Consider the following 144179-nt stretch of genomic DNA (forward strand, 5'->3'; position numbering starts at 1 on the left):
AACGGCGGTTCTGAGATACCGAGAATCGCTACAGAACAGATGTTTTATTGTAGTTACGTAATAACCAAGGCGCGTCGTGGGTGTGGCAAGTGAATGCAGTGAAACGAATGTAAACAGACTTACTAGTAGTAGTAGTAGACACGAAAACGGTGCAGTAGGACTACAGTCATAAACTTGAAGATTGTAAGAAATGAAGCAGACTGCGCTAAAAAGTGTCACAAAATAGATGTAAGTAACTGTTTCAGATATAGATGGTGTCCCTGGAATAAGGAAAAGCTTAAATTAGTCTGACATCAGAGAAGCAACCGCTAAATATATCCAAAATATGTCCAAAATGTCCAAAAAGTCTCCGAAATAAGATCCCGCTAGTAAAAATACTGGCTATTTGTCAACCCATTTGTGGCGTGGGCTGGGGTACTCATATTAAAAAAGGTCATTTTTCTGAGGGAGAATAATTATGAACCCACAAACTTCCTACAGTTCAGTTATCTTAAAATTAACGAAGATTCATAACTTCAAAAGTTTAGTGCATTGCTCCAAAGGGGGTGAATGACGTTTACCTACGTTAAATGATACAATTGTTGTGATTCACATCTTATCCTCATCTTATCCTCAAAATGCAAAACTGACTTGGAATTGAATGAATATATTGCTGAAGAAAGAGCTTAATGCATAGAGTAACTCTTGAAAAGAAAGACAAAAATCTTTAAACTTTAAACGTTTTTAAACTGTATAATTTATGTGTAGTTTTTTTTTTCTTTTTAAGGCCCCACCACAAGCAATCTGCTTTTAAGGGTGTCCTTTACTGTATTATGTTTAGTATGTTACTCATTTGTATGTACATGTTTCATTTTATGGTTAAATAAACTTTACTTACGTGAAGTCAATTCAAATGGATTGTAAAATTGAAATGATTTGTTATATTATATTCATTTTTCATGTGATGTTAACTTCAATGAATTGTGAAATTGTGAACATGCATATATAAATAAATAAAATAAATAAATAAATTGTCCTTAATCATTGCGAAATACTGGTTAAGTCCAAAATCTGGCCGATTTAATTTTGATCTCCACCACACCGTACCAACGCAAATATTCATATATTCAAATATTAATATGCAGGGCAGCGTGGCAAGGTTAGGTTTTAAAAAGATGCGCCCCGCCCATATACCCACGTCACCCCTCCCCACCTTTCTCGCGCTCTCATTATTTGTTGTATTGCGCGCACCTTCAGCGCAAATCTCCTCTGCGCGATCACAAAATGAGTTCTTGTTTTATAAGGGGAAAAAACACGGAAGAAGGCCTGTCAGATTGTGCTGCTTTTTTTCAAAGGATTGGTAAATTTGATTTCATGTTTCATATTTCGATTTACTCTATCGTTACATCTGAAGTGGATTTGTAAATATCTTCATTTCAATCTGGCAGTAAATCTATATCTACAGTGATTATCATTGTATGATCGAATCTCTTTGGTCTTATTGCTTACGGTCCCAGGGTCAATGTGCACGCCTGTGGATATCTCCGTTGATCAATTAGATGATCACTTCCAGTTTTTATATAACATTATTAATAACTATTTTACAAAACAGCAGTGTGTGGAGTGAAAAGAAATCATGATCACTAAATGAATAGTATGCATGGTTCCCCTATCTCGGGACAACTTACAAGAAAATGCTGATAGTAGTGGTCCTAACGGCATCCTTTAAGGGGTCCATTCTGCAAGACGGGCGGAAGGGGGGGGGGGGGAGCAGAAAGTAGTGTGGTTGCCGAGAGGTTGCAGGTGCGAATCGGGGGGGGGGGGGTACCCTGGGCATGGAATACCCATTTAAATTAAAATTCCATTTCAATGTGGTTCTCCTTAAAATTTCTCTTTGGTATCAAGGATAACAAATAATAACCAAAGCTACTTTTTAAGTTTAATTTTAAGGTAAGTGGAGGTACTTTATGCGTATAATGACTTTACGTTCTCTTTGATATAGAGACTTAATCATCTTGGATATTGGAGTGAGTGAGATGACGTGAGGCAGACATCAGGTAGTAGGCTGCAGCAGGCTATAGGTCACAGGTGGAGCGGGGGGTACCCTATCTATATCACGTGCATGAACTCCATATTTCAAATGCAATTCCCGATTAATTCACTCTCTCTGGCCTTTTGTTTCTCTCCTTAGATAAACGGGCTATCTTGCACAATGAACCTACCGAATACATCAGTTGTACCCCATAATGTTTCCATGATCGTCGTAGAGGAAGACTTTAAGATCATAGTCGGGCAGACATGGATGCCAGTGATGTCACTTCCGTTTCTAATGCTTGCATCTCTCAGTGTTTTCGTGTGCTTACTTGCGATTGTGAGCGCCGTTCAAGTAGCGAGGTAAAATATTCTTAAATCACACTTTAAAAAAATCAACAGTCATCACGAGCAGGAACTAGGAGTATTGGTGAGATAAATCAGTACCAATATCATATCAGGGTCAGGTCAGGGTGATAATTTTGCATTGATATTATTTTGTCGACTGAAATTGATAAATAATTTATATAATAAAGCAAACTGGGTATAGGGGATAGGGTGAAATAAGTTTAAATAAATTTAATCACATGCCTAGAATCTACACCTTTCTTTAATACTGTGCCTCGACGGTTGCTGATTAATGAATCTAACATTTTATCTGAAATCAAAACAGCACTTTTTTGGTCCATTATTGGAAATAAAGATCCACATTTTCTTGAAATTTAGATTTTCTTTTGTCTGCTGGTCTTTTTTTTTTTTTTTTTTTTTTTACAGAGAAAGGCGAAAAGATCTAACATTAGATTTTCATGAGGGGATGAAGAAGCAATCTACACACCAAAAAGATCTTCATCTTCACAGAGGTATGTTTTACTATATTTTGATGGAATAATTCCGACTGCTCACATTTTAAACTTGTGTTTAGAATATCATGCTAAGATAAATGCGTAATTCTCTCGTAGTTATGTTTTGCTTTGTAATGGATTGTGTTGATATTTGAAAATACATTTCTAGCAATGAAGCTCTGTGAACAAGATTAACATTCAAGTTCTGTGCCATAATTCAGATGATTTGTCCTACCGTTCCGACCAGTGGCGTACGCAGGATTTTTTTCAAGGGGGGGGGGGGGGGGGGTTAAAATCGGGCCCAAAATTTCGCAACGACTCAGTAAAATTTGAAAATCGCGCCGGCCGAAAAGTCGCTCAGTGGGGGGGGGGGGGGGGGGGTAAGACACATGGTTCCGACACATTTAAGTTGTGTTTTTGGTCACAAATTTGATAACTATTCAGTCAAAAGATGAAATTATTCAAATATGATTCTGATGAAAGAGTATACATCCATTCATCACTGTCATTCAAGTGAATATTTGAAGGTAGACCCAAGTAACCCGCACATCGACCCGAAACGAAACCAACCTACTTCAAATTATGGCACGCTGATGCAGCCTGGGCCTGCTCGTGTACCAGACGGTGCTTCTTACCCGAGTAGCCCGCCATCTGCGGTCACCATGCCAAGACAAGGTATGTACCAACATTTTGCTGAATTGTGTTGTTTTTATTGTTGTAGTTGCTGTTGTTTCGAGAGTTAATTTTCATGAGCAAAATATACTTCTTTGAAAATACAACAGCAAAATATTTCTTTGCTGAAAGAGAGTATTTTGGTAAAGGGGAGATTGTTATAAAAAAAAACGGAATAGAATACAAGTCATGTAGCTTATTATGCAGAACAGAATTCATTTTAGGAGCCTGCTGATTATAGGAGCAAGGTATTTAAATTTGGTCAGTGAGTGGGGTAACTATAAAACTGTAAACGAAATATTTGTTAACATAATGGTTTTCCCTAAATCCCGTAGCTCCTCCATCATTCACATATTTGATTCAGAATTTGATTATCTGATGATTCAATCATGATTGGATATATCATTTTTTTGTTTTGTATAATGATTTCGTATAGATAATTCGAAAACTCTGTATTTTGTTTTGTTTGTTTGCTTTTCTCAAATGTCTTCATGCAGGACCCCGTAGAAATACAAATACCAATCGAGCTTCCGCACAACATTCGCCACCATCGCTACCACATCCCCACAACCATCCACAGACGATACAACCTCCCACTGAGCCGGAAGTACCAGGGGGTTCGCCATCAAAACTCCGTCGTGGTCCGGATCCCCATGTCAAGGCGAGAGAGTCTTCGAGCGCACCGATGATCATGAGCGGACTGTGGAAGAGAATCGAGAGGGTCCTGAAGATGGGCTTTGATGCTGATACAAACTCATGTCAGTTGAGGTAGGGACGTGAATGAGTGCCCCCCCCCCTGTCAACCACTAAAGTTTTATTCATAATTATGTGCTGTGGTAAACCGTCATAATTATAAGTCTTGAGCAATGGAAATAGACCTGCAGAAATACGAAGACAGGAGGGGGGAGGTTGGCAAAGGGGCATGCTGGTGCTCAATTTCCTAAATCTACCACTCCCCTCCATTCATTATGGAACAAAATTAGTGCTATCATGTTCAGGGGGTTAATAAACAAAAACAAAGATAAAAAACAAAACATTAATAAAAAGAATTAAAAAAAACAAACATATAACACAAATATAAACATAAGATAAGTAACTATACATATTTGAGATAAAGAAACTGCTTCAACTTTCTTTTGAAGGAATTAACCGACTTGCAATCAGAAACATCTTTGGGGATGGAGTTCCAAGTCACAGGGAAATTATGTCGTACTGATTTCATTACCTTATTTGTTTTTACTGGCCATAAGTGAAAAGGACCCTTAAAACGGGTAATGTGATTATGAATCTGGTAATCAAGAGTGAACAGTTATACATCTTCTGGTTTTAAAGGGATAGTTGAGTTCTGTTGCAGAGGGCGCCACACAAAATAATTTTTTGGTGAGATAATGAAAAACTGAGTGTCAAATTTGAAAGAACATGATATATTTAAATGACAAAATCATCTTTGTTTGATCAAAATCGGTTCAGAGACGGCTGAAATTTAACGATTTCTAATACATGTGCACCACCACAAATATTAGATATTTAGAAAAATTTGAAAAACCGTTGAAAAAAACGAAATAACTCCTTTAACGTCGTTTTTCAGCCAATGCCGATGTTGGCTTTTGTATTTTCGTGTTGCTTATATTACCCACATTTAGCGGGCTCATGTATTGTTATTTTTAATCAAACAATTAATTAACAGTCACCATGTTTTTTTTTTTAAGTGCAGCTGAATTGGTATGATCGTATTAGCTAAATTTCACACTTTTTGGGGTCTAAAATTACCTTCCTAGCAATTTTAGGTTCTAAAAGGGCACTATAAATGTCATAGATAAGAATAAGAGCAATAACCATGCACTTTGAAGGCATTTGCGGTCTGAAAACAGAACTCAACTATCCCTTTAAGTCGTGTGCAAGCAAATAATTACGTACGTGTATAACCATTGAACCAGAAAAAGCAACAGTGAAAAAATGACACTTGCTAAAAACGGGTCTATCAAGAGTCTTATCAAGTGTCTCTTTGAAATATTGTTCAAACTCTGGAATTGTAATGGCTGATTTCCACTTTGATTCTAATTCATGAAAGTTAAAAATTCTCTTTATGTACCAAGTGTTATCTCGGTAATGGCTATTGATATTGTATTTCAGTTTTGTTCATCACAACAACAACTCTGCGCTCCGCCCAAGCTGCTCTGACTCCGCCTCTCTTCCCATGAAACGACCAATGGTATTCCGAGCTGACTGCACTCCTAGTTTGATTGACAGTTCCATCGTCCAATTACAGAGTTCTTCTTCTCAAACCGAAACGAGTTCAGCCACTTTCCCGCGCAAAATTTCATGTAGATGCTGTCGAGACCGGCAAAGTGGAAAAATTCCACTCCAGAAGAGTAGGTAAATAAAATAATGAAGGTTTGTATGAGCTAAGTATTGGAAGTGAGGGTATCATAATAATTATATAGATTATGAGCTCCATTAGTTTCTTAACCGTTCAGTTACTGGATTTACAAAAAGAACGCCCGACAAGAGGGCAAGTAGTATCCGACTAACTTTATGCTATTTTGTGCCCAACTTGGGTATTTTTTGCGATCACTTTCATTAAAAAATGCAAGAAAAGATCAAGAAAAACCAAACTGAGCATTTATGTATCATTTACCCTTATATGCTGGGCAATCACTTTACCCCTCCTTAGATGTAGATACAAAAAACATGAATAACATGAACGTTTATAAAGAGGAGATGAAATGATACTATATCTGAAAGAATTACACAGAAAATAGACGTTTCTGAAAATAAAACTGAGATCACTTGTCTTTATGATCTTACTCATCAAAGGGATCTATTGTTGCTGGCAGAGACATATAAATATCTAAATATTAGCGCCATCATGTTCACTAAAGTTATTACTGGTTTTGATCTATAAGCCTGTAAGCATCGGGAAATTCATTCGTAAGATAAACACAAACCCTAAGATGTTTACATTTGGCTTCTTTTTTTCCTTGAAAATAGTTTTGCTGAAAGGGAAAGTGAGTTCCAAACATTCTGTCGTATCTTTCTTAAAGTTTCACATAGCATAAGCCAAATAAGTTTTCTATAATAACCCAAATGCTGATAAATTAGCATTTTTGAATAATAATAGACCTACAAAGAATAATAAATAACTTGTTTATACTGTCTATTACAATTAGTTCCTCATCACTCCTCAAAAATATTTACCTGAAAAATACTTTGAGAGCTTTGAACTGGAGCAACGAATCCTCCGAATCGACACGTGAAACATCGAGCCCGGGAAGACCGAGGCTTGCGATACATGAGGAGGATCCATCGAATAAACGTTGCCTATCGGTTGACGAAAGAATTAGACGATCCAGATTGTGTTACTCGAGTTCAAGGTAAATTAGTATTATAATAACAATAACGTTTACTTATATAGCGCTTTTCATAAGAGATTTATATCAAAGCGCTTTACAATATTGAACCAAGTAAAACTAAACAGTGACAAGAGCACAAAGGTGATTATTAGGTAACAAGTTAAGGTAACAATTTAAGAGCTATAGGTTGAATATGCCTTTTCCGTTAGATTGGTTTTTAATTTCAACGAAAAATATAATATGTTCACACAGTGGAGTAGCTATACATGCGGGGGGGGGGGTGCAGGAGTATGGTACATGTACTGCACGTGTGCCCCCCGATTGAATGGTGAAACAAATAAAAGGGATGGCAAAATCAGAACACATGAAAAGGAAAGGGGAAAGGGAAAAGGACACCCCCCCCCCCCAAAAAAAAAGAAAAAAAAAAAGACACATAGATAACTTCCCACACCTTCACCCTTATAATTTGTTTCTTCTTCTTCTTCTTCTTCTTCTTCTTCTTCTTCTTCTTCTTCTTCTTCTCTTCTTCTTCTCCTTCTTCTTCTGCTCCTCTTCCTCGTCGTTCTACTTCTCCCTTTTCTTCATCTTCTGTTCTCTTCCTTCCATTTCATTTATTTCCCTCTCAACAACAACCCTCTGCATGTAAAGACTCTGACATACATGTATATAATCGTCGATATTTCTATCGTTATTTGTTGTTCTTAATACCTTTTTCATTATTTTCTCCAGTGATGACGATTCAGACGCGTGAGTGAACAACATGGTGATGACATCCACACACATTTTAATATCAAGTTAGGAACCGACTGTAAACAGACAGGGATTTACACTCCGTTACTATGGTTGCCGTTCACAGAGTACAAGGAAAAAAAAAATCATGCAACTTCGCGGGATGAACCAATCAAGACGGTTTCAATGTGTGACCTATCTATAACTGGGACATTGTCGATTGCAAATCATGCTCTTATCGAAATCTCACTTTTATTTACATGTACCTATCAATGTATTTGATTTTTGAAGCTTTGGTAATTATACAATAGATCAATATACAACACCATAGTAAGAAATCGGATGAAGATTTTATTACATCATCCCTGACAGATTTTCTTGATGATTTCCATCCTGGATTCATGGAAGCATTATGTATTTAAATCAGTGTAAAATCAATTCATTTACTACGTGGTGCCGCCTTATTTATGATAATTAACATCATGAAAATAACTATATAATTCTCTCTAAAAGCCGAGAATTAAGAAATGGCAAAGTTCTCTATTTCAAAGGAGGTTTAACCCTCGTTTTGTAATCTGTTATCACAATTAATTCTTATAAAGAATATTCACAGGAAAATAATAATTTAAGATTATTTAACGCTGTATGGTCTGTATTCTCGAAAGCCAAATACCTCGACCAAGTACGTATATTTATAGATCACCGATTTATGAAGCGCGAAATGTCAACCTCGTTGAGAATAATTCTGGAAATAAATGAAAATACAAATAAATGTTTGACAAAAATGAGAGATAGATACATACATAGATAGATACTTAGACACATAGATAAATAGATAGATAAATAAAAATTTTAAAAAAGGAATTTTCACTGTGGAAATTCTTTTCAATTGTCATTTCACAAAATTGCCTTGTGAATTCGCAATTTTGTTCATGTTTTTATGATGTTACATAACTATACAAACTTATACATTCTATAAGTCAGTTGACAAGGCTAGGTCTAAAGGGGATAAATGTCAAGAATTATAAGCCCTTGGCTCTTTTCCAACTGATTGTTTGTCGGGTTATGAATAGACGAGTGCCCCCCCCCCCAAAAAAAAAAAAAATAAATAAATAAATAAATAAATTAAAAAAAAAAAAAAAATGAATAAATAAAAAAATTTAAAAAAATTCAAAGACCGATTAAACTTTTTTAGACCTCTCCCCAGGACGTCGATCGATTACATGTATGTGCCCCCCCCAAACATTAAACACTGGCTACGGCCCTGCATAGCTGGGCATTCGGGAAAGCCACCCCAACCACACCCCATTGCTTAGGGTAAGCAACAAAAGGAAAAACTTCAAATTCAATCTTATTGACAAAAAATCCAAACATGGAAGGAGCATTATCAATATTCTGTTAAAAAAGGACAAACAAAATCAAAGTTATAGTGTCAAAGTTATAAGTTAAAAAAAAAAAAAAAAAAAAAATTGAACAGAAATAGCAAGTTAAAAGAAGAACTACCACATGCCTCTTTTGGAATATAAGAACCCCCTCCACAGAAAACAGAGAAGAAAATAAGAGGGAGGAACGTGAAAAGAATGAAGGGACACTCCTGCACGCTCCTATACATTTTGATGCCTTGTCATTCGCCTTTTATCCATCCAGTGAGATTTATTTAGGTGCCCCCCCCCCTTCACCATGCCAATGGCCCCTCAATACCTTGGCACCCGCTTTGTCATTTGGTTAGCCCAGATGATCATTATATGAAACGCAATGAATTCGATTTCTTCGTATTTTTCCCCCAATTGCATCCCATGATCACTTGGAACAACAACAAAAGTAGTCCAACTTTGTTTGCTTAAAGATAGCATTTTGAAGTAGTTTCCATACGACTAACTAGCCAAAACACTTTAAAAGATAACAGATAAGTAGTTCGTTGGCCATAAAGGGCGTCCGTCATGAAATAATCATGCATTCTAACACCAATGTCAAACCGGTACCATCGAGGTGCATGCAAATAAATGATGAACTGATAAATGCATTGATAAGCCTGATAAAGTACATTTTATAGCATAATTATGCATACTTTCCCACAGTCAATGCTGTGGTTCATATAATTCAAAGTTATGATGTAATTATGGATAGATAATCTTGATATCATGTTAAAAGTAAAATTTCTTTGTCAATATAAAATTATGCTATTATAATATACCAAACTCTGCCTTCATCGTTGTACTTTTTGTTTTTTCCTGCCATCGTTTCAAGATTTTCATTGATCAATTTTCCCATAGAGTACATTATGTTGGTACATTCAGTATCTCATAGGTCTTTGTTGGTGGTGGTGGCGGTATGTGAGATGAACTTTAGTTGTCTTAGTGAAGAATTAGGAAGAAAGAAAAAAGAAAAAGAAGGAGAAAACAGAGAAGAATAAAAGGAAGAAGAAGAAGCAAAAGAAGAAGAAAAAGAAGAAGCAGATTGAAGCAAAAGAAGAAGAAGAAGAAGACAAAGAAGGAGAAGAAGAGGAAAAAGAAGTATGTTTCTTATATGGCGAATTTACTTTGTCACTATTATAGTAAAGTGTTAAAACCCTTGCTCGTTCGAAAATCTGAAATTTGGAACGCCGCATTTTCAGGCAAAAAACGTCTGCCTCACTAGCGAAACTATGGTCTACTCTTTTCATGCAGAGTAGTAGAATCCTGCATATTTAGGAGTAAGAATTATTAGGGAACACTTCTAGTGGAGTTGAATTCAGTCCAATGTGTAGTGAAACGCACTCCAAAGTAGTAGTTGAATTACATTTTTTAAAGTTAGATTTCCACTCCAAACGAAGTGAGCGATACTGATTATGATTCCACAAACTGGATTTTCACTCCTGTATAATGAGAGAGGATGCCGCTGGCGATGAACTCGACATGGCTGACGAGCAGGATAACGAATGCCGAAACGATACCAAGAAAATGCTCAATGACAATGCATACAAGGTCAAAGTAAATACGATAGTGTCTTCTACGTGATCTATTTTCTGTTATTTTATACGCTTATACTATGGCGTAGCGTGCATGATTGCACCCATTTGGGGGAACTGAATGCTTGGGGGAGGGGGAGGGGAGGGAGACGGGGGCGGTCCTACTCGGAAAATAAAATGCAAAATTATAAGGCTACTGATTATTGAGGGATGCAGGTGGTGGTCCAGTCGTAATAATTTCCATTTTTGCCCTTTCCTGACCCTTCCTCTTTTTTCTCACCTTTTCGTTCATTTTATTTTCCCTACCACTCGATTTGGGGTACGTGCCTGCCATGCCCCCTGTTCCCACACCGCTTCTCCTATTACGTAGGCAGATATCACTATCTAAAGTCAATTGGCTATTAGTATTATTGAAACACGAGGGTAGGCACAATGTGGCACCGTTCGTTTGCCTATCACCATAACAGTGTTGTTCCAATAATCTATACAAAAACCACAAAATCACTGACTCTAAATGATTATCAAATAGGAATAGGGATAGCCTTCGCTTTTACATGGTGATAACTGTCATTCAACGAACTACTTGTGAGGTTTATTTCATCGTGTCTTTTCAAATGTTTGAATTAAAAAATTCTTATTTTCACGACTTAAATTTTAAAGATCTTAGACACTGTTTTGTTTAAGTGTGTTAGTTTAATCAAGGATTAGGCAAAATCTATCTTTTGGAGGAATTTTAAAAATAAAATACAAGTTTAATCAAATAAAAGCATTGGTTTCATAAAGGTCTTAAAGTTTTAGGTCCTTATCTTCAATAGCCCTGGGGGATGTTTCATTGAAAAAAGGGCCCTAAAATTAATTTCGATTTTAGGAGCTGTTTGGTTTTACCTAATGAATAAAATCGATTTTAGCCTTAAAATCGATTTGATGAAACAGTTCACGAGTATCGGATTTAAGCTAAAACTGATTCTGCCCTAAAACTGATTCTACCCTTCAATTTATTTTTAAAATCGAAATCAATTTTAGTTGATGAAACATCCCCTGGTTACTTACTTACAAGCACAGGCATGATTTCCTGGCATCCAGTCAGGTAAAACAAGCAAACCAACCAACTTCTCTCAACTATGTCCATGATAATAAAAAAAGATGTAGAAGTAAAGTTCAGTTTAGGTATAAACTCTAAACGATGACCAATCAACTACACTGTCGCTCATATAGTTGGAATATTTTTGTTTTACCCCAATTTATGGAATTATTTTAAAAATGATTTTAAAATAATAGATCTAGATAATAGTATACATTCTCAGATTGTATTAAATAATAATTTGCCAATGTGTGTTTTGCATGACTGCTAAAGCATGTGTATGCTATAGTATGCTTATCAACTAGAGGACCTACGCCCTTAAGTCATAAATGACAGTAATGAGGATTAATGCCCCCAAAAAGGGCACTAATATAGCACATCGACACGGTTTTGATCCTGGGGCCTCACAGTTACGAGGCCATTACTTTGTCACTGAACCATGACTGTACGCAGCGAGGGCTAGGGTAGAGGGCAGTTTCCATAAATAATAAAAAACACAGAAAATGCAATAAATTTTCAATAATTTATTGCATTTTACCCCGGTCCCCAACATAAAAAAATCCTCTGTGTGCCCATGCCTTGAGCCATAATACATGGCCGTCCAGAGGACTTTTTTAATGTTGGGGACCGGTGTAAAATGCAATAAATTTTTTTTTTTTTTTTTGCATTTTGCATTTTCTGTTTTCTTTTTATATTTATGGAAAATGCCCCCTTCCCTAGCCCCCGCGGCGTACAGTCATGGTAAATATGAGGAACGACGACTCAGTGGTAGAACAGTGGTCTCGTAACCGAGGGGTCCTGGGTTCGAAACCAAGTCAATGCGCTCGTGCCCTTTGGAATGCGTTAATCTTCATTACCAAGCCCCTCAGAGAGGACTTAAAACTGTCATTCCTCTGCTTGCTTACTTACCAGCATATACATGCTTTCTTAGCAGTCAGGTAAACAATTATCATACATCATACATACATGACAGACAAAAGAGTACTCCCAATTAATTTTGATTGTTGGCGAGCAGTATAAAAATCGGGTGTTTTCCCAACCACATTTCTATTTCAAAGTCACCAAACTACCTGCTTATTATCCGTCCGACATGGACCGTTATCAAATAGATTGGGTTTTAAGTTGATGATTCACGCACATTTTACAGGTTATCTTAATCTTTAATGTTAATCCGAGATCGAACGATCAACAGCAGTCCCTCATGAAAGATAATATGCTATGTCAAAACAAGCCCGTTCATAACTATTCTCTCTGACTATTTCCCTCAGGAAGTGCTTATATTCAAACAAATGTGATTTGATTTTATCGACTGCGTCAGTGGCAAAAATGTTAACAAGCGAAGTGACATGAAGAGAACATGTCTACATGTGTGGTAAATATTGTCCCTATTTAGTTACCGACATGTACATCTTAAACAATAAAAAGCTGGAACACATCCATGCTTATTTTGTTCCAACCAATAAAATCTTCCACGCAGAGCGTATTCATGAGTTGAATGCCCACTTGGCCTTATTCGAAATAGTTCATATTATGGCAATGTTACATTAAGATAAATCGGGTCGAAGGTATTAATGATGAATGAGCACAAAAGTTCCATATTACTGATTACTTTTGCATTAACATGGATCGTCAGTGGAGGGATAAAAAAAATGTTAATTTTTCAGCGAAGCAAAAAAACTTTCATGTTTAGCATATCAAGGGCAAAGCCAACTTTCCTTTGAGACGGTGCTTGTAGTACATTCTTGTACATCCTTCAAATTATTTGAAATTATAAAAGAGGAGAAGAAGAAGGAAAAAAAAAAAATCGCCGGAATTTCGGCAGGAGGCTTATCAACCCACCGACGATATAAGTTGGTAGATTACACCATGAATGCGTCGCAATTGATAAGAGTGTGGTCAAGACAAGTGGGGACACACATATAGACATGCCTTTTGACCTATGATCTGCCCAAAAGAAATTGGACAAATAAAAGATAGTAGCACCAAGAAGTTAGGCATGAACAAAGTACAGCTTTTTTAGGGGGGGGGGGGGGAGAGCTTCTCTTTGGTTTTCATTTTTAAGAGCCCCCGTCATCCTTTCTTTCAAAAGTGTTTTGTTTTCATCTCTATTTTTCTGTCACTGCTCCTCTATATGTTTGCCTGTCTGCCTCTGTGTCTGTCTGTCTCTCTGTCTCTGTCTCTTTCTTTCTCTCTCTCTTTCTGTCTCTGCCTGTACGTCTGTCTCTGTGTGTGTGTGTGTTGTGTGTATGTCGCTCTCTCTCTCTGTCCGTTTGGCCATCTTTATTTCCCTCCATCCCCGCTCCATATCCCTCTCTCTCTCTCTCTCTCTCTATATATATATATATATGATACATACACACGCACACACACACACGCATACACTTTTTTTTTAAAAACAATTTTGTTTTATTTCTCCAGATGTGTAATACAAACCATGACATACAATTGAATAAAATAAACGTGTTCAATATTGATGCTTTTACATAAACATAATTAAACACAAACTTATTTGCAGTATAATATAACTTAGCAACAAAGTAAACGTATAAGTACCTAAACATAATATGTCAATTGTAAATGTTATTTACTTATATATTACCAAAAAAAACTTAAACAAATCTGGAGGTAATTTTACTGAAACAATCCTGCCCCCTCCCTGCCCCCTCCACCACACAAGCATACTCACCCTCTATCACACAAACATACTCACCCACCCACACACATACTCACCCACCCACCCACCCACCCCCCCCCCCCACACACACACAGTACTCACTCAGTGGATGTCTGCCAACATTCTCAACTCAATGCCTTCTTGGAGCCTTTCTTAGCAACTTGAGCTGTTGGAGCCATGATGAATTGCACACACGCAGACACACACACACTTGCACAAACGCAGCTCGAAACATAATCATAATGGACATTTATAGGTATTTTGTACTAGAAATTGAATATATAGTTTGGTGGAATATTTCCATAAAATGTATTTGTTTCCTGCTTAAAATCTAGAGATTAAAATATGTGATGGTACTCCATTGCTTTATGCCTAGTAGCTGGAAAAAGACAACAGCTTACATATATCAACACAGTATGGATTTCAGATAGTATCATACCTTTAAACATTGTAAAGGGCATATTGCCCCTTTCCCATTCGAATTCCAAATACACCATTGTGAAAAAGGCACGCCCCATATAGCAGAGAACAATACAGGTAACCTGACATCCTGATTATTTTATCGAAACAAAATGAGCATCATCATGTATCTCATGCGTCACGCCCTATCTGATCTAAAGGTTAAACAGTTTTATTTCAGGCGGAGGTGCAGGGCTAAACTTGCCAAACAATTAAAATACAAGTATTGAATAAAAAGATATTACCACGTATTTGTATTGAACATCCTGTTAAAAGTACTATAGTCCCTTTTGCAGCCAACCTCAAATTCTGTAGAACTTTGCAGGAATTATGAATATGTCATGTATGTCCTATGTGTGAAATTTAAACGTTAGCAGTGTCCTAATATTCAAATTATGCAAGGAAACCCGTTTACTTGTTGGACTTCACTGTCAGACACTATTGAGTGACTGACTGGCTTTTTCTTCTTTGATAATAACATACATAAAATGAGCTGTAAAGGGTACATGAGCATTTGTCTACATCAATAACCCACTTCTTGTGATGGCCAAATTAAATTGATTGAATCTTTGCGCAGCATAAAACGTATGACCATTCGGTACAATGGCCTGAAAATCAAGACTATTACTTATTGGCTCTATAGTTCCTAAGTCGATTTGACAACTAATAATAATAATTACAATAATTACAGTGCTTATATAGCGCCTAACACTTACTTAGTCAGAAGTCTCTAAGCGCTCTACAATAATGCAGCATAATTACCCTGACTTTAGCAGTGCAGCTGTTACGCGCGCTGCGTTTCAAGGAATAAATTCCTACCAGGTACCCATTTACTTCACCTGGGTGGAGTGTGGCAAATGTAGATCAATGTCTTGCCAAAGGACATTAGTGCAGCGGTAGCAGTTATTTTCCCACTTGAAGACATTTTCAAGCCCCACCTTTTTTAGGGAAATTCTAAATTAGTATTATCTTTAAAATGCCGTTGGAATTTAACCTTTTCATTTTTTTGGCCTGCAAATAGGACATATATGTACCTTTAACATTAATAAAGCTGACTACTGTACAATTCTGTATATGACTTTATAATTGATGATTGCTGTAGGGTTAAACAAGAATAATTTAATGATGTTTTTTGCAGGTATGGATCAAAACCCCTTGACACGGTGGACATCCCATGCGACTTGGACGGTGGGTTTGGAGGCATATCATACGTCCTCAACGACTGTCAATCTTTTATCATGTCTAAAATACAACACTTAAAACCGTTACTTGTCAGACCATTATTAGTAAAATATGCATCTAAAAATATATTATGACATAAAAAATTATGTTTTTTCAGAAAATGTTGGAGAAAAATCTGTCCATTCCACGCTTAAAGAGCAATTCCCAACATGTTTATCTCAAATTATTGTTCTCTTATAGAGTATTATGATGAGACTTAAAAAAAGTAAGATTGTATATTTATTTGACTTATTTTTTATCACAATGCATGACATACATGTCAAAAGTTATACTACTTGGTTCAGTTTTTGATTGATTGTTCTGTTTTAAATAGAGTCCTCCCCCTATCCCTCTTTATCTTTGGTCAATATCTGATTGCACCACTGTAGCTCACCTTAATACAGCGTACAAACTGCATTAATGTAGTAGCTAATAAATCAATTAGAAGATTGCAAAACTTCTAACCTCAGATCGCCTTTAGGGCGTAAAAGTGTTTACTCAGAGCTCCGATTATCACAAGAATTATCTCCTTTACCTCCAAGATTTATACAATAATCTAACCAGCTAAACGGTTACAAATATTGGGTTTAGACAGCGTTGTGATACTTCCGTCTGTTATACTGTTTTGTCTTCATTTGATGTTTTTTTTTCTTCCAAGAGAGGAGGGGGGTGGGGGGGGGGGGCTCCTTCTACTCATTTGCACATCATTATCTTAAACATTCATATAATAACTTTCTCAGTTTGATAACCGTCATCTAGAAATAAGGAAACAGTTTGGTAGAATACTTTTTAAACAACTTTCTATCATGAACGTTTATATTTTCGCCTTCCCTAAGATATCAAAAGATCTTAGAAAACCACTTCAATTTCCAGAAATTGGGAATTTTCCTTAAATGAAAACGAAATTAAAAAAATAAGTTAGCTTTCAAACATAACCATATTTTATTGTTAGTCCAATGCGTCAGCGTATTTGATTTAGCTACAAATTATGCTCAGTTTCTGACTCAATGTTTTCACTTATTAGGTGTCTACAATTTTATGTAGCCTATACTTGATTAACAGCATTAACCTTGTGCATTTATTGAAATATATAGAGACATTCTGAATCGAAATATAATCTGATCTTTTCGCTGAATTTCCGTGGCTAATCATAATCGCTGCCAAGCGGACCTTGATTATTTGTCTCATTATCTAAACACGCCACTAATACCTGCATGATCAGTCAATAATTAATCTCTACGTTGAATCGGCACCCACAAGTTGGCACCAGCCGCATTCAAGATCTTACATTAGCATTGCGAACAGAAGCAGGCCTTCCGAACGCTTCAAAGTCCTGGATCCTCTTCCCCGCTCAGTAGCTGGAATTCTTCAGGACTGTTTCGTATCGTAGGACTACTGCGTCTAAGATGGAATTCTGACGATCTGGAGCAGAATAGTCATATCCTGGGAGAAATCGTGTTATTGTTAGGAAGGAGGCAACGGAGATTTTTTTTTTTAAAGATTTAACTGGCAAAAAAGAAGTGGGCATATCAATCTAGGATTCCAGTGACTTTTCAGGGTGTCACAAACACCGATTCACGCAAGGGCTGCAATGTCGTGGAAAATATTGGCATTGGCCATCGTCTTGGTCACTTCTACAGCAAATGGTAATTTAAAAAAAAACTTGGTTTGTTGTTGTATCTTAAGTATTTTAATCATGGATTCCATTCTTGATTAGATGTTTTGTTTCTGAGCTGATTTAATGTCGTTAATATTTTGATTTTTATTTTTGGTTATATTTTATGAAAATTATAATTTACAAATAAAAGTTGATATGATTATTTATCAGTCATTCACTGAAACATGATCATTTGCAGTTTCGTCGCAAAGGTTAGAAACTTTTAATCAGATTATATCACTTACTCAATATCATATTTTTCCTCCGTTGTGAGGGGCGAGGATCACCATCTTTTTTAATTTCATGTTTTGATGTTTTACATATTTCATAATGGAGATGTGGAAATTAACTCAATCCAGCTCAATTCAATAACGCATTTGATAAACCCCATGATAAACAATTCTGATCCAAAGATTAATATCTCAAATTATCTGTTTTCCCAAAATAAATATAATTATTAGTACTTCTCACACTAAAAGAAATATCTTAGAATCTATCAAAATCTCACAGATTGATATGCAGATGATTTATAATATTCCTATTCCTCAAACGTTAAGTGTTCACATAAAAGGTAACAACATTTTGAATATGAATTTTGAATCTAGCCTCTTTTTCAAAAGGTTTAAAAAATGTTGAAATCATGTCTGATGTAGAGATTAAATTAATAAGAAAGGCGTTAAAATGGTATAAACATAGTAGTTATGAATTTCAGCAAAAATTAATAAAAACTTTAGTAGGGTAACGATGTTCCACGAGAGGCCTACATGGCTGAGGACTAAAGTACATACATTTTGATGATGGTATCAATCATATTTGCATTTGTCATGTTTGTTTCGATATCACGTAGCATTTTTATCTAAAGGCCTATATCTATAGAGGAAGATATGTGAACTTAATAAATTATAATCAATAATTATTATACCAAAGAAACTTAAATAATCTAGCCCCGCGCCTCAAATTTGAATTTAATTTTGAAATTTGATATAATTTTGCAAAGTGATTGTAAAGTTCTATTTTGCAACTATTGGATAAAGCTTTACACAAAAAATCTCCGTTCACGGTTATGCTGGAAGAAGTTTTTTCTGTCCAATATGTTCCTTAAAGTCGATGGGGCTGACATATCTGCATAATTATGAATGCAATACATATTTTGCGTGTGTACGTGTGTGTGTATATGTGGGTGTGGGTGGGTGTGAATGGGCGGGTTTTTATAGTAGTTAATGTCTAACAGCACATTTTGGTTACGTCTGTCTTGCCAGGATATACAATATTTGGTATGATTGAAATAAGTCGATAAAATGTAATAACTAGCCTATACTTCCCATCGGATTCAGTGATTTTCAGGTACTTTTCAACAAAAGCCATGCGTCACGTAGGCCTACGTGGTCTTGCTAATACGTAATGCATGTGCATTTGTTCTATTTATTCCAAGTGCTTGTCGGTTCGTTCTAGTTATTCCACGTCAATATGTTTTATTACACCAATTATGTCATTCGCAATCTCTTTCCCCTTAACTAATGTCCCCCTAAATCAATATTTTGTTATATAAATATGACAGATCATGTCTCAGTAAACCCATTTGATGCCTTAATTACTGTCATTACCTATAATAACCTCCCCTACAATGCTTACATTTTTGAAATCGAAAATGAGATTATATCTAAATTATCGAAACATAAAGTTGTCATATAAAATGTGCATGGTATGCAATCCCGATTTTCTTTTAGTGATATTTGAAGAAATATTAATGTAATTGAACCCGTGGCAAGTAAAATTACAAAAGTATTTTGACCCAACCGGTTATCACAGTAACTGCTTTGTTCATTACTTTTATTTTTGTAAACCTCATTTATGCAATTAAGGATAGTCATTATGTAAATGAATTCTTTTGCTTCTGATTTTCCTCCAATGATAGAGTCCTAATTTCTAGTGGTTTTCTCAAGTGGTAAATTTTAATCACTGTTAACACCCAAAGGCATGACCATTAAATCAAATTATGTTTGCATTTTATTGTAAACGAGATCACGCTACCTCCCACAAGTTTTAAATGTTTGTTGAAATTTTCAAAGTCAAAATAAATATTTATCTCAGCAGAACAAATAAAAAGGGTTGGACTAACTATAGATATGAAATTGATAACGACTTAATTTGTGACCATTTAGATAAAAGAACTTTGATCGCGTGGTAATTACCACATAAGGGTGATAAGTAGCACGGAACAATGGATTCGATAATCGTGATAACACTCAAAAGTCAAAAGTCATTTTCGTCTTGCAACGATTTTGTGTTAAATCATATTTATGATCCAGAAGCTTTTATATGAATATTAAAATCGTATCAGACAATAAATAGGCCTCTCTCTCTCTCTCTCTCTCTCTCTCTCCCTCTCTCTCTTTCTCTCAGTTTTACGACACCACGAACCATGTCATACATAATCATCTGAGTATTCTATGCTTATAAAATACCCCTTTATTCTCAAATTATGTATATGATGCTAAGACGAAATTGACACGGATGCTAAATCTAGTTTGAGGCAGTAGGCAAGAAAATAACTGTAGTTGTTATTCAAGTAATATAGTAGAAGCTTTTTCCCCTTTCAATGTCACCTTTATTGTGCAAAAAACAAACGATAACACAAAATAAATCCAGACTATAATTATGTTTTAAATGACAATGTACAGAACAACATAAACTATACAATGAAAGACATAATAACATACTACATTGAAAGATTAATTGTAGAAGTTGGAAGATATTTAGGCGAAGTTGGGTTGAAATAAACATTTTTATCTTTTTAAAAAGTGGAATAGCATTTCTAAGTCCTGTTCCGCCATAAGCAAGGTATAATAGTCTCTTCTGTACCCATGCTTACGATGTGGGTTAGCAATGTCGTGGTTTTGTAGAGTTCATCCTGTAATTCTGTATGATATACCATCAACACTACCATCAACAACCAAATAAACAACATAGTTAAGTCATAACATCGACCACTATTCAACAGCGAATGCTAATCCAACTATAAATTTACTTGTACATTATAAAGTCCATCTGTCCATATGCTAATACAGACGACTTCACGCTGTACGTGTATATCATTTGGTTATAGAGTTTCTGTTCAAGTAAAATATTAGTGTTGTATTGTGATCTTTGATGTTCCTCATAGTTAGGAATAATAATAATAATAATTAACAGTTCTTGTATAGCGCATAACACATATATAGTAATAAAAATTGTCCCTAATATTCAACATTCTTCTGTATAATGTTATATAATCAGCTATAGCAGAGAAATATGGTATTATTGGGTTCAATGTGGGCCATACAGGATGTATGTGCAGTCTGACTGTTGGCAGAAAAAAAAAACGTATTTCTTGTTCCAGTAGTGGTTTCATCCTTTCGCCAGCTGGAGACTATAGCTACATGTGGTAGTGGAAGGAGAAGGGATGGTTATAACTTTGATGGAATAAATATTACTCATTATTTTTTTTAAAAAATCTATTCCTTTAAATGTTTTCACATGATTTTGTTTCTATGAGGATATGTTTTGTATGTATTATATACTGCATTTTTATCCACGATGTCACTTTTGTTATGTCCTGCATTAACCAGTCACTTGGCTTTGTATTGGCTTAGTATGTCCCTGATGTGCAAGTTCAATCAAGGGAGGGGAGGGGTAATATCATCCGATAATAAAAGCAATTTTATCATATTTCATTTATCTCTTCACTCAGGCTATGAAATCTGTAGTCCACCAGCAGGCTCGGTGCCCCTTTCTGGGGAGATTACGTCACCGGGTTACCCCTCACTTTACGACGACGATCTTGACTGTAGTATATCATTAGAAGCAGACACCCGCATACGGCTGCAGTTCACTGACTTCGATCTCAGGGAAGGCGGCGACTATGTGATGGTGGTTGATCAAGATGGCATCGAAACGGTTAGATCATTGCATACAATTCAATGTGTTTGATTGCAGGGTTCAGTCAGGATATATGGATGATTGTGATGTGAACGAAAACATTTATAGATTGCATGTTGGGTGTATTTTGTGCCAGTTTCAGACAATTTCTTTTTTTGTTTCATCTTATGAATAATAAATGTCGAATGGGATGTAGACTATCATGATACTTCTTCATAAAATTAACATCCCAGCACTAATGGCAGTATTTTATGAAGTCTCAACTTAAAAATGAGTGTTGCAATTTAACATTTTCATAACCTTTAACAAAAATGTGGACTTCCGGTAAAATAAATATACATGTAGGCCTACACATAAAGACCACTCAATTAAGAGAGACAAGAAAAACGGTCTTTATTGGGCAGATGGTGTTTGTGTACAGGTTCCTGATATACGAAGTTCAATGATAAAACATGGTCCTAATGGTCGTAATAGACAGGTGGCCTTCCTATGTAGATGGTCAATAAATCAATTTTCATTGATACTGTATTTTACATTTCGAATGTCCACATTTTATTCGAACAAAATCACATCACTCCTTGGTTTTTTTCCCTAACTCCTCTCTGTGTCTTTTCTCTCCCTAACTCTCCTTCCTTCCCACTGTTAAAGAATATACATGCACTATCAAAAGAAATTAACGAACTCTCCATGTTCTCTCTCACTTGTATACCCCCCCCTCTCTGTTTCTCTGTCTGTCTCTTTCTCTGACTCTCCCTCTCTTTCCCTCTCTTCCCCTCTTATTCCCTCAACCTCTCTCCCTCTCTCTCCCTCTCTCTCCCTCACCCCCTCTCTCTCTCTCTCTCTCTCTCTCTCTCTCTCTCTCTCTTTACACATGAAACAGATGATAACAGGGAGTTCAGTGCCGAAAGATTTCATTGGCAGTAGTTTCGAAATATCCTTCGTGTCTGATGGTGAACAAACCAACGGCACTGGATTTATGATCACATACGATGAGTACATGAGAGGTAGGCCAAAAATTGATATATAATTACATGTAATATTCTATTAAATTTACTATGTCTAGGAGAATTTTGTTTTTTGTTTTTTTCTTTCTTATGTCTGTTACATGTCCTTTTCTCTAAGCGCCATGAGCACCGAAAGGTGGACCTGTGCGCTATACAAGTAGCCACTATTATTATTATTATTATTAAACACTGCAAATTCTTTTATTAATGAATATTGTAGTGGCTCCTTATGGTCTATATAGTTTTATGAGAAAATAGTCATCCAATCATGTCAAATCATTTTATGATAATGGAAGGATCAATCGATGTCACTTTTTATGAATAATGAAGCGTTTCTTGCAAGATTTCAAATGCCGTTTAATCATTTCACTTTCTTAATTTCATGATTTGAACAAATTAACAATTCCTTTTGTTCCACTTTCAGCACCAATCACTCACAAACATATTATGGACAATATCGACCTGAAACCTGGAAAGGCACTTCATTTGTACACCAATGACTATCCCATGCATTATGACGATAACACACATTACATGTGGAACCTTACGTCATCAAGCACTGGCGTCATGGTAATTACCGTCGTTGATATGGACACAGAGGATCAACGTGATTGGTTGAAAGTAACTTCGCACTCAATGATGTCAGATCCCGAAATACTGCTCTACGAATCCGGCACGCCCAGCGAAGGCGTCGACCAATTAACAGTACGGGATTCAGATTACGTCACAATCGAGTTTCTGACGGACTATTCTAGAAGTGGGCGGGGTTTTCATATCATTGTTGAACCAGATAGCGGTAAGAAGGCTTTTTTTGGTGTAATTATATGTATATGATACTTTCTGTATTCATGTAATCATGTACTGTTGGCTGCACGGTGACATTTTATTTTTTATATAATTGCTTTTTAGCATTTAATGGGATTTTGCGATTGATAGAGAATTGCTATTTTTATGTTTCAATGTTTTCAATTTAATCTAATTCAAATGTTTGAAACGGCCCCCAATGGAACCCAGTCCTGTAACTGTTTAGCTTTTTTACTGTGTAAAATTATATAAATTCAATTCAATACGTGTCTTTACAAAATTATGTCTATATTTTGACGATGGATGTTTATAGTGCAATGCATGCTTTCGTCAAGATCAAGATCAGAATCTTCGCTATGTATATAAGTATAATTGATGGAGCCAGCACATCTTCAAAGATTTTATTCAGCTTCTTTAACACTGTTCTATGCCCCTAATTATACCGACTGATTTAAACATATTTCATATCAAGCCATTGAATGATAAGCTATACTTATACAATTTCCACACAACTGCGCCAGGAGTGTCATTTTGACAGACATGGCGCATTATAAATGTTCACTATTATTATTATTAAGCTATAATTTCATTTCCGTTTCTTTCTGCATTTATTTCCACAGCGATGGATGCCATGGTCCAAGCTGGACCGGTTACTGGCTGCGGAGGAAACTTTACCCTAGGAACAGAAGGTGGGTATATAACGATTGATTGAAAAAATATCAAATCAATGAATTGCTATTAATCATCATAGAGACTAGGGTATATACACGGCTCATCCGTTCATCGTAATCAATGTTTTGGTGTAGGGGGTGATGGTAGGGAGGGAGCGAATATACTAAACGAATTTAAACCTTCTTTAAATTTACTAGCGAAGCGACAGTTTAATATTTCATCTTAGTGTTAGACACAAAAATAAACCATAGACCACTTCGTTGCCCGAATACGAGGTGAATACTTTAAAATAACTCGGGGGGGGGGGGGGGCGGGGGGGGCGGGGTGGAGGCGGGTTGCAAGCCCCCTTCAGCCTCGTAAGTCTATAGGCCGATATATGAATAGGCCGATATATGCATGGAAATGGTCAAGCAGACAAGCTCGATTTTTATTCGACCAGTGGCCTGTCTATATTGGTCAAGTACAAATTGACTAACAAGGTCTAAAGAATAAAGACAGGGGTGCATTTTCATAAATGTTTAGTTTTCACACTTTTGTGCACTTCGATGATTTCATTCGCAGATTTAAAGTTCCATTTGCCAGAGGAGACCTCAGATCAATACTGTGTATGGTCTATAGAGAATAATTACACGGATACCAGGGTCAGCATTCGACTTCACGATTTCTTCGTTGGAGAGGGGTAAGTCTTCCCCCAATTTCGTTTAACCATGCACGCAGGCCACCGACGCGTCGACGCCTATATTGCATCTTGTATAAAAATAGCCACTAACGTAATGCAGTTATTTTGTATCTAATTTACATAAAGACGTAGGGCTTGAATCTTTGCGCAGCACAAAACATATGACCAAGCCCTCCCCCCCTTTTTTTTAAAGAGAAGTTCTAAATTAGTATTATCTTTCAAATGCCGTTTGAATTTAACCTTTTTCATTTTGGGGCCTGCAAATGGGACATACACTGTAGTTAAGGGAAATTTTGAAAATTGGGTGCGTATATACATTCTTTATAATTTTGATATATTTTGATGCCCCTGTGGATGTATTATAAGCACTAGAAAATTTAGCCCCTAAAACACTTAAATTTTGATAAATTTCAAATAGCGCTTACGGCCATACAGTGGTAGCTGCGAGCCTGCGACCATGAAAATCTCAGAATATGTTGTTGTGATTTATACTTTCCAAACGGGAAAAGAAATCGGTCGATTTTAGTCAAGAAACATTGTTTTGTGGCTTAATTAATATCTTGACCTTGAGAGGGAGCTATATAATATAAAGAGTTCATTATTTAAAATTTCATTACTTTAGACACGATGCGACCACTAATAAAAGACATTTTCAAGCCGCCCCTTTTTTAGGGAAATTCTAAATTAGTATTATCTTTCAAATGGTGTTGAAATTCAACCTTTTCATTTTTTGGCCTGCAAAAGGGACATAGTACCTTTAAGTTGTTGTTGTTGTTGTTGTTGTTGTTGTTGTTGTTTTTGTTTATGGTTTTTACGGCGTGTGTGCGTGTGTACGCCATAATTCGCTGGTGTACGCCAGGCATATTCCACGTTAGTGGCTATTAACATGTTTCAAGTCCTCGGATTAATTTTATTTCATCCAACAAGCAAACAAAAAGAAACAAATTAAATTAAACAATGAAGGCTCGTTTGAAAAATCCACCTTTGTCGAAGTAATTTGTGAATATTCGCTGACGACAATGGGGTGAAGAGGGGGTGTAAAGCGGGAGAAGGGGAGAGACTCAGATCCTGCATTGCAATAACGCCTTGTAATGAGACTAAAAACCACACACACGTGCATTTGTTTTGAAATAAATAAAACTAAAAGCAAGCGAATGCGATGCCGATGCTTTGAAAAATGAAACACGAAGCGGATCGATCGAGCGACAAGAAAGAACAAGAAACTATAGGCCTAGATGAAGAACTACTTTTAAGCCCATCATTGGCACTGGTATGTCTGGCATGTCTGGCCGATGTAATATGTTATAATCCATAATTTGAGTGTATATTTGCATGATCGTTCTTGGGATCTCATGCCCACTTATTATTGCGACGGCTAACTCCAGGGAGCTCCGTCGATCGCGCCGCCCAAGCCTTAGGCGACTCCCTCCTAGATGTGTGCATAAAACTAGCATTGACCACTACTCCCGCCTACCATAACTATATGTGTTGTTGTTGTGACTTTATAGGTACCATTAATTTAGCCGTTGCATTGTAGCATCAGTCACTTTTCATCTCTCGATTAATTCTCCAAGCCCCCAACACAGAGGCTATTTTCTGAAGTCTTTTCAATATAGACTAGATCCTAGTCTAATTAATAATTTGGTTCTGCCTTTAAAAAAATGTGTATTGATTTGAATTCTAGATCTAGCTCAATCTGTCTCCTGTTGATCATGATGATAAAAATAATGTCCTTGATAATATGATATTGAATACATGCTGTGTTATTTGTTATTTAATTTAATGTTAAAGTAAATCTGCCCCACATGCAGTGCCAGAAGGCAGAAGAATATTACTTATTTAATACTTTTGCTCCAACAGCACAGACTACTTTGAAATTAGAACTGGACTTGATCCCTCTGACTGGAAAAGTTATCGCCGTCGCTTGACAGGAGTTGTTGACTCTGAGGAGTTCTTCATCGATGTCGGTGGAAGTGTCACTTTAATCTTCTCTTCTGGCGCCGCTGATCTAAACAGAACCCTTCATATCCATGTTGGGCAAGTGCAAGGTGATAAAAAAGGAAGGCTTGAATTTTTTGAGTATTTGATGAACAAGTTTTTATCAGTAGATCTATTTTATCAGTTTAAAGGGATCGTTTAACAATGTTAAATCTGAGATACACGGCCCTACGTGTTATCAGTGTCCTGAAGCCCTAAAAAAATTGCGCTTCAAAATGATCAAGAAGTGCCTCAAATAAGTAAAAATCTTTGAGTGACCGGTTTTACCATACTCGTTTTCCCAAATAGACTGTAGTGTTATGAAAACCGTCAGGCGAACGGTTTTCAAAATTTGTAATTCCAATCATAAATATCTTGACAATCAGACAGGTGATCGGCTTGTAAAAGTCATGGGGTTCCTGACTGACCTAAAGGTTTATAATTATCATTGCAGCATGAGCTAAATCCAGAATTTTGTTTCAGAATCTGAGACAAAGTTACCGGATCCCTTTAATCAACATGTCAGCTTGATATCCGATGCACACTTGTAGAACAGCACCTGACCTGATAATAACTGAAAAGTCTAAATATAACCTTGTTTTTCCTTTTAAAAAAGACAAACAAACCATAAACATTTTGGATTGTTGGTTATATTGGATGATACTGTATGTATTTATTGATGCAAAATAATCTTACAATGCATATCACATGGATTTGAGCACGCAATTACTACTAAAAAGGATTTTTATTTGAAGCTTCCAGACATTTTTGAATTTATTTGTGGGAAGAGAGAAAAATCTCCTGCCCTTGAATCATTTCTTCCTCGTCTTTACCACTATAGTAATTCAAAATATGTTTTTAATAATGATCATTCAACATTCAACAAAAGTATATGCACCTAACCTGCCCTCCCCCAAGAAACATGTTAAATTAGTATAAAGATATTCCTAGAAATTGTGTGATATCAAGTTTTACAATTTTTTTTTTACAGACTATGGATGCGGCGGTGAGATTGACCTGTCGTTCAATGGCCGTGGTAATGTGTACATTAGTAACATATCATCTGCTCTCTCCAATGTATACTGTCAGTGGCACATCAAGACTCCGCTCCAAACTAATGTTGATTTCCACATCAATACCCTGCATGCTGGTAAGTTACCTCAAGTAAATGAACTTTCCAGTGGTGTTTGACTGTTATATAATGCATGTCACAATTCAAGGCCTCTGATTGGCCAAATTTCCAGCATGAAATTCATTACCAATTGCTCTAGAATAGTGACTGGGCATTGCTCTACATGTACTTGCCTGTACATCGCAAGGGTGCAATAGATGGATGTAAAGTATAACAGTGGATGCATGCAGTGGACATGTGCATCCTTAAGATTGGATAATTTCCCTATAAAAGAATACATTTTGAACAGAATTTTTTGTCAAAATATAAGAGTTCACACGGATGAAGGATATGAAATAGGTATCATCTGCTGATTAGGTTATCACTTCTCAGAGAATTCCTAGCAAGTAATTTGTCAAACTGATATTCTCCTTGACCCTATAAAACCTATAGGGAGCGCCAGGAGGGTCAAAACTGACATGAGCGCTATACAAGAACCCACTATTAAAATTATTATTATTTAAAGCTTTCTACTCACATATAGTGCCATATGATTTCATTTCAGTATACCGTACATGTTTTGTAAAAAAATCTTTCATTTCGATTACTCCTAGAAGATTGTTTTTAAAAGTTAATCCGATATCTGATATCGGTAGGATGTGCAATTTACCATAAAATTATTATACTTTTTATCTTATGTTTCAGAGCGCCACTATGACATCTTTGAGATTGGTACCGGTATGGATCCCACGGATATTGGATCACGAAAGAAGCTCATTGTGGGAGATGTCATGGATCAGACCTTCTCTACTTATTCAGGAGATATGTGGTTGGTGTTCTCAGCCGAGGATCTTATGGAGGGAGATGATATCATGATATCTATCGCACTGGATGATAGTAAGTGGGAGTAGTGTTGTGGATTGTGCTACACTTAAAGCCCAACTGTACTACTTATAGCTACTTGCGCCCTCTATATAACAAACAATGCATAATCGGTGACCATTGGTCCTCCATGATCCTCTTTTTCTTATGTTAATTGAGAGCTGATTTGATGAGATAACCACCCGTCCAATGACCTTGCAGGGTAGTCTAATCCGTCCTGTACACTAGTACAGATGGGCTTTAATGATAATGACAACTAGCTGTTTCTATTAACACAAAGTGCTTTAACATTTACAACCAACCATAGCTTTCACCGTATTATTATTATCCTTACTCGATTCAATTACTATGCTGCATATGACAGTGTACATAATCCTTTCTCAGGGGAAGATTCCAGCTAGTCTCCATTTTACTGGCATACACATGCTAATCCAATCACATTGACCTTCGCACCCTATACCGGGTACCCATTTAGCACCTGGGTGAAGAGAAGCAATATCAATAGAATGCTTTGCTCAAGGACATGAGTGCCTTGACGGGGCTTGAAGCAACAATCTTTGCATTCTCAGTGAAGTAATTCAAGACTGCGACATATCTACAAGTTGTGTTGTAGTCTTTTTGGGGGCACTACAGAATAAGTGCACTGTAGCTATTTATTTATGTTATTAGAACTTATGTTTTATCTCCCTTTTGTTTGATATTTCACTTAACGAGATAAAAAAAATGCACACTATCTTATAGTATTGCTAGCGTCATGCTATATATCATTTAAAATAAAAGAAATATCATGAAAAATCTTGGATGGCTATATATATAGAAAAACTATACATGACCTTCAAGGGTCACGACATACATGTAGACAAGGAATGCCTGATATTGTCACTGGGTTCAAAAGGTTAGGCTTCTCTGTGTCTAACACATGATCGTAATCAGTATTGTTATGCAATCTGTATAATTTTCTTCTTTTCCATCAGATGCTTGCATCATTAAAACTATCCTGGATACCTACGGGGAGATTGATTCCCCCCGTGGTATGAACGCAATGTACCCAGACGATGCAGACTGCCAGTGGATCGTTCAGGTTCGGGGAGGTTACCAAGTACGTCTTCGCTTCCTGGAATTCGATCTGGAGTACGGCCACGATCAGCTGATCATCGGAGGAACAAACCCTGATGAGGATGATGTAGATTCATCTTACCTGGTGAGTTTTGTCACATTTTTTAATGAAAAATATAGAAAGAGACTCATTTCACTTTGTGTTTTATGTGTAATTTACCTCTCAATGTGATTATATTCTTCTCATGTCAGGGTAACAAGTGTTAAATTGCAAGTATGACATACATGTAATTAAAGCGGGACTGCACTACTTGTAGCTACTTGCGCCCTATATACAGCCAACGATGCCTAAGCAGTACCCGTTGATCCCCCATGGTCCAATTTTTCTTTTGTTAATTGAGAGCTGATTTGATGAGATAACCACCAGCCAGTGACCATGCAGGGAGATCTAATCCCTCCTGGCCAAACTAGTGCAAAGAGACTTAAATTTCTTGATCTTGATCAGCACTCTTATCCCCTAGCAATGCCACTTTTCATTGAAGTAAAATGAGGTTATTTATTAATAACCTATTCATTAAAAACTGAAAAATGTCTAAGAGTGTCATGGCCTAGGTAAAGGAACCTCTGCCTAAATGATTTGAATGCCTTACCCAAGATCAACATTTGTGAACCCATAAATACTACTGCTCTGGTCGCTATTGTGTCTTTTCTGTTCATGCTTTTACCTGGTTTTGACTAGTTTGTCAACTGGTCATCTATTCACAACCCTCTTTTACATTCTTTGAAAGTGTATTTAAAATTGTGTTATCTCTTTATACAAGTAATATTAGAAGCTTTTATTTTGAAGATACACTGTAGTATAGCAGCATGAACTCTTAACGCAATCAAACAGAGCAAATGGGAGTCCTTTGGCAAGATATTAATCTACACTTGCCAATCTCCATCCAGGTGTTAAATGGGTACTGATAGGAAGGAATTACTTAAATGCTGTGAGCGTCAAAATCTGCAGCCTAGCATAGCCGGGTAATGTTGGAGTGCCTTGAGGACCTTGCAAGGTCGATACGTGCGCTATATAAGAATCCAATATTATTATTATTATTATTATTTATAAACTCACCATGTCTGCTGCTCTTATCATTCTTGTGGCTTTTCTCACCATGCTATCAGATCTTGACTGGTTCTGAAGTTCCTGATGATGTTGTCAGCCGCTACAATGGCCTCAACATCCGCTTGAAGACAGACAGCGCCACGACCAGCTTGGGCTTTAAGCTCATCTTTGAAGAATTCTGTAAGACCTGAATCCCATTTGGTGTATTGACAAGCATTGACAATAATGTTTTCAAAGCTGTGTCAACTGTGTAAAGATAACTTTAATCATAGCTGAGAGATACAAAAATGTGGTATGCCAAAGGATTTTGGCCAGTGGGGATATTTTATTAAAAAAAAAACCACTCTATTTAGATGTCCCTAAGACACATATTAGGCTCGTGAATGTAGGTACTGTAATTCCCCCAACCTGTCAGGTTTAAGCAAAGTATGATACGATTCATATCACCCAAGCTTCATTGTATTTACAGTTTACATGTTCACTTCGTTCCCCCCTCTTTTGACAGATCCAAATACGATCCATTTAATGTTCATTTTGTATTTTAATTTTGTCCACAGTCGACTGTCCTGAAGGATATGAATACAATCCAGCCAATGAAACCTGCTACAAGTTTGTCACGACTCCAACCTCCTGGTTAGAGGCCCGCTACGACTGCAACAATGTCGCCGATGGTGACCTGGTCGTGATCAACGATGCTGGGGAGAATGACTACGTAATGGAGATGATCCAGTCGATGCAGCAGGAAGCCAACGAGACAGAGAATTGGTGGATAGGTACGTGATGCTGCCATTGCTTTTGAAATGAGACCAGGAGGGTTTTTCACAAAGGCTAAGTTGGACTTAACTATGGCAGGCCATTCATGCCACTGGTTGCTCTCACCATTGGTCTCTCAATTATGATCTTTAGATAATATGTTTTCCTTCAATGATAAACTATCAAAGATGGTGAATTCTGTAGATTTGTGACCACGATTTGTATGTCCCTTGAGAGAACAATGCCAATGGTGAGAGCAAACAGTGGCATTAACAGCCTGCCATAGTTAAGTCCAGCTTAAAGCTGATCTTAGTCTTTGTGAAACACTCCCCAGGATATCATGTATCTGAAGCTCCTTGAAATTCAGCCTTGACTTTGTTCATTGTGAAATCAATTGTGTATCAGTGCAAACGTGGTTTCACATTTACTCCACTCATTTCTCATCCATAATGTAGATGGAATATCAATGTTTCCTAATGCCTCTTGCTGCATTTCCTAGCACCTACATTTATACTGTGTTTGTAGATGCAGCATCACCCATTTTTTTAAATACTTTCATTCAGGCTTCTATGATCTGGCAATCAATGGAGAATGGGTCTGGGTTGACTGTGAAGAACCCACCCTCTTTGGCCGAACTAAATGGCAAACTGGTGCCCCAGAGGACGATGATGACCACTGCGCCTATATGTCCAGCGAAGATGGGCTCTATAACGATGACATGTGTAACAACAACAGGAGCTACGTCTGTGAAATCACCAGAAAGAGTAAGGGTTTTTTTTTTTTTTATAGACAAAAACGAAATTCAGTGGACATAGAAAAATTATCAATAATATGAAAAGCTCCATAGATTGAAACATGCTTAAGAAGCAAAATATGAAAAGAAGTATGCAAAATTTGACTCTATTGTGCCATAGAATGGATTGAAAGTATTTACAATACATATATGCCCATACTTGTTACACAGATAGTGCCCTGTATTTCACTAAAAATTGCCTTCTATTGAAGAGCTATATGTTGGAAAGTCAGACGCTGTACCTGTGCAGTTTACCACTAGGGTGAAGTTTGCGTAAATTTGCCATGATATGGCAAAATACATTTGACTGAAAAAATTCAGTGGACATAGAAAAATAATCAATAATATGAAAAGCTCCATAGATAGAAACATGCTTAAGAAGGAAATTATGTGAAGTTTGCATGAATTTGCCATTATATGGCAGAATACATTTGACTGAAAAAATCCTCTAGTAAGAAGTTTAAACAAACTGAGTTAAATTATTTGTAAGAGCGATAGATCTCACTGATCACAATTTGAAACCAAAGGATCAAAAGTCCCCACATAATGTTGGGAAAAAAGATAAAAATTATCCTGCTACTGAAATTATGTTGATATAAGTTTCCACTCACCATGCAGTTTTAATTGTTCGTCTTAAAAACTGTAAATTTTTGAGAAGTTTTCAATTATGCATGTTGTACTCTTGTTTATCTTGTTGAACTTGATGCAAACGTTCTTTGATACATAACCTTAGTATTCATGAACAGTTGAACCAACTACGAATCTCAAAAAGAAAGACAAACAATTTTTTGTTGGGAATTATTAGCCAAAATATAACAGGTTTTTTAATGTGCCAATAGTACTGGAAGACATACAGAAGCGGAACTAACATGAACACTGATCCATTATTATAGCATCATTGTAAGTTTTAACTCTTTTTTTTCTTGTCCTTCTTTTCTCTCAGACTATGTGGACTCTGATTGTTACCCATCTAATTTCATAGTCACGGACACCGAACTGGGTCAAATCAGTCTCAGTTTCTCCGTCTCCGACTATCTTTGTGATGTGACGGGTTACAAGGTATCAAAATACATGGCAACAATGCATATTTAATGCTTGTGCCCTTTTTTCTTCTTTTTTTCTTTTTACACAAATAATATTGTAGTGGTGCTTTACAAACTGGAACATGTAGATCATAATTTTTTCACATCATCTCTGATAGGAAACAGCTTAAGATTTATTTTATAACTTTGTTATGCCTCCGTTACGAAGTAGCCGGAGGCATTATGTTTTCAGGTTGTCCGTCCGTCCGTCCATACGTCCTTCCGTACGTCCCGTTCTCGTGATCGCGTTATCTGAAGAACCGATTGATGGATTCCTGCCAAACTTTGGTCATGTATGTATCTTGCAGAGCCGATGAACTGATTAGATTTTGGGGTCACGAGGTCAAAGGTCAAAGGTCACAGGGCTCATTATGTATGCAAAAACAGCTCGTGATCGCGTTATCTCAAGAACCGATTGATGGATTCCTGCCAAACTTTGGTCAAGTATGTATCTTGCAGAGCTGATGAACTGATTAGATTTTGGGGTCACGAGGTCGAATGTCAAAGGTTACAGGACTTATTATGTATGCAAAAACAGCTCGTGATCGCGTTATCTCAAGAACCAATCGATGGATTCCTGCCAAACTTAGGTCATGTATGTTACTTGCAGAGCCGATGAACTGATTAGATTTTGGGGTCTTGGTCAAGGTCAAAGGTCATGCGGCTCATAATGTATACAAAAAATAGCTTGTGATCGCATTATCATTAGAACAGATTGATGGATTCCTGCCAAACTTAGATCATGTATGTATCTTGCAGAGCCAATGAACTGACTAGATTCTTGGGTCATGAGGTCAAAGGTCAAATGTCATGGGCTCATTATGTATGCAAAAATAGCTTGTGAACGCATTCTCATTAGAACTGACAGATGGATTACTATTTAACTCAGGACATCTTGCAGAGCCAATGAACTGAGTACATTTTAGGGTCATGAGGTCAAAGATCAAAGGGTCATATATGTATATGAGAAATTGCTTTTTGGTTTGTAAACTTGCTCTATGACGGAGGCATCATTTTCGACTGCGCGCAGTCGAAGTTCCATCTAGTTATTTACTAGTAACTCTTAAAAATTGGAAATCTCATAGTTGAAATGAAAGCAGGGGGGGGGGCTGATTTTACCCCCTCCCACCCATGTTCCTTTATTGTTTAATATGATGTGTATTGTGTTATTTTATACAACAGTATTTCAACAAGTTTTAGATGATGTGATTTATTAATCCTTTTTGTCTTGTTTAAACATAACATTCATGGTATTGACTTCTGACTAGTAACTGCCTTCTGGCTCCAAGCAGACGATATGAACAAGCACTTAAAGATAAACTTGAGTTATTTTCATGTGATTGCATTGTGAAAGAAACATTTTTTATCTGATGTTCTTCCACACATGCATAATAAAAATGATAACGCTGAAAAATTAGTTTTCACCTCAGTCTCCCCAGAACTCAACCTTCTCTTTAAGGGGAAGGTACAGACTCTTAGTGATATAAATCTGATATTCAATCATAAATAACTGTTTGAAATTCACATTAGTATTACATATATACGTTATCTGTGTGTCTAAAAATGATCAGATTGACATTATAGATTTGTGACCCTGTTTGAATTAGATCCGATACAATACCAGTGTTCCTGGCGAATATGTGGAAGTAGATCTGCCTGGAGCAAGGACCTCTTCTATTGATATAACAGGATTAGAACCAGGAAATACCTATCACTTTGAACTGACGACCTGCACTATCTCATATTGTTACGGCTACAGTACTGCTTTGTCTGTTTTGGGCTCAACATTGGGTCAGTATTCATCATCCCCCCCCCCTTTTGGTCTGTCTGTCTGTCTGTCTCTTTCTTTCTCTCTCTCTCTCTCTCTTTATTCATCACACTTTTTGAATTTGTAATTACATGTGTACATGTATTTAAGAAATGTTAGTAGATGTTTATATTTTACACTTTTTAACCCTAGTGATGTACTAGACAGGGTCTATCTACCCAAAATGATTAACCCTCTGTTGTTTTTTATGGGGTTGAAATTCCATACTCGTGTTGTATATTCCTAAATTGACCAGCTTTGTATATATCTTCATGAAAGAAGTTTTTACGTGTTTGTGTATAAATTACTTCATATGTTTCTAGTGTCACTAAAAATATATGTAGCTTTTGAATTTATAAATGATTATCTTAACTGCAAACTGCCTTTTTAAGAGAGCATCTGATAAGATGAATTTAGATATTCATAGTCTGAGGAGACATATAAATAGTGATCAGAATACCTCCCATGTCTCTATCATCATGTGCTAGCAATTAAGGTCAAATTTTGTTCTTTCTAACAAACTATATCAAAACAATTATCTGTTTGTATATAGTTATAATTGTTAGTAAAAATAATTGTATTTATTTCTGGTGTTTTGTGTAGCATGCCCGAATGGTTATCCCTATTTCTTTGGAGAAAGCTGTTACACTATGGTAAGCGAGAGCTTAACTTGGGTGGAAGCCAGAGAACGATGTCTGACTGGAGAAGTGGAAGAGGCGGATCTTATTAACATTGAGACGGAGGAGGAGAACGATTATATAGGGTCCATGATTCCTCCCACAGGAGATTACTGGATAGGTGAGATTAGACTCAGAGAATGTTAGAGATCTCCTTGAGTTTTGATGATAATAATATCAAATATTTATATAGCGCACATATCCACCATGCAAGGTGCTCAAGGCGCTTCAAATATTACTCACAGCCTTCAAGGGATTCCTTTGTACTGGTACCCATTTAACACCTGGGTAGAGAGTGGCAAATGTAGTTTAGTGTCATAATAGCTTCATTTATATTCCACGTATATCCATTTCTAGAGGATGCTCAAGACACCTACAAAGTCAATACTATAATTCCCCTGGCTTTAGCCCAGCTGCCAAAAGGCGCTGAAAGGTTTCAAGGAATGAAATCCCACCAGGTTCTTTTTGATTTTCTTGTTTTTTGTTATTCTTAATATACTTACCAAAAGTAAAGATAAAAATTTTGTCCGATGTAGATTTTTGTTTTTGAATTATTTGGCACCCAATATCCCTGTTATATCAGCTGCTTAGAGACGGAACTTTCGTTTCATTGTTGGAAGTTTGGATTATGTTCATCTCTGTCCAGTTCATGGGTTCATATGCGATACACAGATGCAATAAAGGGATTTGTTTGACTTAAATTTGGAACTGATTGAAAATATATCACACTTTTCCAAGAAGTATCCAACGTTAGAATGCTCTTCTTTTTGTGATCAGGACTGTATGATGTATTGGAAGAGGGAGAGTTCTTCTGGAGCTACGAGTGTCTCCTACCCCCCTACCGCGGCTGGCTTGGTGGCAATCATCCCAAGAACTCTGACGAAAACTGCGTTACCATGGATACAAGTGGATTTTGGGACGATGCAAACTGCACTAGCTCGTCGGTTGCAGGATACATCTGTGAAACAACAACTCGAGGTTGGTATGATCAAGATTTGATTGTGAGGGCTTCATGTAATACCTGGAAAACCTTACGAACACATGAACTGCTACGCCTAAAAAAGAAATAAAAATGAGCCTTCATACTTAAATCACATACCGGTGTGTTGGCTCAGTCAGTAGAGCGTCCGCCTCACAACCGGGAGGTCGTGAGTTGGAACCCCGGCCGCGTCATACCAAAAGACGTTAAAAGATGGGAGTTGCTGCTACCTTGTTTGGCGTTCAACAATAAGGGATAGAGCAACGTCGATCTGGCACTGCTCAGTGGCTGCCGGGCTCACGATCAATTGGGCAAAAAGAATTTCCATTTTCGGTTTAACTTAATAAAATTTTGAGTGGACTTTAAAAGATTATTATTATTAATATTAATTCATGACAGTTTACATCAACCTTTTGGCATGTCTTCCAGACTAAGTCAGTACAGGGTTGTTGGAATTTCGAGGATTAAGAAACATTGTTTTAAAAAAATGCTATTTCAGAAGAAAAAATGAATAAAAATAACCTGAAGTGAAAAGAATGATTAGCCATTAAACCTTAAATACAATGCACTTTGGATGGAGCTATGAATTTAAATGATCCTGACTAAATGAATAAATTGTCTGACATTAATGAACATATCTACACATACACATTATCTTTGGATTTTTTATCAATGTAAATGATAAAGAAAATATAATGAATGAATGTAATTCATGTATCTGTGAATGTAAATGCATCATAGATAATAGATATTTCATTAAATACATGTATGAGCTGTGAATATAAGTCCTTATGATGTATTATCTGCATGTATGTAGCTGAAATATGTATAGTAAACCTCAGAATATTTCAACATCCAAAGGTATTTGTATTATTAAAGTGAAACATTGTTTCAATTTTTTTAAATTTCTTGCAGCGCCTGGATCAGACCCCACTGATGTTGTACCTTCCCTGTTCCGAGGCACTGCCTTCAATGAGACGGTAGTAGACTTGACATGGATCCCTCCTGCACAGACTTGTGATGTCTCTGGCTACAAGGTGTCTGTCTTCAAGACGTCGCTCCAGTTTGAGGTAGAAGTCCAGGGTGGAGATACAAGTGGAGTGAGGATCAGTGGGTTGAACAAAGGAATGGTTTATACTTTCCGGCTGACACCCTATTCATTTTCCTTCCAAGGTGAAGTTGTGCCAACGGAAACAAACGTTCAAACACTTGGTAAGAATTATCTTCTTTTTGTATTCCCTGTAAAAGCTTTTAAACTCCCTATGATTACACATTTCTACTGGGAATTCTAAGGTAGTCATCAGGTGCATGTTTACAATGCTAAAATGTACTATAAAATCTATGCTGCTGCCAAAATCTATTGTCACATTGGATTATATGAATGAAATTGCAATTAACCTCTTCAAAATTGTAGTAGGACAGTGCAACCAGCAATTTATGGACTAATGTGGAAGGCATTTGGGATTTTAGGTCACTTTCTTACAGTTATTAATAAGATGTTGTTTATTTAATAGGTATCAATGAATAAGTAAATTTGGAGTTTTACCGGCTTTGTTAGGGGAAACTTAGTGAGTGTTTCTTAACAATAAAGACATTTGATTATTTATTTCAATTAAAGGTGCAAAGGTTATCTAAGTGATAATAATGGACTGGTCTTTTTAACCAGGGTAGCCTCATCAGTATTAAGATAATGTCCTTCCAATCAGCATTACCAGGTATCCATAATACACCTGGGTGGAGAGATACAAATGTGGGTAAATACCTTGTCCAAGGATGTACATGTATTGAGTACCGAGCGAGGATCGAATGTAGGTCCTCTCCTTTGAGACAATCGGCGTGTTTCTATCTAAAGCCATTATCCGGTTAATGGCCAATAAGGGATAAATTTTTCCTAATAGAAACACACTTTCTCCGGCATTATCCGGATAATGCCGGGGAGAGCTTTTACGCATTCACCGGCAAAATTATCCTTCTTTTAGAAGGATAATGCAAGGGAAGCTAACCGGATAACGTAGGTAGAAACACACCCTGTTCCGATTGAGTGTACATACCAGGGAGAACCGGAAATAGGAGTGATCACGTGATCGGAATATTTTACCCCGACGCGCGCGACATTACAATCCAGGGTTGACCTAGCAGTCCCACAATACTTTGCGGTGACCTAATTAGCCAGAGTTCGATGAACTTTTTCACGGCCTTTTTTCTGGCTAGATCAGAATGCGCGTAGATAGAAAGTGCCCTTACCTGGCATTATACGCTTATTTCTTCAACCGGATAAATTCAGTATAACTAATAGAAACACGCTGTATGAGAATCAAGAGTCTTCTCCAATAGAACACAGTCCCACTAATAATCTTTTCATTCCCTTCTTGCGCAGGTTGTCCCCTTGGTTACGAGGCATCAGGAGAGGGAATCTGTTACCGCTACTTGAGCGATGCAAAGACATGGACAGAGGCTGCGACGGACTGTCGTAGAGTGTTAGGTGCTGACCTGGTCACCATCGTTGACGAGACTGAACTGGCCTACCTCCGAACAATCGGCGTTGATGATGGTTGGACTGGTATGTAGAAGTGCATATTAAAATCATTCTGAAGCAATGGTTATAAATATCTTTTTCAAAATTCCCTTTTCTTCTTCAAAAATACCCTTTTTCTTCTTCAGCATTAGACTTTAAAAAAATAATTTCTTAAATATTTTTCATATCATTTTTCCTCATGGTGTATTGATTTTACTTTTTCAGCTGTTTAATAGTTTGAGATAGGACAGCTTACAATTAACATTCTCCATCTATACTTGTTTAAAGAAATTTGTTTATGAATATATAAATTTCAAATTTATGATAAATACATTAATAATCTGGATTTAAATAGAGCTTAATACGAAATGCCATCTCTAATAGAGCACTTTACAGATTTTAAAACCCTGTCATCAGATTCATTTACGCATAATGTGCACCATTCACTCCCTGGGGAGTAGTCCTACCATATGGTCACGGTAAGGGCATATTGCAATTACTAACACAAAGGCTTTCGTCATCATACCAGGTCCCCATTTCTCTCTAGGGTATGGAGTGGCAAAGGCAGATTAATGCCATTCCAAAGGACATTAGTGTCATGTCGGGGATTGAACCCATGACCTTTGCATTTCAAGTCCAGTGCTTAAACCACTCGACTATGCCCCCTCTACCAGTCGGAATTGATGTCAGTTGCTTGATATGATTTCCCACCTCTTGAAATCTAGTTTAGAATCATGGATTAAATCTGATTTAAATGATACCATATGGGTTTATTGTCGTAACAGGAATGTCGGACTCCATGACAGAGGGTGATTTTACTTGGTCAACGTGCTTTGACTGGAGTCGAGAGCCATGGAATACACCAACAGGAAACACAGAGGACAACGACTGTGTCTTCTTGGACAACAGCACGGGTGGATTGGTCGCCGAGAATTGCTCTGCTCAGTATGCATACTTCTGTGAATTTAATGAAGGTACGTATCAAGTTCCGAATATGGAGTGAGCAACTCTTTTCTTGAAATTTGATTTCTGTGTTTCAGTGATTGCAGCAGTGACTGAAACAAGCTAGGATAAGCCTGTAGCTTGACGATGTATTCTTGTTTTTGGTTTATTTATTTGATGATGATGATGATGATGATGATGATGATGATGATGGTGGTGGTGGTGGTGGTGTTGGTGGTGGTGGTGGTGGTGGTGATGGTGGTGGTGATGATGATGGTAGTGGTGGTGGTGGTGGTGGTGGTGGTGGTGGTGGTGGTGGTGGTGGTGGTGGTGGTGGTGGTGGTAGTGGTAGTGTGATGATGGTGATGATGATGATGATGATGATGATGATGATGATGACGATGACAACGACAATGACGATGATGATGATGATGATGATGATATGATGATCAGTAGTTAAAGGCCTATCACTCTTCTCCTGAGGGTCCTACAACCATTATATTATTACCTTGGCCTTACCTGAGCTACTATGATAAGGTGCTCAAGCATTCAAGGAATTTCTTTCTACTGGATATCCATTCACTACACCTGGGTGGAGAGTAACAAATGTAGATAGATATCTTGCTGAAGGATATTAGTGCCCCAGCTTGACCGGAACTGCAAAACCATATGATTTACAGTCCAGCGATGTACATGTATCCACTAGATCACGACACCTGGGCCTGTTAACACAAACTTACCATCGATGGTAACTGTGCCATCAATGGTAAATACCATGGAGACCTTGATTTTGATTCTCTGTTGAGCCCTGTTGAGCCCTACCATGGTAGTTGCCATTGATGGCAAAGTTACTATCAATGGTAAGTTTTATGCACCAGGGCCCTAGTCCTCCATTTTCACTGTTCTTGCAGTGTGACTACATTACATTACAATGCATTGGAAGGGATACGTGACAAGTTTTCGCTTATGTCTTTTGAAACTTTTTGTACCACAGTGTTTGATATCTACCCAACGGAGCTCAGGGCAGAGGTTTTGAGCTACTCAGAGGTAATGCTGTCGTGGACTGTACCAGAAAACCCATGTGGGGTGACCGGATACCGTGTCCAGTATTACACAGGATTGATCCGTAGTGATATTCAGGTATGACTCTACTTACAGTCTGTTTGTCCCTCTGTCTGTCTGTCTGTATTTCTGTATGTTGTCTCTTAGAGACTTCATGTGGCATGAAGGAATATCACATTATATATTACGTAATCATCAACTGCTGTGATATCCAGGTATGCTTGTACAACAAGTGTGTGACTGTCCTGTTATCGGTCTATATGTCTGTTTGTTTGTCTGTTTGTATGTTCTCTCTATCAGATACCCTATGTAGTATAAAAGAATACCTCATTCTGTATTACTCAAACAGTACTCCATGCAGTGCTTGTACATACATGTACACATACTTTTACATGCTCATTATATACAGTAAAGATTTAAGTTTAGAGACGAATAAAGGGATCCAGAAAATAATCATAGAAAGAGTTATCAAATTCAGAGAAATAAATTGTAGGACAGGACAAGACACAGAGAAATAGAAGAGAGAGAGAGAGAGACACACACAGACAGACAGACAGATAGGAATCTCTGGAATTTGCTCCCTCTGCATGTCCGTCAAGCTCCCACATGACAGACTTTCAAAATCCTTCTCAAAACTTACCTGTTTCGTTTTGTATTTTTTGACATTGCAATTCATGAATGTATTATAATTGAATATGTTACTCTAATTGATTTTTCATAAATATTTGCTATCTGTAGTAATTTGCTCGAAATGAATTAATTCTCTTAGCTACTTGTCTTTAGTTTAAGGTTTATTTATTTCTTTCTTGTAACTATTTAAATATACTTGTAAATGCTTATTTTTTACTTTGTAAAGCACATAGAGATACTTCTGTTTAGTATGCGCTCAATAAATCTATCTTTATCATTATTATTATTATTAGAGACATGTATAATAAATAAACTCAATTATTGTATCTTTTCTCCATCTTTTTTATTCCAGGTGGATGGAGCTGAAAGTGATTCTGTTTTAGTCATGAATCTTGAGGAAACCACTCGCTACTTCTTCACCATCGCTCCACTTGTGACCGGCTCCCTCTATCCTCAAAGTGATCCCATCAATGCCACAACAGATATGGCTCCACGTAAGTGTCTATCCAGGGGGGTGTTTCATAAAGCTGTGTGTAAAGTTACGAATGACTTCACAAATGATTTGAATATGAAGAGCCAAATGGGATGCCCAAAGATTTTCCTGACATTTTAACAAAGTGTATTTACCATAATCTCAATTAAATTGTAGCCAAAAATACACTTTTTATTAAAATGTTTTGTTAATAATGATTAGGTTACATCTGCATATTTCAACTTTAGCTTATGCAATTAAAAGGATTTGAGAATCCCATTTAGCTCTTCATATTCAAGTCATTTGTAAAGTCATGCGTAACTTTACGCACAGCTTTATGAAACACCCGCCTGCTGAAAAAAATAATTGTTGTACAATACGATGAATTTCTGATGCATATTACCTTGAATTTCTGATACTACATGTAGACATATAACTTCAGTGGGTCAGTGTGTGTATATTTGGTGAACGCATTGGTTAACTCTTAATATATGCCACATAAATAATCTCCCTGTGTCTCATTGTATTCATCATGGGATAGATAAACCAAAGGCTCCAGGATTATTCAACTGTTTCCATTGCAATATTAATCTACATGTATAATGGTGTTCTAAGGGTTTCCATGGAGCTATAAATCGAGACCAGATGCTGGTAATTTTGCAAAGCCATTGTGTTGTTGCCTATTGTTTTGTGCAAAAATGTATCTATGAAAAACAAGCAACCGTACAAAGAGGCGAAGAAAGCAAACAAAGTGTTAAAATGCATCTTGTTCCGAATGAGAGTGCGTGTTTGGTTCATTCATGAAAAACACATTGATGTGAGTCAGCCAAACAAATAGGGAAATACAGATTTGTAATCAGAAGGCTGCTTTTGATTTTTTTAAAATTATATTTCCCCCCTCCTCTTTCTGTCTCTTTGATAAAAAAGGAGATGATTAGTGCTACAAAATCAATAATATCTTTAAAATAATTATTGCGTTTTAATAAGTGCAAGACGAAAAACGTTCAGTATGTCTCCACCTAAAGCTATTCCCTCCCTGTTTTCTGTGCACAGTAAAACATAACCTTGTGAACAACATTTACACCTGAGAAATGAACAATAATAATAATACATTTATAGAGCACAGAAACTATCCAACATTAAGTATATATTCTACTGCGCTACAAGAGCTCCTGATATGCTTATACTTACAGTTAATTGAAAAGATGTGCTTTTAGTTTTGATTAAAAGATATTCACAGATGGTGAATTCCTGACTTAAAATGGTAATTAGGCAATGATAGTCAGTAAACACTATCAGAAATTGCCACCCCAATTGAATGCATTTCTTTGCCACCCCAATTGAATGCATTTCTTTGCTACCCCAATTGAATGCATTTCTTTGCTCTGTTGTTTAGCTTGTCCTGAGGACTATGTCTTGGGTTTTGGCGGTTCCTGCTTTAGGGTCAGCAGAGACTTTGCTACTTGGGCTGAGGCAAGGGCAGACTGCCTCCAGACTGAGAATTCAGATCTGGTTGAAATCACCAGCGAGAATATGACATCCTACTTGCAGTCAGAAACAGGGAATGGCATCTACTGGATTGGTAAGTTAATACAGTCAAACCTGCTTTAGTGACCACCTGCCTACAACAAGCACACTTTTGTTTCCCTTGAAAATGGATTCTCATTGAAACATGTACTAAAGGAACCTGTCTACAAAGACCACTTTTTGTGTTTCCCTTGGGCAGTCACTGTAGACGGGTTTGACTGTATTATAAATATCTGCTTGATTATGAAGGGCTTGTCAAGGGATAGGATAGGAAAATTTCACTTATTATAGTCAAACTTTTGTTTGTATTATCAAGGTATTAAACATCGATGTCATGTTGCAATAATACTTTGATTGCATTCAATTTGAAAATGTAATCAAAGTTAAAGTTGCCATTGATTTAAAATTTTATGAGATTAGGTCAATCAGGATCAGGCTTATCCTAGATCCCAGCTCTGTTTATGTAAATAAAGGTGCTTTTAATTGTCCATTTTGTTTAAAACTATTATTTTCAGGCAGCAGCATTGCACTGTTACTCACGGGTTACAATTCTTTCCTGTGATACCTTATGGTGGTCACTTGTTTGCAACGTCATCTTAAAATTCTTCAATGGGGAAAAATGAGCACATTTTTCTCTGCCTTTGTGTTTCTCAGGTCTTTATGATGCAGCCATTGAAAGTGACTGGCGATGGGGTTCGGCCTGTATGGCGCCCTCTTACACTCGATGGGGGCCAGGTGAGCCGGGCAACAGCACTGGTTTGGACCAGGACTGTGCTACACTCAATGGTGTGACGGGAGGATGGGCCGACCAAATTTGCACCAATACTCTGCTATACATCTGTGAGATCAAAGAAAAGGGTAAGTGCTGTATCTAGAGGAGATGTGTTTAGTTTCTGATGGAACAGCTTAGAAGTGCATGTAACAGATTCATGTATGTACTTCTTTTGGATACATGTAAAGGGGCCTGTCAGAATTAATACTGATTCTGGTAGAAGAACAAATCAGGGAATATTTCTATGAACAAAATCCTATTACTGCTTGAAAAGTAACATCCTTTTATATCACAAATTGTTATCATAAATAAATTATCAAGATATATATTGTTGCATATTTCCAAGGAGATGAAAAAAACATGTATCACCAATGGTGCATATGTCCTTAGATACATATTATTGTCCATAATTTCCAATCTCAATCTAAAACTTATTTCTTATTATGCATAATTCCTTGCATGCTCTGTCATTGAATCTGAATAATCTTCATTGTATTAAGAGAGATATTTGAAAATAGTTCTTACAACCTCCAATAAATATCCAGAGACTATGTACAGTTCCTTTTAAAGCCTATCTGCACTAGTTTGGCCAGGAGGGATTAGACCTCCCTGCATGGTCACTGACGGGTGGTTATCTCATCAAATCAGCTCTCAATTAACATAAGAAAAAGGGGACCATGGGGGACCAATGGTCACCGATTAGGCATTGTTTGCTTTATAGAGGGCGCTAGTAGCTATCAGTAGTGCAGTGGGGCTTTAAAAGAGATTTTAAAAACATTTTTATATTACCTCTGAGCAGCATCGTCTCCTGACAGTGTGTCACCCTCCGGTTTGAGCGGCGACTCCCAAACCCCATCCTCAATAACCGTCACCTGGACACCGTCTGCCCAACAGTGCGACATCTTGGCCTATATCATAGGCTGGCAGGGCAAGGATGGAGAAACCGGTACGCAGACGATCTCGGGAGGAGCGTCCTCTACTACCATCATCACCAACCTGACCCCAGCAACGGACTACGTCATATTTATTGATACGCTGACTTTCAGCTTTGGAAATCTCGGCAATGGAGCTGGACTTGAGGTGTCTACCGGTGCTTGTAAGCATATGAAATAACTTATTTAGATGTTTATTTCTCTTCTGACTTCTTTGGTCTTCTTTTGTCTTTTGGTCTTTCAATCTTTATCTCTGTCATTTTGTTTGTCCTCCTTTCCCATCTTCCCCTCTGCCGTTTCCTTTCCCCTTCCTCTCAATCTTTCTCCTTGTGTGGTGTCTCATTTCGAATGCAATAATACAGTAATATCTTTGTATAACATGAAGCCTGATTTCCTATCATTGTCATTATATTTACAATGTAAAGAGTGCAATAACTTCTTCTGTTTATATGTTATTTTTGCCTGGTATCTGTATAAATGAATTAATTCAATTCAACTTATTCAGCCAATCATTAAAAACAATTTACAATCACACTGGTACTGGTACAATTATAACATGATGGACCCCTGAGAAGCAAAGCTGTAAATGGGGCCCATTAACATAGAATTAAATAAAAATTACTGCATTGACTCGAGTGGTAAAAATATTAACTCTCTTAACTTTTCAGCCTGCCCTACTGGATATGAGCTAGGGCCAACAGGAGATTGCTATAGCTTTGTCCGGGGTGCCATTGAGTTCCACTTTGCTCGTGAGCTGTGCCAGCGAACCGATGGGGGAGATCTGGTGGTCATAGAGACCCCACGAGAACATGAATATATCATGAATATGACACAAGAGGGTGATTGGTGGGTCGGTAAGTTTTCGTATTTGAGTGCTGGTAAAAGTAAGGTTGAGTATTAGTGTAGGGAAGTTGGCATTTGGGTAAAAGGATGTTTAAATAGTGGTAAAGCAAAGGTCAAGTACTGTCAGAGGGAAAGTTTAGTACTGGTAAATGGTATGTTGAGTACTGGTAAAGGGAAGGTTGAGTACTGGTAAAGGTAAGATTAAGTTATGATAAAGGTAAGGTTGACTACTGGTAATGGGATTTTTATAATTTTTACAACCTTCACTTTAGATATTAATTTAATTTGAAAGAATTTTCCTTCTTTGTGTTTGGTGGCCTTAAGACAATTCAGATCTTCATAATAAGTAAATAAATTTGTGATTTCAGACAATTTTGTCCTACATCCTTCTGCTTTGACAGTTATTTGTATCATTCAATGAATATTATAGCTTTATTTGGTAATGATTGTTGTTATTGATTATATCATTTTGATTATCAACATGACAACAAATGCTCGTTGATTTGAAGATTGTTGTATGGCTTATTATCTCTTTGTCTAGGATTATACGATGTTGGTACAGAAGGGAACCATCGCTGGGTGGATTGCTCTGATATGAACATCTGGCAGCTATCAAACTGGGCTCCTGGCCAGCCAGACGATACGGACGGGACACAGGATTGCGGTCAGATGATCTCCAGTGGAGAATGGATGGACTGGCCATGTGACAGACAAAATATGTACATCTGTGAGATCAATCCACTCAGTAAGTTGTCATGGAAGTTGTGGATGTATAGTTTGCTATAGTAAATGAATTATACAGTGGGCTTGCGGTTGCATCATGTGAGAGAGGGGTAGGATTCGGGAGTCCTGAAAAGAACTCTCTGTAATCTTTCTTTCTTGAGTGTGTGTAGTCCTGAAAAAGACTGTTGGTTATCTTTCTTTAATAGCTTATAGTTCTAAGGAGAAGTATAGCTCTGGTTGGAGAGGATGGGTGGTAGTAGTGGCTTGACGTTTCGAACGGATTGACTATCCGTCGTCAGGAGTGTCAGGAGCAACTGCAAGCCTACTGTATATCTTCATCACCATGCATGCCAATATTTTTAAGCAGCAGTAAATGGATTGTTTTATTAGAATGATGCTTCATTTCCTGAATGCTGGCTTGTACATCAATTTGGTAAAAATACATAATCATTGATTTCATTAAAACATGGTACACTGAAACTAAGCCCACTCAAGGGAGGCAAGAAAAGCAGTCTTGATAAGTAGGTGGTCTTAATGTTTAGGTTGTTTTATATGTGCTTCAATGCACAATATATGCAGGGAACAAGAAACGTGACCTGTATAGGCAAGTGAACTGTATAGCAGGTTGAATGTACATTACCGGTAACTGTTTTTTTATTTACTTGATTGATCATGAAGGAAAATGAATGAGGTATCAAAGCAACATGACAGATATTATTGGTGATACATATTTGTAGAGCATGCAAGGTTTAACAATGTCTTTCCAATTGTAGAATCGAGCACATCACTGAATATCTTGTAATATGTTTATAGCATGAAACAATTAGTAGTAAACTTTACACTCCACAAAGGCCTGTTAAGAATGATTTGGACAGGTTCAAATAAAAAAACGTTTTCCTTCTTCTTTTCACCCTTTAGATCTCCTCCCTGGAGATGTAAGCCCCTCAGCTTTCACAGCGACTCCGCTTTCCATCGTCAGTATCCTCCTGTCTTGGGTACCATCTGAACAAGGCTGCGACGTGACTGGCTACCGAATCTTCGTCTCCCAGGGTCTGGCTTCATACACCTTTGACATCGAAGAAGGAGACACAAGCAACTATATTGTCAATGATCTGCTGATTGACACAGAATATGGCTTCCGTATCTCAGCCCTGACCATCACTGGACCTCTACCGTATAGTGACCTTGTCACAGCTAGCACCAACAATGAAACAAGTAAGAAGAAGAAGAAACTTTATTGAGTGAAACTTGATAATTTCAGGGTATTACCTTCTGAATGTTCTGTTTAAAGTGCATGCATTTGTGGATTTGCTTAAATCTCCATCATGGTTTGAGCACAGTCCTTGAAACATTGTAACCTTCCATAATTGTGCTACATGTTCAGTGTTGATTAGTACTGAACTGTGCTTGTTTCACATGAGCTATAGTAGGACAATGAAGCAGTTAGCAGTGTACATATGCTACTAAAGTGTGATTTCAGATGAGAACACAATTTTATCACCAAACCAAAGTGAAGACAATGTAATAAAAACAAACGACCTGAAAGAATTTTATTGTTATGTCAACAAAGTTCTGTTAGTTTTAGTTGCTTATCAGTATGCTCTAATTTTGTGAGACGTTCAATCAAAGTAATTGACAGTAACTGCAGAACTTTTACATTTATCTTGATTGGTACAGTTACCAATATAAACAACTTTAGATTGTAGCAAAGATTACACTGTGACTATATGCACATGCTTGTATTTCAAATTGACATGGCCATTGAATAACTATTCACTTGGCCCAACTAGTATTAATTTTGATAAACTCATGTAGCACTGCCATTAAAGAGAAGGTTGAGTTCTGGGAAGAGGTGAAAAATAATTTGTGAGCATTACTCATTCTTATTATGCAAGTGTGGAAGAACATCAGTTAAGATATGTTCCCTGAAAAGCATGGCTCTTCAAATGCCTTCATATTCTAAATACGCATGTAACATCGTAAAAATCGGTGGGGGGGGGGGGGGGGGCGGCTTTTTACGACACGTGTTCGTGTAGTCCCATATACATCTTTCTGTGCAAGTGTTTGTAACTTTACCAAGACTTTGCCAAATTTCTTATCATTTTGATGATTCCAGAACCTTGCAATACACACAAATTCTTATATGCTAGATGATCAACCTTTTCTGGTCGGTTCCACACCGTTTCTTTCACAATGCAATCGCATGACCAGAACTCAACTTCATCTTTAAGTGTGACTATTATTTTGTATTGTATGATCGTTTCAGTTGGCTGCCCAATGGACTATGAAGAAGGTTACATGGATCAATGCTACCGCTTTGTAAAGGGCTCTCTCACCTGGAGTCAAGCACGACTAGAATGCGGCAAGGACTTCGGAGGAGAACTCATGGTCGTCGACAACCAAGAAGAATATGATTACATCCGGGAAAGAACAGTGGAAGGAGATTGGTGGATAGGTTAGTAGCTGGATTTGTGTAGAGGTGTAGTTGTGTATTGGATTAGTCGATACATATGGAACATGCGATACAAGGTTAAAATCCCTACCATGGCACTAATGTCCTGTAGAAAGACATTGATTTACATTTTGATGGCCACTCTTGACCCATCATTGAGGCTAGGCTAAAGCCAAGATAGCTTTGTACCCTCCATTGTGTAAATCCAGCTTAATCGGATCTTCACATATGCCTCAGGAAATAGTGCCAATTTTTATGTGCACTTCTACTTATCCAATACCACATGGTGCAGACCAAGTTGTCGTACTGAATGATTCTGTCTAACCAGTTTTTGTGCCATTGGTTCCATCTAATGATGTTGACTGCATAGAATTTCTTAAAATGATTTGTGTCAAAATTGTGGCTGTAGTCTTACATGTAGGTGAGGTCATCTTGTTTGAGGAATACATATTCTTACCCTGCATTAAGAGCAGATCATTACAGCTGTATGTTGTACACCAATCTGTGGAAATAGATGTATATGATTTGCATGTGAAGTTTCAAACTGAAATTTGAAATCTAATTTTAAAATACAACTCACACATTTTCTATTATTCAGATTTTGAGATTCATGAGGCCAGCACGCATCTATTTCATTAAATTGTAATTATGCTAGATATTTCTTTATTATTTATTCTGGATTTTTTTTCTTTAATGCTTCATGTACAAGTGGTTCAAAAATAAAGTATTTGCTAATTCTTTACTAATATCTCCATCGAACCTTACTCACATTTACCAGGATTGCAAGACCAGTGGTCAGAGGGTGACTTCCGCTGGACAGACTGTTCATCGATGACCGAATGGCAGATGACCAACTGGGCACCAGATGAACCAGATATGAATGGTGATGCTCAAGACTGTGTCCAGATGATCTCCAGTGGTCAGTGGATGGACTGGCCATGTCAAAGGCCAAATCAGTTCATCTGTGAAATCTTTGCTAAAGGTAAGAGATTGTTGCTGCCGTGAAATATGTCTAATTGATCTGTATAATCAGAGACAAAAAAAAAAAATTAAAATTGTGAAGTTACTGAAGTAAATGATTTCATGATACAACTTATTTGCCAAATACAAACCATCTTTTCTCTCTCTGTATCCCAACAGACTACGTCCCGATCCAGACCGCTCCAAGTAACTTCAGCGGTGAGGGTATTTCTGACTCGGAGGTCCTTTTGACCTGGGTTCCGTCGGAGTTCATCTGTGATGTCCGAGGCTACATGATCGAGTACACGGACCTCAATAACGTTGTAGAATTCTCTGTAGTAGGTGGCACCACTGATAGCGTAGTGGTGACTGGTCTACGTGCTGATACACCGTATCGCTTCTCCATCAAGCCCCTGCTTCTTGTGGATAGGAACTTGGACTATGGCGTACCTACAGAAGCAATCACACTTCCTTATTCAGGTAACATATTGTTTTTTCCTGTATTTTTATTTATTTGTTGTTATATAAATATAAATGCTTATAATTGATTTGTAATGTTTTGTTGGAAACATGAATAAAATTGAATTTCAATTTGAATATGATCATATGCTATTGCAATATACTTAATATACATAATTGGGCTGTTTCATCTCAGAGACAAAAAAGTCACAAAATGTTGACAGCATCAACAACAGAGACAAAATTATCAAAATTTAAAAAAAAACTCCAACAAGAAATAGAAGATAATCATCATTTCACCTGATGAATCCCAGATTTATTTAATTGTTTATTTACAATGGCTTATAAGTTGTCTATCGTTAGTGAGATTTAATCTCAGTTTGCTGGAAACTTGTCGAAAGAGATTTCTGTAGGCATTTCCCACAAGTGTTCTAAGTTCTGTAGTGGTTTGAGGCTAAGCGATCAAGTGTTAGCATTTCATCCGTCCATGAGAATGACATTTTTGTTGATGCTAATTCAAAAGGTGACCATTACAAACAGATTTTATCAAATTTTAACTCTTTTCTTTTTATCCTTCAAAAAGAAGAAGAAAATGATAGGTTCATTACAATTTGTTGTTGATTGTTTTTTGTTGTTTTTGTTGTTGATTGTTTTGTCGGTTTTGTTTTTGTCTTTTTAGTGTTTTAGTTTGGTTGTTTTGTTTGCTGTCAATGTAAGAAACAAAAACGAATCTTTTTTGTTGTTAGTTTTTGTTTGTTGTTATTCTTTTGGGTAAATATACTTGTACAATGTAGTTATTCTGTAAATTTTTAATCTGTTCTTGTACTCATACTCTCTTTTTATCCTAATTTCAAATTTTCAGTTGTTTGTAGGTGGCAGCACCAATAAGGCATTTCCTTCCTTTCTAGCTGCCTCCTCATTCACATACTCACTTTTGCTATGTTTTTGTCCAGATCACCTTATATTGTACTACTATCTTATGTAATGTTTGTTTATTTTGACTATATATCTTGTGATTTTGTATGTTATTGTATCTAAATGTTTTTTATGATGAATGAAATAAACTTGATTATCTTATATCTTATCTTAATTTATAGCTTATTTTGACAGCCAGACCACCTAACCAATCAGGCCTTTTTTTAGATGAATGACCTTGTAGAAGTGGAAAATTAAATATTTATTTATGCATTTTATTATTTTTCTTAATTTTTTTGCAGGATGTGACGAACCTGTCCTCATTATCAATGCCCCAGGCAACATCTCATCTCCCAACTTCCCTAGCAGCTACCCACCCTCTGTGGACTGCATCACCACCATCTCCTTGGATACGCGCATCCAGCTCACCTTCCAGCTCCTCTTCATCCTCCCCGATACTGAGGACTATGTCACCATCTCAGAGCTGGGAGAGAATGGATACGAGGAGAGAGTGGTGAGTGTCGTTAAACTTCTCTTAGTGGCTCATCATCAATAGTGATCTGTCAGTATGACAGGTTCAGTGACCGAAACAGAATTCTACCTCAAGTGTCTCTCCAAGTATCTCGGTCTTGAGTCAAGCGTTTCAGCATCTCATATTCTGTTGCTCCACATTCTGCGTTTAAATCATCTAAAAAATCCTTTACGAGGTCTTCCCCTCTTCTTCTTTCCTTAGTGGCTACCTCTCCATAAAGACCACCTATCAATTAAAGTCACCTTTTGACAAAGGCCTGCTTTCTTAGTGCTCATCTATGTATCTTCCCTTCAGAAGGAAACATGTGGTGTGGAAAGTGTCTAGAAGGCACCTGTCTACAGTGGTCTTTGTTACCGTTTCACCTAGCTGGCCTTTTTAAAAAGGTTCCACCTTGACCTCTCCAGAGGAAACATCATGGAGAATTTTGAATAATAAACCCTTCTTTGCAATGACCAATGCATCTGCCCCCCCCAAAAAAAAAAAAAAAAAATAGTGCTCAGCATTGTGTTTGAAATAAAGAGAAAGGTGCACATATTTCTTTCAGAAACAGACTCAGTAACTCCTCCACCTACTTTAAGCTCATCAATTTATCGATGAAACAAACAAAATTATATCAAAATTCACTCTTGAAAGTTTGTTTATGACAATTGTTGTAACACATGGTGTTCCAGAAGGAGCTGAAACAGACCTTTGATGGCTATCAGGAGTATCTTCTTTATTATAATGACTTCATTAATACATTTTTTTGAAAAATAACTAGACAATATAAGTGGACTGTAGAGAAACTTTGTAAATTTACTTTTGATTTTTTATAACCTTCTACCTCGGTTTTCTGAAAGCTATATTATTGGTGTTGAGGAACACTAATACCTAAAACCCTGTATTCTACTAATTCATCTACACCTGACTGTTAGTCTAAGATTATTTTTAAAAAGGGAAAACTTAAACCTCAGACTAATTCCTTTGTTAAACCCAATATTTATCAATAGTTTAAACCTAGCATCTGGTTTAAATTGGTTGTAGAATATCAACCTATTTGCCTATAGCGTGAAGTCTGTCCGAGACAAAAAGCTGAGGCAAAGCGATAATCTTGATGTTATTGAAGTCTAGTTGGATTTGTTTTGCTCCTCTAAAAACTTTTCCTTTATGTTTTTATGAATTTGCAGAGGCTTACTGGAATATTTTTGCCCAAGTCTTACATCAGTGAAGCCACATCAATCCAGATCAGGTTTGTGTCAGATGCTCGTATTGAAGGCTTGGGTTTCTTCTTGACCTACACCGAGTACAATGTTGGTAAGTCGTCTCTTCTTTCATCTTCATATGCCTTATCTTTATCTGTGTTATCTTTATCTGTGTTTTGGAGAAGGGAGGGGGGGGGGGGGGGTGTTCTTGGAATAACTGCAAAATGCCCTACCCAGAAGTAACTCTAAACCTAACCCTGATCATGACCCTGATCCTAATACTAACTCTAACAATAACCTTAATGATGCTAAAAAGTAGAATTCATTTTTAAAAGTAGTATTAACCACCAGTCAATTAAAGTCTATTTTCCAATCAACAAATTATAGATAACATAACCAAAACTAATTCTTTGCTTTGCCAAAATCCATGTTACTAAATGTAACTCAAACAAAGCAATCTAAACAGTTGATTGGATTGTACTGGATTGTGACAAAGAACAGAATTGGGCCTATTTGGGGCAGATTGAATTACTGTAGATTAAAATGTGACCTTTGCCATCTCTCTCATCTTCGGTCAATGTTGCTAATATGTTGTTCCTTTTTTCCAATTAAACCTACATATTAAGTGACAACAAATTATGTCTAAGATTCTCTCCTGAAATTGTAAATCTGTCTCTTTATTTGATACTCAACTTTAAAAAGAGTCTACAGTGTAGTTCATACACATGCAACCAGACAGGTAATACTGGCTTTCTCTGATTTTTTTTTATTTAAAAAGAAACAAACATTTGTTATATTAACTTTTTTTTTCCTAATAGAATTACCTGGTGAGAAGCGATGCACCAATGTATACCCTCTCAAGACTGGACCAGTCCCTCTTTTCTTCAGCTCTCCTGGATACCCTAACGGTTACGAAGACAACCAGAACTGCGACTATGTCTTCGAGCAATCCTCTACCGCTCTAGGGGATGTCGAGGTCACCGCCGATAATCTCATAGAGCTCAACTTCAACGACTTCAATCTGGAGAACAGCTACGACATCCTCATCATAGGAACAGGCATGGATCCATCCGATCTTACAACAGAGATCGGCCGCTACTCAGGAACCACCACACCGGAGATCATTCGCAGCGCTGAGGAGGCTGTTTGGTTGACGTTAGAAACTGATTCTTCTAATGCCGCTGTTGCTCGGGGATTCTCACTGAGTGCTAATGAGAAAACTCCAGGTTAGTTGTGACAAAAGGCCTCTTGAGATGTCGTCCGCCAAGAGTCAGAAGGCTGTTAGATCAGCTATTTTTTAACACCCTTTAAGGGTACTATGTCCCATTTGCAGGCCAAAAAATGAAAATGTTAAGTTCCAATGGCATGTGAAAGATAATACTAGTTGAGAACTTCTCTCAAAACAGAAGGGCTTGAAAAGGTCTTTTTGTGTGAAAATAACGACCGTTAGATGTTGAATCAAATTTAGCGAGTGCGCTCGTTTAATTAAATGGTCTGATTTTCAGCCCCTTGTACCAAATGGTTGTACGTTTTGTGCTACGTAAAGATTCAATCAGCAAATTTTTTGGCCATTACAAGAAGTGGGTTATTGATGTGGATCTTTACAGCTCATTTCATGTCAGACAGTGAAGTCTTGAAAGTAAACATGTTTCCTTCCATAATTTGAATACTAGGACACTGCTAACGTTATAGGACATAGATGACATATTCATAATTCCTGCAAAGTTCTACAGAATTTGATGTTGGCTGCAAAAGGGATACACTACCTTGAAGCATCTTTTTGGCTCTAAATAGATGCATTCTTACTGATATATACTTGTATTCTGAAGATGGTTGTGTTCTTATGCTTTATCATATCTAATATATATGATATCCAGGATATTCCTTCAAAAATTTAACCAAGGATGCTGTTCTCATTAGGTGTTCTTTCTGTGGATATCTGTTACGGCAAAATGGGAAATGTTTATGCCAATAGTTTTCTTATTGATATTGACAAGGACACTCTGAAAATAATGGCCTATGCAGTGACATCTTGTCTCTTGGAGCCAGAAGGCCATTGATTCATCATTTCACACAGAGTTAATAAATATCTGGCTCCAAACTGACGATTTAGTAATCAAGAAGTGTGGAGGATTATTGAAAACTATGGATTACAGTGCCACATATTATCTTTCCCTTTATAGATAGATAGATAGTTAAATGGATTTTATTAAGATCTTCATGTCTAGCAGTTAAAAACTGAAATGAACATGAATTACGATACAAATTTCAAAAAAACATTCACATAATAATATGAGAATAATACAATGACTGTGTGGTTTCAGGTGAGATTCCAGCCACCAAAGAGCCACCTCCATTTGACAACCCAGCCTGGAACGGCACCTGCGGGGGTACATTGATTGTCCCCGTAGCTGGCTTCCAGAAGGTCCAGTCACCAAACTACCCCCAGGACTACTCCAACAACATGGAGTGTGTGTGGTACCTGCAGACGGACCAACCCGGCAGGTTCAGGATCGGCATGGAGACCAATGAATTCTTTACCGAGACTGGGTAAGTGTCCAAATCAACAATTCGATCATCAGGGATGCCAGTTATTTTCAGACCATAGTTAAAGCTTTTTTGTGTACAAAATAGCTCATTCTAGGTGATTTTCAGGCCCTCTGATCAATTCTAACTGGCATCCCTGTATCATACTTCATTTGCTCTAGCCCTTATGTCTTCACAAATTTAGAATTGATGATAATAATGACCACTTCCATTATATAGAGCTTTACGAGCTACAATGTAACTGACCATAGCAATTACATTATCATCTTTTAATCTGGTCCCTGGATTCAGTTATGATGCTGCACTCCACTCCACTTCACTTGGCAGCATTCTAGTAAAAAAACTTTTTCCAGTCAGGTTTAGGGTTAGGTGTCTACTATGTGTTTTGAACCACATTATCCTTGCATTTCTTTAAATGAAATATATTTTGTCTAGTAATTTATCTCCATTGTCATGTTAATAATGATACATATAAATGTTGAAGGATTGATATAGTAAGTGACATTTTATCATCAAATTTTTCAAATGTAGGGTTCAGTGACCCCATTCAATTTCTACGTCAAATGTTTGTCAAAGTGCTGAGATCTTGAGCCAACTGCTTCATTTTACTGTACCCTCCTACACTACATTCTCCAATGTGAAGTTCCTTTACGAGGTCTTTCGTCTTCTTTCCATGTAGACGACCCTCTTTTACTGTGATCGTTAAGCTGGCTGTCATGTTGCATTATGTGATCTAACCATAAGTGATATGTAATTGTGTTCATGCGATGCTTTGTTTGTTTCCTTGTCCCTAGATTTGATGTTGTTGAGATTGGTCGTGGCAGCGATGCTTCCGATGCCTCCACCCACTACGCCTCGCTCTCAGGATCACTGGAACCATTCTCTTTCATGATTGAAGAGTCTGTAGGTTGGGTTAGATTCACATCAGACTACTCCAATGTCAACACGGGATTCTCTCTCATTGCGGAGCAAGTCACAGGTACGTATGTCAGAAAACCAAGGGCTCTTTTGAATAAGATACTGGTATCACTTTTAAAAAAAATAATGTAGCATGAAATGGCATATGTGTATGCAGAGTGCCCCACATATCTATATCTTGTTTGTTTTTGTTTTACCTGACTGCTAAGAAAGCATGTATATAATAATGATAATAGTGGGTTCTTGTATAGCGCTCATGTCAGTCAGATTTGACCCTCCTGGCGCTCCCGATTATTACCCTGGCCCTACCCTAGCGCGGCTGCCATACGGCGCTCTAGCATTTAGGATTTTTTATCTGCAAAAACTGTTTTATCACCTCTATTTGACATTTAGTTATGTAAAAAAATTATCTGTTAAGGTTAACCGTGTCATATGTGAATGACCCTCAAGATGTGAAACATAGCTTGCAGTTTGTAGATTAAAAATTGTAGTATCCTGGCTAGGTCTATATCCTTTTCATATCTGCAAATACAGTGATATTGCTGATGGGCATGGGTATTATGATTTTCCTTGTCCACATTTCATACTAGCCAAGTAATGCCATAGAAATACTGTAATATTGGTTTGTTTCCCTGTTCATATACAAATCAGCAGTATTATTTACTTTGCTTGGCGAGTATTGTGGTGCAGTTTGGCATATGAAGCATTTCACTTCAATATTCTGGCTTTTCTGTCTTGGTATCGATACTAAGATATCATCTTTCCAAGACCCCTCCACTCGTAGAACAAATAAGAAGTGATTAAGACTTGTACATTCTTGAAAAATGTACCATTTACATTCTTATTGATATCATCGTCTCTATTTAGATTGTGAGGAGACGATCGTCATAACACCCGTCACCAGGACCATCACATCACCAAACTACCCATTGCCCTACGGCACCAATGGCTACTGCCTCTGGTCTATAGTCTCGTCCTCCGGAGCCCCAATCAGGGCTGTCGTCACAGATTTCATGACCGGTAAGACGATCAAAACCACCAACTTTTAAGAAGGCCAGTACATGCAAACTTGGGAATATTGTTTGTCGTAATCTATTCAGTTAAACAGGGACTTCCTAAGACTGATGATATGATCTCAGAACCACCAAACTGAGATCATATCATGAAGATACCTGGGGGATGTTTCACAAAGATCCTAAGTTGAACTTATCTCTAAGTTGGACTTAACAATTATGGAAAGCCGTTAGCATCTATGAAAATATTTTGTAAAAGTTATTTTAAAAGGCATAAAATGTTGATTCAAATCATTCATATTTTCTATTATCAAGGAGATATCATTGAGATTTTATCAGGAGATTCTTGATGTGGAATTTATAAAAAGTCTAAAATACTTTAATTTGCTTTTTTTGAATATATTTTATTTTAAGGCTACAAATGGCTCTCCATAATTTTCAAGTCCAACTTAGAGTTCAGTTCAACTTAGGATCTTTGTGAAACAACCCCCAGGTACCGGTAATCAAATGTAGATGCATTTCACTCTTCTCAACTGAATCATTGTTGAAGGTACATGTATTCTATAAAACCTTTGTTGACTCCAACATGAGATATAAATATGTCCTATCTATCCCTGCGCAGAGGACCAGTATGACGTGCTGGATGTAGGTTCTGGTAGAGGGGAGAACGCCGTAAACTTGGATACCCGTGTCGCTCAGCTCTCGGGATACGTCAACGAATCCTTCACCACCAACTCCGCCCTCATGTGGCTTGCTTTCTCCAGTGATGCCAGCAACAACTTTGGTGGATTTGAAATAAGATTCTTTGATGGTAAGATTGAAGTTAATTTGTCAGTAGGTTGATAAGACATTTGCTGTGGTAACATAATGACCTTGACAACAACAACATAAGCAAAGTAGTGTAAATGATAGTGAGAGTAAATAACGCTCCCATAAAAGTTTATAGGCACTTAAGGAAGAATTAACGTTGAACAATATTGAGATGTTAATCAGGGTCTATATTTTTTGAGCTCTTGAAATGCAGGAGAGTTATCGAGTCATCAGTCAGGAAAGATATTCTAAAGGACAAAGCCCTTGATAGTGGAAAATAATTTGTATTTACTCACAATGTGCAACTTCCATCTAATACATGAACCCTTATAGTGTGTATTGACTAGAAAGATTGCTTTGATAATTGTATTTTTGGTTGTATCAAAGCTTTTGGACTGCAGGGCAATGCTCTGGGCCAGTATTCAGTTCTTTGTCAGTGGGAATTCGTAATGAGGATGAATGCCTGACCAAAAGGCATGGGCACATTGCCTTGCATGGTTTCGAACCTGGGACCTCCCGGTTACGAGACCAGTGCTCTACCCTACCACTGAGCCATCGCACCTCCTGGTGTGAATGTGTTTACCTGACTGAAAACAATATCCAACTGAAAATGTCACCCCTGTTGTTTTGCAGACATGTGCTCCAATGAGATCATCACAGACATGTCCGGTACCATCCAGTCACCTGGGTATGGGCTCCAGTATCCCAACTATGCCTCCTGTAACTGGGCTATACAGGTGGAAGAGGGGTACAACATTCGTCTCTCCTTCGCAGGCTTTGACCTTGAGACCGGCCGGGATACCCTGAGCATTGTGGGAAGCCGTGGAAACTCTGTCGGACCCTTGGTACGTATGTGCTTATGAAAAGTTTGCTTTTTTTAAATATTTGTTAAAATATCATCACTTTATACAAAATGTAATTTCCCATGGTATTTATTCCTAGCAGTGTTTAAAACTTTGGATGGAATTTGTAACGTTTAATTATTAACCTGAACATGTGTGATATTGAATGCTTATTCCAGTGATCACAGAGACCTTTGCGCCAAAGTTGCTTATGCGATGTTTGAATAAAACAATTGGGATTCAGGTATTAATTCGGTCATTGCAGATCCAAATAACATCCCTAACAAAATTAATCGTGCCACACATATCAAATATCGAATATCAGATATCAACTAAAATTTGTGTGCGCACGTGTGTGTGTGTGTGACTTTGCTTCTGCAAAAAGCATATGCAATGCATCTCATTTGATGCATTCAATTCATTCTCTCACTTTAATCCCACCATATCACATACTGTAGGCATCACTTTGGCGCAAGTCGATTTTTGCTCTCTCGCAAGCAATGCCTCCTGTTCATCCAAGAGTGAACACATACCACACAAAAAGGATACCAAATGATTTGGGATAAAACGCTCTTTCATAAGATGTATAACAATTTACTGTTCATAGATGATTTTTTAAATAATTAGCAATTTTCTAGGTGTAAACTTTTTTTGACACACACTATATGAACATCTCTCTCTTTTAGAGGAGAATAGAAAATGCAAACAAATCAATATTTAGTTTATATCTGGGTCAATGCATGTTTTTTATTTGTTGCATTATGATATAGATTTTATGTTGACTTTGAGCTAAATTGACTGTTTGTCACAGGTTCTGACCGGCTCTGAAGTACCTGAGGATGTCATTAGCGTTGGCAGTAATCTAGTCATCCAGTTCAGTGCAGATTCATCCATCGTTGGACGTGGTTTCTCGTTCACCTATGAGCGATTCTGTAAGTTCATCTTCAGCTTCCTAGGACAAGATTAGTATTACTGGTAGTAGTTTGGAGTATCGGGGTGTTTCTGTCACAGAAACACATGTGCACAGCTTCTGTTGCAAAGATTGATATGAAATTAGCAACACAGACGCTTGACTTCCTGAGGATTTCATTTGATGAGTATGATCAACATTCTTCGTTTTATGACAATATACCGGGTAGCCAACAAAGTAATTTGGATATCATAATTGAAAGACGTCAAGATTGATAATAAAATCTACTCTATAGAACCTCTTTTTATCAAAAATTTTGTTGTTCTCCTTCAATACACAATAACTATCGTTTTGCATAATACATACAAGTATACTTACCAAATATTGTTGGCTTAATTAACTACAGAATACACCACCACTTATCAGATCAATGCATTAGCATGAGGATTAGGGTTAGCGTTAAGGCTAAGATTAGAATTAGGGTTAAGATCAGGGTTAAGGTCAGTATCAGAGTTAGAACTAGGGTTTCTTGTGTGGTTGGTTATAGGGTAAGGGTTAGTTGTTCCTTGCAAGCCTCAAGCCATACATATTTTTTTTAAATTTCTTCCTTTATACAGTTGATTGTCCTGCAGGATTTGTTGAGGTTGATGTCAATGGTCCCACATGCTACAAATTTGGTAGTATGACATCCACCTGGCAACAGGCCAGAGCTGACTGCCGTACTACTCCTGGTGCTGATCTTATCATGATAAACAATGCTCTGGAGAACCGTTACATCAGGGATGTCTCAGGTGGAGAAGAGTGGTGGATCGGTGAGTCTCATTGACCATGTGCATTAATTTTAGGCAGTTAAAAGGGATTGGGTAACTTTGTCTCAGATTCTAAACAAAATACTGGATTTAGCTCATGCTGCAATCATAATTATAAACCTTTAGGTCAGTCAGGAGTCCCATGACTTTACAAGCGGATTGCCTGTCTGAATATCAAGATATTTATGATTGGAAATTGAAATTTAAAAATTTGTTATCCGGTTTTTAAAACACTACAGTCTTTTGGGGAAAATTATCATTTTGAAGCTCAATTTTTTAGGGCGTTGATATTACAGCATATCACAGACACTGATAACACCTAGGGCCTTGCATCTCAGATTTAATATTGTTAAACGATACCTGTACAGGTTACTACGACGGAGGTCAAGAGGGCGTATTCACTTACGTGGAATGTGACACTTCAAACTCGGGATGGGCCATCTACAACTGGGCTGACGATCAACCTAGTCGAGTGCCTGGCAACCTGGAAGACTGTGTCTACATCCTAGGCGCTGATGGATATTACTACGACGATAGATGTGATGTAGCCAAGAAGTACATCTGTGAAACAATCCCAGGTAAAATTGCATATATGTAATGGAAACAGTCAAACAGTCAAAGACAATAATACAAAAATATATGTGTTGAAAAGGCCATTTTGTATGAACATCTTCTTGCCTGTTGTTATATACTTGTAATACAATAACAGCTGGATATACAATGCTATACCATAATACATGTAACACCCTGGTGTGGGCTTTTCCAAAAATCTTTAGAAACGTTTTTCTTTCATTAATGTCAAACAATTGTTAAATTAAACCGTTGTTCTGGCAATGTGGAATGTGTAGTAGCTAGCATGATTTTATGCTTATAATTTATTATTCTACCATTAATCCTAAAGTGCAATAATTAGTTAATCCAGTTGTAGTAACATGTACCACCTCTACTGAATACACCCCTATAAGGTCCTTCGCTATCATTTTTTTTGTAGTTCCAGACATCATTCCGGATGCGTACAACCCTAGTGGGCTGATGACGGAGGCTCTGAGCTCCGACATCATACGTGTCAGTTGGACTCCAAGCTCTTATCGTTGTGATGTCACAGGTTACACCATTGAATTCACACCGGCTGATGGCTTAGGACAGGTGAGCACTTTGGTTCTTTAAATTATCATTTGGTTCAGAATGTTAAAAATTGCACATACCTATACATCATGTTTGAGCAGAAAGATCAAAGATCACTCCAAATTTTTAGTCACTTTATACTACAGCACATAGGGCTGTTCATAAATAAGTGTGATTTAATTGTACTTAAGCTCTAATCTATTTAAACTACCGGTAGTAACACAGTGTGAAATTTATGATCAACGTTTTCATATAAAAATTGGTAAGCTTTTGTTAAATTCATTAATTGTTATTCTCATTGGTTCACTTAATATACATCTCTATTTATATGAATTAGGTAGGAGTTGAAAATTGTAATAAGTTGGTGCCGATTTGAGGACGACAAGTTGATTAATAGACCTTTATAAGAAAACTCTGCTATAAAAAAAGGGTACTGATCACATAAAATTATTTTGCTCTGTATATGTAAGGGTTCCTTGATGATATTCTTTATTCAAAATATGAACTTGAAACTCAGTAAACATAACAAAAGGGACTTGTGAATACATTATGTGCTTGCCAAAAATAATGTTATTGTTGTTGGTATTTTTTTTTTCTTGTTATAATAATAAAATGTTTCTTGATTATTAAGGGAACCACTATTGAGGGATCAACCTCAAGCTCTTTCGACCTGACCGGGCTCGCTCCAAACATGGCCTACGTCATCACCTTGAAAACAGAGACATTCAGTTTTGGCGCTCTCGCATCCTTGCCACCAATGACGGAAACCACCCTACCAGCAGGCAGTAAGTAGTCAAGCCTGCCTTGGCGACCACCTGTATAGAAAGACCACCTGTCTTTAAAGACCACATTTTTTGTTTCCCTTGAGTATGGTTTCTCATTGATACTTGAACTAAGGGAACCTGTACATCAAGACCACCTGCCTATAAAGACCATTTTTCATATTTCCCTTGGGTGGTCTTTATATACAGGTTTAACTGTATACTTCATATCTAATGTAGACACCTTAAAGGACGATGGGGTTAATGGACTTGTTGGAACAAGCTTAGACATTAATCTACATTTGCCACTCTCCACCCGGATGAAATAAATGGGTTCAGTGTCTGGTAGGAAGAATTGGGTACATGCTTGAGTGCCTTATAATGATACATTTACAGTAGCTTGCTCAAAGCCAAGTTTGTTTATATGACTACTAGGTGCTCAGGAAGAGCAATATTAACCCATTGACGGATGAGTTTCTTTTATTCCATTTTAAAATCATTAATAAAGGAGCCACATGGTTTTATTGTACAGTGTATTATCATTATATATTTATTTATTCAGTATTCTTTAAACCGGGTAGCCTCATCACTATTTAAACTTCTGTTGTCCTCGGAGGCCCTATGTAACGTAAATGAGATAAAAGATATACATATTTTTCACATGGTGAAATGATAATCAAGATGGTTTTTCTAGGAATCTCAAACATAAATATCATTAACATTATCATTATTATTATTATTATTATTATAATGAGTTTTATCCCTCTGATTTTCCACAGCGACCAATTGTCCATCTGGTTATGACCAGGGACCTGACTATACCTGCTGGAGGTTTGGAGTGAACCCACAAACATGGTACGACGCTCGGCTCAATTGCCAGGCTGATGACCCCGATGCTGACCTCGCCGTCATCGACACATTAGCTGAACTTGACTTTGTCAACAACACTCGTTTGCCTGTGGCATACTGGATTGGTAAGAGTTTCCTTGTCATGACCTGGGGGGGGGGGGGTGTTTCACAATTAAGACTAAGGTCGACTTTAAGTTGGACTTAACTATAAATGAATTATCAAAAAATGTAAATCCTGTAGATTTGTGACCATGATTTGTACATCCTTTGAGAGACCAATGCCAGTAAATGGTGAGAGCAAACAGTGGCATGAACAGCCTGCCATAGTTAAGTCCTACTTAAAGGTCATCTTATTCTTTGTGAAATACTCCCCAGATGTTAGATTGAAAGTGGGAATTACTTTTCTCCCTTCATTGTGACTTCTTTAACTCTTTTTAAATATGTTTAATCACCATTGAACAATACCCAAGACTACCACATTGTTAAAAGTATGTATGTATGTACACTGAGGTGTGACATGAGTCAACTGTGGCAAACCCCTGTTTGTGCCAATGATCAACCACAGCTGGTACAGAGTAAAAACTGTACATGCTCATCTGAGTAAGGACATCGGTTTAGTCTGCAGGACTATATCTTGGAACTGTATATGATACAAGTACGAAAATTGAAAAAATCTTGTAAAAGAAAAGGTTTCCATTTTTGTTGTTATATAGTTTATCACTTGTTAAATTCTGAGCACCTGGAATAATTGTTACAATCTATAAAAGCCCTTAAAGGTAATACAAAGTTTTGGTATGGGGTGATGAATTTGATTCAAATGAACCTATTGGAAGCATATGTGATCCTACAATATTGAGTGATCGTTGTCGCGGTTGAAATCGAGTCTAAAGTTATGAAATTGTAAATAATAAACTCTTCAAGTTGTATAGCTCCCTCTCAAGGTCAAGATATTAATTAATCTATAAAACAATAGTTCTTGACTAAATTCAACCAATTAGCTATTTCCGTTTGGAAATTGTATATCACAACTTTATATTCTGAGATTTTCATGGCCGCAGCTACCATTTTACGGCTGTAGGTGCTACTTGAAATTTATCAAAATTTACCGGGAGCACCAGTAAATTTTTATATTCAATTTTTCTCGAAAGCTGAAGTGTTTTAGGGGCTAAACTTTCTAGTGCTTATAATACATCCACATGGGCATCCAAAGAATCACTTTCCAGCCAATTTTCTAAATTTCCCAAAACTTTGTATAACCTTTAAAATGTATAATGAAAGGCATTCAGTCCAATTATTTTTATTTCATTGTCACAGATGAATGTGAATATCAAAAATTAATATTTTTCTCTCTTGTGGTCTATAGGTTTCAACGATCTCGGAACTGAGAGACTCTTCCGTTGGGTGGACTGCCAGGCCCCGACCAATTGGCAGGCTGCCAACTGGGCTCCAGGCGCGCCCTCAGATCTCCTTGGTAACGATGACTGCGTTGAGCTGACCACCGCAGGGGAATGGGACGATGTCTCGTGCGACAACACTAGACCTTTCATCTGTAAGGTCCAGGCTAAGGGTAAGATAGGATTTTCCATAGAACAACATATTTCAGGACTCCTCAATCCTCCCTCTCTCTCACATGGTGCATCCGCAAGCCTACTGTATATCTACATCACCATGCAAGCCGATACTTACAAGCAGCTTCTAAGAACATATCTGTTATTGCTCAGATACTATAGCTAGTAAATATGGTAATGTTTTCAAAAGAATAGAAATTTGTACAAACTTTGATTAAATTTTGTTTGCAAACTGTACTGTAGTGAATAGAAGAGAAGTCAACCGCAAAGACTAGGAAGGGATATGCAGGAAGCGAGATGGAGAGATAGAGAGAGAGAGAGAGAGATAGAGAGAGAGAGAAAGAGAGAGAGGGAGAGAGAATGAGAGAGAGAGAGAGAGAAATGAAAGTTTCCAAAATGGTTAAGCAGAGTTTTCAATCCATTGGTACATATTGAGAAAACAAACCAAATGCATTATCTACTAGAATGATAGAACTCGGTAAAACAGGCTAACTGACATATTCAATTCAATTCAAATGAACATATATTTTCTTCCATTCAATTCGACAACAATACAATTTATACATATGTCTACGTTCATACCAGGTTTCACCGAGGAGGATCAATACCCATCTCAGTTCATGGTCCAACCTACCTCAGCCCTGACTGCCTCTGCCATATGGGTGCCAGCCCTATCCAGCTGCAACCTCCTCGGCTACTACCTCATCGCTTCAGATGGCGGCATCAACGACGACATCATCGTCGACGTCGTTGGGTCGATCTCCGTACGAGGCGAGATCACTGGTCTGAAACCTGACTTTCTGTATGTTGTGTCTCTTGCTCCTTACACGGCACAGGGTGTATTGGAGAGCAGATTTATGACTACGATCCAAACATTCAATGAATCCAGTGAGTTGGCTGTAATTGCATTTGTTTATTCATGGTAGAACTTAGATTCACCCAAGACATGCAACACTTTGTAGAAACATATCCCACAAAATTATATTAGATATAAATAGAAATAAAACCAGCATAATACGAATAAAGGAAATAACATAATGATATATTGTTTTCAAATGTGGTAGTGGGTTATTGCAGTGAATGAATATCATTATGATACAATATGTAGATGTAATAAATGTTTATAAAAACTACTGCTGCTCCCTTTGAAATTTGATTTACACATGCATTTTCTGCTGCACCTTGGACACAATTCATCCTGTCAATGACTGCTTATCAAGAACCTCAAATATAATATAATCACAACTACATTTACGTCCTTGAAAATTGTCTACTTATTAAAACAATATTGTTAATATCAACTTTCTGCATCTTCTCCGCTAACCTTTGTCATCCGTCTTCATCAGCCATCTGCCCCGAAGGTTACGAAATTGGCTACAACTACGGCTGTTACCGCTTCGTAACTGACTCGAAGGACTGGGACGAGGCTCGTATGGACTGCATGAGCACGCCCAATGGAGATCTGGCTGTTGTAGATACTCAGGATGAGATGAACTTCTTCATTGAGAAAGGATTCGGCGGCTACGATTGGTGGGTCGGTGAGTACAAAATCATTTTGAAATGTTTCCCTAGATGGTTTCTTCTTCCTGTATGTTTTTAGGGGTAGCAGAGGATTGGTATTGTACACCTTGGGATTATATGGAGCTTGTGTATATCAATTTTGAATGACAGAGGTGAGAAAGCAAAAGATGTTTGTTTTATTTTGTTATGCAATAACTTGGATGAAGTGATACAGAATCAATTTGTTTTTTTTGTTTTGTTTTGTTGTTGTTGTTGATTTTTTTAAAGTTTGTGGTCCTACCCATATACAATATGAAAAAACCTATATGTGATGGAATGTATAATATGCATTTCGTTAAAATATGTATCAGCTTTTAGATATGTATATGCGTGTATCTATATCTACTCTAGATGAAAAAATATGTTTTTTTGGTCTTCTCTTCAGCATTTTATTGAGTTGCTTTCCATGATCTACACTTATATTTATTTAAACTTGAATGAATTGAATAGCCCGTGGCGTATCTTTTGTGTTTTAGGTCTGTACGACAGGGCACAGGATGGATCCTATCGCTGGGTAGACTGTTCTGACCTCTCGACCTGGGGTCAAGCCCAGTGGGACATAGGTCAGCCATCGGACGTTGACGGCAGCGAGAACTGTGGTCAACTCCAGGACAATGCCAAGTTCAATGATAGGGCATGCGAGAGGGCTCTGCCTTACGTTTGTGAGATCGTAGTGAAAGGTAAAGTCAATAGTAACGCTTGACTTCTTTCTCTCTTTCTTGCCCTGTCTCTCTCTCTCTCTTTCTACCTTGCAATCTTTCTCTCTCTCTCTCTCTACCTTGCTGTCCTTTTTTCCATCTTTCTCTCTATCTCGCTGTCTTTTTCTCCATCTCTCTCTCTCTCTCTCTCTCTCTCTCTCAATTGGTCTCTCTCTTTATCTGTATCTTCCTCTCCCATTCATTCTACTTGCTCATTTTTATATATATATTTTCATAATTGCTTCTGTCATATTCTGTTGTAGACTAAATAGTCATTTTCCTTTTAAATGAACTGCAATATCATTATTTTGAAAAAAATACACAACTTCAAATTCAAGAATGCATGAATGCATGGTGCAAGTGATCAATTTTTAAGTTGTTTAGTTGTAAGATTATAGCAATGAATAGAATATGAAAAAGTTAAAAAATCAAATGATTTCTGGCGTTTCTGGGAATTAGCCTTGACAGCCTTGACAGGCCCCTGGCCTTTGTTGGTCCCCCCACATGGTTTTTATATCTACATGTATTTAGTTGTTCTTTGTTTATGGACTTTAGATTTTGTTCACTATTTGTTTCTCTTAATATTATTGTTTGTAATTGTGTATTTTTTATATGTCTGAACATGTATGTATACTTGTTTTTTATGAACCACATGTGGAAATAAAACTTGAACTTGAATTTGAACTTGAACTTGTTAAAAGTTTGGAGTCTTGTGAAAACTCAGAATTGTCAATGATTTAATTTCACCACCTTGTATCTAACCTGTATCTTCAGCTACAGTGACTAAAAGTATTTTGATAATGGTCCACTGGTTCCCATGGTAACAAAGCAAGATCCATCTTGGATAAACCTTTCTTTGTATTTTCTTCATTTTGCATTGAATATCATTGTTCTGATGACATTCTGCTCTATCCCTTTGAACTACAGATTTCTCTTCCGATGATGTTGATCCGTCTCTATTCATAAGCGCTGCAGTCACCGAGAATTCACTTCAACTTCGATGGATGCCGTCAGACTACAACTGTGACATCGTTGGATATACGTGAGTACAGTGTCATGGCCAGGATCAATATTTTTGAATAATTTTCTTGTTAGTCGGTAGTGTGGATTAGATAATTCATTCAATGAATACAATTCTTTTAATTATTGTATGAGCATAACCCTGCACTGTCGGAAATATCAAGATGTTGTTGTTGTCATCGTCATTTTTTTTTAACGAATTTTTATTTGTGCCATCCAGTCAGAATACCGGATGACCCAAATACAGTCTATGAATTTGAATAATGCATGAAGAGCGAATGATATTGACCAGCTGAAGAGTGCCTGAAAACATATGAAATACCACAGAAGGAGATAAAACTATCATTCTTATTTCTTTTATGCCTTCTGTAAGTCTAAAATTATGTATTTTTCTGTAAAATATGTGAATCATTCATTATTATCTGAATCCGTTGATTAAAGTATATGAATCCTTTACTCCAAAACAGAATTACCTACATGAACAGAGGTATGCAGATTGTTGAGGTGCCAGGAGCTGACTCTAATAGCCAGCTGATTACTGATCTTATGCCAGAGACCGCTTACACCTTCACCCTACGTGCAAACACCTACATGGGACCAAGGAATACAACCCAAACAACAAGGGCAACCACACTGCCACCTGCAAGTAAGTTTTCACACCGAACTCGGTTATGAGTCTATTTTGGGGGCAATTAATTGTAAAGTATATTTTTCATCTTTTCTCCATCCCCCTCCCCCCTCTCATTCACTATTGTATTGTCTGGTTAGAAGCAGGAAGGCTTTAACTCATATCATTTTGCACCCAATTAACGTCCTTCTGGCCCTCAATAGGCAATTTCTAAATCATTCCTGTAGATAAACCCCTGTATGTGCCTCAGAATCAATGGTGCCCTTTAAGTGCTGTGTATTTCAATATTATTAGTATTAATATTAAGGAACATAAATGGTAATTATGTTTTGCAGCATTATAAAACAAGATGCACAATTAATTGGTTGCCTCACCAAAGGGCACTGGTTCATTGACTCAGTTTTGAATCTGCCCCCCCCCCCCCAAAAAAAAAATAATAATAATAATAATAATAATAATTAAAAAGATATATAAAAAAAAAAAACAACAACAACAACAACAAAAATAAATAAATAAAATAAAAATATAAATAAATAAATGAATGAATAAATGAATATATAAAATGAATATATATACATGTATATACATATATCATTACAAAATAAAAAATCAAAAAATCACCAGACCACTACTTTCCCACTGAGCCATCATGCCTCCCTCACGACAGTATGTAAGCCCTAGTTACTCCATGTTTTTATCTCAAATTTTCTAATAGATCCATGTCCTGAGGGTTGGTTCCTTGGCTATGGCGAGCACTGCTACAAGGTTGTCAAGTCACTTGTCACATGGGACGAGGCTCGTGATGATTGTATGTCTGTCGATGGTGGTGATCTGGTTGTCATAGAAACAGCTGCAGAGAACCAGTACCTGCTGAACGCGACTCTTGGAAACGACTTCTGGATTGGTGAGTGGAATCATTGCTCTGATGTTTTAAAATGCAATAAAGTTCATGAGCTGTCACATTTTCCTCTAAATTTGAATATATAATTTATTCTTTGGACTCTTTACTCTATTTCTTTTCACATACATCTTCTCAAGTTTTAAGTATCATGCTCATTTCTTCCTACCTGGTACTAATTTACCTCCCCTGGGTCAACGTGTGGCAATTAAAGATTAATGTGTTGCCAAAGGAATGATTAGTGCCGCGGCAAGACTTGAACAGGGAACTATGTGATCCACAGTCCGGTGACCTATCCACTAGACCACGACAGGAACATCCGTCTGATTACATAGCAATTGAATGTACAGTCTATATTAGTATGATCGATAAAGGAAAAGACTTTATCTGACACTCAGACCTTGTAAGTAATTATGGTATATTGTAATATCTTTATTCCTAAATTTGTGAAGGTTACTATGACCGAGCCAGAGAGGGTGAGTGGAGCTGGGTGGACTGTGGAGCCGATACCGAGTTTGCCTACTCTAACTGGGCCCCTGGACAGCCTAACGATCTCAACGGTCTGCAGGACTGCGGGCAAGTCACCAACTTTGGGGAATATAACGACTGGGAGTGTACCCGCACCATGATGTACATCTGTGAGATCTGGCCTAAGAGTAAGTCCAAGAACTTTCCCTTTTTAATTAATGTCCAGGGATTCTTTTGTCAAGAGAGTTAGAGCTCATTAAAATTCTAGTCAAAGTTTTAAACAATTAGGAGCTTTCTGTTATAAAATTCAGTTGATTTCAATTGGCTTGTAGCATGAAAGAATGCATGCTTTTGTTCTTATAATAATGAAAGAACAAACAACATTGCTACATAATAGCTAAAATTGTGCATCAGTGGAAAAATGTCGATAAGTCACTGCCATAGGTTTTCAAGTACCTTCTATCCTTATCTCTATGGAGGAAGACAGGCAATACCAAGTTAACATTATTCATTTTGCTTTTATACCGGTAGACACAATATATCACATGCATATTTCTCAAATCCTTTTAGCCTTCAAGGCTACCTGCCATTGCAAGCTAACCCAAGTCTGTTCTGTGGAGAAGCGGTCGACCCTTCATCCAATCCAAAAGATATTTGATATAGCGCCTTTTCCTTGCAGTTACAAAGCGCTGCACACAGGCTCCACAATGTTTGGGCAACTTAAAAACAAAAGTTAGACACTTCTCAGAGATCAGTCAAGTATATTTAGGCTGGTGATAAAGTAATTTCTGGCACAATAGATGTGACGTGAGTAGTTTCTTGAACTGGTCAACAGATGAGGCCGTCTGCACATGCGTAGGTAGCTGGTTCCAATGGTTTCACCCATCATGCTTTCATGGACTCCTTCTGTACAGTTACATTTCTTTAAGAATAATATATTTATATTTTTAAAATTCTTTAAACCCTTCAAGGCTACGTCCCATCACAAGCCAACCCAAGTCGTTTCCGTGGCGAAGCGGACGACCCCAACACCATCACCCTATCTTGGACCCCATCTGTTCGCTTCAGCTGTGACGTCACGGCCTACCGCATCACCTACCTAGCCCCTCAAGAGGTCATCCCTACCACTGTAGATGTTCCAGGAGCTGATGCATCCACAGTGACCCTCGGAGAACTCCAGGATGGGTTTGCGTATAACTTCTCCATCTCTTCCGTGCTGGCTTCTGGACCTGTTCTGGCTGCTGAGGAAACCATTGTAGAGACTCCATCCATGGATGGTAATATCCAAATTGTGAATCTGGGGGGTGTTTCACAAAGATTCTAAGTTTGACTTAACAATTATGGAAAGCCGTTAGCATGTATATGGAAATATATTTTTAAAGTTATTTTAAAAGGCATAAAATGTTGATTCAAATCAATCATATTTTCTTTTGTCAAGGAGATTTCATGTTCTTGATGTGGAATTTATAAAAAGTCTAAAATACTAGAATTTTTGCTTTTGAATATTCATGGCTGCAAGTGGCTCTCCATAATTTTTAAGTCTAACTTAGCGTTAAGTTTAGCTTAGGAATTTTGTGAAACACTCCTCTGGTTTTGTACTTCAAGAAAATATAGCAGTTTTTATTTGGAATGCTGACATGCATGTGTGAACATGTTTTCTGAATTTGTGCATCCTATAACTATTATAGAGAAGTCACATCTCCATTTCGACTTTTGATGATTTCATACTGCCTTGAGCAAAAAAAGTACTGGTAATTCTTACATTATGAATGGTATGTGCAGGATCTGAATTACATGTATTAGAATGATACAAGAATATTTCATAAGAATTTGCTTTGAAAAGAGTTGTATCCTGATATTTTGAACCCAAATATGAAGTAATAAGGATATTTTGCTAGTAATTCAAAGCTAATTCAGACCAATACTTAAGTAAATATTCTTATGAATACAAATCAGTTTAATTCAATGCCATGCCTTTTTTTATTATCCATAATTACCAATTTAAGTTTTGTCTTTACATGCATAATGCACAGATTTAAATACTGAAAGCTAGGAGACATTATTGAAAGAAAAATCAACATTGTTATTATTATGATTATTGTTATTATTTATTTGACCAATCAGAAAACATACAGTGAGTATAACAATCAGATAATACATGCAAACAGTTTTAGCAAAGTGGAGAGGAGAGAGAGAAGGATATTATCTGCTGGTCAGACTTCAAATGGATAAGAACAAGTACCAATGATATCAAAGAATAAAGGACATACAATACAATGTTGTTCATTTTTGGATCAGATCTGTGTGAGCCAGGATGGGTTGTAGGTTATAACTATGGCTGTTACAAGATAGTCACGGACCTGGTGACTTGGGATGAGGCTCGAGATGATTGCGCGTCCATCCCAGATGGAGACCTGGTCGTCATGGAAACCGAAGAGGAATTCAACTTTCTGCGTAATCTTCTGGTGGAGGGAGATTATTGGATAGGTAGGAATTCTCACAGAAGTACATGTATTTTCTTTGTTTTTTCGTGAAATTTAATGTTGATACATGTATTTAACTAAAAATGTTAATTAAAAGTAATTGCTTGATCGCTGAAAGAATATGGACAAGTAATTTATTGATTGTTGATAATATTATTTACTTTCATGTTAATTCCTTTGATTTTAGGATAGGTAGAAATTCACAGAATCACAGTACATGTATGCTGTTATTTCAGTTGTTATAAATTAATTTTTTTTTGTTGTAATTTAATGTTTTGATTTTATTTGATTATTTATTTTATTTCTACTGAATTGATGTGATATATCGGGTTCTACAGTCAAGAAATGTGTGGATTTTTAAATTTTTTGTTTTTGTAGGGGGGGGGGGTGTTTAACCCTTACTGTACTGGGGGGGGGGCCTGGGAGGCCCCCCCCTCGACATTTTCGGAGATCGCGCCGCAACCGCTCAGAATTTCGAATTGTCGTTTCATGACTTTTTTCCCTCAAGTCTTACGCACATTTTGATACCATTTTCGTCGAAATCGGATATACCTGTAAGGTGTTACATAACAATTAGTACGCGCATGTCATCAAAAAAGTGCTATAATTGCATATATTCATGTACAAGCAGAAATGTGAAGACATGAATTGATATCAAATTGCTTTTATATGTTTCTCAAAGTAATTTGATGTATTTCAGAACAAAAGAATACATTAGAAATAAAACAATAGATATAATAAGAAAAAAAAAAACAATGAAATACATAAGAAAATAAATAGTTGAAAATCGCATCAAATTTGCATAAATTATCATTATTAATTATATCAAATAACTATTTTGTGTTAGAAAAGAAGTTTCATATGAATAATGAGTTTCAACATTACAAAAGTGGAGTCTGACAATTTTTGTAATGATTCTAGTTCCCTGTATATTTCCAGATTTTAAATTAATGAATGCGTAATTTGCATATTCATAATTTATGCAAATTAACCTATGCATTTTCAAATATCATAAAAATAATGAAACCTCATGAATTTGAGATGAAGGAAACATTTATTCAATACATTTTCAAGATTCTTCACAAGTCTACGGACAAATATGTAGAGTTTTCTGTAAAATGCATAAAATTAGCATTTTGCATAATTAATTAGGCTATAACGACAAAAATTTGCATATTAGGAAAAAACTAATTATACCATCTTGTTCCTTACGTAAATATCTACAAACATGCAAATTTTCGCGTTCATCGGACATTCGACGGCCGAGATCATAGGGGGGGGCCTCCCAGGCCCCCCCCCAGTCAGAGAGTGCTCGAAATAGCCCAGTACAGTAAGGGTTAAGCCATTAGGTTGAATACCTGATATACACATGATAAATTGATTATCCAACATTTGGTGAGGCAAGAGGGCTAAGACTGTAATTGAGTTTTTGGTTAGGTGAAGGGTTAGGTATAGTGATTGGTCCAGCATTCAAGCTATTTAAAGACTGTTTGGTGTCATGTTTCATCTGCAGAGTAATTGTCACCAGATCATGTGTTGTAGAACCAAAATATTCAATTGCACTTATATCAATAATAACACTTCTCTTATTTCTTTAACTCACAGGTTTCTACGATAAGGGAACCGAGGGAGATTGGAAGTGGGTGGACTGTACAGCTCCAGCTCTCTGGGCCAGGACCAACTGGGCCGTGGGTCAGCCCAACGACCTCACAGGTACCCAGGACTGCGGTCAGATGCTCAACGCTGGAACATGGAACGACTGGGAGTGTGAACGTACCGGCCAGTACATCTGTGAGGTCACTCCTAAAGGTGAGGTGTCAACGTGTGTTTGTGTTTGAAATGCATGTTTATTACAATGATTCAATCAGCTGAATGTTCTTAAAACAAAATCTTTGTTCAGTTTCCTTTTTTAGATGCCTGTACTCAGGGCATTCATTCCCTTTGACATAAATCTCAATTCAACCTTCTTTAATATGAAATAAAACATTCAACCAGAGCAACTCCAGGCTTCATTTATTATTGAAGAATCCCCATTTAAATTCATAATTATTATTTTTATTGATCTATATTTTAGAACATTAAGTTCCAATTAAAAAGGTTCAATAGACTTGTGGATAGTTATAGTAATGTCATCATCATCATCATCAATGCCATTATCATCATCATTACCACCACCACCACCACCATCATCATCATCATCATCACCACCACCACCACCACCACCACCACCACAACCACCACCACCACCACCACCACCACCACCACCACCACCACCATCATCATCACCATCTTCACCATCATTACCATCATCATCATCATCATCATCATCAATGCCATCATCATCATCATTACCACCACCACCATCATCATCATTACCACCACCACCATCATCAATATCGTCATCATCATCACCTGCCCTGCGGTCCCCTCTTGTTTCCTCTGGGGGCCGCAAGTAGTCTCATTACCATTTGTTATTAAATCTTTAGCCATCTCCAAATTTACCAATCATTTTAAAGAACACATATCCAAACAGAACTTTTCAGACAAAATTTTGATATAGAATTACTGTTGAAGAAATTTGTCTGCGTTGCGTCAAGATTCTCTAAATAAAATTTGATTTCCTTTAAAACTCTTTGCCCAAAGATTGGAGTTCCCGCGATCAGAACCCAACCCGTCTCCGCGGAGAAGCCATCGATCCTAACACCATCGAGCTCCAGTGGAGTCCCTCAGACGCTAACTGTGAGGTCACAGGTTACCGCCTCTACGTACTCGTTTCACCGGACGACGAGGCATATAGTCTGGACGTGGTCGGAGGAGAGACGGACTCGTACTTGGTCAAGAATCTAAGGGCCAATACAGTCTATACCTTTGATATTGCTGCTATCACAACATCCGACATCCTCTCACCAGTCGGAACAGTGGCTCGCATCGATACTCCTGCAAGTAAGTACTTCTTTCTGATGTAAAGTACCCCTCCAATCATACATTTCATATCCAAGATGGTTGATACCAAGGATTTTATTCTAACTTTATCGCTGAACCACTTGAATGCCAATTTTTGGGGACCGAGAATTGCTAAGTGTGCTTTTTTCTTTTTAATCTGAAACAGGTACCATCATTGTAAAGAAGTGTATTCCCCTTGGAAGATATATTATCCAATAATCATGAAATAATGAAAATCTAAGTCTTGGAAGGTAAATCTATGACAGTTTTGGTAGCACCAAATGGGTTGAATCAACCATCATTTACAACTTTCTTGTACACATAGTACATTGAAAAGAGGAGTCAGATACTACAGGCACATAACACCATACTGTTAACATTGTCATGATTCTTATACTTTAAAGGTAATACAAAGTTTTGTATGGGGTCATCAATTTGGTTCAAATAAACATATTGGAAGCAAATGCGATCCTACAATATTAAGTGATCGTTGTCGCGGTTGAAAACGAGTCTAAAGTTTTGAAATTGTAAATAATAAACTCTTTATGTTGTATAGCTCCCTCTCAAGGTCAAGATATTAATTAAGCTACAAAACAATGTTTCTTGACTAAAATCGACCGATACGCTATTCCCGTTTGGAAATTATATATCACAACTACATACTCTGAGATTTTCATGGTCGCAGCTAACATTGTACGGCCGTAGGCGCTATTTGTAATTTATCAAAATTTACCAGGAGCACCGGTAATTTTAATATTCAATTTTTCTCGAAAGCAGAAGTGTTTTAGGGGCTAATTTTTCTAGTGCTTATAATACATCCACAGGGGCATCCAAATATATCAAAATGGTAAAAAATCACTATCCACCCAATTTTCAAAATTTCCCAAAACTTTGTATTACCTTTAATGTCTTGACATAATCATCATGATAGGCTCATATATCATAAAAAATCATTCGCAATCCTATCCCTAAACTTATATCTTTGACAAAATGAAAGCCTGGAGCAAAAGTCAGATCATAATGTAACCCTGGACCCAGACATAAATCTTACCTAAAACCCAATTGCAGCTCTAATCCTAGCCCCTATTATTTGTTATGAAAGAGCGAAGCAAATGATGCAGGAGAAAATGTTACATCACCAAGCTACAATGTAACTCAAGCTTAACCCTTTCCCTGCCTTTCTTTGATACAGGCGGAGAGTGCGGCATCACTGAATTCCTTGAGGAGTCTGGTTCTGTCATCTCGCCCAACTACCCTAACCTCTACTCCAACAACCAGGATTGCGTATATACCATCATGCTCCCAGACACCACCATGGTGGTGGAGATTAGCTTAGAGAACTTGGACCTCGAACAAGGGTTAGTTGAATGGCTTCACCATGATCTGCCTATTAACCGGAAAACCCTGATTTGTAGGGATTCATTATTCATGTTAATTGGAATGTAGATTCTTGTGGAATTGAGAAATGAGTCTACATATGTCCTTTAAATGGGGCCTATACATGTATTTCTACCTTACATGTACATGAATGACTCTACCACAATGATCGACCAATTACCTGGCAAGCCCAAACTTGTAGGGATTCATTATTCATGTTAAAGGTAAAGACCAGTATTGGAAACGCCCCAATTTCAAAAAATCAAATGGAAGCTCTCATTACCAATCATGTGAAAGAATATGTTTTGACTAATACATGATGATAAAAAATTTGCCAGGAAACTACCTACTAATTCATATATTTGGTAAATTTGTTTCTCTCAAGGTCTGTGAGAGATATACATGTAGGGTATTCCCATATACATCTTTCTGTGTATAGTGCTTATAACTTTACAAAGAATGGGCCAAATTTCTTATCATTTTGATGATTCCAGAACCTTGCAGATGCTAGATGCTAGATGATCAACCTTTTCTGATCGAATCCACAACGTTTCTTTCACAATGCAATCGCATGACCATAACTGGTCTTTACCTTTAATTGGAATGTAGATTCTTGTGGAATTCAGAAATGAGTCTACATATGTCCTTTAAATGGAGCATATATTTCTACCTTGCATGTACATGAAGGACTCTACCACAATGATCGACCAATTACCTGGCAAGCCCAAACTTGTAGGGATTCATTATTCATGTTAATTAGAATGTAGATTTTTGTGGAATTAAGAAATGAGTCTTCATGTCCTTTGAATGGGTCCAGGGCTCAAATTAATTTTTTGTCAACGGGGGCTCTTCCAAAAAAAAGAGCCACCTTTTAGTACTGACGGGGGATCTTTTTTTATACAAATTTCCATTGAATTGGTGGTACCCATGATACTCCTAAATTCTTTGCTATTTCATCATTATCGGCATTATTTCCCTCTTACAACTTGACAAGTTATAATAAGAGGTAAACTAAACTCTGATAGCACAAAAAAAAAGTTTTTGTGACAATTTTCTTTTTTACTTTTTAAAAATTCATTTGATCTCAATTCACACCAACGAAAAACAAATGACCAAATGAACGATTAGTACTTTAATTCCATCAAATTTTGGATTACATTTCTGAAATCTTTCCACAGGCATGATTTCCTGATCATTGGATCTGGTGCTGTTGTTGATGAGAACGTTGTCGTGACCTTGACCGGTGATAGCTTCCCTGAGGGAACCCTGGTAACCAAGTCACACCAGGCCTGGATGAGGTTCATGAGTGATGAATCAATGACCGCTACGGGCTTCCAACTCTCTTACGAGTCTAAGACAGGTGAGGGCAGCAGAGCTTCGTAATCAGAGCCGTCTATACACAGAGTTTGGCCAACCCGGTTCGAGTTGGACACAATATGGCGACTACTGGTTTGTTAGGCAAGCACAAAACAAATGAATATACGCCATGTTGTGACCAAGTGAAACCAAGTTGGCCTAAATCTGTGTATAGATGGCTCAGGTGATAATAATCTTGTGTTGTAAAGCACATCTCTAAACATAAAAAAAAACATCTCTCTGCGTTTAGAAATGAGTTCAGTGATACATCCAGATTTGATTACCTGTGTGACAGTTTTGGAGTCAAAGCCCAGACATGTTCCTTGGATGTGTACTGGAAAACTGAAGCTAGCTGTCAGTTTTTCGATCGCCAAAGGATGCCCTTTTGCAGATCGCAGGGTCATACATGACACTGAAACTGTCACAGTTAATTAGATTGGGATGTGTCATGGAATTCATCTCTATATTATCCAAACCATCCTGATGATATTGCTCAGCAAACCCAATGCATGTATAAAGTGCTTAGGAAGTCACAACACAGACTTTAGCTTAAGCAGTTATCAGTCCACGGTATCTTTAAGAAATAAATCCTGCCAGATCACATTTTACTACAAATGAGTTGATGAAATGCCCTATGTTCCATCAAAGTACATTGCACATCAGACATAGCTTATAAACCTCAACCTCTTGATTAAGTCAATGAACTCTTATACCAAGGCATTCTCTCAATCAGCTTTAATTATAATGATGATGAAATGAAAGATGGCCCTCTTGGTGTTCACTTGCAATATAAGAAGTCCCTGGAATAAAAGTTTTAAGAATTAATTTTCCTGTTTGTCAGATAAAACCTGTGACTGTTCACTGTACAAATATGTTAGTTTGGTATGAAATGACTGCATTGTCGAAAATTTTACATTCCGTGTATGTTGACATTCTTCGGTTGATTTTTATTTAAAACCTCGTTCTAAATGTAGGACTTTGTTCTTAGTCCTACATGTATCTCTAAAATCATTGTAAAAAGTTCTGTTTTCAAATATTCCTCTTTTTGTTATCTTTCAGTTGAGAAGGATGGAGAGCTGATAGGTAGTGTGACCATTCTACTGGTAGATCAAACCTCAGAGACAGTAAGTCACATTTTTTATATTTGTACATCAAAACCAGATTTTTTATAAATACCATGAATACAAATAATATTTATTTGATACACTGGATGAAGGATTAAAAATATCCTTGGTAAATGTAAGTTCACCTTGACAATACATGATGTGCTATTTATTGTATATATAAATTGTCTTCCAAAATGATGATGATAATGATCCACAGCACTTGTAATGGCACCATTTTTCAAGCATTCAAATGTGCCCACTCCTCCAATAGTCATGGACTACACATTTGCTTGAAAAAAAATGGGTTTTGAAGCCTAACTTAAAGGGGCTGTAGCATTACGAGACTTCGTGTCTTTCATGTGGCCTGACTCAAGACCAATCTGGTATAATATGACTACGGACGACGCGACCGCAGTACGCCTACGTATTCACGTGCATGCAACATACGTGGAACTGAAACATGAGAAGAACTTCGGTCTGTTTCGCAAACGCTAGCGTGCGCTGACTCAGTTAGTCAAGTCCATTCGTTTACGTGCAGTTGTCTAACAGAAAACGTAGATGGCAACAACGAGTAATTCGCATGCTACCGCCCCTTTCAAATCCAGGTATTGACATTCAAAATATATTTTCGTTTTTCAGCTTACGCCCGAAGACTATGACATGTTTGCTTCAAGTGTTGCAGAGCAGCTCAATGTCTTCTGCATGGCTGCACAAGAAAACTGTCTGGCTGATGTCGATGGGAACCAATTCACGTAAAAAACACTTCTGTTTATCATTGAACCAACTCATGTAAAGAAGCAATTTTGTTAATCATTTTGTCATGTTGTCTTTTTGTTTTAAATATAACATACTATTATTTATTCTTTACTCTTGAAGTATATGTTATACAATTCAAAAAAATAAAAATCAACATTTTGCATTGTTAGTTTGTGGAGTTCAGATTCCAGAATTCAGAAAAAATTAAGTGGTTAGCTAGGCCTACTAGGTTTCTTGAGGAAGAGAAGTTGAATTGTATTAGTAATTGTAATTTTCATTTCATTTCAATTATACATCCTTTAAATGTACAATATCTACATTATATTTCTATCTCACTTGACCATCAGCACTGACAATATCATCATCACCAGCGTGGTGGAGGTCAGCGATGGTGTCGAGGTGACCTTCTGGGTCAGTGACCCCAACGACCCCATGGGCAACACTGCCGCTCTGACCAGCGAGCAGCTGGAGGACTTCCTTGTGGAATACGAGGGTCCGATCGAGGAAGGTGGACCTAGCTTTGATTACATCATGAGACCTAAGGGCACGTCGGCCATCAACGAGCCGTGGGTTATTGCCGTCATTGCTCTTCTGGGAGTCTGCTTCCTGCTACTGTGTATCGTGCTCATCAGAGACTGCACTAAATCGTAAGTATATACCCTGTACCAACCAACCCCTTGATAATCTAAACATGAAAAAAAAAGAGCTAGCCAACAATGAATAGACCTAGGGGTGTTTCACAAAGCCTTTTTTCAATGAAAAATTACAAAAATCAGTGACAAATCTGCTGATCAACCAATCAGAAGCAAGGATTTCAGTAGCTTATAACAAAAACTGACATTTGTCACTGATGACAAGTTTTGTGAAACACTCCCCTGTTCAAATCTTGATACATTTGCAATCACTATTTATATTAACTTATCAGATAATAGTCTTTCAATTCCAGGATCAGCCATATGGCTGTATTGCAATTCCAACCTGCTGTAGTACATTAGTTTCATATGAATCATCCTGTTTTATTTTCCAATCCATATTTCATTCACATCACTACTTAGTCTAATAATAGCACATTGCTGGGGGGGGGGGGGTAGTAAAAGGGTTGAAAAGGAGTTAAAACATAGGAATTTTAGCATGATAGAATTGCCAAAGTCTGTACATAAGGTACCTAAAGAAAGGGATAGGATTAGAGATATTCTAGCTCTTATGGCGACACCAAGTTTACAATAAGTGGCCACAGTGGATTTTATTGTCCAAGAGATACGAGCTTCATGAGTACTGAAAGGGCTAGCGACAAAATCCTACCAAAGTTCCATGTGGGGAGACCACAAATATAAAGGGATAGATGGCCTTTCTGAGCAGGTTTGATGGCATCAGGATACTACCGGTAGTCATTGCTTGCCTGCTGGCCTATCCAGCTAAGTGGCCATTATGAACAGGTTTTGGTGTTATCTTTGTTATATGGGAATGAGAAATAGAATTAATTGAAACTTCTTGAATGCAAATGCCCCTTCGATTCATTTATGATGAAATTTATAAATAGCAAAGATGAAATTTATTTAATAGCAAAGTTTGAAATCTTCCTGCATTTAGGTCAAATTCATACAAGATAAATACTCTCAAGTGAGTAAAAAAAATAAAGACTTTCATCAAAAAAAATAGATGCTCATCATCATCATTGTTTGCTCATGTTTTGTCTCTGTTAAATGCTTAAATGTTGTGCCTGCAACAGTAATTTAGGAACTCAGTTTAATATCTATTTCACGCTTTGCTATAGACCTATATAAATTTCATCATGAACGATTTTCAAGGACAATTGTCTGGCCGACGCGTAATTTAATTCAGAGAGAATAGAAGGGATGTGTTTGCTTCTCATTGCCAGGCTTCTTGCCTGATTGGCTTTTGATTTTGCTGGGGCGTGCTTGCGCTGGAGGGGGTCTGCAGGTGGAGCCTTGCAGAATTTGTATATGTTTGCAAGTGGGGGCCGCTGCCTTCTTTCCTTTAACCTTTAGTAAAGCAGATGTTTGGAGTCATAATAACGTGTTATGCAAGCGGTTTTCATTTTCTCTTCCCCTTACCTACATTCCTGTCTTTTCTTGTTCAGCTTCCTTCATTCCTTTTCTCATCTTACTCTGCTATCTCCTCTTACTTTTGTCAGAATGTATTCAACTGTTTGCTTATCTAAAAGATGTATTTGTTTTGTGCACATTTATGTATTCTTACAGTATGTTATTCATTGCTATCTTCTGTCAGTGGAGGCCAAATTTATGTGTTTTTTAACATGAACAATAAAATCTGAATCTGATGATAATATCCTGCCTTGGTAACTACAAAAGTTATTGAATTGCTGCTTGTTGGATATGTCCTTGTAATGTTCCACTTGTCAATAGATGTTGATGTTCTGTCCATGATTTCTGATAAATTTAAAATAGATATCTTAATTGGATTAGAGAATTTTATGCTGGGTCATACATGTAAACTGTTTTTCATCTCTTGTTTGTTCAATATTGCACATAAAGAGCAAAAAAATACTTCACAGCAGCTCAGAATTTATACCTTGGCATTGATCAACTAAAATGAAAGAAATTGGACAAAAAGTTTTGGGGGCCTTACCAAAAATGTACATGGGCTTTAATAGTGCCAGCAGTAGCCCTCAAATGTATTTTGCCTCCGTTCAGTATGTGTAATGTATTGAAATAAGATTTAAAATGCTATGCAATACTTGTGAGACAGATTATGAAAAGGAAGGATAGCATTAACCAATGAATTGCAAATGGAACCTGATTGGTCCAACTTAGACTCTTGTTTTAAGAGAAAGAAGAAAAAAAAACATGTTCTTGCTCTGTCCTAAAGTTGAATACTACGTGACTTAATTAAGTTACAAACTATGTCTCTTCATCATATTAAACTGAAATTCATGCAGCTTATTTCATTCTGCTTTGTTTCTGTTATGTAAACACACCAAGAACAGTTGCCATTCTATTACTCCTGCGAACAAACCAATGAAATTTTCAGTTGCATCAACACATTTATTGACCTTTTAAAGCTCTTAGGCAGTTAGTTATGGTTTTACAGAGGGGGACACCCAACTATATTAACTACACACCCTATGGATTTGATTATGAGTTCAAGGCATCGTTTAACAATGTTAAATCTGAGATGCATGGTCCTACGTGTTATCAGTGTCTGTGATATGGTGTAATATTGAAGCCCTAAACAAATTGCGCTTCAAAATGATCATTTAGTGTCTCAAAAAAGTAAAAATCTGTGAGTGACCGGTTTTACCATACTCGTTCTCCCCAATAGACTGTATTGTTATGAAAACCTTTAGGAAAACGCAAAATTGGATTTCAATTTTTAATCATAAATATCTTGATAATCAGACAGGCGAACGGCTTGTAAATGTCATGGGGTTCCTGACTGACCTAAAGGTTTATAATTATCATTGCACCATGAGCTAAATCCAGGATTTTGTTTCAGAATCTGAGACAAAGTTACCCAATCCCTTTATTGTTATTCTGACTCTCTTATTTTTGTTTTGTTTCATGTGATACAGAGATGACAAGATGAAGACCCCCTCCATGGACTCCCTGCAGATGGTGCCAAATGGTAAGTTGTCAATCCATTGCTTTTCCAAGCATTCTATCTTTTCGGTGCTTTATACTCCATTGCCGTCATAAAAGTGTGACTTATAAGATATGATTGCAATAGTTAAATGGTTGATGGTCATTTGGTCTACTTGAATCACCCATGCATCTCGGAGTACTGGTAAGAGTACCTGTATTTTACAAAGATACATGTACTGTTTTGTTGAAAACAACTTTAAAATGAATTAATTAAAATTCCAGAGGGAGAGCTGTCATTTCATCATTATAAATTACACTATGAACCCTGCAGAAATAAAAGTACCTGTAGCTTTCCCATGTATTGTAGATAATGTCATGTTCAGAAATACTGCTCCCAATTTTATCATCATTACAGTGCCTTGTCGTCAGTGATATTATAGCAGTAGAAATAGCACATTACATGTACCTAAAAAAATTGCTTTTTCATATTGCTAAATTCACACCTATAAAGTAAATACCACCTTTAGGAGGCATGCAAATTTATCTTTAAGGAAAAAATATTGCCTTTCTGGACAGGTGGACCCCATTTATTGTGGTGTTGAACATGTACACATGGGTCCTACATCCGATGCCTGTACTCACGCTGAAAGCTTCTGTGATTGCTGAGAGTTATGTTCAAAGCGTTTCATTAAAACTACAGAACCTTGTTATTGAAAGCGGATTCAGATATGAAGCGGTATAAACCACAGCAAGTGTAAATGAATAGCAAATGCTCACAACAAAGGTAGTGCGCGTATTCACTGATTTTTTTGGCATAAGATGCAGAACTGTGACGTATGGAACACTTAACATCATAAAAAAATGCTACGGTTCTGCCACAACATATCTGAACACGGCCTTAGAAAACAAAGTTTACCTCAACATGCTCTACTACATACTGCTGATATTGGATGCTTTAAATCATGAACTATACAAATATATTTTGTTGTGTGTGTGTGCTACATTTGGAGACCCAGAAAAGCGGGTAGTAACACTTTATACCCTAACGGTGATGAAGCCCAGTGGTTAGAGCAGAGATCTTGAACTTTGAGGTCCTGGGTTCAAAATCATGTCACTGTATTCATACCCTTGAAGGCACTGTACTCTTATTACCATCACCACAGGCAGGACTTGCAACTGTTACATGCTGCCATCACTTGCTGCATACCATGGGTTGTTATGATGATAGCCTTTCATTCATCCTGTTTGTAGTTTACAGTTTAGTGACATTTCTGCAGGCCTAGATTAAAGATGATGTGTCCCCTTTTGCAGGCTGAAAAAAAAAAATTGTGTGAATCCTAAAAAATACACTGAAAAGATTAGAACTGGAAATTGCCTTTATGTGGAATTATATCGAACGTTCGTTGCAAAAATTATGCATAGAAAATTTATTCTGACTTTCAGACCCTTGTACCGTATGGTTGTACATTTTGTGCTGCGCAAAGATTTTAGCCATTACAAGAAGTGGGTTATTGATGTGTACAAATGCTCATGTACCCTTTACAGCTCATTTTATGTATTTTATTATCAAAGAAAAAAGAAGTCAGTCAGTCAGTCAGTCAGTCAATAGTGTCTGACAATGAAGTCTACAAATTAAACGTGTTTCCTTGTATAATTTGAATACCCCACTGCTAATGTTTAAATTTTACAGATAGGACATACGTGACATATTCATAATTCCTGCATAGTTCTACAGAATTTGATGTTGGCGCCAAAAGGGATACACCATCTTTAAGGAAATCCTCCACTTTAATGCAAAATATAGGTGTTGAAAACATTTTCTCTCTTTTGTAATTTTTGTTCTTCGTTTACTTTTTCTTTTTTATCTGCATTCTTCACGGAACAGTTGCTACTTCCGTTGACTCTCAAAACAATGAAAAGAGGTGAGAAATATTTCAAAATTGGAAAATAAATTGTTACATACCCTAATACTGGTTGAGTCATGAGAGATTGAAGTTTAATATAATACTAAGGCTTAAAGTTCAATGAACCAACCTGTCATTATCAAATATTGTTAAATCACAATAAATGATTTTTTTTCTTTCTTCACAAACATCATGTGGGAAAAGACCAAAAAAGAAATAAAAATTGTAGTTAGTGGCATGGCATATACCATAATTTATTTTGTGAAATAATCATAAATTTGCTTTCTAGATTTTAATTTAGAAAATCATAATTTGCATTTAGCTTCCACCACTTGTTAAGCTTTGTGTGCTGTGAATAATCCAGAAATTTTAGTGAAATCCATGCTACATTGATCACAAATACTAAATGATAAATTCTTTAGAAAAAAAACCTACATTATGCCAACTAAGCTTCTGGAAGATAACATCTGTTTGTTTCTGATGTACATATATTGTGCATGTGACTCCATATGTGAGTTTGTATAAACTAACCTACCTCATGATGTAGGGCTGTTCGTCATGGACAATATTGTTCCTGTACAAGATAGGGAAATCAAATAAAAAAATGAATTTTGAAAATGATTTTTTTTACTATGAATCAAAATGAAAGCATCTGAAATCTAATAATCAAATTTCTCTCTGTTTCTCTCACTTTGCTCTACTCCACCTCCTTCCATTTCCCTCCCTGTTAATCTTTCTTTTATTGAAATATCCCTTTGATCCGTTCCTTTTTTTTAATTTATCGTTATTCTTTGCTGTCCCTCTGCCTTCACTTATGTCTCCTCTATCTCTCTCTCTCTCTCTCTCTCTCTCTCTCTCTCTCTCCCTCTCTCTATCTATCTATCTATCTATCTACCTCTTGCTTTCTCTCACTCTCCCATTCTCTTTCTCTTGCTTCTCCTTTCTTCCTGCTTTCACCTCACCCTCCTCCCTGCACCCTCCTCCCCATTTTCCTCCAGTAGAAACAGCACCTACAACGAAAATGTCTACTTTCAATCAGGTGTAGAAGATGAGACGGACATCAAGAAAACAGCCCCGCCCTCTCCCACTCCCCCCCAGACCAACGGCAAAGCCACTGAGGTAGCTACCACCAGCTTCTCTACCCCTACCACCACCACCGAACCCACCTACGCCGCCCCCCAGAAGAAAGCGAGCACAAAGTCAGTGAAGGCCGACGTTGAAGCGGGCGTCGAAGCTTCGGAAGACGAGGAGTGAAGGAGGGCCTGAGCTGCAGTAGACAAATATGTTCCACATTTTGAAAAATGAAATCCTGACCACTTTTCTGAACTAATTGAAAGCTAAGTCTAAGATAACTCATGCTGGAGTTAATGAAATCTGTGTGATTATATCAAATCAAATTGTAAGCTGTGGGTTGAAAACAATATGACATTCCCTAGATTTGGTTATGTGAGCATTAGAGGGCATAAATACATTAAAACTTCACCGGGATAAGATACATTTGAGGATTCTGGTGATAATTGGAGTTTAAGACATTTTGAAAAGTTTACATGTACTTAGTTTAGCCTTGGTAACTCCGAAATCCATCTTAGATCTAACCGAATCATCATTTTAACATAAAACATTTTAACATAAAATTATACATTTTTTGGTGAAAGTTGAATATAAATATTAAGACTTGGTCCATCATATATCTCTTGTAACACTTATAGGTTCATAGCATAAACTGGAAACATTGTGTCCGGTACTATTTTATTTGAGAAATTTAGAACATATTTGTTAGCTGATCTGATATTTACTTTGAAGAAAAAAATACTATGAATGACATTCCTGTACAAATTAAAAGAAGTACATTCCAAAGACAATGCATAAGCATAATTCATTTACAAAATGTTAAATACTGTATATTTCCAACTGTATTTGTTATCAAATAGTACTTTACTAATTATTTTACTACTCATTTTGTTATGATAAATGCAATTGATTTCATGTTCAATTAAGTTTGAAATTTATTTGTGATACCCATCTTGATGAAATATATATGCCAGTTGTACTTGAGGCATCCAATTAAGCTATTAACTTTCTATATATTCATTTAGCTTTAGTGTCACCTGTGTTTCAAAAGCAAGAAATGTTACATACATATAAAGGAGCAAAATTAAAGATTATTTTGTATTACATATATTATATGGTTATATCCACGTTTACATTGTTATCTGAAATTTTGTTTATGGAATTTGTCACTGTTTATATTTGCAAATTTGATTTGATAGTAAATGTAAACCTCATGTTTAATGAAGATGCACAAATTTTTAGAATTAGCAGTCGTAGTATGTCATGCTGGATAAGTAAAGTAAAACTAGATTTGAAAAATAGCTCTTTATGCCAACTATGACATTAGGATATCCCCATGAAACAACAAGAAATTTTGTGGCAATCCTGATTTCTGACATGCCATCTTTTTTCTCTCATATAATATTACTGTTTTTCGATTTTGTAAACTTTGTAGCAGTCCCAATTGTCCAAAGGCCACCATTTTTCTCTTAGAACACTTCTCTAGATTACTTCTGTTTTTAAATTGTGCTGCAATATAAGATTTACCTTTCGATTCCGTTCCTGTCATGTGATATTGACAATTGGATGAATTTAGTGTCAAGTTCAAGTTCAAGTTCAGTTTATTCAATTCCAATAAAATATACAAAACAGAATACAATCATGATAGAATAAGAGTATAAGTCGATCAATAATACAAAATAAGGTAAAATTATAAAACTATAAAGTGATACATCAGATAACAATATAAGATTATTGGAATTGGGTGGCCATAAAAAACCATGTGGATTTGTCGAGACGACCACCCTTGATGAAGGTAAAATACGTTTCATTGAACATTCAATATAATATTTTAAAAAATAAAAGATAATAAAGTACTATAAAGGAATAAACAATTATGAAAATATGACATAATTTATTTAAAAAATACATAACCGCACAAACCCACCACAGGACAATACAAGACAGTAAAATCAATAATTTAAAATTTCACACACTTGTGATTAAGTACGATTTGAGTTTTCTTTTAAAGATATTCATTGAGTTAAGTGATTTTATTTCAAGTGGCAGATTATTCCAGATAACAGGAGCATGATGTCTAAAAGAAAATAGTGAGTAATTTTTATTAACAGTCCATAGATGATACTTATTTCTGCTTCTTGTATTATGGTCATGAACAGTTGTATTAGAAGTGAGCATTGATGATAATGATTTATGGAGCATATTCTGCTTATGTTTAAAAAGTAATATTGAACAGTAGTAAGAGTTGAGTTGAAACACAGTGAGAACATTAAATTTAACAAATAATTCTTTAGTATGGGCTTGTCTCCAAGAAAATGAACATATACGAAGGGCTCTTTTCTGTAATAAATATTACAATTGTCAATTCAATCATCCTGTTACCATGGATTTCAGTTGTAAACATTTGTCAGCAGTTAAACCTTAACTATTCTCAGGTCTAATAGTCCATAAAATGTTATACAGAAATTAAAAAAACAAAATTCTGAGCATACTTGCCTGTGATGATTGTTGCAGCCTAAAGATGGTAGACAATACTATTTTGAACTATTTTCAATCTTTATTTCATTGTTATTTTATTACTACTGCATATGAGAAATTGAATAAATTTATCAGAACACTATTAAAATTGACTCGTGCTGTGATATCTTAAATTGTGAGAAGAGCGGGGAATCTGGAAATGGATGGCATAAGAGGAAAAGAAAGATTTAATGGAAAGATATGGTGAAGAGAGAAAGCAGTAAGATTAGTTTAAATGAAGAGGATGCTTGAGACGAGAAGAAGTGGAGGAAGGGAGTGTCATGGCGGAAAAGTCAGTACCGGTAACCCATCGGTAGAGGGAAAATGCTGTCTTTAATAAATGATGGTGATGATGATGATTTTTAAAAGGGTGGTAGTCGTCTGTCAATTCATATTTTGCCCAATTTGTCAGTCTTCCTTGACTTTATTTACTCTGTATTTTTTCCTCTTCTTTAATTTCCTATCTCCATTTTCCTTCTCTCTCTCTCAATTTCCCCATCTCTATCTCTCTCATTTTCTCTATCTCATTTCTGCACTGATTAGTCTGTCTCCTATTCTGCCTCTTTTTTTTTCTGTCTCCAATAAATATGCCCGGTCTTTCTTTGTCTTTATCTTATCATTATTTTGTCTCCACCCTTTTCTCTTCTCTTATTCTTTATATTTTCTCTCTCTCTCTCTCTCTCTCTCTCTCTCTCTCTCTCTCTCTCTTCGTCTCTCTCTCTCTCTCTCTCTCTCTCTCTCTCTCCCTCTCTCTCTCTCTCTCTTTCTTCCTCTTCATCCATCACCCTGTCTCTATTTAGATAGTTACATGAAAAAAACAGTATCCTTCTCTCCATTCAGTTCTCTTCAGCTCTTTGCAGTTTTCCTCTCATCATGGCGCATACTCGGAACCGATAATCACTTTGTTTATAATCATATCAAAAGTTATTTATTGCTGACAAACAACACTTATCTACAGATATCTTGACTTTATAAAACATATTTTTACAAATCTTGACATCCATTATTTCCATGACAATATTCTTAAATTGCACTCTCTGATATTGCACTGGCTTCAGGTATAATATTTGGGCATATAGAGTCAAACACTGTTTCTCTTTTATCCCATTATTGCAACGTATTACATGAACTATACAAATATATAACATACACAAATCAGTTTAAACTTTCAAAAATCCTGAGCCCATGATGACAGTTGATCTTTTTACATGAATAATAATACATCAGGTGATTTAAATGATTTATAATGGATATAATGATAGAGACGTGCAATTTTTAGAATAAAATGTTAACATATCATGCATTAATCATATTTCCATTCAGTGGCGGATCCAGGGGGGGGGGGGGGGGGGCCCGGGGGCCCGGGCCCCCCCCCCCCCTTGAGAAAAAAATCATGTAAAAGCACGTGATTTTTACGATTTTTGGGGGTTGGGCCCCCCCCCTGGCGCTCAAGGGGGGGGGGGTGCAAATTGAATTTTTTTTGAGGATCAAAAAAAAAAAAAAATGTGCTCACTACCCCCCCCCCCCCCCCCCCCCCCCCCCCCCCCCCCCCCACTGAGCGAATTTTTTTGCCGGCGCGTTTTTCAAATTTTCGGGATCAAAAAAAAAAAAAATGTGCTCACTACCCCCCCCCCCCCCCACTGAGCGAATTTTTTGCCGGCGCGTTTTTCAAATTTTCGGGAGCAAAAAAAAAAAAAAAAAAAAAAAAATTGTGCTCTGTACCCCCCCCCCCCCCCCCCCCCTCCCCCCCACTGAGCGACTTTTCGGCCGGCGCGATTTTCAAATTTTCGGGAGCAAAAAAAAAAAAAAGTTGGGCCCCCTCCCCTAAGAAATCCTGGATCCGCGCCTGTTCCCATTAATAGTGTTACATTGCATTCAGTGTTTCATAGTTTGCGACCATTATTTTGGGTTCGGATCAAAGAGTAATGAGTAAGCTAATACAATTCATACTGATAAATCATAAGTAACATTCAATTTGTCCAAATTTTAGACAAAAGGTTGATTTGTATATAATTTTCTTATTTCCTTTGAGAGAAGAGGTATACAGACGTTCCCGTGACCCCCTCTCTCACTGAAAATGAGGGAGGGGTGTGTACCCCCTGGTATTTACTCCTGTGTCGTTTACTATGCGAATACAAAAATACATGAATAAATACATACTTTCAAACGATTAGTTTTGAGGGCATTTGTTTAACAATCTATACTTGACATGATTACGAATGCTCTGTGGCAACTGGTTGATGGGGGGGGGGGGGGGGTCATCTAACTTGAGACAGCTTCCAATTAGGTTAAAATATACAGTAGGCTTGCGGGTGCACCATGTGAGAGAGAGAGAGAGAGAGAGAGAGAGAGAGAGAGAGAGAGAGGGGGGATTGATGAGGAGTCCTGAAAAGGACTCTCGGTAATCTTTCTTGAGGGTGTGTGTAGTCCTGAAAAGAACTGTTTGTGTAGTCTTGAAAAAGACTGTTGGTTATCTTTTTTAGCTTATAGTTCTAACGAGAACTATAGCGCTTGGAGAGGATGAGTGGCGGGAGTGGCTCGACGTTTCGAACAGGTTGACTATCCGTCGTCGACGACGGATAGTCAACCTGTTCGAAACGTCGAGCCAAAGACCCAAATCTGATATACATACTTTAGAGGCTACAGGCTGTATAGTGATCTCCAGCGCGAGGAAAATGTCTACGTTTTTCCAACTGCATGAGGATCTTGTCTGTTCTAAATACATCGTCTGATCTGTTCAGATCACATGATGGATTCTGTCTTCATGAAGAACTTTGCTCCTAGAGCCTGTTTCTCTCGCTCAATCTGCTCCTGTTCAGTCCGTTCTCTTTCGGTCATCTTCTTCATCTTCATCCGACGGTTCTGGAACCAGATTTTCACCTGGAGAAAAAACATAAAAAAGCTTATCACCACTGACGTTTATCTTTTGTTTAACGAAATGCATATGCAAAACTTACCCTCTATCGATACATCTATATATCCATACATCTATCTATCTATCTATCAATGTATCTAAATAATCATGTCTTTGTTAAGTTACTGACCTGGCGATCGGTGAGATTAAGGGAGTCAGCTATCCTTGTCCTCCTCTCTCTCGTCAGGTACATATTTTCTTGAAAGGCTTTTTCGAGTTCGATGATCTGGAGCTTTGAGTACGGTCTCCGTTTCGTCCTCCGAGCCGAACTGGACGATGATGGCGGAACCCAATTACTACCATGACTTTGTGATGCTGTGCGGAGAGGAAGAAAGAAGGAATAAACTCTGTAAATAATGAGGAGGAGGAGGATGATGATAATAAGATGAAGGAGAAGAAGAAGAAGAAAAAGAAGAAGAAGAAGAAGAAGAAGAAGAAGAAGAAGAAGAAGAAGAAGAAGAAGAAGAAAGAGAAGAAGGAGGAGAAGAAGAAGAAGAAGAAGAAGAAGAAGAAGAAGAGAAAGAAGAAGAAGAGGAAAAAGAGGAGGAGGAAGAAGTTGGTTCTTGTGCAGCGCTCATGTCTGTCACAGTAGACACTCCTTGTGTTCAATTGTTAGATTGTTACGCCGCCTTATAGCGCTTTAGCATGTCAAGGAATGGATTCTTGCCAGGTACCCGCTTACTTCACCTGGGCCTAGCGTGGCAAATGTGTATTAACGTCTCGCTAACGGTTTTTCATTCTGTGACAGGGACTCGAACCCCGTCTCTTGTGGTTCATGGACCCTATCACAAATGATTTCATTGAGTGGTCGTAATGCCTTCTTTTTCCATTTTCTCCTTTTTCCATTTTCTCCTTTTTCCATTAATCATCATAGTTTATTGTTTCATCATGGTAAGTTACATGTATACTCTGACGACGGTGTATAATGAAAGCTACAATCTAACGAATCCGACTTTTCATTCAAAATGTTCAGTTCAAACATATAGGCCTAGAAGGATTCTTAAAAAATAGTGACAACTTAATAACATCATAACACAGACGAAAAACATGGAACAAATTTCAAAAGTGCATGCCTAGAAACCGAAAGGCTGAAATTCCTACTGCCGTCTAACCGGCGCGAATTTGAATGAAAGACCGTTATACTTGAATGTACTATGACATAAATATGAAATCGCATGGTCCTAAATCAAGTGGAGAAAAATGAGAAAATTCGCCTTTTAAATGATGATCTACGCCTACGAAGGTAAGTGGTAAACCTATAAAATACTGCTCCTCTTTGGTAATCACTCATTGTTTGAAATTTTATCAAAGAGAAGAGAAAGAAATGTATGTCTTGTAAGTTCACAAGCAATGTCATCGGTGACGTAATCTTCTAAGAAATCAACAGTAAACATGGCTTCCCGAGAGTTCCAGAAAGAAATGTTTAAAGGTTATCTTCTACCTTTATATAATTAATGACATGTATTTCTTGATTTCTTCGATATCTACCAACGCTTAATTAATAACGCGATTATGTGGTTTACATCTATGCCCTGTTGTTCCTAAAACTAAGGAATCGTGAGGGGATCGGTCATTTCTGCATGCTGGACCTTAAAGGTACTGTAACGATCCGCTCCGCGGTCGTGACGTAACAAAGAGGCCTAACTTAAATGATTGTTGTTTTCAAGCGCGTCATCATACACCGACGCACAATGTTTACGTTAATAATTTGCATACGAGTGAATGACATTCGGATATTTTATTGAGATGCTTTAAGATGTTAAACTGTAATTGTTTATCAATATATCACATGAATTTGGATGGAAAGTTGTTTAGACAATGTAACTTGTTAATATTTACTGCAACTATGTCATTCAGAGTGTTGTATATAATTAATGGGAAAATAAGAGATTTACTTAGATATTTTGCTCTGAACTAGCACAGTCTTCATGTTAAGTCCATTTTCGCTGCGCGCGTACTTTCCAAGATCGCTTAGCGCATCGATTTCCCCCACGTCCGCATTATGCCTTTATAACCCGTAACATTTCTGAAACGCGGGGAGAGTTGGTATTTGGTCCTCGTCGGGGCAACATATAATTTAGCTCTCCTGGAAATCCCCCCCCCCCCCCCCCTAAAAAGCGAGGAGTTGGAATTGGACGCTCGTCGGAATCAGAACTATATAGTCTCTCCCTGGAAATCCCCCCCCCCCCCCCACCTAAGGACTTGTATTGGAATTGGGCGCTCGTCGGAACCGGTACCACACATAAGATCTCTCTCCCTCCCTGGAATATAAAGGTACACAAGGAAGTCTACGCTGGAATTAAGATGCTGGAATTAATGAACCACTATAATTAAGATGCAGGAATATTCTAAGTCCACCTCTCCCCCTATGACGCTATGGAATTAAACTAAGAGGAAAACTCCCAAGTCCCATAAATCCCAATGAATCATTGCCTTTACTTTATTACATGTATCCGAATATAATAACGACAATCGTATAAATTCATTAAGTATAACTATATGAGCACAAGGTATTTGTGACAGTGGTGATATAAAGATGTTGTAAATATTTGAAGTACATGCATTAATAAAAATTGACCATTTTCTTTTGTCTTAAAACTGAAATTATGAGTCTATAAACACTTTGTTTTTCTTCTTGACTGGTACTCCGTCATAAGTCGTATATTTCGACGAAACGAACGTAAATAAGTATTGTAGCTTCCCCCGTCTTTCCTCAAATAAAAGATAAGATCTAATTACTCTAACCGCTCGGACATACATTATAAATAATGTCGGCTGACGAATATCCTGACAGATATAAAGAATCAGTTTCCCCAGCTGGGAATGAGAATAATCCCGACGTAGAGGTCGAGGTTGGAGACGGAGGCGGGGGCGGCCGCCACAGTACTATGTCCCTTTTGCAGCCAACCTCAAATTCTGTAGAACTTTGCAGGAATTATGAATATGTCATGTATGTCCCATCTGTGAAATTTAAACGTTATCAGTGTCCTAATATTCAAATTATGCAAGGCAACCCGTTTCTTGCTAGACTTCACTATCAGACACTATTGAGTGACTGACTGGCCTTTTTTTTCTTTGGTAATAACATACATAAAATGAGCTGTAAAGGGTACATGAGCATGTGTCTACATTAATAACCCACTTCTTGTGATGGCCAAAATTAAACTCATTGAATTTTTGCGCAGCATAAAACGTATGACCATTCGGGACAATGGTCTGAAAATCAAGACTATTACTTATTGGCTCTATAGCTCCTAAGTCGATTTGACAACTAATAGTCGTTATTTTCCCACTTGAAGACATTTTCAAGCCCCACCTTTTTTAGGGAAGTTCTAAATTAGTATTATCTTTCAAATGCCGTTGGAATTTAACCTTTTCATTTTGTGGGCCTGCAAATGGGACATAGTACCTTTAACCTATGGACCTAACCTATCGAATCAGTTGCCGCAGGATATTCGTGATAATTTCAAGTGTAAAGAGTTTTAAAAAATGCCCTCGAAACTATTTTTTTGAAGAAAACAAATTCCAGTAGATCTAATATTATTTTCTAACTTATCTTTCTATTGTGATTTATCATGTTTATAATGTTCTTGTCCGCCTTGAAGCACATTATTCATGTGGAGTTGGCGCGTTGTGAATAGGCTTACTTTATATTATTTTTTTTAAATATTTTCATACAATGCTCACAAATCATGATCGAACCTTGGGATGAAAACAAAATAGGTCGATATGATTAAAGTGCATTACTCTCTACTCACTCTACCCCACTCTCTCTCTCTCTCTCTCTCTCTCTCCCTCTCTCTTTCTCTCCTTACCCTTCTCTTCTTCCCTTCTCTCCACCTTCCTTGTTTTTTCTTTCTTTCTTTCCCGCACGTTTATCTCATCCATCTGACAGAAATGCCCGCCAATCTTCCTAATTAACTCGAGATCATGGTATAACCTCTATCCAATCCCCTCATCAATTGAAAGATAATTTCTTTCTTTCCTTCTTTTCTTATATGCCTTGAACCGTATGCTGGTACCACGCATATTAACCGAATACCGACACACTACCTCGCCACCATCTATAAAACTTTATATCCGCTATTCAGTTTCTTCCCATCCAAGGCCTAGCGTTGTCTGTAATATTAAGCGGGTATATATTATGATTAGGCAGTATTTGCACTTATATTCTGTGAACGCACGTAAATTTATCTAAAAGCACGTTACTACTGGCTTTACACAATGTTAAAAGCTTCTCATGATATTTATATATCACATACTATTATTCTAACTGATTCATAAAATGCGAACGCTCTTCATAGCTTAACCTAAGCTTGTGAAATACAAGTAAACACAATTGGGGAATAATTTTTGTTTTAATCATAAAAAGTAACGTTCTCCATAAAATATGTAATCTGTATATTACTGCCTGCTACTTGTTAAATAGCTAATTAAAACGTTCCTCCTCCAATCGAATTCGATTATAAAGGCAATATTAAAAACATTTGACTATTATTGTATCCATTAAAATAAAAATGATCACCTGTAAAGAAATCAGCGCTTAACGACTGATAATAGTCGATAATAAAAGGAGGTTTAAGTGACACCGAACTGTGTGATAATTGGTTATCATTACCATCCTTCCCAACTAAATGGACTCCTAACACCTAACTTATATACTCACTGACCATGTTGTTAATATGCTGGAATTTATAATTGGGGATAAAGAACCTTTAGGCATAAAAACAAAAAGATATATTGCCACCCCAAGAAACTACAAGTTCATGAAATTATGTATTATCTTATCCATGTCGACGGAGCTAGGTTTGGTTCAGTAAAGGCTCAAACCATATCCGGATAATCATCATCGTACTTAATTAGTACCTGCTCTTTGAATATTCTAGAGAATCCAAATTACTTTTCAGTCGTGGAATTGAGCTTTCTTATATCTTGAAAAAATTACTTCTATTTGATTACTTAGCAAGGAAAATAATCTCTCCAAAGTTTGCAATTTCCTTGCAAGCCACTCTCCTTTTTATACGGGATTCGCCAATAGGCCAATTTTTTTCATGTAATCAAATTTAATGTACGCATTTTTTTGAAGTGTCTTGTTACAAATTATTTCATTCACCTGTTACGAATTATTGTCTTTCAATAGTCAAAATGCGAATTGCATAGGCGTACATTCCGTGTTGATAGGTATGTAGGGAAAGCCATATGTAATGTTTAGTGAATAATTTGAAACAAGGTACTGAACAAAGATTTGTACATTAAATTTGGTTACACTACGAAAATGGCATATTTGATTAAAAATAGTGATGTCAGAGTAGTACAACTTGTGAGATACTCACTGACCTGTATTTCAGTAACAATGTAGGACACATACCTGTGGAATGCATGACAATGGTTTCATAATAATAGATTATTTTAGAAATGCATTCACATGAATGGATGATCTCTCAAAACTTGTGACACGCTATTTGGTTCAGCTGTTTCAAAAAGTTGAACAGTTTCTTTTTAAAGCAATATTTGGCATACATAAGTTGTTGCGGGGTCAAACAAAGTTCCGCCAATTATTCAATAGAGTGGCAAAAACGTACATAAAACTGCTCAAAGAAATCAGCTGTTTGAGATGCCGGGGTAAAAAGATTGCCTCTGTTTGCATCGATGGTTCTAGGTGTACAATACCAATTTATTATGTAACATTCATTCCATGTCAAACGGAACGGATATAATTATGTGCTAATCGAACATCACAATTCTAAGGCAGCTCCCATATAGGAGAGCGAGGGAATTGCAAACTTTGGAGACATTGTTTTCCTTGCCAAGTAAATTAAATAGAAGTACTTTCAAGATATTTCAAATGGCTCATAATTCTTATTAAGGCTATCAGTTAAAGTTTCTTGGGTTTCATTTTCCTTTAACAAACGGGAACCTGAAATGACCACTAGAATTCGAGTTCTGAAATAATTTGCCATATGCCTAGTATTTTCTCACATATTATAGTTGTGAGAACTGGACATTATAGACAAAAATCCGTTGATAACATAATTCAAGCTGCAGAGAATGTGGTTGTTAACTTGAAGAAGAAACCTTACAACACCCATGACCTATGACCAAATGCTTGACATTATGTTCCCTTCTAAACATCTCAAGGAAAAAGATAGATCAAGGTTGGAGTTCAAGAGATGAGAAGAGAAAGGGGGCTGTAAAGTGGACAATTGGAGTAAGGAGAAGAAGTAGGGGGACAGTATATCCGATATATGGGAATCCTTCATTGGAATGGCTGGTAGATATACCAGTACACCACAAACATGTCAAAGCTCGAAATAGATGAAAGCATTGATCGCCAATGTATGAAACAGAGAGGACACGGATTTATCAATAGTGTGTCCCATGTTCAATGTTTTGGTGCTTGACTTTTTACTTCGTAACGTTCGAAAAAACGAATACATTAATTTCTCTTCTCTTTTTCTATATTTGGCTACTAAAAGCCCTCTTCTTCAAATTGTGTTATGTATTCATCTTTACTTATAATTCACATCTTTCGTTAAGACAGTTTTCAGTTATAAAATGACTGCATCTCATACTTACTGAAAGAAGAATGCCGATGAGAAATGTTGCCGAAACTGCTCCCTGAGACTGCTCCCGCTGCAGCTGCTGCTGATGCCGCTGCCGCTGACGCTGCCGAAAGCAGCGAGTCACGGTGCTGTGAACTAACACCCATGGTGGCAGCGGTGGGATTTAAACCGGTCGCCTGTGGGTTTTGCATCATCACTGCGGCGTTGTGATGGTGAAAGTGGCCGTGGTGTGCCGCAGCGGCAGCGGCGAATGAGCTCCTAGCCGTCTGGTGTGGGTGGGTATGCGTCGTTGGTGATGTGAAATCAAAGGAATTCCACGCCGAGTATTCATCGTTGTAGGGCGGAATGGTGGCCGAGGTGCTACTTGAGCTGCCATCCAAGTTGTTGTAGAAGGTAGAGTAGCGATGGGCTAGTGGTACGGCTGATGTCGGGTGATGTGAGGTGGTCAAATGACCTATGGAAGCAGCTTCGGGACGTGGGGTGACCAGATGACCCGATATCGTCAATGTTGATGAGGAGCTAGACGTTCTTTGAGGATTCACTGGTGTCCACGTCTCCGGGCTGTAATTCTGCATATTGATTCTGTAATTTGTTCGTATAATAGTATCAATAGCTTCTTCGTTCTGTTTTCTTGCTAGTCAATCCTTTTTAGGTCCAGGAAAGGAGTTGCCTTCTGTTGGGTTTGAATGTTAATGCTTTTAAGGCGTAACATTAATTGGTCCATTAAAGTCTTTTATGTAGCAATCAAATTGAGTTTCATGCGCAATGAAAGATAATCGCGGAATCCATGTACAATAAATGTTTATACACCTGTAGTCAAGAGATTTCGTGCCTCCTTATACTAACATCGAAACTATCACTTCTGTAGAGCAACATCGCTTTTCCCAAATGGCTGATTAGATCGGTCTATCCTTTTTTTCCAGATCACTTTTTAAGACACATTTGAAGCTCAAAGTTCTCGAGTCGTAAGAAACCTCCTGTTCAATAACCCTATCGATTCGAATTGTTTTGTTTACCTGAACGATATCAAATTTTATCCCCCCAAAATTCGTATTTACCAACAATTTATTGTCCAATGCCAACACCTTCCAAAATGCACTTGTCGTATCTTGAGGACGGCAATACTTAAACTAAACGAGCCTCTTACTTTTCTGAGAGCGTACTTTGCAATTAGCTGGTGGTGGTGGTGTTTTGAACCGGTTGTAGACAGCGTTAGAGGGCAATTGACAAAGATACGGGTACACGTATATACCAACAGTTGGAAATTTTAGGAGACAGTAGATCTAGGTTGATAATGCTATAAGAGGAATGAGACTAAGCCCTGTTTAATCTTGTACGTGTTTACATTCCATATTCATTCCTCAGAATGTTGAAGTTCCGTCAAATAAAAACTATACTTTATGACTTTTTTCAATAAAAGTGTATTTACCCTTCCACGTGTTTCCTTTATTATTCATAACCATGAAGGGCTTTATGCAATACAGCAACATTAAGTATTACATTCTTTCATACACATATTCAAACAACACCAGATAAACAGCATTAAATTCATCTACTTCAGCTATACTTCAACAATTATGATATATTTGTTCCCACAAGTTTGCAAAGCTACACTACACTTGTACTTTGCGAAATGGCGCCTAGTATTCATCGGGCATTAGCCCGTATACGCAAGCAATGCAACGCAATATTAGTGCACTGAATATCAGTCACTTTTGGTATGATGTAATGTCATTTCACTGACGCAATCCTGCGTCAGGCAAATGACGCCTCTTGTGCAAATAACAGTAGAGATAAGAATGTGTTTGCCATTTTGTTTGATAGGACAGTTATTTAACTGGCAACACCATGGAGACATATTTCTTCGTAAGGGATAGCCGGATTTGAGGTACAATATTATAGGAAAGCAAAAAGTATTGCAATAGAGGTCTTCAAAGAAACTAAATTGGATATTGTCTCTTCTATTCCCTTTCTGTCTCTGTCTACTATCTCGTACCCCTCTCTATGTCAGTCTCTCTCTCTCTCTCTCTCTGACGATAACATGAATGGTGCCAGGATTGGCGGGTATGACTGTCAGATGGATGGGATATACGTGCGGGAATGAAAGAAGAAAATGAAGATGGCGAGAAGGGTAAGGAGAGAAAGAGAGAGAGTATTGCACTTTTATCACATCGACCTACATACTGTATTACGTTTTCATTGCACTGGTTTTGCGTCTTGTCCATTATATATAGGCATATGTATTAGATGCTTTTCTTATATTCTGTTGTCTGTTTTTCAAATAAAACGCAATAAAGATTTAGAGAGACATAACATCATAATTAACACAAAGATGCAAACATATAGCTATGCAAACTGGCTTTAATCACCTTTTTGTTTATATTTATTTTGCGATATTTGTGATGCATGATTTCATTCATCGTTTGTTATACCATCTTGTTTTCTTTTTCTCTCATTTATTATGGATTAACAATACACTTTATAAACTCGTTAAAGTAATATCATCAATTCAGTTATGTAAATCGATTGCATTATATTCTCATTTATTGATATTTACTTAATGCATTATAATTCAAAACTGACGTCTTTCTAATACTACCTTGGTGTCTCTCCGTAAACATGTGTCCAACAGAAGTCATTTTGGCATTCAAACTAAATATTCAATGTTTGATAAAGTGGAAGACAAAAAAATACAAGTGACAAATAACAAATATCTCTTTTAATTAAACCATCATAGTGGTAACATTTCTGATATAATGTAAAGATCAAAGTTCAACTTTGTACAGCTTCACTTTGATTTATTATTTTTTAATCACGGTATGTCAATGGGCGTAAAGAACTATAAATAACGGCGATATATCCTTCAAACAATGATTTATTATGCTTAACCTTTGCGATGAATTGCGGTAATGTCAAACTTTGCAGAGCTTCACTTTCATTCATTATATTTTGTTGAAATAAATAAATCAATCACGGAATGAGTCAAGGATATACTGGAACCAAAAATAAATATCGAATGCTACCAACATAATGGCCCGAATTCGGGCCAAAGATTTGTTAAGATGTAAATCACGTTGTTATTCATGTGACTAACAACGTGATTGCTATATTTACAAACATTAGCCTATTTAGATCTGTTGCTCACGAAGCGCCACTTCCTTCTCAAATCTAGCCTAGTAAAGGCAGTTGGCTCATACGTCAATTAATAACCCATTCTTTGTATTCAGTTCATTCTGTTTAAGCGTGACCAGGCTCGCAACATGCTGGGAGGGCCACTCCTCTCAATAATTATAACAACAACAACATCACTAATTATAACAAATATAAACATTAAAGTTAAATAAATAACAATAATGATATACCTGGATGGGGATGGCAATCTTGAAATAATGTCTTGACAAAGGATGTTAGTGCCGCGCGAGGTTCGCATCCTAAACCCTGGGAATTAGAGTCAAGCAAACGAACCACTATACCACCACACCTCCACCGTGTACCGTTCTCCGTAATATTATGACACGTCATGATAGAGAAAAGTTCTATTTCTTGAGGAGTTTATTACATGAGGTCTAAGCTTCTTTCACTCCCTCAACACGCCCTCAACGCTGGACATACCATTGCATGGGGGGATCCTAGAACGATTGACAATTCATTTCAATTCGAATGAAGGAACTTGAAAGAGTTTTAAAAGTATTGATCAAAGTCTGAATAGGAGCTTTCTAGATGCAAGTTGTCTCCCTATCTGCGATGATGATAATAAGTCTGGATTTATATAGTGCTTAAAATATGGTATACCTTCTCAAAGCTCTTTACAGATATTATCTCCCCGCAAAAGGCAGCTAGAAATCGCGTGGGAAAAATCATTCCGCTTAAAGTCCATTTGAGTGGAAGGCTGTTAGAAGCTTAAACAACGTGTTATAAGCGGAAAGAGAAGGGAGGAAATTTCCAGAATAAAATTTACAGGAAACCGATGTATTCAAGAGCCGAGTGTTCCGTTAACGATTCCAGTCCGCCAACGGGTAGAGTGTCATGTTCCTGTGTTGGATGAAGTCTTGTGCCAGGGCATATCCCATCCTCTTTGGCGCCTACGCGGAAGTTGCCAATCTTTTTGGAATGAAGTTTATCAATGATTACCATGGTTACAGCCTCATCTGAATGACACTGGTCTCGGATGCGGTCCACCTCGATCCATGATGATGTCTTCATACGTCTTAGCGTTTCAAACATCCTGCGAATAAGACAGCACGAACAAATGATATAAAATGATAGGAGGTTAAAATATAGGGGTGTTACACTATTTCAGAGCTTAATTGTTTTCTATTTTTTAGTCCTGATTTTCAGCTTTTAGATTTCTTAGTTGCATTGTCATTCAACATGTTCATTGCAACACTTCTACCAATTATAAAATGACTAAAGTTAACTACCCACCAATCAAACAAACCAGTAACCATCACTACCGTGTGAGTCAAACAAAAGTTTACACCTAGAAAATTGCTAATTATTGTTAAAATCATCTGTGAACAGTAAATTATTATACATCTGATGAAAGAGTGTTTTATCCCAAATCATTTGGTATCATTTTGGGTGGTATGTGTTCACGCTTGGATGAACAGGAGGCATTGTTTGCGAGAGTGCAAAAATCGACTTGCGCCAAAGTGATACCTCCAGTATGTATTATGTTGGGATTAGCGGAGTGACAGAATGAATTGAATGTATCAAACGAAATGCATTGCATATGCTTTTTGCAAAGGGCAAAGTCACACACACCCACACAAGCGCGCACAAACGTTTGTTGATATTTGATATTCGATAATTGATATGTGTGGCATGATTAATTTTGAAAGGGATGTTATTTGGATCTGCAAAGACCGAATAAATACCCAAATCCCAATTGTTTTATTCAAACATCACATAAGCAACTTTGGCGCAAGTCGATTTTTGCACTCTCGCAAAAAATGCCTCCTGATCATCCAAGCGTGAACGCATACCACACAAAACTGGTACCAAATGATTTGGGATACAACACTCTTTCATCAGATGTATAATAATTTACTGTTCATAGATGATTGTTTTTAATGATTATCAATTTTCTAAGTGTAAACTTTTTTTTGACTCACACTGTACAGGCCAACGTCTGCATCTTTTGTATTACTCTGGCCTAATGTGTCCTATAATTATGTCTGTAAGTGGAAACGGGTCACTTACAGCTGTTTGGTGATGCGTTCACCACTACTCTTCCTACCCCCACTCTGGTTTCGGATGGCCTTTTTGGATCCAACTAGGATGACTGCATCAGGTTTGAAGAGGTCCATGGGCCAGTCATAGACAAAGTGATCCTTAGGTGGGAGGTTGGATACCCCTCTTCCAACATCCGATGTTATGGAGAAAGCAGCAGTACTGTTCCAGAACCTGAGGTTGGATAAGAACATTTCATTAGCATTTACCTTTTTACCTGTTTACCTTTAGTAAAGCAGATGTTTGGAGTCATAATAACGTGTTATGCAAGCGGTTTTTATTTTCTCTTCCCCTTACCTACAATTTTGTCCTTTCTTGTGCATACTATAGTACCATGGATCTATTACGGATGGACATTCATCGTTTTCTTAACGAATTCATTGTGATTGTCTCCGTCAATGTCGTCTCAATAACATTCCGTACATGTTTCTTCACTTTGATCTCATGATGGTCACCGCCAAAAAGCCGGGACAGAATCAAGATAGTGATTTTTCACATGTTAATCTACATGCGCAGAAGATAATAACTCGCTTAAATCATGGAAAATCGATGTGCAGTTCTGGTTTATAATCGGAAATTGTTGTTCCGTGTACTGTATTTTAGTTTGAAAAACGTGTTGATATTACCAGATAGAGGTTATATTTCGATCGGTTGTGATTTAAAATCCCGTTTTTCCCAATTTCCTCATAGTATTCCAGAGTTACAACGCACAGGGCAAGATCATGGCCTTCTAATTGTTTTATAAGGTCATTGGTGTGTGCGAACGTTTGCAAATCAGTAATAATACATTTCATATCACCAAAATCGTCTGCTTTTCAACTTCGCTGCTCCCCATTGGGCATGTTTTTATTAAGACAAACTCTTACAGAGCACACCATCGAAACGAAACCCAAGAGAGGGAAACTGCTCCTTTGTCAATGACCGAAAATGCTTACGCAGTCATTATTGTTAAATAAATAATAATAATAATACATTATATTTATATAGCGCTTATTACAATGTTTCTAAGCGCTTTACAAAGTTGTACTTAGATAATAATACATTCAATAACTATAATTGATATATACTTATCAACTTACAATTAATACAAAATACATACATAAGCACAGATACATCTAGTCAATACATATATATACAATAGAATACAATTAATTTTATGGCGAAACATTACAAATTCAAATTAAGGCAATTACATTACATCTACCGTGCAAAACACATTAAAGCTACAGACTAACGGGGAGGATTAACAGGGAAAATTAAAAAGGAATGTCTTAAAGGAGGATTTAAAAGAATCAAACGAAGGAGCTTCCCGAATCTCTAGAGGAAATCTGTTCCAAAGCCTCGGAGCATGCAGCTACGCTGAAGGCACGGTCTCCATATCGTGTTCGAGTTCTTGGACCCGGGGCCAGTTGCAGATGAGCATAGGTGGATGAGCGAAGTGTTATAGAGGTTGTCTGGGTCTTTGGTGAGATTAGTTCTGTGATGTAAATTGGAGCAAGTTCTTGTTGGGCTTTGTAAGTTAGGATCAGGATTTTGAACGTAATGCGTTGAGAGACGGGAAGCCAGTGAAGAGAGTGGAGGACAGGGGTAATGTTATCGTATTTTTCTGGAACGGGTTATTAAACGAGCTGCAGCAATCTGAATTCGTTGAAGAGGTAGAACATGAGAGTCTGGTAAGCCGTAAAATAAACTGTTGCAATAGTCAAGGTGTGATGACACGAATGCGTGGACTAATCGTTCAGTTGCGCTGGCCGTCAGGTACTTTCTTATTTTACCTATCTTGGAGATTCCAAAAGCTGCTGCTCGAGACTTCGAACGTATGTGGTAAGCCATGGTGAGATTCTTATCAAGAATAACACCGAGATCACGAGAGGCCTGAACACATGCGATAGACGTTCCATCGCCAATCTGCAGTACAGGGAGAATCCGAGCACCTCTGAACCTGGAGAATACATGGATGACCTCAGTCTTAGAGTCATTGAGTTGAAGATTGTTCTGTAGTGACCATTCCTTAACATCTGCTTTACACTGCTGTAGCTTTTGAAGTCCGACGTCATGTTCCTCGGGTCTGATGACGGCACACAACTGAGTGTCATCTGCGTACATGGTATGTAGGATTCCTTGATGGGCATTGATGACTTGCGATAGAGGGCCAGTGTACAGTACAAACGCCAAAGGACCAATGACCGATCCCTGAGGAATACCCTGGGAGAGAGGAAAAGACTTGGAAACAGCATCGTTAACTACGATCTTCTGTCTCCGATTTTTTAGATAGGAGACCAGCCACTGTCGAGCTACATCCTTGATGCCGTAGTCACGTTCGAGGATTTCAATCAAATTCACATGGTCAATGGTATCGAAAGCAGCACTGTAGTCCAGTAGAACCAGTATTGCTTCATAACCCCTGTCGACAGCCAGTAACAGATCGTTCATCACTTTCAACAGTGCTGTTTCAGTTGAGTAGGACGAGCGATAGACCGACTGCATCTTGGGAAACAAGCAATTCTTCTTTAGATATGCTTTCAACTGGAAGCTAGCAACTCGTTCAAGAACTTTCGCAAGGAACATCAGGTTAGAAACAGGTCTATAGTTCCTTAGGTCATTGTGATCTATACTACTCTTCTTCAGCAAGGGCACAACACGGGCTACCTTGAAGCTGTCAGGAACACTCCCAGAAGACAACGAGCTGTTTATGATGGAAGTGATAACTGACAACAGTTCATCCATACAACACTTGACCAGCCATGTTGGAAGAGGATCCAGCTTGCAATGTTTAGAAGCCATGGCATTGATCACTTTTCTAACTTGAATTTCAGACACTGGTTCGAAAGAAGAAAATTCACTAACTCACGAAGGAATTTCCCCTATGTGACGAGAGGACAAGTTGAACCCTAACATGATTTGTTGGATTTTCTTCTGAAAGAACTCGCCAAAGTCATTTGCCAGGGTCTCATCTGAGTCACGATCCGGAAGCACAGGAACCAGATCTGGGCAAGACAACTTTTGGACGAACTTGAAAAGTTGTTTCGTGTCACACCCTTCCACCTCCGCCACCATGAACTGGGATTTGGACTCCACAAGCTTGTCATTGTAGGACTTGCAGAGTTGTTGATATATCTGCTTGTGAATCTCTAGGCCTGATTTAGTCATCGTCCGCTCTGCACGGCGTTTAACTCGTTTAGCCTGTCTAATAGATTCGGTGTACCACGGAGCCCGTGGCCTTAGGGAAACGACAGATGATCGAGTTGGCGCGTGCTTATCCAAGAGTTCCTGGAGCACACTATTGTACTGTAGAACTGCTTCAGAGGAACATGATGGAAGCGAAAGTGAGGATGTAAGAGAAGATGCCAAAATATCTGGCTTGAATAAGTCCATATTGATATCACGAAGCTTCCTACAGGTAACACGCTTCTTAGTAGCAGCAGGACGTTCCAGGTCTAGTATGCACCATATACCGTCATGATCGGATGGAAGAACCCTGATAGAATCAATCTCAGGAACCACTTCGTCGACCCTTCTAGTTATCAAAAGGTCGAGCGTATGTCCAGCTTGATGTGTAGTCATCACGTGCTGCTGAAAACCTGCCTCTTCTGGGATATTGAGGAAGGTGGTAGCATCTTTGTTCCTGCAGTCGTCTACATGGATGTTAAAGTCACCAACAAGCATTGGGATGTTATCAACAACTGCGACATATTCCATCAAAGAGGAAAATTCCTTCAAGAACAAAGAAAAACTTGGTTTGTTCTTCGATGATGGAGGTGGTCTATAGATAGCATACATGTAAAACACTGATGCACCGTTAGACCGAATAGTAAAGTCCATCATCTCGAATGATTCATAGTTTATACTAAAGTCTTGAAGACTCGCTTTGAGCGAGGAACGATGGATACTGCAGATGCCTCCGCCAGAACTGGTCGTACGAGGTTTGTGCACTATCTCATAATTGCGTAGCGTTGCCCTAATGTCGGCAAGGGTATGGTTGTCGCGATGGTCGCCCCTAAGCTAGGACTCGGTGACGATGAGTACGTCAAGGTTGTTACCAATGATAAGGTCACAAATGATGGTGGTCTTATTGTTCATAGATCTGGAATTCCAATGACCAATTCGAACTCTTCTCTCAGGAGGACATTCAGTGACAGAAGGAGGAGTTCCAGTGAGTTGTATGAGTCCACCAGTATCCCGCATCGATATTCCACTAGAAACACTAGTATATCTAGTCTGAATGAGTACAGGAATGTTGAACTTACGCCTCATTACCCCTCCTCGGTAGCCATGCTTAGTTCTCCGAGCGATTCCCAACTCTTTGAAAAAACTCCATTCATGTGCACTAAGAAGCTTAGGCTGAATTTCATTGTCAAAGTTTCGCCCTAGACACAAGAGCTCCTCACGGGAGTAAGTGCAGCGAACCATGTTAAGAGACAGCGTAGACGGATGGACTACCACATCAAGTGATATGCATAGGCACGTACAAACAGCAAACAATATGTTCACAATTTGGTGTGAAAATATCCAAAGGTGAAAATGCATGATTGCAAACACGATTGATCACAAAAAGTACGTCAGAATTGTCACTGAACATCAAGAACTAATGTCACTAAGATCAACTAGTCAAATTTATACTCACAAAGTATGCAAAATTAACAAATTTCAGATGAAAATCTGAAGAGAGGAAAAACGGTGCGGCCACTATAAAGGGCGCTATAATGTTCTCATTAAGATGCACATAATCAGAAGGCGGTGACTATCATTGGATCAAAGAAAGAATCAGGTTGAATGTCCATCCGTAATAGGTCCAAGCTAGTACCGTACTAGATTTAGGAAAATCAAGGTTGACGCATTCTCGATCGCCGCGACTGAGACGACGTGACGCATGCGCAGTGCCTTACAATGAAGTCACACGTTGCAGTCAAAGCTGTCGACGTGCAAATCTGTTCGATGTCAACATACCTCCACATCCATGGCCTTTGGTGATGCTACTGGATATCAAAGTAATCGATCTACGTCGAATGACGTCGGAAAGTGTTTAGTCAATAACAAGCATGTGACTTTGCTTGCATACCATCCCTATCTCACGCCCCTGTCTGAGTTACCATCTCCATAACAAGTATGGTGTGATGAACCTTTCATTCGGATGAATTGACAAACCATGTAAATTCCCTTAAATTATTCTGATAAGCTTATTCTAAGCCTCATGCATACGAGGCGCTATGTCGGTTGTGTAACTTTAGATACGCTACTCAAATTAGCCACTTCGGAGATACAATCTGCGCATGGGCAGATAAGGTCATTTGTACAAGACTATATAAAAAACCTTCTAGGAGACTGCTGGATACATGTTCATTACAATTATTTAATAATTATTCATTTATTAAATTCTATGATAGACAGGTGGAGGTATTCTTTCCAAGAGAGCAAAAACAAAAAAGGTATTCATGAAGCACCTCCATCTCTTTGGCAGTGATTATTCTAAAATGCACAAAGTGGGACGTCCCCATGTACAAAAGGTCTGTGGATATTAAGGGGGGGGGGTACATTTTGCAAGTGCTATTTCCAAAGTGGCTTATTTTACGAAGGCAATTACTACAGATAGGTGCCAGTGAGTCAACAAAATGTTTGCAATGTTTATTTTACATTCACTTTTCATAGGACGCCACTGCCACACGATGCGCCAAAGACCGAACCAATCGCTGACGCAGTCCAGCGTCAGATAAAATAACGTCCCATGTTCAACATGCAAAAAAAAAATATATATATTTATGACGAACCTGTCTAGCACTACAGGTGCATCCTTTCTGGCCTCTTCTGTTTGGGATCCTAGGATGTAGTTACATACAGTGTAGAAAGCTGCTTGGATCAGTTTGTTCTGCTTGTCAAAGGTCTCCCTAAGGTGTTGGATACAAGATGGCGGAGACTTGAGGTGAGTGCCACCGATGGCATTGCTGAGACGCAAGCTGTGATTAGAAATACCTGCAAAAAGAAGCGGAATGAAATGATGTTAGAATGGTACTCCTTGTAGCAATGTAACGATAAGAATATGTTACTATTGATTAATTCGTTCAATTCATTCAATGTATTTATTTGTTTAATTTCATTTAACATGGATATTTGGTTTGCTCAATAAAGAGAGAAATATGATACAAAACATGGATACATTTTGGTGACAAGAATAAAATAGCCATACGTAATAATGTTTCTCGTTTGGTATGGCTTCTTTAGTTTCCTTAAGAAGTTACGTAGATAGAAATTATTTAACACTATACACACAGAAAAATTAGCTTTTAAACTGAACCGAAGTATATCGGAATAAATCTGCTTAATTGAAAATATAAATACTGCTTCATATGGGCCAATGATTTTATTACTTTCACTAAATATAAATTTTACTAATTTCCTAACGAAACGGTGGATTAGCTACAAGATTGTGCAATTTATCCGAATTTCACACATCAATTTTTTGTGAAGTAACCTATACTGATCAATATTAGATATGGAAGCCCTTTCTCAAACGATTTTTTATGGTAATTTCCAAGCAAATCGTGATTTCGTTCTCGTAAAACTCGACAGGTTTTTTAAAAAAGAAGAAAAAAAAGTCAATACGTGGTAAGCGGGTAAGAAAGGTCAGTGCGAAAGCGTCGGTACATTAAAAATAAACATGCCGAGCATATTGCATTGTGTGTTAGGAGCAAGTCTATTTTGGTTGAGTTAATGTACTTCGATAATTCAGCTCAACGGAATTCGGACACTAAATGTTGGCAATTTTTCTTTTTTCTTTAATATGTGAACTCTGGAGTTGCGTGGGTTCAGTAATTGAACTGATGCTGGTGTTTGGGAGAGATGGGGCTACCCGGTAAATGAAATGGGAGAAACCATGCAGCGCCATCGAGTGGGGTGCATAATATCTTTCACGTTGCCTTCTTCCCCCCTCCCAATCTCTCTCTCTCTTTCTCCCCCAAGCCTCTCTCTCTCTCTCTCTCTCTCTCTCAGTATTTTTTGTATTAAAAAAACCCCACATCTATAGTAGAGGTTTATCTTGAAGAAAAAATACAGTAGGGTCTCCTTATTTTAAAGGATATACCTTTGTAACAGCTTAACATTTGTGGTGCAATCGTCTTGCAGCAGAGATGGTGATAGGATTACAGCCTTCAAGTTGGATTTAATGAGTGACTTGAAATAATTATTATTTAAGCATGGGAAGATTACCATGGATGGACAGTTTGATAACAGAAAAATGAATTGATTTGGAAATGGAAACAAAACGTACACTAAAGTAAAATTCTCATTGTTTTACGCTAAAAAGATTCCCGTAATATCGCAGTTCGCCATAATGCAGACGCAGGATTTTTTCAAGGGGGGGGGGGGGGGGTTTAACATTTATAAATCGGGCCGAAAATTTCGCAACGACTCAGCCAGCCGCTGAATAAGCGGGGGGGGGGGGGGGGGGGGGGGGGGGGGGGGGGGGGGGGGGGGGGGGGTAAGAGGTCACTTTTTTTTTTTTGGTCCCCAAAAAATCGCAACGACTCAGCCGACCGCTGAATAAGCGGGGGGGGGGGGGGGGGGGGGGGGGGGGGGGGGGGGGGTAAGAGGACACTTTTTTTTTTTTTTTGGTATCGAAATTTGAAAATTTGACTTTTTACTCCGTTGGGGGGGGGGGGGGTTTTAGGGAAATTTAGGGGGGGGGTTTACACACACAAAAATACCAAAGGGGGGGGGTTAACCCCCCCAACCCCCCCCCCCCCCTTGTGTACGCGCCTGTGCAGACGGGTCAAATGACGACAAGGGAGTGACGTCTCCTGCCCGAACATGAATATTATAACACTATATTATAGTTATATTGAAGTTTAGTCATAAAATGATGTAAAATGATGTAAAGTAAGGCAATAAATAAAATACAAGTAGACCACTTCGCTGACTGAATATGCTTAGAGGTTGTCCCTTGAGCCCCTCATCCCCTCCCCTCCTGCCTGTTACACCAATGTCTCTCCAGTGACTTTCCAGGACTGCATTTAGTCATGATTAAAATACAGCCCTAATGCGATTATACTCTTTAATTATCTTTTTTAAGGTCACATTGCATGAGATTTGTCTTCAAAGATTAAAGCATTTCATGAATGGGGTTTAGTGTAAAAAATGCTTTCCGAATATACGTATTGATGGAAGTAACGGGAGTACCCACTGACCTGCATCACATGTTCCCTCCATCACAATCACTGGATGCTTCAACTGGGTCTGGTTACCATGGTTACAGGCTGGTAACACTGCTAGTTGATGTTGGGCTATTTCCATTAATTGACCAGCCTCGGGTAGATAGTCGCACTAGGGTCAAATCATTCAACAAAATGTTAACTTACAGAATTGCAAGTACAGGTATATGAAGTACAAAGCAAAATTAAATTAATACATACTTTGACATTTTGAAAAAGCAATTTATAGTGCAACCTATATTTATATAGACTTATACATAGACACACGTATCACATCGGAATAAGACGATCGTTTTGCAATTAATTTAATGGTTTTAATGAAATGGCCTATATGGTATATTACAATAGTGCTCCACCTCAGAAATATCTCATACATTCTTTTTTATGATAGGATTTCCTGTTTGAATGAAATACATGCAAAACATGTACATTTGACATCATTCAACTTTAAAGTGTGCAAATTTTAATCTGATTCGACTTTTAAATTAAGAGATATTGACAAGCATTATTTCCTGTACGACACCCATGTTTAGTAATAAAATTATTTAAAAAAATCAAATATGAAAATTAGAATATCTTCAAGATAGGAGCCAATCAGCGATTTTAAGTGTTACCGGCCCCCATTTTCAGAGATCATAATTATATAGATCCGTCTAGATTGGCTACTCGTATAAAAAGCAATTTGGCTGTAGACCAGTGTAATTGATGCTGATTATTTTTCTTCGACTTAGCCCCCATACCCCCCCCCCCCCCTCTCACCCTCCCTCCAAAGTATTGTCCTGTCGTTTCAATCACCTTGGAGAGTATGTTCATAGCATCACGAAATCCATGAAACACATTGTTGTTCTTTCTTGTAAGATATGCGGGATGGTAGCCCAATCTCTCCACCACAACCAGGCTCTCCTGGACCTCTTTAACATACTCCTCAAGCAACACGATGGTTTGAGTACTCCTGCCATTAGGTAGAATACGGCATTTGAAATACGCCGCTTGCCTGTACTTCAAGGCTAGATTGTGGAGGATGCCTTCGTGATCATTCGGGTAAGCCAAGGGTAGAACTACAGTGAATCCCCGCTCGAAGTGATGCGGTCTGCCAGGGAAATAGGAGAAGTTCTTGAAGATATCGCAGTCCGTGAAGGTTTCACGAAGATCTGCCAGGAGTAGCTGATTGCTTAGGCAATTCTGGACGGTGTCTTGCTGGGTATCTAGCGGATTGTACGCGGTGATTGAATACATAAAACATCCCAGACCTTGGTGAAATCGAGAGACAAAGTCAGCCACGGGGGTTAATAGAGGCTTAATTGCCACACTATCAACTACCCGTTCTTCCGTATCGTCCAAACCATTATGTTGCTGATTGCATGTGTCATTGTCGCCGAATTCATTGATTATCCTCTTAAGCTTCTGTTCAGCCCGTCTGAAATCAAAAGAAGTGCCTAATTGCTCGGAGTCGGGTGTACTCGTGCCTCCATCTTGCGAAAAGTACTCGATGTTACAAAAATAAACGACTCCTTTGTCAGTTTCAATGGCCGATACACAGTCTAACCAGTTCACTTCCTCATCTGTGTCTTTATTCTCCCCATCCATATCGGATAATTTCATACGCTACAGCTAGAGTTTAACAATGGTGCTGAGAGACCAGGTTTCAGATCGTTTTTAATGATCGAGAGCTGTTCATAACACAACGTCATAGCACGTTGAACGTGTCACTCTACCAGCTGGCACCAGAAGATCGTGTTATGACGGGCGGAAAATACAATCGAATCATTCAATTTCAAGTTTAACTCAACATATTCCTCCACGCGTTGGGTCATGTTCTATTATGTATGACTAGTTAACCATTTCGATACGCTCCATCCTTACATCGATATACGGTAAGCGATGGATTCGTAAGCGGGGCTGCCCATATACCGGGCTGATTTTATCAGGGAGCGTTTCCACCCAGCATCTAGACCAAGAACTAGATAGTTTATTCCTCAGCACTATACATCCTGACTTATGGATCCTGCTGAGTATCGTCGTAGAAGTAGAAGTAGAAGATACAACCCACAAGTAAAACAAATTGCCCCACCCCCGAGAATACATTTCTTAATACGCCCAACAGACGACCAAGTTCACGGCCGCTAGACGTGTCTCGCCAATAGTGATTGCATCACTTTTGTGTAGGAGGCCTATTACATGCATGATGAAACAAATCACGGTTTACATGCGTGTGCGTGCATTGTTTGCATGCAAACATGCAGATGTGAATACCCTTCTCGTGTTTGACTGGGTTTACACGCATGTACTTAATGTAAAAAGTTCACTTTTTACGGGGTCTGACCACTTGGTGGAAGGGCCCGCGAGACTGAATATGAATAAAGTTCCGCGAGACCACGGTCCTAATTCGGTCTACCAGGCTGTAGCCCAGCTCATAGTTTACGAATCAAAGCTATTAAATACCACCACCGCTACTACTACTACTGATGATAATAGTTATTATTATAGTTAATAAGTCCTTTGTAATGCTTGTCATAAGATACAAAGTGCATATAATACTTACAACCAAAGATAAAAGTAAACAATGGCATACGAACATACATTAATTGAAAAAGAAACAAAATATTTAGATGAATTAGAAAATAAGTTTTTAAGACACTTCTTGAATTCTGTGATATTTTGTGACATTTTTTTTTTTTACAGGGATAAGGAATTCCATGTTCTTGGGGCAATGTTTGAAAAAGCCTCCATCATCACCTGCGTTTATGTGTTACTGGTTCGAGGGACGGTAATGTATTACTGGTACACGGGCGTGTTCACATGGATTAGATCGCCTAGGTATACAACGGTGTGAACGCAACTATTTCTTTCTGAATCAATCCTGCCATTTCCAAAACCTTTATGTGATCGTGTTCGTCTAGACTCGTGACTCTCGATCACAAAAGTTGTTCCGTGTCATCGTAATAGACCTCCTATTGTGTTCTGAAAAAGGGTATTATAATGACATTTTTTCAGTGAAATATGTGCGTGTTTTACACGTTAGGCCCTGATTTGTTTAAAAGAAAATATCTAATAAAGACGCAGTATTCTAAGAATTTTATTGAGAAATATCGATAAAACTTGCCCCAAATAAATTTGACATCCTTTCAATTTAAAGCTTATCTGCCGTAGTTTACAGGAGGGATTAGACCAGGAAGCTGTAATGAATGGAGATACCGTCTCGAAAGAATTTTCCGAGGGAAAATTATTCAAGATAAACCTGGCTTAACAAAAAGATATGTAACCCTCTCCAGCCATCATTTCCATCAACAGCTGTCCATATCAATGCACAGTCCCTCTCTGGCATTCCAAATAGTACGAAATGTTACGCAACGCCATCTGCTTCCCTAAGTTCTCTATTCACTCGTTTGCAAAAATATGCAAGCATCGGGCTTTGAAGCCATGCGTGGCACCGACAAATTAAGTCATGTTCATGAAAGATGTATTTAGCTATATCATATAAAAAGCAGAATTCACAACATTATGACTAATGCAACTTTCTATTAGTCATCAAATGCGTTTTCCGTTCTCGGATAGCTCTACTGAAGACATGGCCATTTTAATCAGCGAATTTGACCAAGGAAATCATGAGTTAGAGCGAATGAAAGATTTTCATAATCATGATTTTCTCATCTAATTATTGACATTTTCCGAAAATTTCCGAATTTGTACATAGCTAGGAAGGTAGTCCAAAGGTTTATCTTCCTAAAGAACTAAATGAAATTGTGTTATATGTTTGCGCATTTATTGATTTAGGGCTAGAAGTTGTCAAGTTAGCACCACTATTCACCAAAGTACGGGCCGGCAAAGCAAAAGCCGCCGTGCTCGCTGGGCTGGGCTGTGTGTGGAAAGGGAGGACTTAGTGCTACTAGGGAGCTGTAAGGTTTTGGAGGGGGATTAAGGGGATTACGGTAGGGGAAACAAAAAACGCGCGGTGCCACGGATGACTTCAAAGGGGCCTCTTGGACGGGATCTCCATTCATTACAGCTTCCTGATTAGACTGCCCTGCAAGGTCACTGGACAGGTGGTTATCTCATCAACTCAGCTCTCAGTTAACATAAGAAAAAGAGGATCATGGAGGACCAATGGTCACCGATTAGGCATTGTTTGTTATATAGAGGGCGCAAGTAGCTACAAGTAGTGCAGTGGGCCTTTAAAGAATAAAATCTTGAGTCCGATTCAAGCTTCAAATTTCGATCCACCTTCAAATATAATGCAGCTTGTAATTGTTAAAATCCACCTGCTTACAGACAAAGGAATTAAGTAATAATAATTTGAAATTTGTCAATCTTTCGGTCAACAAACAATTTTCGTAATGTAACCAAATTTGATGCGTAAGCCTTTGTGAATTGCCTCAATACAAATTATTTCATTCACCTGATAAGAATAATAGCATTTCAATAGTCAGAATGCAAACTGCATAATAGCCTAATGAGTGTTGCTAGGTAGGTCAAGCCATAATGTTTGTCCTACCTGGCAACAACTAATGTATGCAGTTCGGATTCTGTCTATTGAAATATTCTTATTCTTATCAGGTGAATGAAATTATTTGTATTGAGGCACTTCACAAAGAGGTATGCATTAAATTTGGTTACCTTATTACGAAAGCGGCCTATTAAATGTAATGCATAATTATTTGTTAAGCGCTATGTTTCAAATTATTTCATTAACCTACATGTATTACAAATAAATTCAATTGTCAGAATGCGAATTGCATACATTATTATTGTTGCTCGATATCTCTGGCGTACTGGTGGGGGGGGGGGGGGGCTTGGGGGGCGCTGGGGGCGCCCCCCCCCCCAAAAAAAAAAATTGAACCATGACCAAGTAAAGAAAGAGAAGAGAAGAAAGAAGGGAAAAAAAGAGGAATGAGAGGAAAGAAAGGAAAAGAAAGAAAAGAAAGAAAAGGAGAAGAAAAAAAAGGAGAAAGAAAAAAAAGGAGAAAAAGGAAACATAAGAAAACAAACAAAACAAAACAAAACAAACGAAAGAGAGGAGAGAGAGAGAGAGAGAGAGAGGGTGGTATTAAGACCCTAAGAGAAGAGGGGTGGGAGTAAAAAAAGCCAAGGGAATGTTGGGGGGAGTCGCCACGTCGAAGGAGCAAGAAAGATACGCATAGATAAATTATGTTGCTGTGTCGGGTCCGCTGTGTCGGTATTCTTGCTCTATCTAGCTCGTGTACTATATCAATTTAGAAGTTTGAAGTCGGTGAGATGTTTAATGTCGGTCGGCCGGAATTTTTTTTTCTCCCTACGGACTGTGACTTTTTATCGGACTAAGAAAAGAAAAAATTAATTCAGACAATTTCTCTGATAATTTAATGAAACGTCAAAGCTTCCGCGCATCGCGCAGGAGGGAGGAAAACTGAATTCAGACAAAGTGAGTAGAAATCAGTACAACGAATCGTCTTCGTTCTCTAATAATTTAATTAAACGTCAAAGCTCTCGCGCTTGGCGCGGGAGGGCGAAAACTGAATTCACATATGGCTCCGTTTAGTCTCATTTCACGACGCCCCCTATCGTCAGAGCATGGTCAGCGTCAGCAGCCTAACATGTTAGCCTATGGACGTTTTTTAAAAAAAATCGTTAAAAATTCATTTTTTGTTTAAACGAAAAGCACATCCACCCCGACGTACGTTATCACTAGCTCTTTCATTTGAGCCCTCATGTCTCATTGACTTTTGAAAGTTCACCCACCGTAATTTTTCAAAATAGGTTGCAAGCTCGTCATTGCCTATAATACACATGTGAAACAAGTCTAACTTTGGACTCAGTTTACCAAGCGATTTGAAGATTATAGGTCGAGCACACGAAACATAAAACGTATGAATTATCATAGATCACTTCTGCCTATTTCATTATGTCCATTTCATCCAACCCCCCCACCGTAATTTTTCCATTTAGTAAAAGCAAACATTTTGCCGAGTTTAGCAAAAACATGAATATTCATGAACGGTCAGACAATACAGCCTTTTAGTACGTAACGTATAGTGAATGGGAATGGGCGATGTTCCGTTCAGGAGGTAGAGGTCAGTGGTTTGTGCTGGCAATGTTCACGCGAGCGAAAATGAGACAATCGGAGCAATATGGACAAGGATTAAGTGTCGAAAACAGTACAACGAATCGTCTTCTTTCCCTAATAATTTAATGACACTTCAAAGCTTCCGCGCTATGCGCGGGAGGGGGAAACTATATTCAGACAAGGATTAAGAGTAAACCTTTAAGGAAACGCATCGTCTTCTTTTCCAAATAATTTAATGAAATGTGAAAGCAAGGATTAAGAGTAGAAAACAGTACAACAAATCGTCTTCATTCTCTAATAATTTAATTAAACGTCAAAGCTCTCGCGCTTTGCGCGGGAGGGGGGAAACTGAATTCGGACAAGGATTGTAAGTCGAAAACAGTACAACGAATCGACCTCTTTCTCTAATAATTTAATGAAACGTAAAAGCTTCCGCGCTAAGCGCGGGATGGGCGAAAATGAATTCAGGCAAGGATTAAGAGTCGAGAACGGTACAATGAATCGTCTTCTTTCTCTAATAAATAAATGAAACGTCATAGCTTCCGCGCTTCGCGCGGGAGGGGCGAAACAAGAATAAAAAGTCTAGAACGGTTCAACGGATCGTATTCTTTCTCTAATAATAAATTTAATGAAGTACCAAAGCTTCCGCGCGCGGGAGGGGGAAAACTGAAAAATAACTTAGTTTCTGGCCCCGGGTTTACAGGGTTAAATTTGTAAACATTGGGACACTGGCATTAATATATTTGTCGGTAATTGGTGGCTCGTTTTGTAGGTAATCGGTGGCCTCTCCCCCCTCCCCCACTGAAAAAAGATCTAGCAACGCCCCTCATAACAACACAGTTAATACACTTGATATAATTTTTAGTACAACTGGTTAAGTACCGGACCACCGTCTTTGTGCATTGTGCGGCAACGAAGCATATACAACGTATCACTTCCAGGAAGTGCCGGTGGACATTATTGCGCAAAATGTGGTTCTAAAATTGCAAAACATTCCTACTCTTGAAGGGGGTTGGAGAAAGCAATTTTATGTCATATTACTCCAGGAAGTGCCTGAAAAGGCACCTAATGTGGTTCTAAAATTGCAAATGCTTCCTACTCTCGGAGGGGGTCAAAACCCCTCCCAGACCCACCCCCGCTTGGTCGTTCCGCTCCCTCGCCGCTAAAGCCTAGCTCTGTCGCTTCATCAGGTTTTACATGTATTTCACCCCATGCCACCCCCTGTAAGAAACTCCTGGATCCACCACTGATGCCCATACCCATTGAGCTTCGGGGGCTCCGCCCCCTAACCCCCTGATGGGGCTTTGCCCCTAGACCCCACTTTGAAAAACGTTCAGCGGGGCCTGCATGTTAGAGTGGGGTGATGCGGATTTTTTTTTGTCCATACCCATTGAGCTTCGGGGGCTCCGCCCCCCTAACCCCCTGATGGGGCTTTGCCCCTAGACCCCACTTTGAAAAACGTTCAGCGGGGCCTGCATGTTAGAGTGGGGTGATGCGGATTTTTTGTTGTCAGCCCCCCCCCCCCCCAAACGTTTTTGCTCATTACGCCACTGCTCGATATGATAAACATAATGGCTCTTCCTACCTAACAACATGGAATGTACGCAATTCGCAATACAATTTATTCGTCACAGGTGAATGAAATAATTTGTAACGAGGCACTGTATAACAAAGATTTATGCATTACATTTTCTTTACATTACGAAAATGGTCTACTGAATCTGGTGTCGCCGAGGCCATGGTCCGTCTCCGTACTCTCGTTGTTAAAGGGGAAGTCCACACTGATATCAATTGAGTTGATTTTGAAGTTGCTATTAATCATACACATATTCCAGCATTCATTCAATAATTCATTTATTTGTCATTCTTTCATTCATTCATTAATTTCTCCTTCTTCTATAATTTCGCAATCTCTCTCTCTCTCTCATCCTCTCTCCCTTTCTCCATCTCCCCTCTTTATCTCCCCCTCTTTATCTCCCCCTCAGTCTCTCCTCACAGCAATTTCGTAAACAAATAAGGCACACAAAAACAAATCAAAAAGTCATTGATAATTAGTTTACATTAATAGGTTTTATTTGTTATACATTTTACACTTTCAGTTAGATTCTTCTCAGAAGATGTATGGATGACTAGATAATGCGATCAAGCTATAAACAAAATTAAAAATGAAATATAAAGATATCAAATTGTCAAATTGCTTAAAGCAGCCTAATACACATAGAGCTAAAAGAGCTAAAAGAACAAAGTCAGTTACCATTTTCATCATCTCGATATGAACTTCCTAAATATATACTATTTACATACATACCATCTACATTGCAAAGATATGTTAGGAGTTACAGTATCAACGGAGACGAATAAGATAAAAAGATAAAGTTTCCTAGAGCTCAGCAAGCTGGGGGATCTAAACAATTTTCGAACATTATTCGATGAATACAATTATTTTAATAGACATGACTTTATAGGAGCTTAGAAAGGCATATACTCCGATATAAATCAGACTCTTGTATGAGGGTCGTGGTCTTGTGGATGTGTCACCGGACCGTGGATCACATGGTTCGAGGGTTCGAGTACCACCGCGGCACTTACGTCATTTGGTAAGTTATTAATCTACATAATTTATGCCACTCTCCACCCAGGTGTTAAATGGATAATAGGGTGGATGCAACGTGTATGTGGTTGGATAGGCATGTATGCGTTTGTAAAATGGCACCTGGCCAGAATACTCCGGGGAGCGAAGCGTGTGCACTATCATGTGCAGACGACCAATTGAATCCAAAGGCATGGGTCATATGAGTTACAATGTAAAGCGCTTAAACACGTAGTGTATTTAGCGCTAGACAATGTGACTGTTATTATCATTATTGTTATTATATCATTATTGCTATCATCATATCAATAAACAAAATTAAAGCAATTTTGAGTTCTGGTAATCAGAAAGAAGGCATAATATATAAACGAGCCTCGACTGGGGAAAACCCGTCACTTAATCAGTATGTAAGAATGATGTATGAACGAGCCTCTAAAGAGAAACACCCGTCTGCTTATCAGCCGGTGAGCATAATGTATGAACGAGCCTTTAAAGGAAAAGATCTGCCTTGTACGTGAGCAGTAGGAACATGATGTATGAACGAGCCTCTTAAAAGGACATCCGTCTGGTTATCACTTGATGAGCATGATGACTGAACGAGCCTCTACAAGTCAGTAAACAAGATGTATGAACGAGCCTCAACAGTGCCGTCAAACATCCGTCTGGCGATTAGTCGGTAAGCATGATGTATGAATGAGCCTCTACAGCGAAAAATTCAGCTGGCGATCAGTCGGTAAGCATGATGTATGAACGAGTCTCTACAGTGAAACATCCGTCTGGCGATCAGTCGGTAGGCATGATGTATGAACGAGCCTCTACAGCGAAACATCCAGCTGGCGATCAGTCGGTAAGCATGATGTATGAACGAGTCTCTACAGCGAAACATCCGTCAGGCGATCAGTCGGTAAGCATGATGTATGAACGAGTCTCTACAGTGAAACATCCGTCTGGCAATCAGTCGGTAAGCATGATGTATGAACGAGCCTCTACAGCGAAACATCCAGCTGGCGATCAGTCGGTAAACATGATGTATGAACGAGCCTCTACAGTGAAACATCCGTCTGGCGATCAGTCGGTAAGCATGATGTATGAACGAGCCTCTACAGTGAAACATCCGTTAGGCAATCAGTCGGTAAGCATGATGTATGAACGAGCCTCTACAGTGAAACATCCGTCTGGCGATTAGTCGGTAAACATGATGTATGAACGAGCCTCTACAGTGAAACATCCGTCAGGCAATCAGTCGGTAAGCATGAGATCGGGCGGTTAGAGGATGTACGATGGGTCACACCAACTCGCTGGGATCTTCTTTCAGGACATGGTCCAGGCGGCGGATGAATCATAGGTGTGCTTACACACCGAGTCAATTCTGCAGGAGGATCATAGATGCTCGTCGGTAAGTATTCCGCGATACTTTCCGTCGTTGCCATATTATGATACAGTTTTCGTATAGGGGGACAGCTCACGGTGAGGTGGCCCGTGTCCCATGTCTTGGTAACTGCAAGTTTGCTGTCGCTGCCATACGTGAAAGCGTATTCGCCTAGGCTGTTTTCTTGAGAATATCGCGGGGATAAATTCGTCTTCGTTTCGTGTTTGGTGAAACCGGTCGAGTTGTGATTTACAGATCTCACGTTGTCTCTTACGCTGCCATTATTTGTTAGGTTCAACATGGATTTACATGTTTTGTCCACAGATTTACTTGGGGTCTTGAGAATATTGGTCTCTTCGTGGAACTGTGATGGAATTTTCTTGATAGGTAACTCGGGCGATCCCCAAGCCCTCTCTATCTTTGGCTTGAGGTCCGTAGTAGTTTCTCGAGGTGAACGAATGTGACAGTTTCTCTTGATATCGATTTGCGGCAGAACAAGAACTTGATGTGTGCAGGTCGCTTTGGATGTTTTCTCTCTTCGCAGATGTTTTGGACAAAGACAAGGATCGGATTCTGAAAAGAAGTACCTCCCATTTATGTTTGCAAACTGACCTGGCGATTGTTGGCCTCCTTTGGACGAAGCGCGGTCTGCAGTGCAAGATGGGCAAGAATTGACCCGTTTGACACCCTCTTTGTTCACATCTGAAAGCTTTTCCAAATCAACCATGGGGGCAACATTCGTGAATATGTCGTTGACGCGAGTTTTGCCCGGTGCGTCATCTTCGAAATCACTTCCAGAATCAGATGAAACACATTCTTCGGCCACTGTATGGGATATCCCTAGACTGGTGTAGTAACAATCTTGTAGCCATGTACAATCGGAAATGCATGATGGGACATTTTTACCACTGTGTATAAAAATTGACGGAGTTACGTTGATCGTAGGACTCCTCTTAGTGAAACATGTATTTCTTTTTAGTCCTGTGTTTATACATGTAACCGGTTTATCATTCACGATGCCGATTGTTAATCGTCTAACTTGCATGTCTCTAGATTGAGTTTGGGTTGACATGGTAGCTGGTTTGTATACTCTCTGTCCTCTCGACTCCATGTTGCCTATATTGGGGATGTTGCGTCGTATGTTGCTAATTTCAGGCTTTACTAGAAGGTCGAAGAGTCCATTCTGTTATAAAAGACAAAAAAATCATGAAAAATGTCACAACAGATACACAACATCAGCAATATGTGTCTCCTGTGCTATAAAATATCTTATAACCATATATTTAAAAGAAAAACTCATCAACAATGAACAGAATGACCTCTGGAAATTTAGATGCCTTTTGGACTTTTCACAGTATCCAAAGTACAACTTCTTTCTTCTGAAGAAAACATTGATATGTACATGTACCAACGAAGCGTGTTTAATAAAATTGCTTCAATACAAACTGAAAATATGACAACCTGAAGCCCTTCTCTTTTATTAAATGATTTAAGTAGATAAGAATAATTTGTTTAATATTTACCTATGTTAAATCATACTATTACCAGACTATTACAAATAGCCTGTTTGGATGTTGCACTCCGAGCATCTACTTAGAACGTTGGTGGTTGGAACTGCTGCAGCGTCAAATATTCATCTGTGAAGACCGAGTTAAAAAAATACCATTTATACCGTATCTCATGAAACGTTTCAAGCTACGTCAATAAAAACATTTAAGCACGCGTGTTGCTGAATCCTTACAATATCAATAGCATAACCATTGGCGTAGCAAGGGTTTCTTTTTTCCGAAGGGGGCACGAGAAAAAAATGTGATCGAGCCAGGAATTATACACTTACATTCTTCAAAGTAGCTATGCCATGAAGAAAAACAAGTGCACGTCGAAGTAACTCCACATTCCAATGAATGTGTACACATTTTACTAAGAATAAGATTTGATATATTAATTCATATTCCACTCAACGACACACTCTTTGTTAAGATCTTACATTAAATCGTTTGGGCCAACCCCGGCTTGTGGTATGGGAAATTAATAATTATTTCTGCCAGAGGCGGATCCAGGGGGGGAGGGGGGCCGGGGGCACGGGCCTCCCCCTCCCCCCGGCAAAAAAAGGAGAAAAAAGAAGGGGAAAAGGGAAAAGCTATATTTTTTTTATGTGTGTGTGCTAAAGAAAGCAACGACAAAAAAAGTGTTCCTTCCCCCCTCCTAAGCCACTGAACGAAATATCTGACGACGTAATTTCCTGAATTCCGGCCCCCCCCCCCCCCCCCCCCCAAAAAAAAATAAAAAAAATTGCTCATCTGACCTTGATTAAATGCCTTAGAACCCCTGACCTTCCGGGGGCTCTGCCCCCTGGATTTCACCTAGGGCCCAAAGTCAGGCACCTGGGTGCTCATCTGACGGTAATTTAATGCCTAAAACTCTTGAGTTCCTGGGGGCTCCGCCCCCTGGACCAAACACATATTTGTGTCCTGCCAGTGTCACAATAAGGTATCAAAATATGCTCATCTGACCGTAATTTATTGCCCAAAACCCCTGAGCTTCCGGGGGCCCCGCCCCTGGACCCCACGCTTATTCGTGACCTGCCAGTGTCACAAATATGGTATACAAATGTGCTCATCTGACGATAATTTAATGTATGAAACCCCTGAGCTGCTGAGGGCTCTGCCCCTGGACCCAACACCAATTTGTCAACTGCCAGTGTCACAAAAAAGGTATAAAATATTCTCATCTGACGGTGATTTAATGTATTAAACCCCTGAGCTTCTGGGGGCTCCGCCCCCTGGCCCCACACTAATTTGTGTCCTGCTAGTGTCACAAATAAGGTATTAAAATATGCTTATCTGATCGTAATTTATTGCCCAAAACCCCTGAGCTTCCGGGGCTCCGCCCCCTGGAACCCCACGCCAATTCGTGACCAGCCAGTGTCACAAATAAGGTATAAAATTATGCTCATCTGACGATAATTTGATGTATAAAACCCATGAGCTCCGTGAATGGTCGCGTGCTTAACGTTCATCTTCACATGATCTTCCACTTTCGTTTTACGAAAGATCGTGTAACGCCACGCCATGCGATAGATTCGAGATTATGAAATTAGGGAAGGTTACATTCATAATGTCAGAGGGAGATAATTTCCAGACGTGCGTCATTGAATCCTTATAACGCTCACCAAGGCAACCATGTACGTCAATTCGTATGGTATCGTGATTAGTAAAGGAGAAAAATTCTTACGAAACACCCCAATCAAACTTTTAATAAGTAGCCATTTTTTCCCATTACCGGTAATTTGTGAACAATAAAAACCGTCTTTAAAAAGTTTTGGGAAAAATTTACAATTTTGATATATTTGGATGCCCCTGTGAATGTATTATAAGCACTAGAAAATTTAGCCCCTAAAACACTTCTGCTTTCGAGAAAAATATTAATAATATACAAATACATATAAATATATATGTACATAACTTGTTATTTTCAAAAACGAAATGATAAACTGTCATAAATACTAAATTTCCCCAAACATTATAAAACATTATAAAATTATTTGGGGAAGAAGGACTGTCATTGTAAGCAGATTGCTTGATAATACGACTGCCCCAGACAAAACTGAAATAGATTAAGACATTATTAAGCAGAAACGGATAGGTAATTGAAAATACAAATGTTGATGCTGGTGATATTAACAGTGCAGATGAGGATGATGATGATGATGATGATGATGATGATGATGATGATGAAGATGATGATGATGATGATAATGATGATGATGATGATAATGATTCGAATGAAAGAAGAGATGACATGATGATAAAGACTGAACAGAAATTTTACCTTGAATATTCTGATAATAACAGCGTTTTAACTTTGGCCTTAAATGAGTAGAGGGAGCAACATGAATTAATAGATTCTGGGAGAGAGTTCCATAGGTCAGGACCATGATGTGTTATGGCTCTATGGGCAATAAGTAATTTCGGGTTTACTAGATGAAAATTTGAGGAATTACGGGTAGGGTAAGAGTTAATGGCTTTATTCATAGTGTAAAAGTTTTGAAATGAAAGAGGGAGCATATTATTTAAATACTTAAACATGATCAGTAAACTTGTCGAGAAAGAAAAAAAGCCCCGTTTTCAAAATGATACTTCAAATAATTCAAATGTTTGTGATACTGGTTACACATGAGTCGTCGTTTCGAGTGTACAAGTAGTCTGTGAAGAAAGCAGGCATAGGCACACACCAGTTAGTTAATGCATTAAAGTTCTTTTTTGATATTATTTTCACTGTAATTTTGCGTCTCTCATTTGGCACGTAAAAGTCGACGCAGTCACTGACGCAGTTGAACGTCAGGCAAATGACGACATGTGTGCACAGAATATAAGGAACAGACACGAGTTAGTAACGGATTCCACAAATATGGTTCTATAGCTATATCTAGAGGTGACTCTATCTTTGGCATTTGTCTCGATCGATTCCCGGAGATGGGAACGACAATACAGCGCCTCCGAAAAACGACTACCACAGCTACCACAGATGCCCAAGAATACATAATTTTGTAGATGATTATATTTCACTAACTATTCTTATCTAATAATTGGGGGAAAAAACAGTAAATGGCGTTTTGACCAAGAGGGGTGGAGGGGGGTGGGGTGAGTGGCATACAACCCAAAAAAATCTGCCATTCGGATTTAGGGGTATGAAAAATGTTTTTACCATTCAACGACGGCAAGAATGAAGAATGAATCGCAAGCTAAAAATCGAACAAAAAAAACAACAATCCTTGTATGGCTTCTCTCCAACCCTCGAGTACCACTATCTTTAGGGATTACTAATATATACAATTTATGTACGTTTTAAGAGGAGCTTTACTAAAGTTCAAGCATTTGACATTGATTTAATCTATATTAAATGTCAACCTACAAACATGATTTACATAGGCGTACAGGCACATTTTTAAAAAGTGGGGGGGGGGGGGGCAGAAGCGGATCTAGAGGGGGGGTTGGGGGGTTGCAACCCCCCCAAAAAAAAATCCGGGGACCATTTTTTTAAATCTTATCTTTTTTTTTAAACTTGTAATTTTATTTTATTCTATTTCTATGTATTTATTTCATTTATTATTATTATTATTATTATTATTATTATTATTTCTTTTTGGGGGGAGGGGGGGGGGGTTGGGCGAACAAATGTCACAGAGTCCCTTGCCCCCCCCCCCCCCCCCATCAGCTTTTTTGAGGACACGGGCCACCGCCGAAGTGAAAAAAAAAGAAAGAACAAAGAACGCACGCTGGAGAGAAACCCTTTCAAGTGCAAATATTGTGAGAAGATTTTCAACTCATCTGGTAACTTAACCAAACACATGATAACTCTGGATATAACTGTGTATTTAACTGTTACTTGATTTAAAAAGACGTTATCATGCACTGCTTTTTATGGTCTCCATTGTGTTAATAGATGCCAGCAGGCGCGTACGCAGGGGGGGGGGGGGTTTGGGGGGTTAAACCCCCCCCCCCCCCCCTTTGGAAATTTTTTGTGTGTAAACCCCCCTAAAAAAAATTTATTATTAAAAAAAAAAAAAAAAAAAAAAAAATATTCCCATGGCCGACCTAAAAAAGGTGACCTTACCCCCCCCCCCCCCAACGGAGCAAAATGTCAAATTTCCAAATTTCGAGACCAAAAAAAAAAAAAAAAGTGTCCTCTTACCAAATGCGGGAAAAGAATTTAGAGATTAGATTTGGACCTACATTAAAGGTACTATGTCCCTTTTGCAGCCAACCTCAAATGCTGTAGAACTTTCCAGGAATTATGAATATGTCATGTATGTCCTATCTGTGAAATTTAAACCTTAGCAGTGTCCTCATATTCAAATTATGCAAGGAAACCCGTTTACTTGCTAGACTTTACTGTCAGACACTATTGAGTGACTGACTGGCTTTTCTTCTTCGGTGGTAATAACATACATGAAAAGAGTTGTAAAGGGTACATGAGCATTTGTCTACATCAATAACCCACTTCTTGTGATGGCCAAGATTAAACTGATTGAATCTTTGCGCAGCATAAAACGTATGACCATTCGGTACAATTGTCTGAAAATCAAGACTATTACTTTTGGGCTTTATAGCCCTAAAGTCGATTTGACAACTAATAGTCGTTATTTTCCCACTTGAAGACATTTTCAAGCCCTACCTTTTTTAGGGAAGTTCTAAATTAGTATTATCTTTCAAATGCAGTTGGAATTTAACTTTTTCATTTTTTTGGCCTGCAAATGGGACATAGAACCTTTAAAAGATTGAGCTGTGGGAACGGTCACTTACTCATTTATGCTGGAATGCTCACCAGGGAGTATAGAGATTGTGCACACAGTGAGTGCGGGCAAGCACTGAATCCAATGACCGGGGTAATAGTATATCTGTAAAGCGCTAAGAGACATTTGTATTTAGCGCTTTATAAGCGGAATATTATAATTTTTTTTACCTTAATGTCGGAAAATCAGTTCACATGTTATTAATATTTTTAATATCACATGTTTCTCAAATGAAAGAGATTTCCCTTTCTTTGACAAGAAAAAATCTTTGCACAACAATAATGTTTTTAGAGAGACATTTCAAAACGCCATATTGTGAATGGCCATACACGTGACCGTTCCAATTTTCACCTCTAAAAAAATGAGAATTTTGTTGTTGTTGTTGTTAAATCGCTTTCAAACTGCTAAGACCAATTCCATCATACAGCAAAGAAAAATGGAGTACTTGCACTCTGAGAGAAATAAGAGGAAAATAAGTTTGAACACCAACACGTAAGACCCTTTTCGTGCGAGGTCACATGTACCCTCCGTTTGGGTAAGACTATCGTTTAGAAATCCAAACTGAGAGACTTTGTTATGAAACAAACTAATGACAAAATCACAAAATGCTATCTCTATTAAATATATGTTAAAAATATTATCGGATGTTTGAAATCATTCCAATACGTTATGATGCAAGGTAAATGTCCTAACACTTTTTAAAGAAAGGTGATGGGTACATCCGGGGGGTTATAAAGCGTCGGGGTGAAAGAGAAGTCTCCTAATATGGATCCACACAATACTTCTGCATTGCCAAATTGGAGATTGACATTTTAGTAGTGATCACAATTAACAAAGAGTCATAACTTTTTGTTTTCTTCTTGGTTCATTTTAAAAAAAAACTGAGATTAACTGTTTCCCCGGGCTTTCTTTCCTGCTCTCATCAACATAAGAGAAGAATGAGCCCTTCGTTTACTTATATCGACATTTTTGTTTAAAGTAATTATACTTCTACGCCAGCTTACATTTACCCTGTCCACGATATCAGTGTATAGGGCAATATTAATGTTATGTATTCTTCTCGACTACCCCCTTCTTTTTTTTTTTCTCTCTCTCTCTCTCTCTCTAAATTACATCGTCTTCCCTTCTTCACGTAGGCCTATTGGAGGATAGAGCATTTGCATCAGCAGCTCCTTCTTTGTGGAATAAGTTACCTTTCTCTATTCAGACGGCCAACACTCTTTCTTCTTTCAAAACTGGGCTTAAAACTCACCTGATGCTCAATGCATATGTTTAAATTTCAATGTTCTTTTTATACAATGCATGCAAAGCGAATAATTACACTGTGCCACATTGTATGTACCATGGCACCATGAAGTTGTGTGATCTATTGTAAGTTTACATTTAATATGTCTTTAATCTTAAGTAACTATGTCGAATATTAATTTAAATTATTTGTATGCGCCTTGAGCATCTCTAGAGATGGATATGTTGCGCTTTATAAATATTGTTATTATTATTATTATTATTATTATTATTATTATTATTATTATTATTATTATTATTATTATTATTATTATTATTATTATTATTATTATTATTATTATTATTATTATTATTATTATTATTATTATTATTATTATTATTATTATTATTATTATTATTATTATTATTATTATTATTATTATTATTATTATTATTATTATTATTATTATTATTATTATTATTATTATTATTATTATTATGTTCTAATAATCTTCTTTTGCAGATTGGGAACCCCAAAGGGCACGAGGAATACCCCCCCCCCCCTCCCCGGTGAAATCGGAATGCTTTGTGTTCGAGAGCTTTTAAGTGAATGAATGGACGAATCACATATCCACACGTGACAGACAGTTACAGGTGAAAATCTGAAAGACACTGCAGAGTTTATTATTCAAATAACAATTAGAGATATATTAAAAGCACAATTTTTACAGAATACATGACGTTTAAAGTGTGCCACAGCGCTATCTTTTGCTGTGTAATAGAGAGGTTATGATACCCGATTTCCACTCGAATATCTGTTATACCTACGTTTAAATTATCAAAGTTGAAGAAAAAGATTGACCCAGCAGTTATATTATCACAAAGAATAATTCTGTACGTTTTTGTACATAATTTAGTTTGCCGCAATACACATGTAGGTCTGACAACGTGTACAATTAATTCTGAACAAATTAAGAAAATATGAGGTAAGGGTCGCCCCTTACCAATCTAAATATAAAGGATGTTGGCCTACATTTTCCAACACGTCAGCCCCCATATTTTAAAGCCCTAAGATGTTAAAATACAGACACACAACAACTATGAAATGACTCTGGTCTACATTTGCAATTCATTAGTTTGCTCGTACTATATAAAATCGTGATCATAATGTTTTGGTGATGAAGCAAACTTCCATACATACTAGTAGATACTAGCATATAATCATAGAAAGCATCAATATGAACACACGCAATTTCAATATGAGTATATGATTTTTTTTCCCCTTATTATTATAAACATTATTTACAATCAGCACTATTTATCAATACAATTCACTATCACTGTAGAAAGTGCACGGCAAAATATAAACACGTCAAAATAAATGTGATTGTCAAAAAATTATCTGCATCAATACACAACACTTTACAATGTACATCATTAGAGGAAATAAAGGCACATAAAATCTGAATTATGACGACAACAAGCAAAATGTATAACAAACGAAGCGCAATAGGACTGAACTTTTTTTTTTACAGCCAAAATGAGCAAGATGTTTTTAACGTTCTGCCCATTTTGTCTCCGATAAATGAAGTGTTAAAAAATGAAAGGGATGCCATATTACGGTTGTTTTAAGACCGTAGTATGATGGAGTTGTACTCATGAGATGCGATATATGAGTTGGTTTGGTTTAGCGGTATACCGTCAGTGCTGTTTTAGACAGACACCTGTTCGAAACTGGGATACGTCTTTCGTCGTACTGTGACGTTAAATGTCTGTCCCCAGACGTAAATAGTCATATCTATTTTCTTCAAAGCTCTAATCGGTCAAGCCCCTATTTATATTATTGAAATTGAACTTTAACTTTAAAGCTCAAGTCTCATAAACATTATCCCAACCTGCCCAGCTCCCAAGATACTCTATTATTGCAAACCACATCACATAAAACAAAAACAATGTTGGGAGACCGAACATTTGCATGCGTAGGTTAGCTGACATAGGTTTGGTACTTGTCCAGGTTGCGTTGACGTCACTGGATAATTTATGAGACGGTTCAGGCACACAAATGAACAAATTTACCTTTTATGTGTTCAATATTTCACTCAAGAAGAAAACTAAATCAGCCTACCGTAATAGTATTTTGTTATTATCAACTAAAATCTTAAAACATAGACGAACAAGTTGTGCAGGGCTTACCAACAATTCAAATGGGCTTTAAATTCTTTGCTTTGTTTTTCTTTTTGGTAATTAATTTGGATATTTCGTTATGTTCTAAATAGCTAACATCTGCTTTCTCCCTTCTTGTGATGCAATTCACCGATATCCGCCATTGTCGTAGCCTCCTCGTGTTTCTGGAAAACGATAGAATAGATAATAGCAGTACGTAACTTGATACTGAATGTCGTAATTTCGATAACAACACGACAGCATACTGAAATGTATGTGTAATATTATTTGACATGCAAGAACAGTGCAGGAATTAAATCAAGGCTATAAAATCTCGCACTGGATATGAAATTCTCCCTAGATTGTATTAAAAAAAAAAATTGTTCTCCTTCATTTTCATGTTCTATCCATAAAATCAGTGCTTCTGAACAATCATCATTTTTGACAGCACAATTCTACTGATTCTAAGTCGAAAGTGGGAACATATAAAGTATAAACGTATAAAAGTATTTGAAAAAGTAATCAATTCTTACGCATCGGCATGACTTGGTTTTCGACGTATTCCTTTTTGTTGCAGGCCAGGAAGCATGACATGATAATTGCAAGTAACTGTAATGGAAGAAAAACGTGAATAGAATACTACTACTACTATTGCTACTACCAATAATAATGTTAACAACAACAAATATAATAATGATAATAATAACAAAAACAACAACTAAAACATTGATAATAATAAAAATAATGATAATAATGATAATAATAATGATGATGATAATAATAATAATAATAAAAAATAAAACAAAATAATAATAATAATAATGATAATTGAAAATATATACTAGAGACCTTTCGCATGCATCCACTTCGTGGTAATATCTAGAAATCTTTTTGATGGAGAATGGAGAAGGACTTCAAAAGCAGTAATCGAAGCTCCCGATGTATTCAACACACCATTAATCATTTAAAACAAAAATAGGGGTGGGGTGGGTATGTCGTCTGCCCACCCCCCCCCCTCTCTCATCGGCATCCTTGGTAACCAGATACTTTTAGATAGAATTCGAAGAGGAATCTTACCTGCAACAGAGCAACTGCAGCTGCCACACAGATAAGCACAATGTCCAGCTCTTCTAACGCTGCCTTGAGCTTTGAATAACAGCCAACCTGTATTGGATATATCAAGAAGAACAAATGTATGTAGCCCCCACCAAAAAGTTGTATAAAATTAAAGAGAGGTGAAAATTGTTTGTCTAGAAGACATGCACTCGTGATATTTGCGATTGAGACATGGCGGGTCAAAGAATGAACATTTCACGAATGTATTGGTACATCCAAAAACTTAAAGAACACACCGAATATGAACAAACTTATATGTCATGTAATGTAATACATATTCAAGGGTGTCGATTTGTATCCGTGGTTGGGGGGGATGATAGGTGCCAAAATATTTTCGGCAAAGGATTAAAACAAAGCAACCAAGAGGTAGAAGCGTGTGGCAGGTTGTACCCCTCCCCAAGCGCGTAGCCAGGATTTCATTTTAGAGGGGGGGGGGCGGTAGTGAGCACGCGAAGCGTGCTAATCACTTACAGAGCGCGCTCCCTAGGAGGTTGGGTGCAGGGAGGGGAAGTTTCCCCCCTCCCCCGCGAAGCGCGGAAGCTTTGACGTTTCATTAAATTATTAAAGAAAGAAGACGATTCGATGTACCATTCTCGACTCTTAATCCTCGTCTGAATTCAGGTCTCCCCCCTTCCGCGCAGAGCGCGGAAGCTTTCACGTTTCATTAAATTATTACAGAAAGAAGACGATTCATTGTATCGTGTCCTTGTCTGAATTCAGTTTCCCCCCTACCGCGCGAGGCGCGGAAGCTTTGGCGGTTCAATAAATTATTACTCTTATTCCTTGTCTGTATTCATTTTCGCCCATCCCGCGCGAAGCGCGAAAGCTTTACCCTTTCATTAAATTATTAGAGAAGGAAGACGATTCGTTGTATCGTGTCTTTGTCTGAATTCAGTTTCCCCCCTCCCGCGCGGAAGCTTTGACGTTTCATTTAATAATTACTCTTAATCCACGTCTGAAATCATTTTCGCCCATCCCGCGCGTAGCGTGGAAGCTTTCATGTTTCCTTAAATTATTAGAAAAAGAAGACGATTCGTTGTATCGTGTACTTTGACGTTTCATTTAATTAAAACTCTTAATCTTACTCTGAATTCAATTGCCCCCCTCTCGCGCAAAGCGCGGAAGCTTTGCCGTTTCACTAAATTATTAGAGAAAGAAGACGATTCATTGTATCGTATCCTTGTCTGAATTCAGTTTCCCCCCTACCGCGCGAGGCGCGGAAGCTTTGGCGGTTCAATAAATTATTACTCTTAATCCTTGTCTGTATTCATTTTCGCCCATCCCGCGCGAAGCGCGAAAGCTTTACCCTTTCATTCAATTATTAGAGAAGGAAGACGATTCGTTGTATCGTGTCTTTGTCTGAATTCAGTTTCCCCCCTCCCGCGCGGAAGCTTTGACGTTTCATTTAATAATTACTCTTAATCCACGTCTGAAATCATTTTCGCCCATCCCGCGCGTAGCGTGGAAGCTTTCATGTTTTCTTAAATTATTAGAAAAAGAAAACGATTCGTTGTATCGTGTACTTTGACGTTTCATTTAAATAAAACTCTTAATCTTACTCTGAATTCAATTGCCCCCCTCTCGCGCAAAGCGCGGAAGCTTTGCCGTTTCACTAAATTATTAGAGAAAGAAGACGATTCATTGTACTGTTCTCTATATTAATCCTTATAGCAAATCTTTGCATGCACAGCCCGAGAGTGGTGGGTATCATGTTATCTCCCGGCAGTGCTTGTCGCAATAGCTTCTGGAAAGGAATTGTATACTACTGTTTGTGTTATCGGCCACTAATTAGGCCCATTAGTGACTATACAAAATATATGCTCTTCCTGGCTATTTGGGAATATGTCAGTTTGCAACAGAAATGGAGAAACGCGAATTTTGTTGAAAATCATGTGATATCACGAACATTTATAAATCACTTGTATGAAATTGAAAATAAGTCATGGTTGGATTTTATTTTTATTTTTTATTATTATTATTTTTTTTTTTTGGGGGGGGGGGCTAGCGTCCCCAAGCCCCCCCCCCCTCCCACCAGTACGCCAGTGACATAGGCCTACACCACCTTTTCAATAAAACAAAAAATAAGATGTGACATAATAAACTTTCTCCAAAAATGAAAAATGTTTTATGAAATATCAGGAAATAATATGAGTGAAAAAAATAAAAATAAAGATACAATGACGTGAATTTTAAAAAGGGTGAACGGAAACAACATAGCAACTAGTGAACTATCTTATAAGTCATACTAATGTCCGAAAATCTTTCTCCTTGTCTTCGATCTCATCACGAATTCGTCACAGAGTTCATCTATGTTTACACTGTCCAGGATTGTTTGATGTGCATTGCAGATTGCTACTTTTGCGCTTCGCGCTCAACATTTAGCTCGTTGCTTTTTAACGCTGCGGCTTTGCATTTGGCGCACTGCATTTCTATGATGCTGTTGATTGAACACATTTAATAAATTCATCAATTCCTGAAGAAGCCGTATGAGCGAGAATTCAATTTATTTTTGTCTCATATACGGTTGTCTCTTTCACTTCGTATATATACATGTATGTATGTATGTATTATGAAAATGAGATAGCAAAATGTGTATATTGTGAGTAATAACCATTAGTTACTCTCATCGGGCTATCATCATTAATTTTTCTCTTCATTTTTTTTTTGATGGTGAATTATTGGGGGGGGGGGATGATTGTACAGGCCATCCCCCTCCCCCACCTGAAATATTGGGGGATATATCCTCCCATCCACCCCGGGATCGACACCCATGTACATATTATATATAATTAACTACAGAGGATATTTAAGCCCATTCTCTTTGGGGAGAGGGGTGAGGAAAGTAAATAGGGAGTAAGAAGACAGCGACGGAGAAGGCAAGTTTTACAATCGGGTTCACACAGGAAATAAAAATGTATTTGACTTTACAGTTGGGAATTTGAAGCGTGAAGAGCTACCACCGCTTAGACATATTGCCATTGTTTCCCTCAATTCATTCATGCATTATATTAAAACATCTTTAAAACGTTTGAGTGTGTCTTTACTTGCATTGTCTTCCTTGTCAAAGGCCTTCTACACTGTACTTGCTGACAGCCACCAAGGATTGATATAAATGAATATTGCCAATTTAGATTGCCTATGTGGTGTTTAATAATTTTATTTTCTCTTTAAGAGTTTGCCATTGTCGTAAGAAATGGTTCTTATCTTGGCTTACTTCATGCACTTCTGGACATCTAAAAGGACAGAGGCGTTGAATCAGTGGATCTGAATAGAACATTTAGGCAATCTTTGAATTTTTTTATTTGTATATTGATTTATGCTTCCAGTTATGTATGTACAAGTATGCATACTAACCAACAATCTAACTTTTATCATTGAAAGGGCCGTCTATTTAATATCAAAGTTAGGTTGAACATGTACTTTAAGGCATCGAAATTAAAGGACACTTGTATGGTATTTTAAAAATGGGGGCGCTGTGCTCCGTCCCTCATGTATTTACTGACCTGGAAGGTAGGATGTTGAAGGAGACATCCCGGAGCTTCAAATTGATTATTAAATCCACAGCATTTGAACTGTTCAAAGAAAAAAGACAATTATAATCATGAGACACAATCGAAAAGACATTTAAAACTCCATCACGTATCGAAATGTGTGACCGCTTCAATGACGGAATACGTAACCCGAACGTGATATCTAGGACGTGTACGATAGCATTTTGAAATTGCTCTTGAATGGTTTCTCAAAATTCTTTGCTTTCGTGATGAGAGTGGCTAAGACTAACATAAATATGGGCACGTCAGTCATGAGCTGCCAGACGTAGTAGTTGTCTTACTGATTATCAAAACGATATTATGTGTTTATAATGTGGGAACGGTATGCCATACATACATGCCTATACAGTTTGAGAGATATGATAGGCCCTTTCTACAGAAGTTGCCCCTGTTAATAACATTTACTCAAATACTTCTTTTCATTCACAGGGTGTACTTTTCAACAAGTAACAATATAAATGTTTCTGTGGCAAAGACATTGATTAGATGAGTCAATATAATTATTATTGATATCATTATTATTGTTGTTGTTGTTGCTATCATCATCAATATCACGATGACTAAACTCCGCAATTTAAATAAGTGGGTCTATGACGAATCAAGCAGGTCTGTTATTTTTCATTTGTTGTACTGATTTTAAAGTACCCAGGTTTTCGATGCGATTCGTATTCGTACATCTCAAAGGACATGCGTGGTTTGATTATTCAACTTTTACATCATATTCCAAAACAATATCATCACTCGCAGAAGTTCTCCATATTGTATGTCAGACTTACCGTGCTGTAGACTACCTCTTTGCTTTGCTCGTCGCTGGCATCCCATATTTTCTCCAACTATTATTTGTGCAGATAGAAAAAGAATACAATAACAAATATCATAGAAATATATTTTACAATACAATCGCAATGTTTGTAAAAATCGATAGATTTTATCCTATGAAATTCAAACTAAGAAAAAGTGTTGTTTCAATGGCTTCAACATGATCACATGTATTGTAATTATCACGTAAAGCTTTCACGTCGTAAAATATAGGAGCCTGCAAATAAAACGAAAATATAATTAAAATAGTTACGGCGTTAACCGGATAAGGAATTCTGCTTGATTTATCTATGTTGAATACGGCACAAAAACAACATTCAGTTTCTGTTCATCGAGATGATTGTGTTATGTCTGAATTTCATCCTTTTAATTTTAATTCTCCCCCTTGTAAGTTTTCTTTCTTGATGAAAGAAAAATCGCGATGCTTCACTTTTTGAAGTCTTACTTTTTTGTTTTTGTTCATCTGACTGTTGTGTATGCTTGTAAGTAAGCAACTAGAGAAGCGACGGCTTTAAGTCAGAGAAGAGTTGGTAATGATAATTAATGCCCTACCAAAAGGCACTAACGCATCAACATGGCTTCGAACCCGGGACCATCGCATCGGGTTACGAGACCGTTGCTCTACCACTGAGCCATGGCGTCTCTACTTTGACTTTCTATTTGCTTCGATGCCAATACTGTATCGTGGTTTCTTGAATTTTAAATTATGTCAATATAAATTGAACAGATGACACCATAGTGCTTGTATACCAAAGAGATAAATGAGTAGGTCAGAGGCTTTTTTTTAGACTGTACCTGACAAGTAATGAAAAAGAGGAATATACCAACTGAAAATTGCTAGCGATTCCTAAATTGTGTGTGTGTGTGTGTGTGGGGGGGCACTTTACGGGTTTCTTGCGTAATCTCAGGATTAGTACCTTTCATCTCGCCAGCTTGTGCACATTTCTCTGGCTTCAAGAAACCATGGAAACGTGTGCCGCGGGACAGCGGGAGGGGGGGGGGGGGGGGTCACACACGTCGGTTCATTTTGTAAGGAAAATAAACTTTAAAAATCTTGAATTGGTTACATGTTGAAAGGTTCAAAACCAGTAGGATTTTTTATATTAAAATTTGCCATTCAAAAAGGTCTTTATCCATAGATATTATTTGCAGAGAAATTAAAATTTATGAGAGCAATATAGCATTAAATTAAGAAAAAATATTGCTGTTGCCAATTTGAAGAAAAACGTAGTTTTATCAAGTGCATGGTCCTTTAATAAAAAAAATCCTGTTCTAAAAGGGTTAGGCACCTAGCGATTTACCTGCTCTGAGCCGAAGCCTAGTCCAACGTAGATGCCAATTCCAATCTCAGCCAGTATGAACAAGACCAGCACAAGAATATACTATGGAGGAAAAGGCAAGGAGGAAAATGCAAAAGTCATTACAAGGAATCTGTAGTTCCTTTTTATCAATCTATTTAATTTGATATGCATGACAAGCTGATGATAAGCTTAATTTTTTCGTCAATTAAACACACCAACGACTCTTGATTCAATATAAAATGGCTTTAAACAATCTCAAACGACTTTATTCTATATCAACATTATGCCGAAAGTTATATTTTCGCCCTGCAAAATATACAATTCCGTGAGAGCAGGGTCATGAACTCGAATTGAAAAATCGCATGATTGATTTGATTGATTTGATTTGTTTTATGTCCATATAAATGGAAATTCTTTGTTCATAAATACAAGGTATAAACATAAAGCATTAAGTCAATTAAACAAACTTCGAATTACATATTACTCATTAATCACCGAGTAAGTCATATCAATAATTTAAACTTAATCTGAATAGTATCAACACTAACTTTACAAACAGTAAATCATACTTTTAAATTTTAACTATATGATCACATGATCTCATTAATGACTGTGCATCTAATTTCAATATTCATAATATTAATCACTTTAAATGTTATAACATATACTCTGTATCAAAATTCGTTTACGGTATCGCCCCCCCCCCCCCTTACCTTCAGGAATCATCTCATCTTTTTACTTTACTATTGAACATGTGGATGGAATCGGGGACAAACGAGTTTCTAAAGCGAACCCGCTTGGTAGGGGGGACGCAAAGGCGAACACCTGATCTGTTGAAACTAAAATGACTGAACAAAGGATGGGTTGGATCTTTCATAATACGCATAATAAACATCACTCTGATTGGGTTACGTATGCTAATCAAGCCTGTGAATGTAAAATGCGCCAGTGATTCAAAGCAATACGTTCACTAGTCAGTTTGCAGTCACTTTTTGTACGATGTCACTCTCGTAATGGCGCACGCCGCGTCAGAGACCAATCATTTTGGTGACGCAGTCCTACACGTACATGTACGTCATCAAAATGACGCTTCTTATGCAACGCCAACGGGAATTTGGAGCAGTTCAATAGTCATATATATATATTTTTTTTTTTTGGCCTGATAAACACTTTTGAACGCAACTTTTACTTACTGATCTCAAGAGACAGTCATTGTGATGTGCAGCTCCGCAACATCCCAGAAGACCTGAATTAAAGAGTGAGAACATCAATACATCATCATCATTGTCTTCATCATCACCGTCATCATCATCACCACCACCACCATCATCATCAGCATCATCATCATCATTATCATCACCACCACCAGCACCATGATCATTATCATCGTAACAAAAGAAAATACTACAAAGATGTAACCTTGTATTATTATGTTTCATAAGCCACAGATTCATAATGACGTTTTTCAAGATTATCAATCATTGTGACTATTATTTGGTGATGCACAATATATGATTTCAAAACATTTAATCATTTCAAAATATGAATATGAATGAAATAGAAGGAACCCGTCAGAAAATTACTAAGATGCATTCGAGATGGTCCTGATAATTATAACCAGGTGATTTAGAACCATTATATACAAGAAGGAAACCTATATATCATTATAATCTATCATTTATTGACATTTCGTTGTTTGTTTACTTACGTTTATTTACAATTTGTTATACCTTTAATAGTAGCCATATCGAAATTTTGACGTTACGTGGGATAAATGGAATGATTATACCCGTCATCTTATTGTATTGGTTCATTTCTTTTTTTATCTATATTCTCTTTGTATTCCTTTCACTCGCCTATGCTAATCGCTGTCTAACCATTGACTACAATGTAGATTGACGCCAGATCGACAATAATTAGATCGAAATAGAAAAAAGAAGAAAAAAGACAGTACAGCGAATCAATAGCCAGGAATTGGTCGGTTACCGGGCGGTTTGGAGCCTGTTCGGAAGTGTGATTGGAACATTTAATGGACTTTGTGCATTTTATTGTTAAATCGTGACGTCATTCTAATGCTAGGAGTCCACTGGGCCAACGCCAGTTGGTGCCAGTTTGCGCCAATGCAATTTACTGTGGCGCCTAGTGTCGCCAATAAGGTGCCTAGTGGCGTGTAGTGGCTCAAACTGCCTCCCAACTGGCTCGTGGTGGCCCGTAACGGCACCAAATTTGAATGTGGCGGCAAGAAAATTTCAAATGTCTGAAACTTTGGCACAAACTAATCACCAAGTGGCGCAAAGTAGCCGTCTATTGGCGCGAATGACGCCAACAGGGTGAATTTTGGAATCAAATGGCCGTGTAATGGCGCGAACTGGCGCAAACTGGCGCAACATTTTGGAGCAAGCCGGGGGGCATTTAGCGCACGCCATAATATGGCACCCAGTTTATTCCACTTGGCGTTACATGCCGAGCGGACATTAATTCGGCGCAACAGCGAGCCACTACGCGCCAATCACATAATCTTTGGCGCGAACTGGCACCAACTGGCGCTAGCCCAGTGGACTCCTAGTATTATGCTAAAGGAAACAAAACTCACCGAGAATAAAGAGGAAGGAACCGGCACCAATGGCAATGTAGCACAGGGTCTGTAATAATAGCATACAAAATTGTGTGGAAGATAATTGAATAATTATTCTGCAAAAGATGAAAAATAAAAAGCACAATGTTACTGGATTGATCTTTAATGTAAATGAACATCATGTATATTGAATGCAATGTTATTCTGGTGTTGAAAAAATAAGAAGAGATAAATCATTGTATTACAGAAAGGACCGAGTCGTGCCATTTCTTTTTAGATATCTTTGATAAAAAAATACATTGATTTATACACTACAGTTACATCTATAATCAAAATAATTTCCGCTCTGTAGAGTAAGAGGGCATGGAAACATAATCTCACGTGCTACATAATAATATTACGAGCAATGAATGATTGAATATACACAGCTTATAATGACAACCCAGCGTAAATATGCTCCAATTATCATATTGTTCAAAAGCATTTCAATTGAATAACTCTTTTTAGAAAATTGAATATCAACTTTAGAGGTGCACAGATAACACAAGGTGTTGAAAAGTTTTAGTTTCAACTTTTGATCGTATCAATGATACCTTTCCTTCATTTAGCGTTACATTTCTAAAAAAAAAAACTATTAACATAACTCTAGTTTTATATGTCCCCACAAACTGTTTTCTTCATGAAACTTTTTTTTGTTGGGGGGGGGGGGGGATTTTACAATTTGTCATTTTTGAGATTTATGAACATGATTCATTAGAAACTGTGAAGTGAGGATGCGAGCTGGACGTTGAAGACGTCATACCCAGGCATATAGATACTGATGATATTAATATTACCACTTTCGTTTTATAATCAGTCAATTAGCATGCAGGGAATCAATAGAACCCGGCCGGCGGTCTATTAATTATGAATACCGTGTTTCTTTCTCTCATTGCTCTATTACACTCTCATAATTGTTTGATCAATTAAATTGCACTATCACAAGGTCGTAACGCAGACTCCTATACTCATCAGAGCCATCCCTGTATAGAAATACTAATCACTTTGTGTTTATGACTACCTATCTCCCTCCATATCGTGTGCATAAATTACGTTTATTCGCCATGTGATTTTAATGCTATGACTGCCGACAGTCCCTGGTATATTCTGTAGAAATGATTACTTCCTTTGCATGTAGAGGGTGTCACAAACAGGTGCTATAAAGGACAGGTTATACATTAAAATGGTCACTATCAAAAGAAAACCAAGGGGTACTGAGGGCATCATTCAAACTATAAGATTGTTACGATGATAATGCTACTAATGTTCAAGTCGATATTCCAATTGACCCGTATTGTCATTTTATCATGTCAAATATCAAATCGATAATACATTTTAAAAAAAAAAAACATTCCTACACAAGCATGTTTATGCAAGAATATAGTAATACAAAAGGATTTATGTTGCGTGACGTCTGCCTTGCATGTGAAGCTTTTTTTGTGTGTAAGCTGATGAGAGAGAAGACTGTAGATTAGTCACCCACAAGTTTAATGAAGGAAACATGGATTTCATTTCAATAAGACCTAGTTTTCTAATCATTCTGGTCAATTCTAGTGATATTTAGTAAACGAAAAGAGAAACCGCCAAACGAGAGAGTGCAGTTCAACTCGTTATACAATATGTGATGGGTATTAATGGAATGTATTATCATGATTATGTCAGTTGATCTTTAAAATCATATGCTACCGCCTCTCCCTCCCTCCCCTTCTCTCTCTCTCTCTCTCTCTCTCTCCCTCTCTCTCTCTCTCTCTCTCTCTCTCTCCCTCCCCCTCGCCCTTGTCCTTCCTCTTTGACCTCCCTCTCCCCTACTCTCTTCCCCCTTA

General features: G+C 37.7%; 4 protein-coding genes across 6 annotated transcripts in view; 1 reads left to right on the top strand and 3 right to left on the bottom strand.

The window, feature by feature from the left end:
* Positions 1–17285: 17285 nt before the first annotated feature.
* Positions 17286–88377, top strand: LOC579551. 2 transcript variants are annotated; one of them, XM_030973940.1, is made up of 65 exons: positions 17286–17634; positions 21376–21581; positions 22444–22567; positions 22992–23363; positions 23992–24060; positions 24605–24722; positions 26583–26770; positions 27691–27849; positions 28516–28707; positions 29667–29893; positions 30916–31036; positions 31414–31629; positions 32173–32373; positions 33346–33461; positions 35092–35275; positions 35895–36089; positions 36746–36946; positions 37863–38159; positions 39325–39507; positions 40248–40436; positions 41399–41544; positions 42449–42590; positions 43965–44150; positions 44750–44953; positions 45667–45963; positions 46468–46653; positions 47184–47387; positions 48284–48580; positions 49632–49820; positions 50596–50799; positions 50958–51257; positions 52454–52665; positions 53850–53976; positions 54683–55090; positions 56189–56414; positions 57206–57390; positions 58197–58349; positions 58965–59153; positions 59786–59997; positions 60806–60926; positions 61522–61716; positions 62082–62291; positions 62705–62859; positions 63470–63623; positions 64379–64573; positions 65812–66015; positions 66602–66904; positions 67363–67554; positions 68053–68256; positions 69202–69316; positions 69762–69940; positions 70638–70826; positions 71273–71476; positions 72260–72565; positions 73587–73775; positions 75377–75580; positions 76415–76714; positions 77907–78072; positions 79270–79451; positions 80507–80571; positions 81193–81305; positions 81657–81956; positions 84863–84915; positions 86758–86794; positions 87778–88377. In XM_030973940.1, exons 1-65 carry the CDS (start codon positions 17580–17582, stop codon positions 88028–88030), a joined length of 12468 nt encoding a protein of 4155 aa, XP_030829800.1. In that variant the 5' UTR covers positions 17286–17579; the 3' UTR covers positions 88031–88377. The 2 variants fall into 2 exon arrangements, with proteins under 2 accessions (XP_030829800.1, XP_030829801.1); XM_030973941.1 differs by lacking the exon at positions 86758–86794 and having other exon boundaries at positions 87778–87924.
* Positions 88378–92928: 4551 nt separating this feature from the next.
* LOC756604 (homeobox protein Hox-D9a) lies at positions 92929–100477 on the bottom strand. The gene is made up of 3 exons (XM_011681997.2): positions 99855–100477; positions 93409–93593; positions 92929–93244 (listed from the first exon to the last, which is right to left on the bottom strand). The coding sequence occupies exons 1-3, from the start codon at positions 100414–100416 to the stop codon at positions 93107–93109; spliced, it is 885 nt and encodes a 294-aa protein (XP_011680299.2). The 5' UTR covers positions 100417–100477; the 3' UTR covers positions 92929–93106.
* Positions 100478–102184: 1707 nt separating this feature from the next.
* LOC576049 (UMP-CMP kinase 2, mitochondrial) lies at positions 102185–115420 on the bottom strand. The gene is made up of 5 exons (XM_776396.5): positions 114070–115420; positions 113251–113386; positions 110839–111040; positions 105044–105247; positions 102185–104066 (listed from the first exon to the last, which is right to left on the bottom strand). Exons 1-5 carry the CDS (start codon positions 114874–114876, stop codon positions 103796–103798), a joined length of 1620 nt encoding a protein of 539 aa, XP_781489.2. The 5' UTR covers positions 114877–115420; the 3' UTR covers positions 102185–103795.
* Positions 115421–131440: 16020 nt separating this feature from the next.
* The window catches only part of LOC763262 (leukocyte surface antigen CD53-like), a 22301-nt gene continuing 9562 nt past the window's right edge, over positions 131441–144179 (bottom strand). For both annotated transcript variants that reach the window (XM_030974417.1, XM_030974418.1), the window contains exons 4-11: positions 142336–142384; positions 140936–140988; positions 139743–139823; positions 138399–138455; positions 137575–137643; positions 134033–134119; positions 133489–133564; positions 131441–133140 (exon numbers count right to left, since the gene is read on the bottom strand). In XM_030974417.1, coding sequence (XP_030830277.1) covers positions 133103–133140; positions 133489–133564; positions 134033–134119; positions 137575–137643; positions 138399–138455; positions 139743–139823; positions 140936–140988; positions 142336–142384 — 510 coding nt within the window. In that variant the 3' untranslated portion in view covers positions 131441–133102. The remainder of the gene's footprint in view (positions 133141–133488; positions 133565–134032; positions 134120–137574; positions 137644–138398; positions 138456–139742; positions 139824–140935; positions 140989–142335; positions 142385–144179) is intronic.

This window comes from Strongylocentrotus purpuratus, unplaced genomic scaffold (genome assembly GCF_000002235.5).
Source record: "Strongylocentrotus purpuratus isolate Spur 01 unplaced genomic scaffold, Spur_5.0 spur5_scaffold_7, whole genome shotgun sequence".
Taxonomy (NCBI): domain Eukaryota; kingdom Metazoa; phylum Echinodermata; class Echinoidea; order Camarodonta; family Strongylocentrotidae; genus Strongylocentrotus; species Strongylocentrotus purpuratus.

Coding starts and splice junctions, on each gene's coding strand:
- LOC579551 (XM_030973940.1), top strand. CDS start 17,580: ATGTCGTGGAAAATATTGGCATTGGCCATCGTCTTGGTCACTTCTACA. Junction 45,964..46,467: donor TGAGGTGTCTACCGGTGCTT/GTAAGCATATGA, acceptor TTAACTTTTCAG/CCTGCCCTACTGGATATGAG. Junction 75,581..76,414: donor CTGTGAGGTCACTCCTAAAG/GTGAGGTGTCAA, acceptor CTTTGCCCAAAG/ATTGGAGTTCCCGCGATCAG.
- LOC756604 (XM_011681997.2), bottom strand. CDS start 100,416: ATGCAGAATTACAGCCCGGAGACGTGGACACCAGTGAATCCTCAAAGA. Junction 93,594..99,854: donor TCATCGGCATTCTTCTTTCA/GTAAGTATGAGA, acceptor CTCTCCGCACAG/CATCACAAAGTCATGGTAGT. Junction 93,245..93,408: donor TTAATCTCACCGATCGCCAG/GTCAGTAACTTA, acceptor TTTTTTCTCCAG/GTGAAAATCTGGTTCCAGAA.
- LOC576049 (XM_776396.5), bottom strand. CDS start 114,876: ATGAAATTATCCGATATGGATGGGGAGAATAAAGACACAGATGAGGAA. Junction 113,387..114,069: donor CTATGAACATACTCTCCAAG/GTGATTGAAACG, acceptor ATTTGACCCTAG/TGCGACTATCTACCCGAGGC. Junction 105,248..110,838: donor GCACCTGTAGTGCTAGACAG/GTTCGTCATAAA, acceptor ATCCAACCTCAG/GTTCTGGAACAGTACTGCTG.